This window comes from Amblyomma mixtum, chromosome 3 (assembly GCF_055824585.1).
Source record: "Amblyomma mixtum isolate Tamu chromosome 3, ASM5582458v1, whole genome shotgun sequence".
In the NCBI taxonomy this organism is placed as follows: domain Eukaryota; kingdom Metazoa; phylum Arthropoda; class Arachnida; order Ixodida; family Ixodidae; genus Amblyomma; species Amblyomma mixtum.
Genome location: NC_143014.1, coordinates 89,544,951 through 89,652,602, shown reverse-complemented (window position 1 = coordinate 89,652,602; position 107,652 = coordinate 89,544,951). Strand labels below are relative to the sequence as shown.

At 46.9% G+C, this 107,652-nt stretch overlaps 1 protein-coding gene across 5 annotated transcripts; it reads right to left on the bottom strand.

The window, feature by feature from the left end:
- Nucleotides 1-212: 212 nt before the first annotated feature.
- Hnf4 (Hepatocyte nuclear factor 4) lies at nucleotides 213-107,435 on the bottom strand. 5 transcript variants are annotated; one of them, XM_089580062.1, is made up of 7 exons: nucleotides 107,209-107,435; nucleotides 40,697-40,963; nucleotides 14,832-14,947; nucleotides 10,920-11,069; nucleotides 7,863-8,151; nucleotides 6,418-6,687; nucleotides 213-3,157 (listed from the first exon to the last, which is right to left on the bottom strand). In XM_089580062.1, exons 1-7 carry the CDS (start codon nucleotides 107,321-107,323, stop codon nucleotides 2,886-2,888), a joined length of 1,479 nt encoding a protein of 492 aa, XP_089436188.1. In that variant the 5' UTR covers nucleotides 107,324-107,435; the 3' UTR covers nucleotides 213-2,885. The 5 variants fall into 5 exon arrangements, with proteins under 5 accessions (XP_089436188.1, XP_089436189.1, XP_089436190.1 ...); XM_089580063.1 differs by having other exon boundaries at nucleotides 7,911-8,151; XM_089580064.1 differs by lacking the exon at nucleotides 107,209-107,435 and adding an exon at nucleotides 64,750-65,230.
- Nucleotides 107,436-107,652: the final 217 nt, after the last annotated feature.

The following is a 107,652-nucleotide window of genomic DNA, read 5'->3' as shown; positions in this document are numbered from 1 at the left end:
GTCGTTCTGGCTATACTGAAAGGGCGGAAAAGCTGGTGAGACACTGAATAATTTTGAAGGAGGCTTCTCCATTCGAGATTAGCAGAAAACCAATAAGCGATTTTTTTTTTCCAATTGCAGCCTACCCTGTGCTTTCAAATCCAATGTCATATTAGAGTCGTCGAGCAACGCCACATTTGAGGACCCCGGAAAAAATGTAACAAAACAGTTCGTGCTCTTTAAGGTACTTCGAAGTCTTAGCTCATAGGCTTTATTGCACCCCCATGGAAGCGCTGACCCCAAAATCAGGTACACACCTTGCTCATCCCGCACTTATCACCAGAATGTGAGCCACCTGCAGCAACTTTTTCACGTATACTGTAAGGTTTCACGCACCGCATGTGATTGTACACGCTGTCAGGGCAGCGTGCGGCACGGCCCCCTGGCACAAAAATGCTCATAGTGCTAAATTGACGATCCAAAGCTGCTGTTAACAAGTACAGAAAGAAAGCCTTGTCCAGTTCTCACATTTTCAAAGAAAAAGTTAAGTGTCGCGGGATCTTCCTGGTAGTTTCCGGCAGTTAAGAAAGGAGCGATAAAAAGAAATATACATTCTCATACAGAACATTGCTCCAATGATGACAAGTATTTAGAAGGCTAAAATGTCAAAAATACATTATACTTTATTGTAATCGTACGCACACGAGCGAGAATACTTTGCGAAGCACCGTCAATATAATATAGGTATGCATGAAAGGCACTGGGACAATTCACCTTCTTCGCCATATGACCAGTAATGTAAGATGACCAGTTCGCAGGAAGACACTGAACACTTTGAAGTCTCATCCAACTAACCACTCAAATAGGCTCTCTGATTGTGGACAGAGTGCCTCTTTCACCAAAAGTTTCCCGCCGCCGATTAACAACTGACGAGAAGCATAAGAAAATGCTAAATGAGTACTCAATACTTACACTCAAAAAACTCGCAAACCGAGCAGCAGTATAACAAGCAGCTCGCTCATACAAAATATATCAATTTCTCACATCACACAAAATGATCTGCATGAGAACACGAGCCTTAGCAAAGTTACTTCTTTGTCTCTGGCTACTCCAGATAGAATGTTTCTTTCAAAATGTCAAAGGCACAAGCAGAGGTGGGCAACCTCATGAGGTTGTGACTTCACAAGGTCGACCTCAACCTCACGGAGTGAGGTGAGGTTGAGATGAGGTCAGCGACAGCTCTAAATTTTGTGAGTGAGGTCAGCAAATTGGACCTCAACCTCATGCGTGAGTTTGAGGTTGAGTGAGGTTGTCATTCAGTGAGGTTGAAGTTGTGAAGTCGAGGCTTTTTGCAGTTGCCGCGGCTTCTGCATATTCCCGTTCCGTATATGCAAGCATGGAGATGGAAATATAATTTCACTTTTATATCCTACCAAATTGCCTCTTAGGCCTCCTGTTCCCTGTTCCTGCTCAGAAATTCACATGTGACTCCGAACAACGACAACGCCGAAACACAGCAGCACAGGATGAATGTACCGGCGTTATACACAACCAGTATAGCGGTGAAAATGCAAAAGTATAATGAATGTACGATGATACGGTAGCTGATTTGATGCGGCTGGCATGCAGAGAAAATGATTTTGGCGCAGACTACTTCGCCACAGAGTTGGGCAAGAAGTCTGCTTGGCCAAATGGCCCAGCCAAAAAAAAAAAAAAGGAAAGGAATGAAGCCGCTCACTGATATATAGGCATAAATATAACGCGCCTCTGTCGGTGTACTACAGTCGCAGCGTATTAAGGATTACTAAAGGGAGCATACAGAGGAGCGAAAATGGTTCTTGCTGGATAGCAAAGATTTCATCTATGCTATTCGCTCGCTATGCCGGCTCCAGCTAGAGAATCAAAATATACTGATGACACGCGTGGGCACAGCCATCACATTAGAAAATACATCAATGGCCAATTTCTTTTCATTCAATAGCTATTCGTAACTCTAATAAGAGTATCATGTATATCTCCCTCTCCAGTCTATGAGAGTTTCCAGTCTATGAGAAAAAAGGTCAGCATTTGCCGATTCCCGGTTCGTGCATGAGAGAGTAGCATCGGATACAAGCAGGTATACACGAAGCAGGCAGTGGAATATTAGAACTGATATGCTTAAAAATCGTTATATAAAAGCATATGTAATTACAAAAGTACCTGCAACGCACTGGTGGTCACCGCATAAGGCAAACCCCGGCCCGCAAGCCTTCAGGGCCGTGGGCCAGCTACACGACTGGCCAAAGTATGCACGGAGTCCTCGAAAGCTATACATGGACTCTCCAAGCTCTCGTGCCACATTACTGGCATTTCCTTTTGCGTGCATGTTAACAGTATCTGTACAGCACATATTCGATAAGTGCACACCTCTAAATGCCGCTACCGCTATAACTGGTCACTTCGATGATTACTTTGGTTTGCCTATCTCACAGGGTTGTCGACCAATTGATTTTTAAATACAGTATTAAGTGAATACCTTATTATTCGCTTTTTTTTTAGGTCCAGCACTCTACCTCACCCTCACTATATGGTTGAAGTGAGGCTAAGTAAGGTCGCCAGCGGCCTCCGGAAAAGTGAAGTGAGGTTGCCTGAGGAGACCTCGGCCTCAACTAATGATGAGGTTGAGGTTGAGTGAGGTCGCCAAATTTTTTTGCGGCTCAGGTGAGGTCGAGGATTTTTGAGGCCAAATGCCCACGTCCGGGCGCGAGTCTCTAGAGCTCAACGCTTCCGTTGCTTTCGGTTTTGTACATTGGGAAGCCTCAGCTCCGGGCAGAGTCCAGGCGCCACCGTCGGCAGTGTGTATGAGGTCACTCGCTAGGATAACACGGTTCTGCACTCCGCGAGTTCCCGCAGGAGCCGGCGATCTCTCAGTACGTAGAATCGGTCTCCAGCACCTCCGTCTTAAACGCCTGAACTCCAAGGTCTTGCATAGGCTTGAAGCCGGTCGGGTCGGGAGGCGACGGTATGGGCGTGTCTGGCTGCGGCCGGCTGCTTGCGACCAGATCGTTGCCATCACAGCGGCGGCCGTTCGTGAGGTTTTCAATGCCCGCGCTGCTCTGCAGGATGGACTGGTGAATTACGCTGCTCGACAGCGACAGGGGCGACGTTGACGCTCCCGGCGGGCAGTCAGGCGATGATCCTGCGGCCACGGCAAGTCATCGTGCCGTCAGTTACGCGGAGACGGTACGAGCGCCACCCTCCTTTATAGTATATGCAGTTGGTAAAGCGACCGTCCACCCAGATGTTGTGAAAAGCGAAGCTACGCGCCTGCGCGGGTTCTGATCGAAAATATGCCCTCGAAGTGGGCACCGTATGGTAGCGATTAGGTCGACGTTAACTACGTTATTGCTTTGTTAACGAACGGCTTTCATTTAATAAAAGCAACTTCTCACTATGAGCACTGCAGTTTTAGACTGAGTTTAATGGATGAAACATAAAAGATGGCTTTGAAGGCATTCTCGGGCTGGATACGAGCTTAACTCCAAAGTGTAAGAAGGCGCCAACTTGTTTAGGGAATACAATGAATGCGCGCACACTCACATTTTCAGACACCTCCCACAGCAAGAATGCCCTCGTTAAATTATGAAATAACTTTCTTATGGCCTCAGCAAATACGCCTGAATCAGGTCACGCAATGAACCACACCCAGAAATTCTGGACAAGCGCATTTATCACCGCGAAAGTTTAAAAACACTTTTGTTTCCTTACATCGTAACGTTTCAATGTAGCATCGAATATATCCCCAGAGGTCCCCTCGGCAGGCTTGCATTTTTTCGCTATTCACGTTTTAGTTATCATCAAAAAAATTCCCCATTGGTTTCCTACGGCAGTCTGAACTACTCGCTACGAGCGACGGACAAACCTTAAAAGAAAGATTTTGCTATGAATCTGAAGGCTGGAGCATTACCTTCAATATTTCAAAACAGTGGCTTACAATATTCCAATATTCGAGACTGATGTCCAAGAATCCTGGACTTGTATTGCTCCAGAATAGTATTCGTGGGTTTGTTGTCTATCAACCCTTACGTGAAGTGGGGCGGAACATCAATTGGGGGCGTACGGCAGCTTGTGAAATACTAGCACACAGAGTCAACAAAGGCAGTTCAAGGACTGCACCCGCCAGCCAGTCTTTTCACCCAGCCGCTCATTGCCCACATCGTCAGGGACATATTGGGAGAATAGTGGCACTCGGCTTGATGATATTAAAATATTTGCTCGTTCTCGAAAAGGAAAAAAGAAAAACCTTCACTTCCCATGCCTGCACCTACTCACTCACCTTTAGCCTGAGCTACCTTAAGCGTTTAGTCAAACTCAAGACAGTCAGGCCTAAAAGCAACATGTTTCTATATGCGCTCTTCGTGTTCGCCTGAGACTTCCTGCTAGGGTGACACAAACAAGCTGCGGTTACCCGGTCGTCTTCCGGTGCTGGGGGACCGTGTTTAGTCTCGCTTTTATCCAACCGATGCGAGAAGGCTCGCGTTCGCATGCATCTTTCCTCCTCTCCTCGCATCCTACAGTGTTTTGTTCGGCCACGTGGAGGACCGCCTCTCCTCAGTATAGCATTGGACATCGGGCCTCCCGCGCAAGGGACAGCGGCAACCTATCGACTTTTCCGGGTAGCTAACTTGAACAAGCAATTTAAGGTACTTTAATACGACAGTGCGCGTATAAGTTCGAGTCGTTTTTTATATCAGCCAGCCCGTTTATCAAAGAACTAGTTTAGTCGTTTCGCAATAGTAGAGCGAATGACAGGATCAGCTGTGCCGCGTTTTTGCTGCAGCCACACTTTTGCGTGCGCCGACACTGCCAAGTAACCGACGAAAGCTCAGTCAAATGACCCAGCGTTTTAGGAAGTCTTTTATGAGGTTGGCAGGTACTCATTAAGATTCAACAAAGAAACTGAATCACTGCGTGGAACCTCGCGCCCACAACAGTTAACGCCGGCCCCGAGCAACCACGCTGGAAACGAAAATTCGAAGAAATTCAGCCGAGCAAAAATATAAAAACAAAATTGAGCCGTGCAAGTCGATTTCTCGCACAAAGCGAGCGATAATTGTGCGCAGGATGTAATGTAAAACACGAACGGACTGTTAAGCACTTCAATAAGCAGATAACAGCTTTAGAAGCTTCTCAAGAGGATAACGAATTTTCTTTCTTCTACGGTCGTCCTTAGAGACCAGGAATAATTAAATTTCGCTTAAAGCGCACTTAATCGCCAACCTTTAAAGAAATGCGAATAACTGTACGCTCAGATGAAATTCGCTGGCCCCAGAAAAAAGGTAAGGCAAGCGTTGTCATCATGAGAAGTACCTTGCGCAAGTGTCCGCCAACCTCGCAATCGTTTCATTTTGTACTTCTAAAAATATCAAGAGAATGCTAAGCTTCCAGAACGGAAAGGGAGCTCTCCGCTACGCACATTGTCGGCGACAGTTTACTGCGAAGGAAACACGGCGCTCTTCCGAAGAAAACATGGTTAATATACCTAGGGTTGTGCAAATACAACTTTTTTTTTTAAATCGAATGGATTATGAATAGTGCAGCTCTGCTACCGAATCGAATACGAAGAGTGCAGCAAAAGCCGAATAGAATTCGAGGCCCCGACGCGGTGGCTCAGTGGTAACGGCGCTCGGCTGCTGATCCGAAAGACGCGGGTTCGATCCCGGCCGCGGCGGCTGAATTTCGATGAAGGCGAAATTCTAGAGGCCCGTGTGCTGTGCGATGTAAGTGCACGTTAAAGAACCCCAGGTGGTCGAAATTTCCGGAGCCCTTCACTACGGCGTCCCTCATAGCCTGAGTTGCTTTGGGACGTTAAACCCCAATAAACCAATAGAATTCGAATCGAATATTTTTACGAGTTTTTGGTAGCTGCGCAAACGTTCATACAAAACAAATAATGGAGCGTCGCCACTAAGGGATAGCGGAGGCACTGCCGCACGTCGGTATAATATACAGAGTTATAACTACAGATGCGAAAAGACGCAACATCGATCTCCAGTAAGGCGTACATGTCGCAGAGGAAAAGTATGCCAAGCCTTATTGGAACTTCATGCCAGATTTTCGAAAACGCTTGGAAAACTCATAAACATATTCGATTCATTTCGAATAATTTTAAAAATGCATGATTTGATTCGTTCAACGAATCGAATAGGAGAATATTGGATTCGCCATTCGAAAGTTTCGAATATTTGCACACCCCTTAAAAATACCTCCAAAGCACTTCCGATTGCCAAACATTACCATTTTATCAGGCAGTTATAGGTTAGCGCAATCAGGAAAAGTGACCGCTTTTATGTTTCCTTAGTTGTCATGTCCTGCACGACCTAGCTGGCGTAATCTAGCGCGGAATAGCGTCTTTCAGGAAAGCGCCCATCTGGCTCAAAAAGCCACCGTCTCGCTCACCTTGATTATAGAACGCCTGCGGGCCGACCATGCCGCCGAGCAGCATCTCTTGCAGCAAGTTGTCAACCTTGGCCATGCCAAAAATCTTGGCGAACTGTATTTGCTCAATCATCTGCCACGTGATGCTCTGCAGTGTCGGAAGAAGCAGCATGATCTCACCAAACCGGCCCCTCGACTCGTACTGTCGGTCGTTGATGTAATCCTCCAAATTCGTCTGCACTTGATGTCGCAGAGCCTTGATCTTGTGCGGCTCGCTGAGGCCTTTCGTGTCTGAAAAATAAAAAAAGAAATACCACTATGGGAAAGGCTGCGCTATGCATGACAAGGCTTCAACAAGATGCCAACGGCTCTTAAAGCGGTGTTAGAGGAAATAACGAAACAACTATGACACTACCGAAATGGAGATACTCGCAATTTTAGAACGGATCGTTATTCATGCGGCGCACGCGCGAGTAGTAAACAGGAGTGAAGCATAACACCTTGTTGTAATGCAGGTTTACTTGAAGCGGATGAGAACAGTTTCGTGGGCATCTAATTTTAGCGCTATTTAGTGTTGTTTTAGGTGTTCCCAGGTTCCAATAGTGGGATACAACTCAAGAACGCCGAGCCAAATTCCCCTCAAATGACCCTCCATCCAATGGCGTCGACCGTTTATCATGCCATCGCGGAAATCCGGTTAATTCGCGGTTAATCCCTCTGCCGCTGCCAGCCCCCTGTGATGTCGCACTGGCAGGTGCGAGGGCATTAACCATAATGTTATGACAATTGGTCGACGCCATTGGATGGAGAGCCTCCATTGAGGGCGAAACCATGGCACTTATGAATAAAATATCTCGACAGCTGGTGTCACGGGGAAAAATATAAACAGATAATCCTTGTGGACATGGGATGTACTTCCACTGGTCAACGCCACGTAGAGACAGAAATATGTGTGAACACAGAATCCGGTTTAACGAGTGCTAGGTATCAGGCTCGATCCGATATGCTGCTCCTTTCGCAAAGTCAATACAACTTCCTGCGCGTTTTCTTGTAGCTTGCTGCGCCTTTTTCATATCGTACCTTGCTCTATAGGTTGAGTTTCACGTAGTGCCTCTTCCATTCCTTTGTAACGGAAGCTCAAACTCAACACCCGCCTGCCGTTAAAGCTGTGAATTCCATGTGCTACTCTGGCGAGTTTGGCTTCGTACGGCGGGACCAGACGCGGACATATACATTTCTTCGCTGCAAGAAACTATCAAATTGCTGGGCGAAAAATATTATAGAGGAATTTCTGAAAATCAATTGTCTTACACGGGGAACTATTCTTGGGAGATGTGTCTGGAAGAAACGTAAACAGAGTCTAGATTGACTATCTCGTGCCTTCCGCCACTGCCAGCATCGGGGTATATAGGCCAAAGTGAACAACGGAAGGAAGGGTGAGACCAACGCCAGTCCCCATTGCCTACGCGTCAGTGAGCAAGCATCCAGGTGGAGCGACGGTGGCGTCAGCTCACGTGGGTCGAAGAAGACGATGGCTCGGAGGCAGGCGAATTCGGTGTCGTCGATGTGCACCTCCCTGAGGGTGGTGACCAGCTCGTCCATGATGCGCGCCCCGATGCGGCTGATCTCCACCTCGGTGGAGACGCGCGGGATGATGAAATCGTTGCCCAGCAGCAGAACGTTCTTCGTGTGCATCGAGCGCCGCGCCAAGCCTAGCAGGAGGTGCTCACCTGCGTGCGCGCGCAGCAGTGCCACCTGCAACCGCGAGACGCCGCCTTAGTGAACCTCACAGCTCTGGGACCGGAGAGCATCATTTCGAAGTACCGAGGCGAGAATAAATCTATGACAAACAAGCGCTAGTATCGAGACAAAGAGCGACAGTGCAGACTAGTCGCTGAAAATGGGGAGGAGAGAGGAAAGCAGTCATTATTAGATTTTTTATAAACCTGTATACATAGGCACTTCTGTTCCTATCGTAACAGCCCATGACTCTTTTCTTCTACTCTTCCCTTTCCACAGCGCAAAGCAGCAGGCTACGGAATCATCAATTAACAAATTATCATCCCTCAGGCCGACATCTCCGCATTTACTTACAGATAAAGCTATCTTGCTCTCTCATCATGCACAAGCCAAGGTTGAGATTGAAGCAAACCACCATATACGAGAAAGACGGCACGAAAACAGTTCCTCTCCCCAAAAGTGAGTTATTGCTATGTCGTGCTAAGCCTGTGCGCGTAGTATATACACACAGGGACGCAAGCACACATACTGAGAGCACGTCGCATGCGGTTTCCTGGTACACAAGTTCCTACGTATACACTTGCCTACAGGCACAATATGTAGAGTGCGGTAAAATATGAGAGAGAATACCTCCTTCGTGAGGAATAAATGATTACGCTCTTCGTATAAGAGCAACCGATATATATTGATGTTTTCCGAGCGGCGCGCTCATGGACGAATCAGCCTTCAGCGTCGGCGAGGAAGCCGAATAAGTCATTCGGTGCTTGAACGCCAGCTTGTACTTTCCTTCCAGATTAATCTAGAGTGTATGTACAGCATGTGTGCAAACCTTGAAAGCATCAAGGCAGGTCGTATCTCTATTCACCTGCACAAGCATATGGTGTTTTCATGGATGCGAGAGAGCGGGAACTTAATGGAGACAGGCTTATAGGGCGGCCTCATTGATGCGTAATTACAAATGTTATCCAAAGGCGTTCTCTTATATCTGTTTTACTGCGTCGTATATATTAGCGTTTTCTTGCAACATCAACATGTTGATATCATGGTTTGCCTCAATATCTTTGTCTACCTTTTGCCGCATCGCATGCTTATACCTCTGAATACAACTAAGGATTTGTTTTTTTTTTACATGAGACAAATCCACCTTGACAAAAACCGAGCAAAATCGGAAGTTTTTTATCCGCATCAACGCATTGGAATCTGTTACGTGATATGCTTGAAACTGCTAGTTATATCACCCACTTAATTTTGATGCCTTTTCAAAGAAAAATATGTATGGCCGTGTTTACAAATAAAGCTGAACTTCACATAAATTTTGGGCCTCGATTTCGCTCAGTTCGAAAAAAAAGGCTTAATTTCCCTTCAACCACGGCATATTAATACAAAATAAATACCATCACAGAAAATTTTTCGTACTTTTATATGCTGCTCCTATTCGCGACTAAATAGGTTTTTGAATCGAAGAAATCTCTCGACAACTGTGTGAAAAAAAAAGAATGAAGCTGGCACCGTTACTAACAGGTTATAACTAATCTTCAAAGGTCGCCGTTTTTATTTCTTTAGCATGCACATCTTTTAATAAGCGTGTTGTGGTTAGAGTGCTGAGCGTAAAAAAAAAATCTTATGAACATAGATTATGGCGTGTTACTTAAGGATTCCTTTTTCCCAGTGTTGTCAGGAGGCACCTGCACATAACTACCCCTGCATGGGTTCCGTTCCTGCCCCGTCCAACACAGTGCACCAGCCCTTTCGTCTAGCGATGCACCTCCGATGTTATTTTCTAATTCGTAAACGTTGGCGTCACCCCACAAAAAGAAATTGGCAATTTTCTTCTTGCACGCAGCTTAATAGGGCGCTCACGTTAGACTCGTTCCAAGGTTATCACACTGCATGTCATTGCACAGAGGAACAGCAAATAAGAGCCACAGAATGCAAGGCCCGCATCCTGGCCGAAACGTATGCCAGGATTCCAATATATGCGTTACTATATTAGCTACGTTTTTCTACCAATCAGGTATGTCTGCTTTCACACTTAAGCTTTTTTGTGCTTCAGCTGTTACAGAAAATTACTTTATGGCAATGCATGCAGCGGGGAAGCATTCGAAGTAAGTACCTTATGGCATTGAAATCTGAACATTACCCTTCTAAACATATGCCCAGGGTACCGTAAACGCGACATTCAAAGAATTGACGCCTTTATGGCAACCCAATGCCGACAGTTTGCGTTGCACGTTGAACACATGAAACAAAACAAAAAAAAAGGTAAGAAGACTTAGGGGAGAGACAAGCACCAGCCAGGGGCTGTTAAAACGAAATCCCAGCGTTTCGGTACCATCTCGACCCTTCTTCAGGGACGATTAAATGGAAAGCGCGCAGAAGGCAGCAGACCTTGCTTCCTCGTGGTCACGTCACCGAGACCATTCATGTACGCGGACGGCAGAGGCCCCGGGTACCTGTTCACGTTCCCTTCTTTGTTCTGGATGCGCCAGAATTCGAGATGAAGCCTGACACATGGTCTCTGTCACGTGACCATAAGGCCGCCGGACGGAGACCAAGGGCCTGCTACATGCTGTTACGTACTAACCACTTAGTCGCCCCTGAAGAAGGGACCGAACTGGTTCCGAAACGTTGAGCTTTCGTTTTAACCCCTGAATAATGCCAGTCTCCTCTATGTTACAAGCCCAACCAGACGAACTTCTGTCACAGACGTTCACATTCAGGATAGAAGACTGCACACTCAATAATGCACATGTATTATAATCGGCAAATGTCAGCGTACTTGCCTGATCTTCAATTGAGAGCTCTGTGAAAGAAGGCACCGACTTCGCCCAGTCAACAAGAATGAGAAGTTGCTGTTTCATAGATTCGCACACGTCGCCAATGTTGGCGATTTTTTTGTTCGTGATGTTGTATTCGCTTACGGGGCTTGATATCTGCAAAATTTGAAATCGAACATATCACACTTCCTTTCCACAATGTGGTCATATTTTTTAGCGATGCATAGTGCGAAACAAAGACGGCCGTTCAAAATTTCGCGCTAAATAACTTTTGAAGCGTTGGTGCTTGTTGTCTGTATTCTCGTTTCACCGACATCTCGGAAGTGCGTTTTCCCAGGCGCCTGGTATCGAGTGGACAAAGTCGAGTGAGCGGAGAGGATGCAACGTTGCCGAGAGAGGGCGCAAGTGGGAATAAAGAAGGCGAATGTGGCCGGTATTAAAGTACCAGAAGGAGGAGCGAGAGATTCAGGCTACTCTGGGAGGACAGTCATCTAACAGTGCCGAAAGTGCACCGATACTGAACGGTCTATCTCGGGGTCTGACACATTGAACAAGGTTTGAAAACTGTGGACACGTGGACTGCTTCGTGCGGGGCTGTCTTCGGCGCACGAATTAGGTAAGACGTTGTGCGAGCAGGTACGAATACGGCTGCTCGTTCCGTGAAAGAGGTTATTTCAAGCAGTACTACATGGACCGCAAGTAAACGCTCCCGCGCATGATGCAATGCCGAAGGTTGCGCAGGGGATGCGAAGAAAAGCGTTTGGTCGTTACTGTTGCCATAGCCTCGAAAGACCGATCGAGAGGCGCAGCAAGAGTAGAAGATTCTGCCACGAGGAGCGGGACCGAGTTGTGCAGCGAAGGGGACGAATCATGTGCAAGTAAGGCCCTCGATAACGTGCAGCACAAAAGGAATTCCGTTTGAGGAAATCCAGCGCTTCGAGTGCCAGCTTACGAACGATTCGTATCTGTGCTGCGTGTAACGTTTGTGACGTCTTACAATCTCGTTGCGATGCGTCAGCCGTAAGCACAGCATGACATCCGCCGTTCGAAGAGGAGTTCCGAAAAAATTCGGGGGGGGGGGGGGGGGGGGCACTTTGTTGACCTAAAGTGCGGTGAGGCGAAAGCCTTAAGCGCGGCGTTGCTGCTTGTGTCACTGATGTGTGGTTAAGATGTTAATTAAGTACACAATTGTTTGTGAATCTTATATGCTGGAGACACTGGTGGGCGTTTGGGAGGCATCCGTCTGATTCGACGCCTTTCTGCAAACACTCTCCAGCGTCCTAGACAAGGAGAACTACATATGCGTTGGCAGGAAGGATGTTGGTTCGAACCTCACCCTGCACAAAGATTTTTTTCTGCTCTGACTAGAAAAGCGTGACACCTCTACTGACAACCTTCTGCTGACAACCTTCTGTCGAAGTTCATGCCCTCGCAGAGCTATTAACGCAGCGGGAACCCTTCTAAGCGGTCGCCAAGACTTCCGCATTTTTTTTTCTTGCAGACCCAACAAAACGATTGGGTTCCAGAATAAATCAACGCATGCTGAACGGTACTGAGGACTTTTTTTGTGTGGTAAACGCTCACAATGGTTTCGCTCTGTAATGTTGTGTTTTTGATGAAGTGACACAGCATTGATGTATTGTGGCGGCCACCATACGGCCGCCACACACAGATACAAACTTGTGAAAAAATAAACAAAAGTTTGCATTCTAAATGCGACGCAAACAACACAGTCGAGCGACCACAGGTATTTTCACTCACTGAATTCCTCCTTGCAGTGTAATAGAAAGGACACCGGCTCTTTGGGGGGAAAACTCCAGGTGCTAGCGAGAAACCGACACAACTGCAGATTTTCCTTGCAGCGTCGAAGTTTTCCTGAACATAAACCGTTAAGATGGATTCGCGCTCTTTAGCGAAGTTCACTGCACCGTGGAACTCGTGGCCTTCAAACTCTAATATCGAAGTTCCAGCACATTATTCGAGCCAAGTTTGAGAGGATCAGAAAACCTGCTCTAGTTCAACCCTACCCCCCCTCCACTCCATCTGGAACGATGATTAAGGCCCGGAAAAAAATATATAAAAAGCACGAAGCTAAAAAAAGACCCCACTGCCAAAGCCTTATAGAATGGCTAAAACAGACGCTTGGGCGAGTTGGTAATACAAGAGTGTAGACAACGCAAAAAAGACAGGGAGCGCTGGTCTTTGTGTTCTTCCTACGTCCCTGTCTTTTCTGCGCTGTCTACCCTCACTTACAGAATGATTCAAGACGACAGCCAGGTGCCAGCTAACGGTTTCCCTCAAAAACTGATAGAGCTTGCAAAAGTTTTCTCTATTGCAGTTAGAAGGACGAGAAAAAAAATATCAGCCTACTTCACTAGTTACACTATAGGTATATTTACCAACCTCAAGGGCTCAGTGGCTGTGACGTTCGGCTGCTGTGCACGAGATTCCAAGTTGAATCCCAGCCGCGGCAGTGACATTTTTAAGGAGTCGAAAGGCGAAAATGCCGCTTTGCTAAGATTTCGGCGCATGCGAAAAAAATAAAAACCTATGGAGGCTGAAATTAATGTTGAACCCTCTACTACAGCGCGCCTCGTGGCCAACAATGTTCCTTTGGGGCGTTAAAAGCCACCAACCAACCAACAAACCATTTACTATATTGCGGCTGATAAGTTACGAGGGCCATTCTTTTTACGATAAGTCTCTGCTTCTCGATCCGCCACGCTTATTCACAGATCCATGAATAGCAAGAGTGGTGTAGCTTGAGCTAATCGAGTAGAGAAAAGAGAATAAAAATGCAATGCACCTAGCCCACAATGGCTACAACGTCCTCCCCTATTTTCATTTTTGCCCCAATGCTGCCACCAACGCGCCTGCGATTGCTTCTAACTGGTGAAATGGCTCTGGTACAAGTAAAGTGCGCTTTCATGTGCAGTTGCTAAGTTTCTGATTGCAATAACTTTTAATGGAGCGCGAAGTGTTACCGCCGGTGTACTGCGACGGTTGGATTGCACGAGGGTTGCCCAGTGCGGCACACCATTTGATATGCGGAAGCAGCACAGTGCCAAAAGGGAGCGATACGAGCGGTAATAGGAAGAACGGCGCAGCCCGGCGGTGAAACTTATGCACCCCGCTGATAAGCGAGAACAAGCGGGCGTCCTGGAAGCGTGCCACTCATTGCCGAGCGAGCGTGGCATGTAGCCTTCACGTGCAGTAGCACCTGGGCGATGACGACCGCCGGTACAGTTTATCGCCGCTTTTGTAACTCTGTCTGGCACTCGTTTACTTTCACTCCTTACGCAAGCACCAACCTTCCGCAAACTACAGATGCCCTCAGTAGCCTCGAATATGGTAACCCGTGGCATGCAAAGAGCAAATAATCAAGAGATTCCTGCACATGCAAATAGGGAGGCTGAATTCGAATAGAATGGCTTTGGAAACCTGGTCCAAGAACGGATTATTTCAATCATGACGATAGGGCACCTCCTCAAACCTCTCCGAAATTGTGAAACAAATTGCCATAAATTCAGCAGCTGCTGGAAATCGACATGCATGTCAAGTGTGCACACGGTGCTCTAACTTTTCACTTCGCTTCGTGCGGCTGTCCAAACTGTACGCAAGTTAAATATGGCTGGAAACCACTGATGGTATCGCATTCTGCTGCCAACGGGTACGTCAGCGTGCGCAATAAATGATGGGCAGTTTAGGAATATTTGCCGTACACGGACGGTAAGGTAAAGGGCAGCAATGCTCAGCCACAATCGCGCTCGCTCATGAACGATTGTGGCTATGGACGGTACTGCGGCTGTATCCTACAAACGAATATGCGTCAAATCAGGATGTCACATGACGACTTCTGCTCTTGCTGTTCAGTTTCTTACGAACGGAAAGATGCGTATCGAAAAGGGCGCTACTTACGTTTCTTGAGTACATTTCAGCGTTGAGTAGATTTGTGACTGAGAGTCCGGATGAATTATTAGATTCGTCATAACTGGGCCTCCGGTTGCTGATTCGGTCCCGCTCATTTTGCACGGCTGAAAATAAAACAACGAAAGCGGAAGACAAAGGTCACATTCCTTCCACAACGTGGAGTGGAGAAATGAAAGAGGAAGCAAGCCTACACACACACACACACGCACACACACACACACACACACACACACACACACACACACACACACACACACACACACACGCACGCACACGCGCACACACGCGCACACACGCACACACACACACGCACGCACGCACGCACGCACACACACGCACGCTCGCACACACACACACACACACACACACACGCACGCACGCGCACTCACACACACACACGCACGCGCGCACGCACACGCACACACAGACAATATGATGCATAGAAAGAATTTGTTGTCTATATTGTCGTCGAGAGTAGGTGTAAGCATACAATACACTGCACGAAAGGCGTAGCACATTCTAGGACAGAACCGCCGCGGTGGCTGAGTGGTTACGGCGCTCGGCTACTGGCCCGAAAGACGCGGGTTCGATCCCGGCCGAGGCGTGTACTGTGCGATGTCAGTGCACGTTAAAGAACCCCAGGTGGTCGAGCCCTTCACTACGGCGTCTCTCATAGCCTGAGTCGCTTTGGGACGTTAAACCCCAATGAACCAAACCAAACCATTCTAGGACAGCTCATAGATGGCGGCAGCTGCCCTCAGGTGTTGGCCAGGTCTTTGGCTGCTGGACGTGCCGTGGCATTCGACCGCTTCTGTTCTGCTCGCTCGTGTGGTTACGGGCGTCGAGAAACGAAGGTACTCTCTTTGCGTGTGTTGTGTTGGGTTTTATGGCACATGGGTAGCTAAGGCCATCATGCGCGAAACTCAAGGTATAGAAAAAGTTTTCTACAGAATTTTTTGAAATCTGAAAAATCATTGCTGGAGTAGATGGCCTAAATAGATTTCACTACCCAGTAATAACAGAGGAAAAGAAATTTGAAATCGCTTATGGTAAGAGCCTTAAGGCCGGGATACATGAAGCGTTTTTACCGCTTCGAGACGGCGATTTTCGCCCAACGGCGCTCACTCGACGCCCGGCGTCGAGAAAAACGCCCGCCGCCGCCGATCTCCACCCTCCAGATAATGACGCGCGGCGTCCGGTGAGACCGGAAGCGGCGGCTGAAGCCAGCCAGTAGCAGCGCAGAAAGCCGGCTCTTTCGGTTTGGCCGCCTCTGCCTGCCGTGAGGTGTAGAAGCGGGCCAGGGTGGCGCGCTGAGAGAAAGCGCAAGAAGGCAGCGTGAAGAGAGGCCGTTGAGCGAAAGAGTATAGCAGGCACACGAAGTGCGTGCGGGAGAGTTCACCGTTCGTCCAGAGCCCAGGGCGCGCCGTCCGAGCAGCAGACACACGCGAACAACCCACACAGGTAATCCGTTCGAGGGCGGTAAAAAAGTCTGCTAGGAAGTCCACTGCTGAGCAGGGGGAGAGAGTTGTTGCTGCTGAAAGACCACCGATAAGGAGGCGCAGCCATGGTATCCAAGGAACACTGCTGAGTAATCCTGGGTGGTGGGCCGCTGTTGGGCGCACACTTCGGCGCGCACCAGCGCACTTCTGCGCCGCATGGTTCCACTCCCTTTCCGCCTTTGCTACGTCACGATCCGTGCCCTACTCTATCTCTTTCATTCCCTTTTCCCTTCCCAGTGCAGTGCAGCGAGCTTGACCCTACATAGGAGACAACAGCAAGCACTGCACGAACAATTCTTCACCAAACAAGAACCACTAATAGCCTCTGCCTGCCGCCGCCAACATGGCCGCCATGGCCGATGAGCTACGCAGTGATTTTGGCACGGAAATGTTACTGTCGTGAAAATAAACGCTTCATCAGACATAAAATGTCGCTTTTTTTGGAGAACACGACCGAATCTTGGATCGGAATGCCTGCGTTTCCTTCCTGAAGCGAATGTGTCGAAGAAAACCGCATCCGCTGGTGTCCGCGGCTGAGCGGGCGTCCAAAGGTACGCGACGGCATACATTTGAGCACGCAAATCCTTATAAATACTTATGCACGCATGCATAAGTATCTATAAGTATAAGTATAAGTGTAAGTATCGTCAATGGTGTCGAAGTGAACACTTTCGTGATTTTAACAGAATGGTCAACGTCACTGCTCTCACAGACCTCCTTGCTCAGTAGTGTTTGCCACTTGTTGACCACATTTGCTTCCGCATCGAGGGATAAGCGGCGGCGCGCTGCCGCTTCTACGCTCCGTGTATCTCCAGCCGGGCGTCGCGCCACCGCGACGTTTTCTGCCGCGCGAATATCGTCGAAAAAAACGTCGCATGTATTCCGGGCTTTAGTCTTCTCTTGGGACCCACTACGTTACACTTAAGGACCAGCGGTTATCTTGCCTTCGCATTACATGACCTGCCCAAGCCCATTTCTTCCTCTTGATTTCGACAAGGATGTCATTTAACCAGCGTTTGTTTCCTCATCCACTATGCCCTCTTCCGGTCTCTTAACGTTACGCCTATCATTTTTCTTTCCATAGCTCACTGTGTTGTCCTTAAAAGCTTAAACCTTTTCGTTAGCCTCCACGTTTCTGCCCCATAGGTGGGTACCGGTAAGATACATCTGTTGTATACTTTCTCTTGAAGGATATTAATAACGTGCCATTCATGATCTGAGAGAACCTGCCATATGCGCTCCATCCCATTCTTATTCTTCTAGTTATTTTCCTCTCATGATCCGGATCAGCGGCCATTCCCTGCCCTAAATAGACATATTTGCTTACCACCTCCAGCGCCTCGCTACCGATCGTTAACTGCAGCTGCCTTCTGAGATTGTTCAATATTACTTTAGTTTTCTTCACATTGATTTTTAGACGCACCGCCCTGCTTTGCCCGGCTAATTAAGTCATTGATGATCCTTTGCAGTTCATACACTGAGTGGCTTAGCAAAACAATGTCATTAGCGAATCGCAAATTACTTAAGTATTCTCCATTAACCCTTATCCCCTACTGTTTCCAATCCAGTCTTCGGTATACCTCCTGTAAACAGGCGTGTAAGAGCATAGGCATTCTGACGTAACGTTTAGGAATTGTTTAGAAAGGTTCGGTTTCAGGCTCAGAGTCATGTTCGGCCTCAGAATCGTTGCGGGGCCTGAACGATGTTCGCCTAAATGTGGCAAGGCTGGGGGCTAAAAGTATTGCATGCTTTAAACACCAGAACATAGGATGTCTATCCCTCAAGTATCCAATAAAATTTGCTGTCTCTGAACCCCTGATATCCGTGAAACGTACGGCTCGGCTTCCACGCCATTTGAAAATGCATGACGTTGTGTTATTGCCCATATGCGTCACCACAACACGTGTCCACATCGACATCGCTGTGGTGATCCCTAAAATCCGCCGGCACAGGAACTTCATCCGCGTTTCGTGCATAAATTCATTTCTGAAAGCTTTACGAATGTTTTCAACTGTTTCCGAACATGTGTGGCAAAACCAGGTGCTCAGAATGAAATGCGCAGGCGAAGTTGTTCCGCCAGTCTGAATGGGACACCAGCATTGTGCGCTACCCCAGTGAATGGCGCCTGACTGCCGGTAAAGCTGGCGAAGCCGACAATGATGACAGGCGAGCTCAATGGGTCCCCGACAGTGAATTGAGGCACAAGCCGTGCCACAGTCTTCAGAGGTATTGAAACGGGACCTCATCCCACCGGCCCAATCCATTTTTTTTTTGTTAAATCATTTTCTGCATAATTGTCAAGGAAACTCCTTAGTGCACTGAGTGCGAACTTTGCGTGGCTCTGCACAGTCGGTGGAGTGTCTTGTAATGAAACCCCGAGAATAAGTCTTTCGAAAATGTCACTCTTAATACTTAAAAGCTGATTTTATCTAAGTCCTCCCACGTAAGTTTGGTAACTGACGGCCTTTACAATCCCGCCCTTTGTTTTTGGGGCACCGACTAGTAGCGAAAAGAGCTAAAACGAGCGAGAGTTGACGCATCAGGTCTCTCGCCACTCTTCAATGGATTGCGTAACTTTTGTGCACGAGCCCTGCAGTTCGGCGCCTTCTTTTATCTTCCTCCTTTCACTTCCTCCTTAATTCTTTCTTCCACCATCATATTGACGTGTCCGCCGCAAGTGAGACACTTACTGTGCCTTTCCCTTCCTCAAAGACAATTCGTACGGCTAAAATAGTTGTCGCTGGCGTATAGACCGGCGGTCTGTACGTGTTACTTCGACGCAAGCAGAATTTCACGACGCAGTATGCAGCAGAATGCTTCCACTTTGAAACGCATTCAAAACAAAACTGAACCTTTTTATATGTTATTAAGTTTTCGTCATTAGAAGAAGGCTAGGCTTCCTCTACTCCAAAAACATCTTTATGACGTGAAACAGATTGACTGTGTTGAATAAGTTAAAAACACTTAGTCTTGTCGGCGTTCATCTAAATAACAATGCGCTAATTACATTCCATGGTCTTTCTTTAAAGAGTTTTGAATGCTGCTAGGAGCGGGTTCGAAACCTGGATTTAAATACGAAAGTTTTCTAACTGCTCTAAAAACAAATAAATTCTCAGTTTTCGCGTTGCCCAGAAAAAATGTAGGGCGCCCTTCTTTACTAAAACAAATGTGTTTGCTGCAATTATGTGGATGTTAGTCGCCTTCTTCAGAAATATTCGCTGAATCTACGCGACCGATAGAGTCGACTCACAATTGTGGTGCAATTGTTTAACGTTCCAAAGCTGCACTTGGTCTACGAAAGCCGCCGTAGCGTAGAACTGCGGATTAATTTCAACCACCTGAGACTCTTTAGCGTGCGCTGGCATCGCACAGCGCGCGGGCATTTCCAATGAAATGAGGCTACCATGGCCGGGATTCGATCCCGCGTCCTTGGGTTCAGCCTTCAAACGCCATGGTTATTAAGCCAACGCTGCGGATGATGCCTATCAAATTGCTTGCGTCTAGACATGTGTCCAGGCATACCTAGCATACCAGCTCCTCCAACATCTTTAAATTTTGACACAGGTTACCTGGGCTGTGACTAACTCGATCACCTTTAAGGGCGTCTCCACAGTTGGGCGCGACTCGACATTGATGTGTCCAGACGAAAATCTCTACGATGTGTCCTGTCACGGGCTGAGACATTCATATCTCTCTGCTCCGTTTTTTCCCATTTAATAAAGTCAAAATTATGGAAAGCTGGCTCGATATGTTTCGACATGAATGCTTTGTCTGCACCTTTCAGGCTTCATGTTCCGCTTAATGCACGCCAGAGTAAAGGTCTGTCTCCAAATTTCATTCTGCCCTCATGAAGTAAGGGACTGACCAACACTAAAAAAAACGAATATTTCAGTGGCTAGTAGGTTCACGTTCTTATTTATCTCCACAGTGCAGTTAAATGAGAGTAACTGCGCCTTACACATTAATTTACCATCAGAGAAGCCAAACTGGAAGGAAAACGGCTGCTGCTTGCATTAGCTATTGACGAATATTGGCTGCGTTTATGACCTCGGGAACATAGAAATGGTCATTTTTTTAGCGCTCAAGAAATCAATCAAATGCGCCATCGATTGTACTTAGAAATGTGAACGTCACCTGAAAAGCTTCTAATTGGGAAGGACAACATTAGAGCTGATAAATATAACTACTTACTTAACAAGCTTGATTAAGTTTGCCAAAACTCACATAAGTAGAAGTTTTCATTGACTAGCTCAAAAGACAGGGACGCAAGTGAGAAGGTCAGGACAAGCGGTAGCCTCAGATGTCCCAAACGAAGACGGGCCACTAGCTTTCCCCCGCCCACCACCCCAGGAAAAAAAAACGCTTTAGCAGTAACTAGAAGTTCCCGTCATTATCATTCGCCACTGAGCTGTGTGTATTGACAAAAGTATTTGCCGAACGTAAGCTCCTTTCATTTCTTTCAGACATTGACCAACGTCTTGCAAAAGCCTACCACGAGCTCCTTTTAGAACAAGCCTGCGTCTAGTAGCACAGCAAGACACTGTGCCACTTTAAATGTTCTCGCAAGAAAAAAAAAAGGAAAGCCGCGTGCAATAACTCATCTTAATGTTATTTATAGAGCGACATGGTGTCCCTGTCACGCATGGATATAAATTTAACGGAAATCTCAGTTCCTTACAAAAGCAGCAAAACGTTTGAAGAAAAAAAAATAAAATTTGCCGCGCGGATCCGAGACAGCTTGCCACGCTAAGTTACAACATGGTAAAGTTGCGCGAAAAAAAAATACACATACAAGACAGGCCGCACATCCTGTCCCTATATTGTGTGCGCGTTTTTTCGCGCAACTTTTACCATGAAAGAAGAAATAAACCGACTAGCCCGACAACATGTTCTAACTTAACAACCTTTTCGTTAGGAGAACATGTCAGAGCATCACCATGAGTTTATCAAGACTACGCATTTTAGACGGTAGTTCTTTACGCTTTTTTTCGTTCGCTTAATTCGAAGCTTGCACGCGCCTTATAATAAGACCTTGTTCACATACTGACAGCTTACAACTTCGACAGGAGCCGGATGTGCGACTTATTTAATGCTGTCACATATTCCCGATGAGCAAAATAAACTCTACCATTCCGTTTTTAATATGGGCTCTACTCCGACGACTTTTCATGTAAAGTTTTAACATGTCACATTACGTACACAACAATTCTGGACAAAAGCATTTTTGAGCGGGAAACCTTTTCTGAACGGAATTTTTTCATATAATGCAGGATTTCACTATAAGAATCAATATATCCTCGGACCATCCGACGGCAGTCCTGTATTTTTTTTTTTCTGCTAACGTTCTTGCTATCGTCAAAAGCGTTCTCCATAGGTGTTCTACAGCAGTCTTAACTGTTCGATGCGATCGACGGGAACACTTTAAAAGAAATATTTTGCTGCATATCAGAAGAATGGACAATTACTTTCAATAGTTCCATAAGAGTGTCTTAAAATTTTCTAATTTTCAACATTTTTGTCCGAGAATGTTGGACATGGGTGCCCGAACGTTCGCTTTTGCATTTTTTTTTTCCCTCTTTAGGCTGCTCTTTCGGATGCTTCTTTTTTACTTTTTGGACTTGCTGAAATTTCGTGTTCGGTTCGTTCATATGCTGTTGTTGCATTGATGCTGCTTCGTTTCTTTCACTATAGTGCAGCGTTTCATTCCCCCTCCCCTTATAATGCCATTCGGCGAACAATAGGAAAATAATAAATAAATATACAACACATCAGCAACCAGACAGCAAATGGCATTGCCCTAAATACAGGTCTCGCAGGGTGTGGTTTTTTATGAAAGGATTTGATTTTGATTTGATTTGATTTATGGGGTTTAACGTCCCAAAGCGACTAAGGCTATGAGAGACGCCGTAGTGGAGGGCTCCGGAAATTTCGACCACCTGGGGTTCTTTAACGTGCACTGACATCGCACAGTACACGGGCCTCTAGAATTTCTCCTCCAAAGAAATTCTAGCCGCCGCGGCCGGGATCGAACCCGCGTCTTTTGGGCCAGCAGCCGAGCACCATAACCGCTCAGCCACCGCGGCGGCTTTTATGAAAGGAAATGGCGCACTAACTGCCTCACTTCTTGGTGAACACCTCAACCGCGCCGTGAGGGAAGAGAGGAGGTGGGAGCAAAACGAAGACAGAGAGGTGCCTCAGTGGAGGGCTCGGGACTAATTCCGACTACCTGGGGATCTTTAATGTGCAATAACATCGCACAGCACACTGGCCCTTTTTGCGCTTCGCCGCCATCGAAGCGCGACCGCCGCGGCCGGGTTCGAACCCGGGTACTCCGACTCAGTAGCCGAGCGCCTTAACCACTCAGGTTTCAACCGTGTGCTCCTGCATGCATTAAATTCAACTTTTATCTTCCTCACGGCTGAAGATTTGGACGCTTTCAAGCAGTACGTGTAATACTGATTCTGTCTTTCCGCATCTACATTTAGAAAACGTCCGTGTCACTTTCGGTTCTCTATATACGGTATCCTATTTTTCGCAGTAACGCTGATAGTGTTCCTGCTATGGAAACGTGACGCTGCAAACTAAATATCAACTATGGGATATAGGACCAGATTTTACCCCTTTCATTTTTCATTATCCTCTGTGGTACTAAACCAATCATAGTCTATCTCTAAAGATGATTTTTCATCTAGCCGTCTATATCAGATTTATGAATTACTGTATACAGATACCGTAGCGCTGAGAACGCCTGCTAAGAAAGCACTGTCCGGAGATTAGCCTTTCAGTAAGATAATGAAAAGATCGAGCCGGCTAAGAAGCTCGCGGTAGCTTCGTTTTTTTTAATTATTTCAACATGACAATGCCACTTCAGGAAGTTCCAGACATTAATACATATTTTATTTTGCCACTGAACGTTTCACACAAAACGATGTTATAAAAACATTCGTCACGCCGCAAGTCGTAGTGGTCGCGACCACAAGAATTTAGATTTTCCGGATACCTCCCACAGTGCGATGTAACATCCGCGCAAGGTAAGGCTACTGCGGCTGCATGTGAGAGGCTTAAAAAAATTACCGAAGACACTTTGGAAATTCTAAAGTGTGCTTAGCGAAAGCCTCGTCCGTTCTGCCTCCCTTGCTTTCGCATCTGGTGGCATGTTCAGTCGGCGCATGCGCATTCGCTCCTTGTTCTTCTGGCGTTTGGTGTTGGGGGAATCCGGCGTCCGCTGCCGCTTCCCCGAACCGCTCGGCGCGGAATCACTGGGCCGCTTCGGAGCCATGGGTCTCACTCACTCGACTGCAACGACACGTCTGGCGAAGGAGCGGTGGTGCAGCTGCCACCGCCGAAGCGCGCGCGCTCGTTCTACCGCTACTCTGTGACGTCACAGTTGCTATGCACAGCTGCGCCCCCCACCGGCGCGCCGGTTGCTAAGGAGGAGAGGAGGGTGCGCCGCTGCGCGGAGGAGAGGCCATGGTTGGCACTATTCCAGCGCACGGACGGACACCGCGAGTATATCACAAAAGGCTTTCGCCTTAATATTGGACCTACTCAACAAACCTCTAGTACGCATCATTCTGTGAACGAAGCACGCCGCAGCATTCTCACTCCTAGCACAGGTTCAAGTTTTTCAGTAGTCGCGTTTGTGCTCAAATTGCCATCCTTTTGTTTATGCATGTGGACCCACGAGCTGACACGAACGCCCGCAAGTACCTAATTCTGTTGTGTCATCTAGCTTGGTTGCGCATATCTGTGCAGATAAGCCGGCTAGCTAATAATCTGTCATCAGATTTTGCAACACAGAAAGCACACGTGCGTTATGCAAGCCGAAATAATTTGTAGTCCTCACTTGCCAGCTCAATTTTGCAGACTCTGCGTCATTTTCGGTGTAATTTCCCTGAACCTTCAGATTTCTGGGCTGCCAAGCATACGCGTCCAATAAAGGCTATGAGGCATGAGTACTCAGGCCAAATGCGCGCTGCCTTGTATATATAGTGTTTCTATGCTGTAAATATGTGTAGTGGTCGCTAGCACGCGATTATAATTCGCACAGTATCTGGACACTCGCATGTCTGGTTGGTTTGGTTTATGGGGTTTAACGTCCCAAAGCGACTAAGGCTATGAGAGACGCCGTAGTGAAGGGCTCCGGAAATTTCGACCACCTGGGGTTCTTTAACGTGCACTGACATCGCACAGTACACGGGCCTCTAGAATTTCTCCTCCAAAGAAATTCCAGCCGCCGCGGCCGGGATCGAACCCGCGTCTTTCGGGTCAGCAGCCGAGCACCATAACCGCTGAGCCACTGCGGCGGCACACTCGCATGTCAGCGGCGCAAACTTGTTCACCTTTTTTATATTTTTGTAAATATTGTAAATAGACCTCTCCCCTGTCCCTTCATTTCCGCCGGCAGCAGCTCGGGTGCTTAAGATAATAGATAGCAACCACTGCGGCTGGCAACATCTTTTTCTTCCTCTTTGTATTTTTGTCACAATAAACCACTACTACAACTAATACTCAGCGGTAAGAAGCTTGAAAATATCTAAGCCAGAATGAAAAGCCGTATAGCTGCTTTTTGTAAGAGCTCCATTATCATATGATTTTGGACGATGTCGTTAAATATCTAGTCCTGTTCCAAAATGCTTTCACTATACCTGTTTGGCGAAGCGTCTCGTCCATAATGAAGTTGTTGATTACCATAATGTCTTCCAGACTTGAGGCGGATAGTAAGAGCGACAGACATTGCAACAAGTACCATATACTTTGAGGCTTACGAGCGAGAAAGGGTTTTAAGTTGACAACGTTCGCTCTTCTTTGTGACAGTGAGTTTAAATCCTGATCGTTCACTACGGCTTTGCCTAAGGCTTGATGTCTGAACACATTTTGAACATGTAGAGGACTCCTTCGAGCCGTGTGCAAAAACAGGAGCAATTATGACTGGCCAAACTACAACAGAGCTGTATAATCTGTGCTGCTCTGACTGCTTTTATTTTTTTGCTACCTACCTATACTATCAGGCTCCGAAGTAAATCTGTTTTTGTGCTTTTTTTGTGGTGCCATATATGAGTTAGCTTTCATTAATAGAACATTCTCAGAGCTAGCAGGAATTGCCACGTGAAATGTCTTTAAACTTTTTCTTTTTGTTCCTGTCTTAAACTTTCGGCAATTTTTTTTTTCATGTACATGTACACCAAGATCACAGGGTTCTATCACAGAACGCAAGCCTGGCCCTCCTGCGTTACAGCGGCACTAAAGGCTCCTCTTCAATCACCGCCTAGATATCTTCGAGGAAGACTTTTGAGCGTTTTTCAAATGCAAAAGAAGACTAACGAGCAAGAAATGTGAGGTCATTTTGTGCCTGCCAGCTTCTTTTCACCCTTACCGTTTATTATTGATAAGGTACTGATGGGTTCTTCAAATCGAATCTTCCCAAAAAGGCTGTTTTGCTTCTTTTCATTCTCTTACCGGTATTGAAAGGACCAAGCTCAGGCTGTATGCGCCAGTGACACGTAGCTGCTTCACGGCACACTGAATGTATTCACGGATAGTTGCTTTCGTCGGAGAATTCGCCTGCCTTTATACACACACTGAACCCAGAAACAAAATGAAAGTTTCCCTTGCATGTCGATGGCTGACTTTTCGCTTAGCTCTTAGACATTACTGAGCCCGAAATGCACTGCATGAACTTTTATGCTGAATGTTTTAACATCGTTGGGGCTTAACGAGCATGTAACCGCTTATGGCCGCCAAAACCAGAATTACCATGTTACTTCTGATGTCAGTAGCGAACAGTAGCGGTGGCCGTAGTAATAATGATCACTTAGTGATCAATGTCACATTTTCGTACTGACTACTGCAGTACATGTAAATTTCAACGCGGTTATTGGTAGAGTTTCTGCAGTCGAAAGGAATGGGTGCTTTTCATTCGAGTTTTCCCCTTCCACATCCCAAGCCTTTAAGGCGGATTGCCGAAGCACAACCATTCAAATCAGTGACTTAAGTGGAGCAATCGTCTGAGTCACTCGCCTAAGGCTAATCCGGCTTGTACATTAACACCACCACAACCACCGTCACACCACCTCGTGACTTTCACATTAGCTAAGGAAAATTATTTGCCAAATACAGGCACTGTACAAGTTCTCAAAGTGAGCTTCGCCCATGGAAGTTTATGGCCCAATGGATTCATAAAAAGTGAATGCCCTTTTGGATTAAAAAGAAACACTTCTTAGGCCCGCGCAGAAGAAATGATGTGAATAAAGGGCACTTAACCTATTGAATTCTAACAAAATATAGATTTAGAGGAAGTAAAAAAAGCGTCAGGATTCAAGTTCACCACCACCACTTTTTTGCGCCTTTACTGGCATTAATTAGGTCGGGGCAAAAGTCTCTCGACCGCGTAATACGCAAACAAGCCCATATCTCTAATAATAGTCGCTGGACTGAGACCGCACTAGCGGAGGTAAGGTTCAAAATCCTGTCCTTCCATCCAAAAGTATGGTATCGACCCGGCGGCTAACAACTGAGCTATCGGCTGAGTTTGCGGATGTCGTGGTCCAGAGACTTCTGTCCCCGACTGTAGATCGAAAGGTACGCAGACAAAACAACATGTTCAAAGTCGCGCAGTGGTCACAGCAATGGAAGATTAGCTCATTGCAGAAGTAGCGGCCAGAGAAGCCTAACAGAGATACCGAATATCAAAAGAAGCCTTCTAGACGCAAAATCTTATCGCAGAGCGGATACAGACCTATCACCTAGCTCATTAGGAGAGAAAGCGTAGACAGTAAAGAGCTACCCGTCTTGCACCTTCTGCTGAAAGCCACCTGCTTCGTTAAATATACTGTCGGCAACAGAAATAAGAAATACAGAGTGCAAACTAGGCGTATGAAATGCACGACCTTAAATGTTGGCCCTATCTAAACAGTCTACACGCAGCGTGCAGTAAAAAAACGTAAGCGAACAAAACTTCCACCGGGTAAAGGCCTAGCCCGCTGATGATAGGAAATGGGTGGAAGTATAGCTGCATCAGCTAAAATGCATCGCTTGTTCTCCAGCACACAAGGACAAATGGGAAAAAGAAGCAACGCGGTCAGCATGATAGAGTGCAAACGTGCTTTCGTACTGCGTTGCCGCCCTTCCGGGCCAGGGAGGGAGCCGTCAAGCGACAAGTGTTCTGGCTGCCGACGCTTCAACGTTCTCTGAATAATGTGGATGGAATCGCAAAGAAAATGGAAAGAAACAAGAGGCAATTGTAACCAGAAAAAAACAAGAAAGAAAGCAGTGAAAGAGGCGTGGCTGAACAGACATGGAACGGAGCTTCACGGCCGTATTTCCCTCCCACTGGAGTAGTCGCCGCAGCAATTTTTCAGCTTCCGCGAGCTCGCAGATGACTGTTACTCCGTGGCTGCTTTTCAAATAAAATTTTTGGCATTTAGGGAACGGTACATTAAATTGTGAAAATGTACATTATTCACAGCAGCAAAGTTTTTTTAGATAAGTTCTTGCGCGCAACTGTATGTTTATTAAAACGCTACCAGACAAGAACAAAAAAAAAACACGCCTGTATCCCTGTGTCGGTGTCGCCTTTGAGAGCCATAGTAATATATCACCGCGAAATTCCTCCCCTGCAATGAGCTCCCTGCCGTGTATACTAGGTCAGAAAAAAAAGCTATGAGAATGTGCACAGTAGTTAACTCTGATTATCAAAATGCAAGCGCTCCGCTTACACCTCGTAACGAGGGACAAGCTGCGAAGATCACTTGCGGTTTCCAATCCCACATATAAAATCGCTTCTTTTTTACTCTGCACCCAGCAGTCTGCGAAAAGAGTCCAAGATGAAAGACCGACTAGTTCTAACGTTTTATTGCGCGTCTCTTTCGTGTAATTGTGTTGTTTTGTGTCCACCAGCTTAGCGAAGGAAAGGCTTTGGTGTCCCAGACTGGTTCTCTCTTTAGAAACGTTCGTTTTTCTTTTTCACTCCGGATATTAGTTTTTGCTTTGCTCTTATGGCAGCTCCCTTCACCAGGTGGCGCGTACGTGCTTTGTTTGCACAGAGCTTCCGGTCTCCACTGCCGCATGGCTGGCTGTAAAAATCTACAGTAAAAGACAATTACATAGGCGTAAAGAGCAGCCCCTATAACTTCTGTGCCAGGAAGTTTTCTTAAGGCCTCCTTGTAGAGGGTGGTCAGCAACTACATACCGTTCTCTTCAGACGTCGTTCGTCTAAAATGGCATCCGTAGTTGTAGAACCGAAAAGAGTCGGAGGACAGGACTAAGCACACCTTTACAGCCCATGTGAAACTCGGCAAACGCAGACACCACACAGTGGTCTGTAACGGCCCGCTTTTTGTCTTTGAAGCCATCAAAGTGCAGCAGTTGTATCTGCATCACTGTACTGCTATTTCCTTCCTTCACTTTTCTTACCATTTCCACAAGCGACACCGTACGTAGCTCACGAGAACTCCCAATACTCGCAAAAGTCCGCCCGCGCCCCACTGTCAACGAGCACAAGGGTGCATCGAAGTTTCCCCAGTTTTATTTATTTTTTTAATTGCTTCAGATCTCCTCTACTGTGGACTTACAATAGCTTGAGAATGCATGAGACTCTTGGAAAAGTGTGGATGAAGCGAAGGAGTGGGCGTATGGGTTATTTTAGAAAACTTTTAAATGTGTGTTCGGATGCTTCTACGGGGTAAATTTATCCGTTACAATGGGCAGGGGGCGTGCATATAGCAGCCACTGCATGTATGAATCGCCGCGGGTTCGAATACAAGTCTGTATCGTATCGCGTGCTACTGCCTTTCCGCAACAGTACATTAAGCATTCGATAGGAAGCGCGCCATAGAGTCCCTGCTTCATTCAAGACTAGAAGATAGAAAGTAGTGTTACATTGCTTTGACAAATTGGGAAGGAAAATTTACGCACCGAACGCCACGTTGAGTCGTTGTTCACGAATAGGGAAAGCTGTGCCCAGCGCTGATGACATCGGCCTTCTGTAAGAGCAGCTATTTGTAGTGGCCCTATAACAGTCTCCTCGTGTTTTTCGTAATCAATTTTACCTGTGTGACTGACCTCACGTTGGCAGGGGCTCTGCGTTATTTTACTTAATTTACACATGTCCTTTCTGCTTTACACCATGCTACAGCTGTCTACGAAGAGACGGCCCGCAAGTTCGCCTTAAATAAATTGGAAGCATTTTGTTTCTCTTTACTTACTACTTATTTTCAACGGCATAAAGTACGAAATGAAAGCATAAAACTTGAAAACCTTAACACACGTTTGTCGTGAATCTCATTTTAAGGTGAACTTGTCCAGTGATTCAATTTTTCGCGTGCGCGCGTTGATTCACATGGAATAAGGCCAGTACATAGCCACGTCATTACGGCAAGATTCAACGCCACGAGAAAAGAAAGCCTGACTGGCATAGCAACAAGCACCCGGCGTTCAACGTGAGAGCGACGGACGTTCCCACGCTTTCGTATCCCGCGCTGTATATGTCGTGCCTAGGCACATTTCGCGCGACGCGCACTTCACACGAATAAAACAAAATTTAAGCAGCTGCCACAGAGGACAACGGAACTTCCGGTAAAAGCATGGGGATCGCACTGTAAATAAGGCGCCTCGTTGAGGCTCGAAAACAAAGTAGTCATCAACTAAACGGACTCACACGCAGATTTTCCACACGTCGCCAATATACTCAAGACATCATATGCCAAGCAGTGTGACTGCATGATTACTTCTCACACTATAGCATCGAAAAACTCGGAATCCGACATCTTTATGAACTGTTTATTCAACACATTGCATTTCCGTTTGGTCGTGACAACACGCTACAGGAAATTTGTACTGTTCCTTATACAACTATCGTTTGTCTGAGCAAGTGCCCACAAAAAAATTTAAAATATTCACGAAGGCGACAGCCATCCGTAAGGTCTTCAGTTATCCGACTAGAACGCCACGGTTCTTGATCACGCTATAATCTACTTATGCAAGACAGACCAGGCATGTTTATGATATGGGTAGATAGCTCCGCGTGAAATATAGCAATGGTTCGACGCTAGGATCGAAACAAACAAAAATGATAAGATTATACAGACGGCGGCAAATGAAAACTAAAAGCAATAACTTCGCGGCAGTGCGCGATTCTTATAAGGTAAGCAATAATCAGAGGCTTTTTGCGAGCGTGAACGTGGCCTTTTATGTATGGTGGAGGAATAACGCGCTTCTGAAGGTGTTACTCTTTGTGAGATGAGTTTGTTTGTTACCTTCAGAAATCAAACACCGGAATTAGAAACGAAGGAAGACTTCGAGGGGAGTGAACACTGAAGTCGAATGCCAGTATATCGCCCAGTGTTCCATATGCCGGGTCCCATGTGCAACAAGACCACATACTCTTCAAAGAGTAACTTCCTTATCAAAAAGGGGGGAGTCGGAGGGGGGGGGGTTGCATTGCACCACAGGCTACCACAAACTTACGTGCATATTTACCGCCCGTAAACTCTCTCCCGCTGGTGTTCGTTCATTGTTCTTGGATAACCCAGAGCGCCTCATTTGAAACTGCGCGCTGTCCTGGGCGTAAGCGCAGTTAATTTAAAATTCCTACACTGGCGATTAGGCTTCCTTTGTTCTACGCTTTACGCTGTCCCAACTCTATTTACAGCTGGACTGGCACAACCCGAACGGAACGTGTCATCCCAATATAATAAGCAGTTTTTCATGAAATCATGTTGGAGAGGACGAATAACCGCGAACTTGACAGGACTGAAGAGCGAGAAGAGGACAGGACGAGCGGTAACTAGCAACTGAAGTTTATTGAAAAAAGACATGTTGCAGCAAAGGTTGCATCTGCGCATAGCGTACGAGAACTGAGATAGGGACACGTGGAACACACGAGATAGTTTATGAAATACATCGAAACGAACAAAAAACGAACAAAAAAACAATGAAATGCCCGTCACAGGTTTAACAGAAACCGGGTCTCTTTATCTAAAAGCGCCACGGAAGGCTCACTCACACACATATCAAGCCCAAGTTTGCGCATGTGTGCCGCTTCTAAAATCTCCCTTTCAACTTGGGCTTGATATGTGTGTGAGTGAGCCTTCCGTGGCGCTTTTAGATAAAGAGACCCGGTTTCTGTTAAACCTGTGACGGGCATTTCATTGTTTTTTTTGTTCGTTTTTTGTTCGTTTCGATGTATTTCATTAACTATCTCGTGTGTTCCACGTGTCACTATCTCTGTTCTCGTACGCTATGCGCAGATGCAACCTTTGCTGCAACATGTCTTTTTTCAATAAACTTCAGTTGCTAGTTACTGCTCGTCCTGTCCTCTTCTCGCTCTTCAGTCCGGTCAAGTTCGCGGTTATTCCTCCTCTCCAACATGTCAGACCAACTGGCCCAAAGCTTCCCCTTGTTCATGAAATCACTTTGCGCCGCCAAGCTGTATGATTCTTTACATGCTTAAGTGTACAGGCATAGGCGCCGACTGCGGGGGGGGGGGGGGGGGGGGGGGGCTGGAAGGCTTGATCCCCTCCCCTCCGAAAACTTTCCGGAGGGGGGGCGGGGGGGGGGGGCTTAGTCCTCAGTCCTCCCGGAGACTGAGCGATGGGGTCAAGGGGCATCGCAACTTCTTCATGGGCACAAAGGGCTCGCCCGCAAAATAAATCTAAGTGCAATCGCGAACGAATTTTTTCAGAGGTCTAGTGTGTGAAGAAATCCATTCTGGATTGTGCGATAGTCTTTTTGAAGCGAAAAGCTTCACTAGACTCGTCAACACCGGGTCTGGTGTGCGCCGTGATCAATTTTAGCCACAGCTGCGCATGCGCGAAACCGAGCGACGTCACGCGGAGCACAGATGGCCGCTGCTGCCGCAGCCGTCGTCGCCGCCGTGCGCTGACTCCGTTGTCTGAGCGTCGCCGCTTCTCCTCCTCGCCACCGTTTTACCCTTCACCGCTTCCACGCGATCGCCGCCGCCGTCCCAAGAGGAGAAGGTTCTTTCGCAAGGCGTTGCGAGAACGCGTGAGCGGCGGCGGCGGCCATAGAACAGGCGGCAATCCTCAACACCGTTTGACCTTTCGCCGCAGCGGTGCGCATGCACATTTGAAAGTAGGGGTGTATAAGGCACGCTTGCCCATAGAACAGGCGCAGACACTCGCCATGGAAGGAGAAGAAGAAGCAACAGTCGGACGGCGCAGAAACACTGATCCAGAAGTGGTAGCTTGGGAGTTGGCTGAAAAGCAGCGAGAGTTTTTCGCTTATCCAGGCTTAACCTTAGCTAAGCCACAGCCAATTTTTTATAATGTGAAGGACAGTGAAGTTCATCATAGTAAAATATGCCAGCTTTCTTCAAGCTGCCATTGTCCATGGGTTCAAATCAGTCCCTCCCATAAAATCGGCCCTCAGTTCCCTGTGTTGCCGATTCGCCATTACAGCTTCTGCGCTTTGACTCCTGTTTGTGTCTTCGTTTATATTTTTGAAAGATGCACGCAGAGTTCATGTCCTTCCTTAAATTGTAACTTATTAGCTTGTTGTGAGAGTATTTGTATGGCCCATGGTTTTTTAGACAGGAAGAGTTTCAATATATTTATATTGAAAATGTTATGTTGTCGTCCCTGTGTCCTTGAAAAGTGCTTTTTGTGCATCCAGAATAAACCGGTGTTTTTAGAAGACTGGATTTGTCACTCATCGGGCGAGACCATGGGCCGCGGACCCGTTCTTTTGATGGCGGGACCTTTAGCATATAGCCTCTCCGCCTGCCTAAATCTTGTACTAACATCACCTGAAGATACCATGCCATACATAATACATATTCCCCGCCTGAGTGATCACGATATCTTGCATTTCACGTTCGATTTATCGCATGCTCCATAGTCAAAACGCTGAAAGACCATTAGCGACTGTAACAAAGCTCATTTTGTAACCCTTAATAACTGGGCTCCTTTTTAGCTATTTTCTTGTCAGGTTATCTCGAGCGTTCAGTAAAAACAATCTGGTGCCTGTACCGAAATTAAGTGCCTTAACTGATTCATAGTGTTGTGTACTCCGATGGGCATGCTCCATGATATAACAGATATTTAAAATGATTTTCTAACAAAAAAATGGCTGTGGCTTAGCTAAGGTTAAGCCTCGATAAGCGAAAAACTCTCGCTGCTTTTCAGCCAACTCCCAAGCTACCTCTTCTGCATCGGTGTTTCTGCGCCGTCCGACTGTGCTTCTCCTTCCATGGCGAGTCTGTGCGCCTGTTCTCTGGGCAAGCGCGCCTTATACACCCCTCCTTTCAAATGTGCATGCGCACGGCTGCGGCGAAAGGTCAAACGGTGGCGAGGATGGCCGCCTCTTCTAGGGCCGCCGCCGCCGCTCACGCGTTCTCGCAACGCCTTGCCAAAGAACCTTCTCCTCTTGGGACGGCGGCGGCGACCGCGTGAAAAAGGGTAAAACGGTGGCGAGGAAGAGAAGCGGCGACGCTCAGACGACGGAGTCAGCGCGCGGCGGCGACGATGGCTGCGGCAGCAGCGTCCACCTGTGCTCCGCGTGACGTCGCTCGGTTTCGCGCATGCGCAGCTGTGGCTAAAATTGATCACGGCGCACAACAGACCCGGTGTTGACGAGCCAAAAAGACTTTTGGAGCTACTTAGTATTCATTAAAACCTGCCCATTTGGACAGCATACAAGATAGCTGCTTCAGCATAATAACGAACACTGAAATCTATTAAACACGCCTTCTTTAAAGTAACCCTCCTGAAGATTCTGAAGACTAATCCAAAACGCTTCTGGAACGTAATAAAACCAGGAAACACCAATAAAGTGTCGCTATTGCACCCACCGTCGAACCAGCTCCCGACCACCTCTGTGCTACTGTACTAAATGATATTTTCGTTAAGTGATTTCCTTCTTCATCCAATGTTATCCAATGTCCCCATCTCCAACAGTGCGATCAATACGCGATAGATCCCACCATGTTCGACTTGCAAGGCATCATATCGATTATCGATTTAAAACTAACATCTTCTAGCGGAATTGATGGTATAAATGGCTAATTTATACGGAATGCTAAAGAGTATAGCTCTATCATCATGAAATGCATATTCTCACAATCGTATCATCATGATGTACTACTGAAGACTGGAAGACTGCTATGGTCGTACCAGTACATAAACAGAATCCATCTAACCATTGGTATCCTTGAGATCAATAGCATGCAAAATAATGGTACATTTATTTACACGTCTTGTTAATTTTCGGGAGGATAACACTTTCTTCTCTCTAACAGAGCATAGCTTCACAAAGTTTTCCTCTTGTGATATTTAACTACTTCCCTTGCGACTTGCGCTTCTATTTGGACTCCACTTTTTCATCTGACTGCATATTTCTTGACTTTGCTAAAGCATTCGATAAAGTTAATAACTTACTGCTATTGTATACATAAACTAAGTGTGCTGAACATTGACCCCGCAGTTTTTAACTGAATCCGTTGATTTCCTTCTTCTCGTGCTGAAGAAGGAAATCGGTACTTTCGGTATCCCGCTATCCGATTGCTAAGTCTTACAAGGCATCCGGTGATGTCATGATGCACTGACCAGGAAGTAGATTTTAGCTGCTGCAGGCGTACTTTCGTATAACGCACTGACCTTGCTACAAAAAGTTTTCACATACACACAAAAAAGGGGCACTCATTTTAAGACGTCAGAGTCACTTCTACTCCACAAAACTTGGCTGGCTAATCCTGAATTCATACTAGCGTCTTGGCTTCGTATAACTGACAGGAAGTGAGGCGCGAGCAGAAAACAAAACACAGAGTAGGAGGTACAAACCCCGACTCACTAGCCAGGTTCGCTCCGCACGATCCAGCAACATCTATAGCCATCGATGCGACGTTCCCTCCGACACACCGAAATATGCGCGAATTCCCTTCGAAACGACAGAAACTGAAGAACGACAGAAACAGACGGTTTGTAGGCCATTGTATGGCTGGTGCAAAAGCCGGCGAACTAAATAATAAGTACGGAGCATGGATAGAAAAAAAATATCGATATATCAAGTCTCTATTTCGTGGCGCGAAGACATTTTATGAACCAGCCCAATATAAAAACAGACAAGAGCGAGCCAATGGAATTTAATTTTTTTAGGGGCGCGTGAATGGTTTCGCTGTTAACATATCTTCGTTCAACCTAGGACCAAAAGAAAAAAAGACATTGCCTTTAAAATGTAAACTCCGCGCGCACAATCCAGGTTAGCTTTCCTGCCTCTTGACATCAGGCCGGTCTAGTCAACCTTACCATACTAACCTGATGTGAATACCGACCTCTCTTTGCCTCCTCGGTAACAAAAAATATATACATAAAGCGTCTACAGTAGCTGGTTTTCTAGCAATTCTGGGATTTAACGTACGGAAGCGATACATGGAGAATGAGGGACGCCGTAGACTAGGGCTCCAAATTAATTTAGGGCGCCTGGGGTTGTCTGACGTGCGCTGACATCCACCATGAGTCATTCAGTTTGTCTCAACATCTTCTTTCGTCGTTCTTCCGGCGCACACGAGCGCTAAAACTACCGGTATTAGAACTCAGCGTGATGTGTCTAGTAGTCACTTCTGGACGTCCGCGAGTATTATCTGGATCAGTTAATGCGCAGTGAATAGTACACCTATGGGTCCTTGTTTCCGTGGTACATATTTTCGTTTTGTTTTCTTGGGGAGGGGGAGGGAAGGCGCGGAGAGGGGGACATTTAGCGAGTAGAAATGGGTGGAATTACTAAAAATTAAAACTGCTACGAAATAGGGTTTTTTTCATAAATTGTTCCACAATTCTGTTTATTTTCATTGTCCAACACTAGTCATTAATCCCCTTTACGATTTGTTTTGTTGCGCGACGTAAAGTTAATTATCTTTGTTGATTACTTTCATGAACAATCTATAAATAGGAAGTCGTACAAAGAAGCTATTTAACAAATCAAATATTTATTGATCACTATTGGTTACGATTTTTAATTTAATCTGAAATGTACTTCCAGCAGGGCGCCGTCACCTTGGGTTTCACAATGATGTCACTAATACCAATGAGGCAAGCCCCTGCGTTTTGCCAACCCGCTTCCACGAAATACTTTTTGAAGTGAAGCTTGAGACAAGCTCATTCCTTTGATGCTCGACGTTAAAGGACGTATGCAAACGCCAACAATTAACTGCAAACATCCCTATTGGACAGGCTCGAGATATACACAATAGTTTCAGTGCAGAAGGTTGTGTTCTTTGCACACCTGCTCGGAGCTCGAAATTTAGGCAAAATTAGGTTTATCAGAAAACGAATAGCACTCAGTGAGTCCGGCGCCTGACGCAACTGGGTGGTTTTTTTAAACTTTGCAGACTTTTATTTAAAAAACTGTAAGAGATATGTATGCGGCTTGTGCAGGTACACTATATAGCAAGACGGACATTACGTAGGTGACATAGGTAAGTAATTAGACGATTATTTACCAAAATTAACAAATAAGCTCTTTTTTTAGGGAACAAGATTATATTGGGAAATTGAAGGTCGTCAACAACGAAGGTAAGCTCAGTTTATAAATTTTATTTATCGGCATGTGGTTCGAAATATCGAACGTCGAAAATACTCATTCCAAAGCTCGTTTAGTTGGCTGTTCAGCGTTGCACACCTTAAAATTGCTGCCGCTCGCATTTGTGATGGAGCAAATAGAGACCCCATTTGTGTAGTCTACGAAGTGGAAGCGGTTAAGGTGATTACGTTAAATTACGTTTAGTTAAATTTGTCAATTAATCTTCTAATTATTTAGCTACATCACGGGCATAATGTCCGCCTTGCTATACAGCCTACCTGCACAATCTGCACTGACGTATCCCCCAGTTTTTTTAAACAAATCTTGAAAGGTTAAAAAAATCACCCTATATACAAGCAAATAGGGCAGCCAATACCGCGGCATAACTAAGGAACGACACTAAACGACAAAAAAAGTGTTAGAGTTTTAGCGTAAACGAGTTGACGTGCGAAAGCGTATGTTCAGCCTCGTTGACTCATGGTTTTGCTTTGCTGGGTCGTCGGCATGTCTGGCGACGATATTAGTAGTTCGATAGTAGTATTAGTTGATGAAGACGACGACGTGCAGTGCATGGCGCGAGAGTGCGTTGCAGTTTAACTCGAGACGTGATCGGCTGAGGCGATAGCATATAGTGCTCTCGTGCACTGGCCAGCAAAGCTGACCTCTTCGCGCCACCGCGGGATCGAATTCTATTCGCAAAATTTATTCATTTATTCATTTATTTGTGGTTTGGCCAAGGGCACCTTCAAGGTAAAACCTCGCACAAATTCTGTGAGCCGGATAGACCTCGTGAAGTAGTGCTTTCGCACCAAAACTTCCTTTTCTTGATCGTAGGTAATCAAAAGGCGCGCGCACGCACACCATTTGTCGCTGTGCCCACCATGTGCCTGACTCGTGCAGAGGAGTGTCAGTGCGTTCTTTCTTTTTGACGTTCACATAGTCCCAAGACAAGCCAGCTGACTGAGATTCCATGGCATCGTCTGCACTTTTCTTCTTTTGCAAAAGTAAGCCCACCTCACCATGCCTTCCTACACTCCATGTTGACGTTTAGTAACCAAGACGCGCAATTTAAGACCCCAAATTACTTTCCCTACTGTAATGCTGTCTCCTACTCCATGTGGAGTGGAGAAGTTTCACTTTTAAAATAAAAAAAAGTAAGTGCTGAGAGTTCTTCACGGCTTTTTCGCGTTTGTTGAACCAGGTCCAGTATCACTCATGCGTTTGTGATGTCCTATACACCGGACAGACCAAGTGTACGTAAATATGAATAGTACGTAATACCGGCCTAAACTGACACTTGAATTTGTGTCAGTTTATTTGTGACACACGTGCGTGCGTGCGTGCGTGCGTGCGTGTGTGTGTGTGTGCGTGTGCGTGCGTGCGTGTGTGTGTGTGTGTGTGTGTGTGTGTGTGTGTGTGTGTGTGTGTGTGTGTGTGTGTGTGTGTGTGTGTGTGTGTGTGTGTGTGTGTGTGTGTGTGTGTGTGTGTGTGTGTGTGTGTGTGTGTGTGTGTGTGTGTGTGTGTGTTTTCGAGCCACCATCCTTACACTCGAACATTTGTGATGGAAATGTAAAAGCGCATTCTCAGCTATTTCAACTAGTTCGCGCGAGAACTTATTGCTGATCACTCAAAACTGTGCGAAAACTTGCAACAACACAGCAATGGCTCTGTTGCATTTCTTTATCAGTGTTCAAGTAAAACAGTTCTAAAGGATTTGCAGATCTCCTTGCACGGTGTTTGCACTGGCGCGAATTCCCTCATTCGCTCCGATAAAGGCTCGTTGGTTAAAACTCCACCAATAAGTTCAAGCACGGCGTAAAGACGTCCATCGCGGTGGCTCAAAGACACTAGCGTTCGGCTGCTGATCCTAAGGTAGCGGGTTCGATCCCGGTTGCGGCGGCCGTATTTCTATGCGGGCGAAATACAAAAACGCCCCGTGTGCTTTTCGATGTCAGCGCATGTTATAGAACCCCGGATGGGTGGTCTAAACCCGGAGCCCTCCTCTACGGCGTCCCTCAGCCATTATGTCGCTTCGGGACGTTAACCCCCCCCCCCATTTGTATTTCTATAGTGTGAACCTCCGCACAGCTCATTTTGAACTCGTCGCTTCTAAAGAGAATAAAACGTTACACCACGCTTTTTTAAAGCACATAAGAGTCAAGTCTATTCCAGCATCGACATGTTTTCGATTATTTTGCAGTCCTGTAAAAAAATGAAAAAATATAAAAATATACAGGTGATCATACGATGCGACAATAATTCGTTAGTAGCACTGATTGTACATTTCGCTTTTACATCGATCGCCTTCCCTTCGCGGCTGTGATTTTGCCGTATCATATTAGCTGCGCTCCTGTGTGGGCTGCTGGTGGATGGAGGCTTCTGGAGGGTGGAGATGAGTGGATGGGTTTGGTGGTAGGAGGCTCGCGGGTAGGAGATGGTGGGCGTCCCGGAGGGGACACCTCCCGGGCCGGGAGGTGCCCCGATGCGCTCCAATTTGCAAGGGGCGCTGGGGTGGAGGCCTTTCTCTCTCTTTCTCTCTCTCTCTCACACACACACACAGGCCACGGCTTTTTCGCCGCGAGAACAATGGAAAAATGCTTGTGGTTTAGCATTTGTAAGCACGAAATATTGTGCGAAAGCAGGTTTTCGCAGGTGGACACCAACGGCGCGTACCTGAAAGCGCGATTGAGCTCTCCACGGGAGCCGGTTATGCGCCTTGCCTTGCCTCAAAATCAGCGGAGTCTACAACGTTGTCAACGCCGACACAAATGAATCCAATAAACGCCGGCGTCTATTACACGAGTTCCGCATTTCTACCAATACGTTGCCAACACAAGCGCAAGCAGCGCACATCTCTGTCACGACCGCCACGTAGCTCAAAGCGCAGTTGAGGTGGCCACTGGCCCAGGGAGCCAGTTATGAGCGTTTCCTTTCCTTTCGTGACTTTTGCGCACAGATGGAAGTTGACGAAGACGACATTGTGAAATGCACAACGCCAGAGTGTGTGGCATATTAACACGAGGCGCCATCAGCTGCGGCGATATCACAGTGCTCTCGTGCAGTGGCCGGCCAAACTGATCTGCTGGCGCCGCCGCGATTTCGAAACCCAATCGCGAAAATATTTAATTTCTGCAGGTAGCTCAAGGTCAGGGATGCCACAATATTATTGCTGAAGCCCGGTAATAAAGAAAAAAATTAGTGGTTGCGTTTGACCAAGTTAAGTAGTGGTTTCGCACTAAAAGAGCCGAATCGCTGTCTCGCTCGAATACTACTTTACTGCTACTGTCGACTGACACGAAGTTAACTGCCTTCGTACATGAAGAAAACCGCTTTCTTTGTCAATTTCTACGCTAATTAGTATTGTGTCGTTACCTTCCTTCCGTAGATAAACGCTGAAAAGAGGTACCGCACCCTGCAGACGATAGCGCTCACCAACCGTAAATCCCATATTACTGGCTAGTTTTAGAGTAGGCTACCCCACATTATAAGAACTTCCCTCTTTCAAAAGCGAGGCAAGCGGCAACACCGTGTTTTGAGCCGCACACCTTCAACACAAACTCCACTGTGCGCTGCCGTCTCGTAAGCCAGAACACGCCACCGCACACTGCCGCCGACGCGTGGGAAGATTCCTTCGGGCTTTACAAACAGCCTCTTGCTCGCACGGTGGCTATACGACAACGCTGAAAGCAGATCGCACGCGACTGCGAGCTTCCGATGCGATATCGGGTAAGCAGCAGAGAGCGGACGGCAGCGCTGCTCTCGCTGGGCCTCTTTCACACGCGGTGCATGAGGGGAAGGCCTTTGTTTCACAATACGTACCTTCTTTCTTCATCCCGGCACGAAAACACTTTTTGAGGCGGCAGTAGCGACACTGGTTTCGTTTGTCTTTGTCCACAACGCAGCTCCGGTTGAAACGGCACGAGTACAAATGGTTCTTGCGAACGCTCCGCCGAAAAAATCCTTTGCAGCCATCACAGCTGGCGGCACCGTAGTGTTTTCCGGTCGCCCGGTCACCACAAATGGCACAGAACTGACTCAGCACGGACGGGGCCCCGCCTTGTTGGCTGCTGTACGCCAGCTCAGAGTCTGCGGAAGAGAGAAAAAATAAACCCAAATATGATCACCAGTTTCGTCTGCAGTTTTCACCTCGCCTTCCCTTCGTACACTTAAACGCGCTGGATATCCGAAGGAGCTAAGCGAGAAAGTTTTCTACCAAATTGGCTATCGTGTAGCCGCCTTCTATAATTGTTTTTCGGAATTTTCTTTTCGCGCACAAAATTAAATCTTGGAAAAATGCGAATGCGCCCCAACAATTCAACAACACTTCACAAAAGCACCGCACATTCAAAGTACCAAGAAACGAAGTAGTAAAAATAGGCTAAAGTGCATGTGAACAATTAGCTAAGCATGAAATCAAGACTGGATGCACAAGTAAACTGAAACAAAGAACACCGAGAAAACAGGTAACGTGCATGGGCGTTTGCGAAAGAAATAGAAGTTCTCCGGCCAAGGACCAAGTGTACCGAGCCGAGGCGAGGGAGAAGAGTTAACAGAAACGCGTTAATGACCCTAAAAAAAGGGGGGTTATTAACGCGTCCCAAACTCAAGTCCTACGTGTGCTCACGTGGCCGCTTTAGAGAAGCGAACTCTCAATCACAGCGCACGCCGCCATCCAGAGAGGAGCAGAGAGCTTCCGGCAGACCCCCCCCCCCCCCCCGCCCTCTTCCCTTTCCCTATTTATATCGTTATCAGCACTCCAACGAGTACTACTGGGTAGTGCGGCGTAGGACAACACGCGGATCGTAGAGCAGTGTCCGCTTCACTCCGTTTCTCGCGACGTAGTGCAGTGCTTGTGCACTCGATGAAAGCGTGTTGCGTCAGCCATGAGACACGCAGCGCAGGCACTTGTCATATCGTTATCGGAACTCCGGCCGACAAGGTGGTCAGGGCCTATGTGGAACAGCGCAGTGTATGTAGTGGGCTCGTCGTTCCGGTGTAGTCGTTCAGTTAGGTTTGCTCACACCGCGGCTGCTTAGGCTTTGCAACTTGCATGCAGCTTCTTTCTTTTTTTATCCCCTCGAAGAAGCCTTCAATCGAGGCTGCAGAGCTGTCAAGAACGGAAGAAATCCATACGCAGCGATGTGAGCAACAAGCTGTTAGATTTCGTTGTTCTTTTAACTGACTGTTTTTCTTTGATATTGATTACGTGTCTTGCGTGTCTGAAGTATTTTTTTTTGCTTTCTTTCGGCACTGTTCCCAAAGTCCGCCGAAAACAAGGAAAGGGGCGGATAAGGAGGCAGAACAAAATCTAGAAAGAGCCCCAAATTCCCCCTTTATTGCACCTGATGCCTTTTGATTGTCATGTAGCTCGAATGCCTGCAGAATAATGCGTCGCAAGGTAATAATGTCGTCTTTATTAATGTCGTTTTTATTTATTTATTTATTTATTTATTTATTTATTTATTTATTTATTTATTTATTTATTACATACCGTGGACCCTTGGACCTAGGCAGAGAGGCATAGGATGCATAAAAACAATAATAAACCAATCAGGAGCAAGCAAGCACCAATTTACATAATTTTTAGTCCCCCTATGTGGCGGTCTGTAAACTATCGCTCCGGTCCGATACTCTCCGAGGAAAAATGAAAAAAAAAAATGAAACCTATTTCTCATTAAACCTATCTGTTCGAGCATAATAGAGATTCAGTGATTGAGGATGATGTTTTGTGTGCCGTATTACTGTTGGCGTTATATAAGGTGACTGGTTCATTTTAAGCTCAATGTTCAAAAGTAGGGAAAGTAATTCAAGCTTCAGCTGTTTTCGGCTTGATTCAAGAGTAGGTATAGAGCTTTCTGTCATAATTTTAGAGGCAGACGAGAGACTTGCGAATTTATTAAATACAAACATGACAGCTTTTCTTAGTATTTTTTCGAGGCGCTTGATATTTGACTTAGTGTGAGGATCCCATGCAGTGTGTGCATATCCTAGCTTTGGTCTAACAAATGAAAAGTAACAGGGTAGTTTCACATAGGGAGGGGCGTTTTGAGTTCGTGTCTGAAGAATCAGTGTGGGAAAAGTTTAAGAACAAACAGCGTTCCACGACAATGTAGAAAGCAAGGTAACACGAAGTATTTGTAGTTGTTAACTTCGCGTAGTGGTGAAGAACCTATAGCGCATAACGAAAATGAGTTGGCGTTTATTTACGAGTCATACGAAGAAACACTCATTTCTCGGCGTTAATATGTGTGCACCATTCCCTGCACCACTTCAAATTGCTGTTTAGATCTCTTTCAAGCACAATCTGATCATTCGGACAAGTTACATTTCTGTATAAATTACAACCGTCAGCAAACAGTCTAATTTGCAGGCCGGGAGTTAAGTTATAACTCGAACGTCGTCTGAGTTATGACTAAGTTAGAAATAAGTGTTACGCTAAGTAGAACTAAAAGTCTTCGCTTTAGCTAAGTAGAACTAAAAGTCTTCGCTTTATTTGCTGCAGCAGTGCAATTTGCGGACGCATGCCCAATAAGACCCATGCCCTGCAGAGAGAACGAGGGGAGGGGACGCAAAAGCGGTGGCCGTGGTCCCCTCGGGCGCCCTACGTGGATACGTGTTTGATGCGTGCATTTGATGTACCCAGGCTGCGCCGCAACCTGCACTCGATATGCTGCTAAGTGCTAAACCTGCATTAATAGTTCGCATGTTGAGCTAACAGTCCTAAGATGTAGCATCACAATTATTTATGAATACGACAGTTGTAACTATGGTACCTTTAACAACATTGAAATTCGAGCTTGTTGGTTCATACTTCGGAGCAATAGCGCAAACAGGACGGAGCAATAGCGCTGTCTGTGTCTACTCGTTCTTGGTCCCTTGTCCTGTTTGCGCTATTGCTCCGAAGTATGGTTCCTTTGTTTCGGCCGTGGCAGTGGCATGCGACGTTTAACGAGACTGTCTGAAGCACGTTCTAAAACAGAGAGCTGACGCGTTGGTGAAAGGGATTTAATCAGAGTGAGGCAGGCCGTGCACATTAGGCAGATCCTCACGTTATGATGCCCTTTCATCCTGTACTTTCGTCGTGTATCATAGCACGTTTGCGGTACGATTAAGGCTCTTCTAGGTAGATAACCATTAGGATCCCGATAAAAGCAGCGAAGCAATGAAAAAGAAAAGCTACTCGTTCACTTTATTTACACTTGTTTCCAGGTGGATCGTGTCGAGGCGGCGGCTGAAACATGTAGAGCCTCGGAATAAAAGCATCGCACAGGGATTGAATTCTGCTTCTTGCAACCAATAAAAATGTCAATCGCTCACTCACAAAAACTATAATTCTTCCTGCCAGTTTCACGAGACCTGTTGTGTTACGACTTCCATACCTCCGCATTTTGTCGGCTGAAAATAAGAGAAGTATGGAAAAAAAAATTTCAGAGAACTCGCACTCCCGACGCCTCAAAGACTAAAGAAAAGATGCGATTCATCATTTTTATCTATTCTCTTTTTTTTCATTCAGAACAAGCTGCGCTTGACAATATACGGTGTGATGATAGTCTCTAAACAAGTACTGCGCTGCCAGAAGTTTTCGTGCGGGCTCTGGAACCTGAAAGCATTAAAAAAGCCGAGCACACTTGACTGACAAGTGGAGGCCTATGACGACGTGTTCATTGCCATCAGCAGTAAACAAATCGCTTCCAACATATGTTGACACTCCACCTCACTGACTCTTCCTTTAATACCGGGAACCTGAAGCGACGGCGGCCTCTCCTAAAGAAAAAAAAAAGGCTGCCTTACACAGAGCCTGTGACAGCGGTAATATATTTCGGATCTCGACGGTTGACCTATCATGCGTGGTGCGCGCGTCGACACCCGTGAAGCTGCCGCGCGGTCAAGTCACACACTGCCAAGAGCGAGCATGCACTTCGTACGACGCACCTCGTAAAGCTCCCATTGCCAGGAACGGAGAGGCGATAAGCGCGGCAGAAGAACGCGCCGCGGTGCCGCAGAAGCGTTCTCGCTGCTCAGTTCTAGAATGGTTTCTCATTACGGCCTGGGGAACACACGCTTCTGGGAACGTTGAGAAAACCGTGCGGAGGCAGGAAAGCTGACACAGTGCCCCAGTCTTGCATCCCCGCTGTTTTCCGAACATGATCTGGCATGGGCTAGTCCAACTCCGAACTGACTCGCTTCTGGGTCTGGCTTCTTGCAGCTGGAATGGAGCTCCGACACGGGACAGTTTGTCGTGCGTTGTTATTGTTCGCGTCAGCATAAACAAAGACAGCGATGCGCGCGGCTGTCAGCACCGTAATACTGTATCGCTTGAGAAGCCAGCTCTGATACTTGAGGTCGCTGCCAGCAGGGTGCAACAGTACGCCCAGTAGGCGACTACACAAAGATAAAGTAAGACATCTCAAGCTATATCTCAAGCTTTTTATACCCATTGCACTAGTTTTTTTTTTGGCCCACAATCTGTCGCTGATGTCTACAGAACATTTCTTTATACCTTTTAATGTAGAAAGCATGTGATGTGCCCGTATGTCTTGTGTGTGTCTCTGTCTTTTCTTCGTGGTTCGTCCCGTGGTTGCGCAACCTACACATTCACAACATCATGTACCAGCTAGGCCCAACCGAAGTTTTATTGAAGTGCCCGTACAAGGACAGCTTTCACTTTCGAGTATTATTTTTCTCTGCGTGTGTGTTAATTCAGCAGTAAAGGCTTTCAACTGGCGCAACCTCACATCTAAGCCTGACTAATCATGCAGTTAAAGGAATAAATTAATAGGCATAAAAATACCTTAGACAACTTTGTCGATCTCCAATTCTCCACGTGCTCATATGAGGACGCCATTGTGATGCGGTTTATTTTTTATTCGACAAATGTTCCACAAGGCATGAGTTTATGAAGATGAGCTAAGATTTCCTGGTTGAATGAGGTTAGTGCAGGGTTTTAATTCCGTGACGCTTGACCTTCTTGCGTTGGTGACTCTGGGGTGGACGTTTTTACGCAGTTCTATTGAGACCGAAGACAGAGATTCAAGACGTAATAAATCTAGAAGAAATATTGTCAGATATTTTTTACCAGGCGTAGCAATCATCGTTGAAACATGTGCAAATCTTGCAGGATGTCTTGTAAGTTGTGAACTTGTAACCCAAAACTGACACAGCATTAGACCGGCTATGAGACGGCAACTATACACCTTGCCATGTCTTGACAGGATGTGCGCTAGACGCTTAGCAAAACTGCTTGTAGTTGCATCATAGCTTCCCTTAACGCCTAGCTACCTGTCAAACAGAAGTCTATACCCTGAGCTTGACGCATGATAGCCTTAGCCGCTTATGCACCATTAAACCCAACACAACACAGATGTCTTTCACGGCTCACTGATATTTGTCCTGGATGTGTAACAAAACGCAGCTAAGTTGAGAGTGATATACCAGCATGTGGCTGTCCGTTTCCTGCCATGATACGCACGTAGAGACGCAGTTCGGTACGCTCTGGTATCGAAAAATTTTTTTTCTTCAGTTCGGAACTAGTGCTACAAAATTAGAACAAAATAATCTGTACGCAAAGTTTACAATCCCTCAAGGAGGTTAGACAGCCAGAACACTGATTGTGCTTTTTGTTGTGTTTTCCAGAGCTTGAAAGCACTGACTTCACATGCTACATTCAAACTTTGACCGCATTTAAAACATGTTTTTTTTTTTACCTGGTGATCCATCGTCTACACGAATATTATAAGATTGCAAAAGTTTTGAGATTGCAGTAACAAAATTATTTTTCTAGCTACAAAAGAAGGAAGGTTGCTTAACCGCGGTTATGAATACAAGACTAAGCTAAAACTATTTCTGAGCCACTAAAGTTTTTTTTTTTTTTTGTAGTGACCCTGACACAGTGCCCAAAGTTCTTTTCTTGTATACCTCTAATACGAAACGCTTCACGCAATTAATTTTACATGCTCCCTTCATATAAGACCCTTTGTACAAATACAGCAGCGGCTCGCATCCGAGCGTCAGCATGATCGCGAACTTCTTGCTTCCTTCCCGCAAAGTTGGGATCGATACGCCAATTCCTGCTGTGACGGTGGTGTTATTTCCGCTAATCACAACCCGCACCCTTTCCTTGCCTCCGTTCCGAGTCCATTACACACGATGACTGCACGGAGCTAGATAAACGGGATGCCCGCAGGGCTGCTAGGTCTGGGCTGCTAATGGCTGAACGATGCGCACCTTCTCTTCCTTTTTTTTGGGCCGAAGTGACCTTCATCGGGTTCACCGAAGCCCGAAGAGTTGCAACCGGCGCGCACTTTTGCCTAAGCCACTTCTCCCCGTCCTCCTTGGCGCGCATGCGTTGGTGCTGTCCTCTAATATTTGCAGCGTGTCGACGTAAGTAGGCGCATACCTTCGAGTTCCTGTGGTCATTAAGCACGTCGCATTATTCAGTGCTCCAAAACGCGTTATGTCTTGAAGTGTCCGAACTAGGAGGTAGTAAAAACATCTTTTTAAAAGCAACAGCACGTTCAATAATGATCAATCAGGTTTCTTTAGCGCAGATAATGAATGTAAAAACGGTTAGGCAGCACATGCTCATTCGGTCCAATCTGCAAGCTAGTCGCACTGCTTCGATTCTTTTACCGCCGCGCGGTAACATCGCGCTGTTCCTTTCGGAGTTCGCCTTCCATCCAAAAAAGAGCCTTGGCATAGTTCACGTGTCGCATACGGCTTTCTACGCCAACCGCACCAGAGGAAAAAAAAACGTTCATAGTAAGGCTCCAGTAATACAGATAGTGCCTTGCGAATGAAAAGCTATTTCAAAACGTGCTAAGTTTGCTAAGTGGCAGTGGTGGCAGTACACATTAGCTTGCACGGTTGTGGTTGTGGTCGCACGAAAAGCCCGCCTCGGCTATTGACCCAGTCTCTACGCTCAATTCGGCCATGATTTGTAAACAGAGCGGAAGATGGCGCATCGTGTCAGGGGGCAAGGGCGAGTTCAAATGCGCACCGTAAACGAAAGACGCGATGGTAGTTGTACTGATAACGCGGCGAGGTTTGTGCCATCAAGGAAACAGATGTCTCTTCTTCTGCTACACCGTGCTTACTTGATTACTTCGTGAACACCCAAAAGCCTAAATGTAAATACCTATGCACTAAGCACTCATTGAATGATCATTTCAGAGGACCTCAACCTAACTTTTTCCTAGCAAAATTAATTGCGTTATGCAGGCAGTTTTTGCAGTGAAGACGTGTAAACGGCCGGCAGGTGGATGGCGAGAAACATCATGCCGCTTCAGTAATTACCTTGCGCTGCGCCAGCACGTTGTTATGTTACGCAAGTGTGAAAACGGGTTGTTATGAACTTATCAAAACTGGCGATCGTTTATTCTAATTTTGTCAGAACCTTTGACTCAAAGAGACTATTCGCGCTCAACGGCCTTTGGCGTACCTGCTAAATCTTCTGGCAGCCATGACTGACGGAATGCCTGCTACGGTATGTTGCATACAGAGCTCCGCATACTACAGAATTCACCGTGGGAGGTACTAAGCTTCCTCGTAGCATCCAATGAGGCGCCCCACATTCCCGGCGGAGAAACTGGTGTCGTTTTCTCTTCCCATTTTTTGAAGTACTGAACACTGAAAGTATGCCCCCCCCCCCCCCCCCCCACCTTCCCCCCCACTTTTCAAGAAATCAAACACCGACGAGGGTACTGCGGGGGCTTCTCTAGGCCTATCTCCAATTCTTAATTGTTTTACGGATAAGATGCAAGGTTCGTTTGGTTCATGATCCTACGTTTCTGAGGGATCGTGGCGGCGGACAAAAGAAAAAGAGGCCTAAAAATATGTTCCAGCAGAGAAACTGCACGTCGCTGCTCCTGAAAAACCGACGCGGTCACTCGTGAATACATTCGCAAGATTCACACGGGCAGCATGCGCCGCCGTTCTTTAGAGCCAAGTCGGAGAACTGCTTCTCTCGGCTGCTGGTCGCTAACAGAAAGTTGAGCTGACCACTCTCGGGCTTTTTAGCTTTCGCTCCGGCAAAACTGAAATCAACATACACACCGAAATGTGAGCAGGCTTTGTAGATTAATGTCACTAGTTTCAACGTGCTTTGTTTGTTTGTTTGTTTGTTTGTTTGTTTGTTTGTTTGTTTGTTTGTTTGTTTGTTTGTTTGTTTGTTTGTTTGTTTGTTTGTTTGTTAATAGAGAACCGTCCCTCGTTACATTCACTGCGGCTTGCACATATTGTTGCGTTGACGTAATGATCAACACTTGTCTTGTCTCAGGAAGGTAAAAGAATCCGGGAGACATAGCAAAATGTCATAGCTGCCACATTTGAGAACAAATAGATGACTGTGCGTTCTTTTAAGTGCAAAGAAAAAAAGATGAACAACGTAAAATTTAATACTAAACTCTGTACTGTGAATCTCGCTGACATCATTAAATGACCAGTAAAGTGCTTCGTGGCTGACATGCACTTAAACAAATCAGTAACAAGAATAAAGAGGCGGGGTATGTTTAATTAAGACACCGCAATGCTACTGCTGGAAGATCTGCGACCATGGCAAGAGTCGCAGCAGTTTTGTCATTCATAAAAATGTCTAACACTGAACAAATGCATGTTAAGTGCTTCTGAAAAATGGGTTAAAAGCAGCATGTCCATAATGCACTGTAAGTGAATAGCTAAATATTGATAGCGTACAACAAGGTCAACCAGCGAGAATATAGACTGCGAGTCAGAAAATGTTCATTCAGTAACACGTATGCAGTAGACTAAAATGAAGGAGAAAACACTTTTCCACCAATAGCAACATTCTTTCAAAATAAAGCGTTTTGTCCTTTCTTTTCTTTTTAGCTATAAATACATACCCTTAACGCACGGCCGCGAATGGTTTCATTTGCACGCACCGTAGCAGCTGCCTAACGGCGCAGTTCTGATGCTCCGAGAGCGTTTCAGTTGCAGTTAATTTTGCAGGTAAAACGATTTAAGAAAGAAAAAAATGCCAAGCACGCAGCGATGAAAAGACAACAGAAGAATGAAGCGTACTGAGCAAGACGCACGTTGAAAAATTATTCCGGAGCCCTCCACTGCGGTGTCTCCCCCTCTCTTCCGTCTTTCACTCCCTTTTTCATCACTTCCCTCGCATCGCTGTTCAGGTGTCTACTGAAAGGTGTGACCGTTACTGCCCCTTTCCTTCCCTCAAAACCAACTGTTTTAATTTTTTCATCACGATGTGAGTGAGGTGTCCACCAAGAGAGAATTACTGTGCATTTACTCATGGCCAGTTCTCGTACTCTTCCGTCTTCGGGCCTCTCCCCTTCTCAAGTCCCGCATGTTGTAACGCGAAAACACATGCGTTCGCAGGGTTTACCCGCAAAAAGTCTATCGCCCTACAAGGGACTCACGGGGCACAGCTCTAGACTTCCGACGGAACAAGGCGATTGTACCATCCTAAGGTGAACATCCTGGCACGACACTGGTGATTAAATTTATAACCGTCGTTGAAAGGTCAACCAGAAGGAAATGTGGAAGAACGGAGCAAAATTCACTAGAAAGTAGAATAATTAAAGACAAACGTAGGCTAGTTGATGCTCGACAAATAAACAGCAGATGTGTGCTATTTACTACTACGCACGAACTAGTCCAACTTTCGCCTTCAGTTGTACTGGCGTCCCTGCCTTAGCACCGTACTGCGCGGGTACTACGACCAATTCCCAGACTCCAACACCAACCGAAGCTGGCTTATGCATTTGTCGCCCCTCTCTCTAAATGTCGCGACACGCTGTCCGCTTGTGGCTCTTGTGGCTTCCACATGTTGTGCCCCTTCCCCGACATACCGCGCATGCTCAACGCCACCTAGAACACCGAGAGGCCTCCTCTTCCAGGCGCCTACGTCACAACTGCAAGATGATTGTCACGGTAACCAACTTACGCGAGCCTGCCAACACGTGCTGGTGGAAGCCTGCACGTGACCGCAGTAAGAGGCGAGAAGTACTTGCATGAATACTTCTCGTTCTTTTATTTCATCAGTCTTTCTACAATCATATCTGGAATGTCTATTAAACACGCTTAAAGGTAAACCCCGGTTGAAAGAAAGAGCATTGTCCGTTTTCATGAGCTTCGTCTGTAGTCCACCTTAGTCATTTTTGCCTTGTCTGTCAGGAATCAAATTTTACCAACTGGCCGAGATCTCTACCATGCTAACAGAGGACGAAATCCTTGCCAGAACTAACACTCTAGAAGCAGGAAGGTACTAAATCATATAAAAGAATATTTACTGTGATGAAGGTACACAAAAACTCAGTCATGCGCTTCAGCAACTGGCCACACAAATCATAACAGGCAGCTCGGTATACGGGCGGCGACACGACATAAAAGTTGTCTCTGCTGATCCTCAATAGCCTGATTTCGGGTTACATTGCCCCCGGCCGCCATTGCCTGTACACGTGTTGTTTTGCTCGTGTTGACCAGACTTGTTTCTCTGTTGTATGCGGCCTGGAACGCCACTAGGCGAGCTAGCTGACGTTACATCACAATAACAGATTGTTGGGTGAGTTAGTGCACGATGCAACAAAACGGCGGCACTACAACAACAACACAAAGAACGCATGTATCGTTCTCCTTCTTTTGCTGTCGTAGTTGCGCCGCTTGCTGACGATAGGAGTTCTTGTTTATCAAACTGCGTACCGACAGCAGCTCTACTCACGGAAGTCACTGTCATTTTGTCTTCCTATTTAAAGAGTCTTCTTGCTTAAATTTCAACACCAATAAATCGTCGTGACTAATACCCTCTAAAAGGTCGTCTTGATCCGTTTGAAGCCGATGATCAGTCAAGCGAAAGCACAAACGCGGAAACGAGAACGGCCGCTGGGTATGTTGAAGGACATTTCAAAATACCGGCCAGGCCTCGAGCTTAGCGCAAAGGCATGGATGACTGGATAATGTCAAGGATTCACGTACATCATACATAACAAAGGCAGCGCATTCTTCTGGCAGCTGCTTTTCAGTTGGGCAAATACACATGGGGCTGTTATAACATGATACAACCTCAGTGATCGCGTAAGGGGTGTTGAAAGCGTTATTCGTTGCCAGTCTAAAAAAAAAAAAGTACCGGCTCCAATCGCCCACTTTTACGGCAGCACCTTCAAGCAGTTCAACGAAGTTGAATACATTCGTCGATAAGAGTGAAATGAAAGTCTAAGAGGTTTAGAAATAGAGACGCGGTTGCGTTAAGCCGGCAACTGAAAGAGTTTTGCCGCTTTTTGTTAATAAAACAGAATAAATAAGCAATAAAGCTAGAATAATATATTACGGTTTGCGAATATGTTCAACGTACAGGCGCCTACAAAAGATTTCGGGGCACTGAAACCACGAAAAGCCTATAGTCCCTCGCTGTCTATAGCAACGCGCCCAGGCATTAACAGGTGCATTCTGCATGTTGAGCAGGCAGGCAAAACGCATATTCTTCCTGATTTCATGTCTGCATGTTTAGACTGTCAATATTATAATATAATTAGTGCTTTTAATAATCAAATAAAAATGGAAGCAAAAGATGGTGCTAGCTATGGAATCTGCTATCAAAGCCTGAAGCACCTGACTAGCGGCTAGCGAAAATAAAATGAATAGAGAGAGGACTGTGAAGGAAAAGAACGAGGGGAGCGACAGTAAGAAAAGGCAGGGGATGGAGGGATATATAGGGCGTTTCGCCTAAGACTTGTAAATAATGTTTAAAAATAAGCTTTTTGAGTTAGAAGAGTACGTTTTTTGGCACAACATTGTTAGCGGTATAAAACATCAGAATACAGATAAGATGTGCTAACCAGCAGCCTGATGAACTAATATTGAATAGCCAACTTTTTAACTATTACTGTTAGGCTCCTTAATTATTGAGAAGGGTATAGCCCACCGTAAGTAACATCCATATCAGTTTTTAGAATTTCGAAAATGCGGTTACCCTCCGTGCTGCGGCCAAACAAATTATGGCTACATCACGGCAAAATACATGCGCTTTCGAGGAGCTTTCAGGCAAAGCAACCTTTCCAGTGCACTTATCTCGACGAAATAGTCAAAATGTTTTGGGCGACAGCGCCGAGGACAACCGTGTGTGTGAAATTCTAAGCGCTGATATGAATATTAATTACGAAGGGCTACACGCCTCTCAATAATTAAGAAGTCCAACAGTAATACCTAAAAGTTTACGATTCAAAATTCTTTAACCAGCCTGTTAATTAGCACGTCTTAGTGTATTCTGATATACTACACGGCTGACAATGCTATGCCGAAAAAAAAAGCGCTCTTCTAACTCAAGCCTATTTTTAACAATCATGTAAAGTCTTAGGTGCAACACCCCCTTTAAAAGCTGCGCACAAAAATAGCGCCACGCCCGCCGCTATAGTTTATTCCAGAGAGATAACACAGCCGGCGAGAGCGCACTTTCGCAGTGAGCGCGTTCTTCTGGCCGAAAAAAAAAGGTTTTTTCGGCACAGCTTTGTCGCCGTGCAGTACATCAGAATACAGCTAAGACGTGCTAACTATCAGGCTGGTTAATTAATATTGAATAGTTAACTTTTTACCTATTACTCTAAGGCTCCTTAATAATTGAGAGGCGTCTAGCTGACCGTAAATAGCATCCATATCAGTTTTTAAAATTTCGAAAACGCAGTTATCCTCGGCGCTGCGACCCAACAAACTTTAGCTATTTCGGCGAGTTACGTGCACTGGATGAGTTGCTTTGCCTGCAGGCTTCTCGAAAGCGCATGTATTTTGATTCATGCTTTATTGGGGTTTAACGTACCAGCGCGACTGAGGCTATGAGGGACGCCGTAGTGGAGGGCTCCGGAAATTTCGACCACCTGGGGTTCTTTAACGTGCGCTGACATCGCACAGTACACGGGTCTCTAGATCGAACCCAGGCCTTTAGGGCCTGCAGCCGAGCGCTATAACTACTGAGCCACTGCGGCAGCTGCACGTATTTTCGCGCGATGTAGCCGGAATTTGATGGGCCACAGCGCCGACGGTAACCACCTATTCGAAATTCTAAAAATTGATATGTGCTACACGCATCTTTATAATTAAGAAGCCTGACGGCAATAGTTAAAAGTTAACTATTCAATAGTAATTAACCAGCCTACTAGTCAGCACGTCTTAGCTATATTCTGATGTACTACACCGCTGACAACCCAAGCAGCATAGTTAATCGGCCCAATATTGAAAATGGATGGTTTCCCTCTGGTCCCTTGTAACATCGGCCTTTCTCAGTACATGTCCAATACTGAGCTGATTACTTGTGCTGCTCGGGAAAGCTGTGCCGAAAAAAGCGCTGTTCAACTCGAACAGCCTCTAAGTCTTAGGTGTTTCAACACCCTGTGTGTGTGTGTGTGTGTGTGTGTGTGTGTGTGTGTGTGTGTGTGTGTGTGTGTGTGTGTGTGTGTGTGTGTGTGTGTGTGTGTGTGTGTGTGTGTGTGTGTGTGTGTGTGTGTGTGTGTGTGTGTGTGTGTGTGTGTGTGTGTGTGTGTGTGTGTGTGTGTGTGTGTGTGTGTGTGTGTGTGTGTGTGTGTGTGTGTGTGTGTGTGTGTGTGTGTGTGTGTGTGTGTGTGTGTGTGTGTGTGTGTGTGTGTGTGTGTGTGTGTGTGTGTGTGTGTGTGTGTGTGTGTGTGTGTGTGTGTGTGTGTGTGTGTGTGTGTGTGTGTGTGTGTGTGTGTGTGTGTGTGTGTGTGTGTGTGTGTGTGTGTGTGTGTGTGTGTGTGTGTGTGTGTGTGTGTGTGTGTGTGTGTGTGTGTGTGTGTGTGTGTGTGTGTGTGTGTGTGTGTGTGTGTGTGTGTGTGTGTGTGTGTGTGTGTGTGTGTGTGTGTGTGTGTGTGTGTGTGTGTGTGTGTGTGTGTGTGTGTGTGTGTGTGTGTGTGTGTGTGTGTGTGTGTGTGTGTGTGTGTGTGTGTGTGTGTGTGTGTGTGTGTGTGTGTGTGTGTGTGTGTGTGTGTGTGTGTGTGTGTGTGTGTGTGTGTGTGTGTGTGTGTGTGTGTGTGTGTGTGTGTGTGTGTGTGTGTGTGTGTGTGTGTGTGTGTGTGTGTGTGTGTGTGTGTGTGTGTGTGTGTGTGTGTGTGTGTGTGTGTGTGTGTGTGTGTGTGTGTGTGTGTGTGTGTGTGTGTGTGTGTGTGTGTGTGTGTGTGTGTGTGTGTGTGTGTGTGTGTGTGTGTGTGTGTGTGTGTGTGTGTGTGTGTGTGTGTGTGTGTGTGTGTGTGTGTGTGTGTGTGTGTGTGTGTGTGTGTGTGTGTGTGTGTGTGTGTGTGTGTGTGTGTGTGTGTGTGTGTGTGTGTGTGTGTGTGTGTGTGTGTGTGTGTGTGTGTGTGTGTGTGTGTGTGTGTGTGTGTGTGTGTGTGTGTGTGTGTGTGTGTGTGTGTGTGTGTGTGTGTGTGTGTGTGTGTGTGTGTGTGTGTGTGTGTGTGTGTGTGTGTGTGTGTGTGTGTGTGTGTGCGTGCGTGCGTGCGTGCGTGCGCGTGTGTGCGTGTGTGTGCGTGTGTGTGCGCTTGTGTGCGCGTGCGTGCGCGCGCGTTCGTGCGCGCGCGTGTGTGTATGTGTGTGTGCGTGCGTGTGTGCGCGCGCGCGCAGTAGTAGTGGCCGTTGCTTGGCAGCTGATAGTTTCATATCAAGAACACCACAAGGAGGCACAATGTGGTTTTTCACAACGTTACCGCAAGATAAAAAGAAAAGAAAGTAAATAAATTGATAGGGGCTTAAAGTAGTTAAACCGAGTATACCTGCGAAAGCAGGTGTTCATTCTTCAATTGGAGGGGGCACTTAAACTCCGCCTTAGGGGTGTGGCGTGATATATTTAGTGGATTAATGCCCATGTATGCTGAATTGGTAATTCCTACTTAAGATTCATAGATGGCGGCGAGTCCTCATATACCACTACCAGCGCAGTGGCGCGGCGGTTAAGCGATGCGCCACTGCACTGGCAGGTGGCTGTTTCTATCCCAGCCACCCGTCGGAATTTTTCGACCCATGTTGTTCTTCCCGAGCAACCTCTCGCGCATATGGCACGACGCTCGTCCGAACTTACCCGACTTACTAACCGAGCTTACCCGAGTAACTTGTGTAAGCTCAGGTAGTAACTCGGATTGCCAGGCAACGGCACAAGATCATACGTGCCGTTTTTTTTTTCAATACGCTTGTGGTTAAGCGTTTTGTTTAGCTCGTGCCGGCTCCCTGGCCGGTACGACGCCGTCATGAGCTGGGAAACCCAGCGCCTGTGCGAGTGTGGTGCTCTCTGGGTGTGCAGGCGACAGGCGGGATGGATGGATAGGAACGCCCCCTTTGAAACGGGGTGGTGGGAATTGCCACCATGCTCAGCTTTGTTTTTCTTTATTTTTGTTCGACTGTGTTCTTAATTCTCATTAAGATTCGCCATCTTCTTTCACTACGGTTTCCTACACTTCTAACCTGATGTCACCTCTCTGCTTTTCAGCCACCAATCCACCAATCGCTTTTTGCTAACTTCCACTGCAGATATATTTACATGACCATTGTTATCTTTAAACCCTAGGGCCTCAGGAAGAGTGACTGTGCCTGCATCGACATCCGGATGGATACCATCACATTTGTGCATGAGGTGTTCAATTGTTTCTACAGATCTACCTTACACAGCACATTTCTCATCATCTTCGTTAAATTTTTTTTGTAGCTGCCCGTTCTAAGACACCCTGACCTAGCTTCAAAGAGTATTGCACTGCCTCTTGAGTTATCATAGAAAAATTCTTACCTAATCTGCATTTTTCAGTATCGATATAGTTCTACACTATGCTTCTTTTCCATTGAATTAATCCAATTTTTAACTTCCGCGTTTTTAACCTGTCGTTTAATGCTTTTTCTTTCTCCAGCCTCGTGTCCTGCATACTTACTGGTTAGTTTCCTAGTTCTTTTCCGCCACTGTGAGTCAACGCTCTTTCTGTATAAGTATTTAAATACCTTAGCTGCCCACCTGTTATCGTCGAATTTCCTCAGGCGTTCTTCATATAGTATTTTACTCTTAGCTTCCCGTGCTTCGAAGATGTCCAGCCCATATCCACTTGTACTGCCTCGTTTGTGGTTTTGTCGTGGGCACCTAGGGCTAATCTTCCAACAGCTCTCTGATTTACGTCTAATCTCGACTGAACTTCTGCCCTTAAGCACAGAACCGCCTTCCCGAAAGTAAGACCCGGCACCATTATTCCTTTCCAAATACCTCTCAGTACTTCATATTTGTTGTACCCCCATAATGCCGTATGCTTCATTATCCCGGCGTCTCTTCGACCTTTTGCCCTAAGAGACTGTTCATGCTTTTCCGTGTATATCTGACCTTCGTTTAGCCATATAACGAGGTATTTGTATTCGTCCACTCTGGGTATTTCGTGGCCTTGTATTGTAAGTACCTGATCGGTTGTATCGTTGAAAATCATCACACCTGACTTAGTTGCGCTAAAACTGGAACCTTGAGCGGATTTTATGTTCATCTTATCTCCTTTCCTTTTATAAATCAAAATCATTTTACTCTGTCTTCAAATGTGCGGAATTTGCTTATTTGTTAAGACTGTCTCCAATGCTTTTATCAACGTTTCCTTGCTTCTTGGGCCAAGTTCATTAATCAGCTTAATTAGAATCTCGTCTATCCCTGCGGATGTGGTTTTAGGAATATTTGCTTCCGCCTTTTTCCAGTTAAGACTAGTCAGTTCTAAGCTGTTCTCTATTGTGCTGTCCTGTGTTGCTCCCTCACTTGGGGAGGTTACCCTATTGTCGTTGCTAAATGACGCAGCGCGGGAAGCTGACAGGCGGCAGCGTCGCGGCGCCATCTGTTGCAGCGCAGCTGAAGCGGTTGCTAGGCAACGGCTTGGTAGCCGCACCGCCACGAGCATACGCGACGAGCCGAGCTGGGCTCCAGTAGTGTTGCTTTCGCAGCAAAACGCGCTAGAAGAGAACAGCCAGAGAAAATAGGAAACGACACAGACAATAAACAGTCGACTTCGTTGTAAAAATTGAAAGCAACAAACTTAGCGGTGATTCATTCGTAATTGCCGTGAGGGAGTTCCTTGAACAATTAAAAAAGACTTTGGCACTGGTTGACAGGGGGGGGGGGGGCATATTTCACGTCGATAAAGATGTTCTATCTTCATCGGCAACCACGGAACACTGGAAGTATACTCTTGAGCTGTTCTGCCACTGGCAAGCAATGGCACCGTACTTCCTGCATACCGTGCATCCGTCACCAGCGCTGCGGGTGTACGCCTACGACTCGCTGTATACCGCGTTGGCCTCCAGCCCCTTAATTGCTCATGGGGCGCGTGCTTCATACAACGCGCAGCAATAATTCAGCTTCCCGCACTGAATGTTTTAGGCAACGCGGTCTCGCGATGGAGCTGGTGGAAGCGCTCGTTTTTCCGGCTACCCTGCTCCCGTTCATAATTTGATCAAAACACCTGTCAAAGCTTCAAGCGTGCAGTGAGGAAGAGAATTATATAAAAAGCGCTCAAGTTAGTGTAGTGAAGGACCTCCTGCGTTCACTGCACGCACTAGAGGATGCACACATCAAAACAGGCTCGCAAGCGTCTTGAACGGACAAAATACGTTCAGTAACAACTTTCAAAAGCTTTCTCACGATGTTAAATGCAGATGTTGTTACCTTAAGAGAAGCGAACAGGCGTGAAGTGCCAAGTGCCACAAAGTTACTTTGCGGGTATTCTCACTCAGGTGGCTCCAAGTGGCCGTGTCTGCTGAGCATAAACTTTCGACACTCCTCTTCTCCTGCATCTGCATTTGCAAAGACCTAGCGATACGTAGAAAAAGCGCCAGAGTGACCCACACATTTTTTTAAAGTACCGCCGTACCGCCTTATACACAAGCTAGTCATTGTCTGCTGTAAACTTCCCGGAAATTGATCTGAAGTCTCTCGCTGTCGAATGAGCGACAACACGAGCCTGGTGAAGAGCTGGGTCTAGTTATGCATGTCATCAATGCGCTCACTTTAAGCTATAAAATACAACAAGCCTGCTACGCCCACTTGTCGGAGATCTTACACAAGCTTTTGCGCGCTCTTACTTTTGCGCTTAAAGCCATTTTTTAATACGAAATTTCAGAGCACTCAGTTCGTTATATATTGAAAATGTTTATTCATTGATCATCCATGCATCGTGGGTTTCAAGCTTTATTTGTACTTTCTTTGTGGAGTAACAGTGGTGTTCCGAAGTTAAAAGTAGATACGTAAGCAGGCTTCTACTTAAGAAACCGCTAAAATGCTGTACCAGTATAATGAACGGGGCTCAAGAACGTCAGGCAATCCTTGTCGAAAAATGCTTCTAAGCTCATTTCACGCGCCTGTATTATCCAAATGCGCATGCGCTGCATATTCTGCACTTGGTGGAAAGAGCCAACTGCCCGTCTTGCAAAACTTACTAGTGCTTTCAGTTCTTCTGAATAGATAAATAACGGCGTAAAAAGCTCTCAGATTCCCTCGACGCAAAATGTTGCAGCTCAGTTACCTGACACGACGCAGTTCGGCCGCCTACGCGGAAGCAAACTCTCGTATAGGCGCGTAAAAAAAGCAACTACGAGCCTGCGCGCGTTTTCTTTACTGCTAGTGTTGCGTACTGTCTGTAGGCCAGTGGAGCGGTGAAAGCAAAAACGCTGACCACAATGCAGTGCAGAAGCGAGAAATTATGAGGACGGCAGCCGACGAAACAGCAGCACGCCAGGGGAATGCCCACGCAATGCTGACCCGACTATTTCTCGACCTAAAATGACGGAAGCGCGTTGTAACGTCGCAAGTCCTATCTAACTACTCATAGGACGAATTTAACTCCTACACTGACTTATTGGGGCACATATCTTTTTCGTCATATTCCTTGAATATTTCAGGTACTAAAACTTCTCTCACTCGTAACCTGTCGTCTCATGTATCAAGACTCACTGTTGATACTAAGCCAAGGACTGCCTCCAGCAACAACCTTACCACGCGCACACAAAGGTTCAGAATGTAGGAAAAGCACAAATCAGAAACAGTCACACTCGCGCACTGCGCGTGCACAGGTAAATCTTTCTCAGTTCTATATACTCCGCAAATCAGACTCTCGTTTAGGGGCTAATGGCTCTTACCGGTTGAGCTAAGATACTAGCTTTAATTATGAAGTTGAGATTGTAGAAACAGCTTAGTCTACCTAACCATATGCCCCTGCAGAAATGTTTAATTACAAAACCAATTTATTGCCACGACAGTCTGTGTCAGTTATATTCTTTGACTTTATTTTAGGGTTAAAGGAGCGGTTACTAACTAGGTAATAACTAGCTACCATAGTTAGTAAAAAGTAGCAAGGGCTACTTTTACTAACTATACCTTGAAGAGGGTAGTAAATAGCTGATAAAAAGTAGTAAAACGAAGTCAAATTTAGTAACTGTTGCACTTATTACCTTTTTACTTTTTTTTAGGAGTGTAGATGGCGGCATATCTGAATCTATTTCGTGAGTTTAATCGTGTTCAAAGCGCATGAATAATAACGCTAATGGCATCCCCAAAGCATCATAAACAAATGTCTTTTAAGTTTATTCAGACGCCTGAAACGAAGCCATTAGCATCCGCTGCTTGCGATGGGGTCGTTATCTTGGACACACTGCATGCAACATGATACGCGACGCGGCAGGTGTCGACAGTTTATTAGACAGAAACACGAATCGAGCCCACTCTATGCGCGAAACCGAACCCTCACTTCTCCCCACTGCAACCGTAAAGCTTCATCTTAACTTTCCAGTCGAAGCTACCTTAAAAACAGACGAGCGCACAAGCGGCGCTGGCGCCGGCTCTTCAGCGGCATACATAACGAGTGGTCCGCGGAGCATGCCCTGACCGCGCGGCGCTCTCCAGGTGGCGGCATACGTGCGGCAGGCTTGAAGTTTCACGTGCGGATGCAAACCGAGACGCGCAGCTCCTCTCTCCGATATTTCCCCCGATTCCTGAGCTCCGTACCAAAAAAAAAAAAAAAGACGACAGGCCGTTTCGTGTGACAGCCGCTCTCACTTCCCGCGCCGAGCTAGTACAGAAAGAAATCTGCAACCGGGTAAGCGGGCGAAGAACGCCGAAAGAGCCGGCCTGCTCTGGTGTACCTGTGAGACGAGAGCCGGCGATACGGGCAGAACAATGCAGAGTAAAGGAAGCGGGGAACTCTTGGCCATTCGATGAACGGAAAGAATGGATCGCGCTCGAAGTACGATGCCGATTCCACTGGGCACCAAATCTGACCGTTGATGCGATACACGAGCGGGCGGTATGCGCGACGTCGTAGCGGTCTCATACTCGAATTCACTAACGCGCTCGCTAGACTGCTGCATACTCAAATGCAGGGTGCAGAATGCAGGGTGGAACCCTAAAACGATAATTTGCCTGGAAAGTTTCAGAAATGGCGAAGAATGCGTCCTTCTGCACAGTGTACTGCTTCCCACTACAAGCTCAAAAAGAAAAATCTTTACTTCTAAAAGCACTCGTAATTAAATACTGAATTCTGCAAGATAAAATTATTGATTCCACTGTTACTTGTTTGAGTTTCGGGACTTTTAGTTAAGCTGAGCGCTTACACACACGCACTGTGCTCATTCTCTGCTGCCCAATGCGATCCTATTCTCCACCCGTCAATGCCACATAACCTAGTAAGAAAGTTCTGAGGCGCCGTTTCAAGCGACCGCTGTCTGGCCACCGCCGTGCCGCAGAAATATTGAAGCGCCGCTGTATAGCTAGAAGCAATTCAAGGGGCTAAGAATAGACGCGGACGCGAGAAGACGCACCTGAGTGCTCCTCGAGATAGCCACTTAATCGGTGTGGCTGTGAATCAAAATGATTCGCTATCGCTGACCGACGCATGGGGATGATGTAGTCGAGAGCCGAAACAACACCTAAGATAAGCGACATCGAAAATGCTAAGAAAAGAGCAGAAACCAACCGGCAGCGCGGCGATAAGACTCGAGGCGTCCTTTTGCTGGCCAGAGCTGCATGCGCAACAGCCGGCAGCAAGCAGGGGCCCATCGGGTTGCCTGGCTCCGACGTTACAACGAGCATCCACAACGGGGGCGAACAGGTGCAACAATCATGTCGCGTGGAGCGCATTGTCAGGTAGGCTGGAAGAGATCACGGCGCAAAAAGAAAATTCGTAGGTGGAGGAAGCACTCAGTCTTAGATGTTTAATTGCGTTTGTACCATGCCCTCAACGTGGTAAATGTTAGGCGTCAGTCGAGTAAAATTCACGCAGTGAGTGAATTGTACACCGCATGCCAAACCGGTACTTCAACCTTGTACGCTTAATTTAAGCGCTTGTATGCAACCGCTTGTACGCTTAATAGTTTAACGAGGGCCTCGAATCTGGCAGCCTTGATGTCATAGGTAGCGTAAGAGGGTTCTCGCACAGCTTCCACCCTCACCGTTCGACCACGTTCGTACGTGGCTGTCGCGGTGGTACTACGTCCGTCGCTATGGACAAGGGTGGCGCTGGTGAACGCTCTCAAATTTCGTTTACACTACTCATAAATACCCCCGAAAGCAGAAGATTGGACAGCCGTCGCCGTAGCTCAGTTGATAGAGCACCGGACGCGAAATTCGGAGGTCGTCGTTCGGATTCCACCGGTGGCATGTGGTTGTTTCTTCTTCCGCTTTTATTATTCTCCTATCGCTGAAATACTGCAAAATAAAAAAAAAACATCCCCTTTGCTCCTTGGTTTCAGTGGCTGTTGGCTTCCTGTTGAAGAGCAGACTTTCCCCCTTCGTCAGATGACCGAGCGCCAAAGCTTCGGCAAGTGGACTTGTCAGAAAAGTCCCCTCCTCGAAGCGCTGCCGCCAGGATATGACTCCAGTGTCACTCAAATTCAACTGTGGCAGGTATCCGTCGTCTCCCTAACGCTTGTGTGCCGCGGATTTCCCGAAGAGACCACCTCGCACGTGGTTATTATTGCCAGTTGTGACCTCCTTACTCACGCACCGCTAGTCTGACATAACGAAGTTTGGGTGCTGAATGCTTGTTACTCATGGCAACAGCGATCCTGTATGCGGTTTCATGGATGTTAGCAGACAAGGTTTGTATATCCTGATACTAAAATTAAACTAATTACATCTTGACCTACCAATGCAGGAATTTTTATTAAAATAAAATTAAAAATTAACTGCAGCTCCGGCAAATGAAGTCGTGCCACACTTATCGCACAAGATGGCGCTTGCTACCAACCTCTTATCGGTACACAACATTGGTGTACAATTTAATGCCACCACACCCTTTCCACTTCGCAGCGTTTGTGTAGCGTGTAAGCAAGAAGTTGGATTTCAAAGTATAGCAGGTGTAGCAGAACCAAATATATCAATGAAAGTTTACGCTACAAAAGGAAGTTATGAACAGAATTTCACCGAAGCAGAGTTAAGCTGGTTATTTAAATTACTGTGCACACAAGATTAACGCAATGCATATACCTCAGGGTGTGACCGATATTCAGAGTGCTCGATGGCCTTGCAACGCAATTAAATTACGCGCATGCATGCACATTATGCTGTTTATGTGTTTCGCATACATGAAACAGTACAAACGGGACAGAAGGTTAATCATATCTACACAGGACAATGCAAGAAACGGAACTATGCAAATTTTTCCTGTTCAGTGCATCTCATCAGATATCATAGACGCCAAAAGTAGGATGCGAATGAAACAGCTATAGTGCTGTTATACTTCAAGTTTGGTATGAAGCTAATGGCGGCCTTCTTTGAGGATCAGTTTTAACCCTAAATGGGCACACTCTAAGCAGAAAGGAGTAAAAAGGGAGTAAAGGTGTGGGTGTGCGCTGGAGGACACCTTTACTCCCTTTTTAGTCCCATATAGGCGCATTCGTGTTTAGAGTGCAGACACATTTATGCTGATATGCATTAGTTAAATCGTTGTAGCGTTATATTACATCGCTAATTGCTATCCAGACTTTCGCAAAGCTACCAATGAATGAGATGTGCCGCTTAAAAAGTATGCACAGAGAAATGAAATCTTGCAGGCATCAGCGATCAAACTTAGTGCGAACAAATGAAAGAACAAAAACTTGAACTGCACGAAACATACACGAGATGTTCAGTATTACGACAGAATTAAAGCTTTCCAGCTCACTCTTAAGCAACATCTCGATGCAGAGCATCTGCGTAGCCTCGGGTTTCTTCACAGCCTAAGTAACTTCATTACAGGCTTACGCTCACGCTGTTTGTTACTGGCCTTGGGACATTTGTATGCAAATAATGAAGCGTTTTTCTCTGTGGAAAAAACAGGCAAATGTCCAACATTTGTTTAGCAAAATCCTTTCAGATTTTCAGGTTCTCTCAGAAAGAGCGCATGCAAAACAAAACAAATGTGTTACTTCATGTCCATCAGCCTGCGTTGCGCACACCACCAGATGCACGCGTCCTCGTTGTCGTGTACGAAACTTACGAAGAAACGAAACGTACTGTTCCCTGCTAAGCGAACGACTGGCTTGCTGCCTGTACTAATCTGTCCGCCAATATAGTCATTCCGCAGATTTGCATTCGGCGCGAAAGTCTACATCCTTGGCTGGCTTGTGGCTCAACCCTCATTCTTTACGGCGGTAGGATTTTGCACTGGGTCGCTGAAAGAATAACATGTTCATACGTGACCCATTCGATGCCATCTGTATAGAAACTTGAGGAGCGCCAAAAGTCCTCCTGAATGTGACAAAGGATACGCGTACGCATTATCTTTACGAAGTGATTTTTGCGTCCCTGTGCAAGATGGTTAGCTCGCCGGAAAGCGCAGCAGCCGCTTGTTCTCTACACCGGCCGCGTTGGACTGACGGCGTTCGCAGAAAGCAGTGCGCTGCAGGCGACCGCGGCGGCAGCTCACCGTGTTCCCTTGCCGGCGGACGGCCGCGCACCCAGCGGTCGGGTGAGGAGCCGCAAGAGCAGTCGCTGCTCTGCTGCTCGTCCGCGCCCCGCAGGGAAGCACGGTCGAGCACCAGCGGCTGGGCGACCGAGTGGTGCGGCGCGTAGTCGGGCTGCTGGCCGCCGAAGAACAACGGGGGCCCCTCGTAAGCGAAGTTCTCGTACCGGCCGGCGCTCATGCTTCTTTCCTGCGGGGACCACTGCGTATCGCGAACTGAGCCCTTTGGAGTTTACTCCGGCTGACTCATCAACGGCCACTCTGGGAGGAAAGGACGCGCAAAGACAAGAGTATCTTACTCGGGCCGCCACGGAGCTGAGAGTTCTGCCCGCGGAGGGCTGCACTGGGGGCTTTCTGAGGGGGTGAGGGACGTCCGCAGGAAGGCGTGGTTTCAACGCGCACTCCACGTGACTCTCCGCGGCACGCCCCGCAGCTGACTCAGGAACTGTGCGCCCTCGTCTGGCTACTCTCTGGAACTGCGCTGCTCGCGCCTACTCTGTACTCGGACGCTACTGTAACGGCCAGCCAAGTGAAATATTCCTTCCTGGACAACGCCCTGCCGCAGCCGCCTTCTGTGGCGAAAGCCGATGCCGCCGCCGCCGCCGCTGAAAGAACACCGGCGTGCGAGAGTGTGTGTTTGCAAGTTCCGAAACATCGCGCTCGCTCAAAACGCCGTGTGGTTCGGCCTGCCACAGAAGGTTATATTCACTCACGATGTTTGGGCGCGGAAACGCCGCTCGTTTCTTTCTCCGCTACACTCTGATGGTACTGTGGTGCGACTTGCAGCTCTGACGTGCTGTACGGATGCTCTAGCGACGGCTATGAATTTCTGCGTGAAAATGTGTCCCACGGTTGCAACTATGCTTTTAAAAGAGCTTCAAATGGCTTAACACGCATCCAAGCAGGAAGGAAGCCCAAGGCTCCGAAACCTTCAGACACGTATGGACGTGCGCCATTGAGATATCTGCTGATACTGAAAAGTCAGTTATTTCCTCTTTGTTTCTTTTCTTATATTTTTATTTTTTGTCCTCCTGCGTGAGGCAACCCGAGTCCATCAACGGTTTTTCTTCTGGCCAGACGACGTCTTTCCTTTGTCTTTTTTTCGCTGGTGTGCTTCCTTTATTAGTGTTTTAACATCTAAATGCACATCAGCCTTTTCTTGCGTTCTCGTTCAGGTAGGTCATTTAGGGCTGCTAAAAGACACCGTAATTGGTTGCGTTATGCTTCCTATCACAATGCAAATGTAGCTGTGCCATGGGATCGCGCGCTCCGCACTGGCAGGTCGCGAGTTTGCATCCAAAATGACCATATCTGTCTTCTTCCCTGCGACACTCTTTCAAATAATCCTCGTTGTGAAACATAATTCTCCTATAAAGCTCAAGATTATCCGAGTTTCGTTTGGTTTTACTGATGGTGTCTCACGTTCACTTCACCTGGTGTCATTTTTATACAGTACAAAAGTCGAAATGAGTAGCTCTATCATTTTTGTCGTAATGTGTCTTATATTCGACAAATTTTTTGTCTTAAACGCAGATAAGATGCGTTTATTTTTAAGCACATACATACTGCTCGTCTTCACCGTTTCTTGTAGAGCGGGACAATGTGTTCACGGTCTCTTGAATCACGCATCCGAACAAATGTAAACATAAAGAGCGATGCATACGCTCTGCAATGCATGACGCTGTGACATTGCATTTCAAATGAACATATCCCCTGCCACACCTCGTACGCAATATGCATAGTCTCAATCTAAACGCAACAAATTTCGCAACGTAAAGCGTGCGATGGATTCATATCAAGTTTCATCTTTAGAGTACTCCTGAATGAAATATTCCGAAGAGGAAGCTTGCCATTGCAACAGTCATCATTCCCTCGAATCCCAAGATTTCAACGCAGTTTCACACTCTGTACTCGACACCAAATGCGCCAATAGCTTCATCGTACGGGTTCATAACCGCGAACCTATCCAGAATTTTCTGGATAGGCGGGTGGCTACATCATAATTATGAATCTTGTTCCTTTAATCGCGCAGTTTGGTTTGGTTTATGGGGTTTAACGTCCCAAAGCGACTAAGGCTATGAGAGACGCCGTAGTGGAGGGCTCCGGAAATTTCGACCACCTGGGGTTCTTTAACGTGCACTGACATCGCACAGTACACGGGCCTCTAGAATTTCTCCTCCAAAGAAATTCTAGCCGCCGCGGCCGGGATCGAACCCGCGTCTTTCGGGTCAGCAGCCGAGCACCATAACCACTGAGCCACCACGGCGGCAATCGCGCAGTACAGTAACGATGCATGTAAGCAGTGCCACCTGTGTAAGCTCTAGACATAACGCATGCGCTTTTTATGCAGCAATCCACTTTTTGATATGAACAGTCTTGTGCCCCTGGCCCGGAAATGCTGATGCCGGAGGCGGGTAAACTCAGTTTCCGTTGGGATGAAAGCCTGTGGCGCGAATGTTTCAAGAAGCCGCGCAGCACAAAAGGGCCCTGAGAGCCCACCCCCATGCTTCTTTCAATCGCCCGCCATCCTTTGTGGCTTCTATGACGTCACAGTAGCTTATCTTAGGCCACTTAGAGTGTGACCCGTTACGTTGTCCGAGTGAAGACAAAGGCTCGTTAATACCTAAGCTTTTTAAGAAGACGGTTCCCCACTACTTCCAGTTAAATAGATGCCCCCAGAGGAGAGGGAAACGCTCGGAGGCCGAATAAAGCACACGGCGAAAGAACGCTGTTTAGGATCAGTTTAAATGAGCAATGTAAAATATATCTATGAGAACTAATACCCCTTCCCCTGTAAATGCATGTGAATGCCTGTATTTTAGTGTCCATGATTGACTGCGTGCGGACGTCAGGAATAAAAGGATCTTTTTTTTTTTTACCAAAATTCAGCTCATTCATTTGCATCCGTTAAAAGGGGAAAACGCGGCAAGCAACTGTACCCTACTTCCACAAGCAGCAACAGCAATGGCTGGTGGAGCTTGCGGTGGCGATGGCCGAGATATATGGGGCCCCGGACTAAGGGCACCATCTAAGGGGACTTAATTTTCCTTCAATAAAAATATTTTTACTATTACTACAATCATAATTTTTGAATACTGCAACAAAGAAATAATTACAAAGTAGGGATAACCAGACATGACTACATGAAGTAAACCGACGAGCTGTCACACGAACACTGGGCAAACCGAAAAATTACATTTTAAGAGAACACAAACACGGAATAGACCTCCTGTTTACTGACGGGCTCATAGAAGGACAAATGGCCGCCGCGGTGGCTCAGCGGTTATGGTGCTCGGCTGCTGACCCGAAAGACGCGGGTTCGATCCCGGCCGCGGCGGCTGGAATTTCTTTGGAGGAGAAATTCTAGAGGCCCGTGTACTGTGCGATGTCAGTGCACGTTAAAGAACCCCAGGTGGTCGAAATTTCCGGAGCCCTTCACTACGGCGTCTCTCATAGCCTCAGTCGCTTTGGGACGTTAAACCCCATAAACCAAACCAAACCAGAAGGACAAATGCTGATTAGGCTACAGTTCTGCCATAACTTTCAGCAGCTCTTCGCATCTCAGCTCCGTACATCGATATCGGCCTTTTTTTATCTTGCGTTGACTACGGGGATGCAAAAGCCAACTGCACCGCAAATTGTGAGGTACTGCTTTCGTAGCGAACCACTTAACACCAGCATGTGTAGGAATTCAGCACTTCAGTGGATTCAAGTGAACGAAAATAACCGTTTAACTCGCTGGCATTGTCATGATTGCAGATTATATTCGTTGCCACCCGAGGCTGAAACACTAACCAATAGCGCGAAGCGCATGATGTATCAGTAATTATCTAGTCTGTATTTATGCCAGCGAACACTGTGTAGAGGTAATGCATGCTGAGGTGCACTGTCATGGTGGGGAGATTGAAATTAATACAAGACAAACCAACGCCGAAGTGATTTATACACGGAACAATAAGAGCTGAAGCGACACCTCCGAACGAGTAACGCCGCTATACTTCTCGCTCAGGTGTACCACAACATACCTCCACTAATCCTTCATCTCGCCTGCATTGTGAATCCTCTCTTTAATGTTATCTTCGCAGTATCACACCCTTCATGTATGTGTCATACGCTCTCAGATGCAGCGGTTTACCCGAGTGCTATCTTTTCAGTGCTATCAAGCGGAAGCTATATCCGACGTCAAGAGCAAAGTGGTCACAAGACTGAGAGCGGAGTAAAGACGTTTGGAGGCTCGAAAACTTGAGAGGAAGAGTAGACGGAGGCACGTCTTCGGGGCGATAAACAATCTCCGCGATTGGGACCAGCACAGAAATAACGCAGCCGGAGGTTTGGCGTCCCTCCAAATGAACTGTGAGAAACGGTGTCGTGTAGTGGCCAGAAGATTACTTATTCGCTGTTGCCATGAACAACCCTGGCATTCGTTACAAAACCTAGCGCGTACGGCAAAGACACCGTCGAAAGACAGAAGCAGACAGCACGCGTATGGAGCTGCTTTGAGCGCTATTTAAGATGAATAGCTGCAACTACAGCCGAACTGTTCCCGTTAATGTTGGCATTCGCGCCCCGGTAGAAAAATTTCACACAATTCACGCACGCCTGTCTTTTTCCCTAGCGTAGTCAGCGACACGCACGGAGACACGGATAATTTAATTTTTTTTGCGTGCCCTTCTGGCATTCTTCTTTCTACATTTCCTGAGCACTCAATCCACGATAAGAAAACCGCTGCGTCCCTTTTCGCGGCAGTCGCAAGCCTGTTTACTTTATCCGGTTGTTTTTTGGTTCAATAGTGACGTCATTCGTCACCAAACGAGTGCCAGAGCGCAAAACGCAAGTCTCCGCCGCCGCAGTATGCGCGCCCATGAAAGCAAGCCTCGATATTGAACAGCAGAAAATATATTAGCGCAATAGCGTTAGACTTCTCGCTCGACGCGAAATCCAGCGTCTGTGGGACAATAATTTCCCATTGGTTGAGATGGTTGTGGCGTCACAACCACATGACCTCGCGCGGGTAATTCAAACATCCCACAAAGATCACACTGTACAACAAATTTGGCATCGCTACACCATTGCTTAATTGCCTACAGGATCGTGACGTCATTCCACCGCCATTACGTAGAGCCGCTGAAAAAAGAAAAGCAATTGCTCTGAAAAGAAATTGGTCACCCAGGAATCGAACTGCTGACACATGGGTCGCGAGCCGAGCACGCTACATCTCGACCACTGAAGAACGCTCTGTAACTTGGTTAAAGGGAGACCTTGAGCATCTTGTGGTAAATGAAAAATAAAATAAAATCAAGAACAGTGTTCGTGTCTGCGAAGTGATACGCAAGCAGGACCCCAAGCTGCTGAAGGGCCCCCTTAACGCTGTCGCGCCATACCGTTAAGGCGCGTTCACACTTGCCCAAAAATCCGGTGTGCGAAGCGGATTCGGCCGCTTTTGACGCCGAGCGAGGCGGAAAGCGGCGCGGCGAGGCCGATTGGTCCAGACCGATTTCGGCCGCGCGGCGACAGACGAAGACGGACCCCTCGCTTTGGAATGAATTCTCATTGTTGCTGCCTTTTTCAGCGCGTTCACTGGCCATAAATGGGGCACTGGTCTTTCGCTTCGTCTCACCTGGCCTCTAAGAAAATCTATAGGCGATAAATTTGCTTTATTTTTTTATTCAGAGTGACGATTCTGCCGCTTCTAGGCTTAAGAGGAGAGTTGGTTTGTTGACAGTAATGGTTCCCGTCCTGACAACCACATGGCGCCACTATAGGCTGAGTTTATTTTTGCGTCTGTGCTAGCATACGCTGAACTAAAAGTGGGAATGCACCTGCGTTTAACGTACTTAAGCATGCATACGCTTATGGTACGTAGACAACGTAAATTTATGCTCTTTTCTCACAATATCTGTGTATGCCGCCAACAGCGACGTGGTGTGGAAAAGCGAAAGACAGCAGCGGCGCGGCGGTTCCGCCTCGTGCGGACGTCAACAGATGAGAACAGGTCCTGGTTTTTGCGGCGAGCGAATCCGCTTCGATCGCCGTATTTTTGGGCAAGTGTGAACGCACCTTTAAGGCGGAACTTGTCTGTCTTTCGAATTTAATGACCCCGCGGAAAATTACAAATGATGAAGTTATATTATCCCGGCCTTTATTTCCTTGGCATTTGCACGGTCTGCACAGTCCTATGCACTCCTGCTAAGTTGGTGTTTGAGGAAGGTCCCGTAATTTTGAGCGAGGCAGAGCTGTTACTTCTGGCTAGAGAACACACGAGTGCACAACGCTTCTTAATTTTGTGATACTGAACCAGGGTCACTGTAACAAAAATGTTCTTTCCTCAGACTATATTCTATACTGTCCGTCGCGGAGACTGACACACCCAACGATGGCAAGGACATGGAGTCGCTTTGAGCCAGTGACGAAGGACGAAAAGAATAAAAATGGAATAGAATCTAACACTAACATCAAATCACCCATACTTAGCATCCATCGAGGCTTAGATCTGTTATGACTTGCACTGTTCACTCGTTACGTTAACAAAATAGTGGGATAAATTTCAATGTGCATTAGACGATGTTTCCAGTTTTCGGCACCGAGGGGGTCACTGTAGTATTTAGCAACCTCACTACACCCACTGCAATGAATTTCCTATTGGCAGCTCATTGCAGTGAGTATAATGAATTGCCAGCCTTTGTTCCACCTTCTGTGTCACCGAAGCGGTACAGCACAATACAACCTAAGGACAGAGTTGGATAACCAGCGGCTGAATTAGCAAATGCACTCGTCCTCAGAAACGGTTCAATAATAGTAGCCAACGCCATCCTGGTGATCAATCACGACAGCTAGCGATGCAATGATCACAGCGTTGGCTAATCCTGAAGCATTGCTTTGCGCGAAAGCCTTGAGGACATACCGAATAGCTGGCTTCAAATCTACTTTTCACAAAGTTGTATGCTTTTACAAAGACGACTGCCTCTATTGCTGTGCCCTTGTCAACATACACTCACGATGGGAAAACAAAGTTCCGACTGGGCAAAAAAGAGAGCATTGGTCCAACCGCTGCAATAATGACGTATTTAGCAGCTCGCTTTGACCAGGAACACTGGCTTTTTATTTTAGTACGCTTCTTTAATTTTCTTTTTAGCACTGAACGCGTAGGGATCCCAAGAAGAAATAGTTCATGCAGGCTACAGTGCCCAAAATCAAGTCGTGCTTAACGTTCTAGAAGACGCTATGACCGCAACACTGTCAGGTTCCACTCGAGATTTCACTCTGAGCCAAGGTACAGAAAACTAACCGATACAACGAATAAAAAAAATTCTAGGTCGTGGCTTATGACCGATTAATTTTTTACGCACTATTCATGTAATACTGTGGAAGTGTAGGTGTAACACGCCGTAATGGAGTGCTCCGGATTGATGTTGGCCTCGTAGGGTTGTTCGACGTGCTCCGGGCGTTTTCGAATTTCTCCTCCATGACGGTTTATGCCTCAAAAGAGCGCATTGGTTACATAACGCACCGCGTTGCGTTGGAAAGTTCTGGACTGAAATGTCGAAATGAAGGCGTTGCTGCTGTTACACGCCTCTGTACCTTATTATTTTTACTTCCTTCCACTTGCGTGGCGTTTCCAGCCGTACGCCGATCTGGTGACCTTCCTGTGTTTTTTTTTCCCCTCCCATGATTTGGCTCTCCTTTCTCCCCCACTGCCACAGAAGTAGCGCGAGTGCGTCTGTGAAAATGTGACATGTGACTTTGTAATAACATGGGAAAATGTATGGTATGGTATGGTATGGTATGGTATGGTATGGTATGGTATGGTATGGTATGGTATGGTATGGTATGGTATGGTATGGTATGGTATGGTATGGTATGGTATGGTATGGTATGGTATGGTATGGTATGGCCTGTGGTGGCGGTGGCCAACGTCCCGATGCGGCACATGGGCTGAGTGGAGAGCACTATTTTAATTTCCACAACCTGGGGTTCTTGCACTGACATCACAAGCCACACGGACGTGTTTTGCTTTCACAGTGGCTAAGCCAGATGTCAAGCCCACTGGCGGCGGCAGCGCGACAAAATAGCTCACAGAGAGCAATTCATCGCAACTTTGCCTGAACACTCGCGTGCGAACGACGTTTACCCTCTTACGTTTTCTAGTGCGATTATTACTTTGTAAATAGTGTATATAGCTCTACCCTGCCCTTTCTCGCTACCGTTCCTGTCTGTACCTGCCTTACCTATAATCTCCCCGTCCGTTTTATTTCCGCCGGCCGCAGGTCTCCTTAAGTTAGCAGACAGCAATTGCCACTGCCAGCGCCATCTACTCCTTCTGTTTTTTTTTTTTTAATGACAAACTGCTACTACTGCTATTACTACCGCTACTACTCTAATACTACTGGTGCCGCCGCGGTGGATCAATGATTGTGGCGCTCGACTGGTGGCCCGAAAGACACGGGTTGTATCCCGGCCGCGGCGGTCGAATTTCCATGGAGGTGGAATTCTAAAGGCCCGTGTATTGTGCGATTTCAATGTACATTAAAGAACCCCAGGTGGTTCCGACTCAGATGGTTTCGACCCAGAACCCCAGGTGGTTTCGATCACCTGGGTAGACCTACCACCCAGGTGGTAGACCTACCACCCAGGTGGTCGAAATTTCCGGAGCCTTTCACAACCGCGTCCTGCATAGCCTGAGTCGCTTTGGGACACATAAACCATCTACCGGAGTGGGTGAGGGAACAAACGCGGGTTAATGACATCCTAGTTGAAATCAAGAGGAAGAAATGGGCTTGGGCAGAGCATGTAATGCGAAGGCAGGATAACCGCTGGTCCTTAAGGGTAACGGAGTGGATTCCAAGAGAAAGCAAACGTAGCAGGGGACGGCAGAAAGTTAGGTGGGCGGATGAGATTAAGAAATTTGCGGGGATACAGTGGCGGCAACTGACAAAGGACAGGGTTAATTGGAGAGACATGGAAGAGGCCTTTGCCCTGCAGTGGGTGTAGTCAGGCTGATGATGATGATGATGATGATGAAACCATCTACTGCTACTGCCTGAGTTGAGAGTTCCAGATGCACTGGTCACCAAAGTTATATGCGCAGATTTCTGCAGCTATGGTTCTGTGTGTTGGAGGACCATGGATATGAGAGCGCTGCAAGCGCAGCTCTTCTAGATTGTTTCCCTAAAGGGATTTCGAGCTAGAGACTCGTTGTATTCCTTTGGACTCAATATTACCTTAGGACTCTTATTCACAGTAAAAGCTGTACTAGCTCTGTACAAGCTATTTAGTAGAAGCAATTTAGTGGGCACAACGGCAGCCGTGTAACGTGTTACGCGAAACGCTTTAGGTGGACACCACCGCCACGTACCTCAAAGCGCGATTGAGGTGTCCGCTGGCCTAGGGAGCCAGTGATGCGCCTTTCCTTTCTCAAAACCAAGAGAGCCTAAAGCCTCCGCTAGTTTTGAAAAACGGAAAGGCAAATAACTGCCTCATTTTGTAGCTGGACACCACCGTCACCTCACAGCACGATTGAAGTGTCCACTGTCCCCGTGAACGCATGTATACGTCGTCATGTCCGTCCTATGTGTTCCCTTTGCGCTATTTTTCACCATAGACGTACACCAAGTCGTCAAACTTTCGGTATTGCCAGCGAGCCAGTTATGCGCCTTTCCTTTTCTCAAAACCAACGGAAGGTTTAGACTGCGAATAAGACAGCACAGAGAACTCGACTATTTGCTTCGTGCAAGCGGGTCCTGGAATCCGTGAAGTGGGCCGGGAACGCGATCGAGCCGAAGACCTCCAGCGGAAGAAGGCCGAGTACGCACGTGAGTGTATAGGCGCCAGAACGGGCCTGTAAGGCGCCCAACCGGGCAGTCGCCTGTGAAACATCAAAATAGGCTTGCCGAAAATGCCAGTCAGCTTCCGCTGATTAATGCGCTAAGCCAGTAAGCTTAGATCTAATATTTTTTTTCATGCGGTTCGCTTCCCAATACAGCTATCCTCCAGTATATACTGTGACGTGTGAACTATTATGTCTCATCCTAGAATGCTATAGCTATTCCGTGTCGCTGTCAGCTATCTCTACAGGTACTAAATGCAGAAGGCGCCCCATCCCCTACAAAAATTTCTTTAGACAGTCTATAGACCGTCTATAGACTTGTTTATAAGGTCTATAAGCTTTCTATAGACAAATTCTTTAGAGTAGTCTGTAGGCAATTGGAATTTTATAGACAGTCTACAGACAATCTATAGATTTATGGCCATACATTTTTTGTAGAATTTTTTCTGTAGGCAGTCTATGGACTATGAACAGACAAAAATAAATATCTATAGGAAGGCAATATGTTCTATAAGAAGTCTATGACAGTCTATGGACCATTTTTGTTAGGGGAGCAGGAAACAGTGAAAGAAGAGCGAGGATTGAACAACGTAGGTTACATTGAACGATGAAGTTTCTCGTTAGGACGATCTAGTCTCTGACTTTAGTTGAATCCAACTGACACCAAAGCTATCTCGATTCCTATGAAACCCACTGCGGCCTAGGTAGTAAAGAACAAGAGAAACAAGACACGAAAAAAAAAATACGACAGCAGCCGAAGCAACGTTCTGTTTCATTTCTTTTGTTTTGTTTTGTTTTGTTTTTTCGCTTAACTTCGTGTTCTTGAAATCACGTACCAAGCAAGCCGAAACAGCCACACTTCTCAAGAAAAACAGAGCGTACGGCAGTCGCGTGTAGATGAAGCTGGTGAGTCAGCAGCGCAATCATGACTCCCACACTCCCGCAGTATCGCGCAAGCAAGATTCCTTGGGTTAAAGCACCACAACCAGACTCCACGTCCTCCGAAACATATCGTAATTTTCTTCGTTTAGTCTGCTTGTGTCGTGTCTGGCGTACTTATTTCACCGAAATGTTGAATCCTGTTAGTATGCAATCGCAAAAGGTGCTTCCAGTCGCAACAAAAAATGAGAGCGCCTAAGAAATCGGCTACTATGAAGTATCGCAAAACGCGATCCCAATAATGTTCTATATCAACTGTGTTAACGATAGCGAAAGACAAAAGCAAGATAAAAGATGCCGCCCAGCTCAACATCAGCCTTTTTGCGCCAGACCGGATGCGAACGTCAACACCGCCACACAATGGGTTGCCTAATAACTTTTTGTCAGGCGCAGTCTAGTGTGCTGCCATAGTTTTCACAGCAGTAATTGATTTTAGAAAAAGCTTAACGAGACACATAAGTTCCACCTTAAGGATATGACGTGATAGCGTTAATGGGCCCCATCAGCGGCCTGGGGTCCTCTTTGCGTATCACTTCGCACACATAGTCATTGTTCTTCCTGTCACCCACACAAAACGCTTAAACTACCGTTAAGAGTACATGCGATAGCATTTGAGATCCCTCCTGCGCAAGTATTCCTTCTCTGTCGCCTAGGCTCTGCATACGTGCCCACATATTCAGAAATGGTAATACTCTGCTTTACATTCATAGATCGTGGGGAGTCATGATACTCCTGGAGCAGTGGAGCAGCGGTTACTAAGCGATGCGCCACTGCCCTGCGATGGCAGGTGCTGCCACCTGTGGGGCTTGTGAGACCCAGGTTGCTCTTCCCGAGCAGCCTCTCGCAATCGATCACTAATTTAACTGTCACCTGCCACACTGGGCAATTTCCTCACAATCCGGTGGGCAGGTCGTGGTGACGTCAGAAAGCTACTTGACCTAAGTGGCAGGTGGGGCACCTGCTTCTTCTCGCATCGTCGACGATGATGACATCGACAACGCCTAATTTTCTGCCGAATGGCAGTCTTAACGCTAGCGCTTTAAAAAGTGAGTAGGACTGCCGCAGGAGTGGATTGGAATTGAGCAACGCACCATTGGCGCGGGCTGTCTAATCAGTATAAAATTTTCGTCCACGGTTTTATGCTCATGCCTATTTTGTTAAACTTTCTTACATTGTAGCGACACTTAAAAGTTAATTAAGCTCGACTGAGGCACAAGTCTATGACCTGGCATATTTTAGTCGCCATGCTCACAAACGCCCACAATAGTCAACTGCCGCTGTCAACATGTGGAGTTTAAAAAAGGCGGGATGCTCCCGTCCTATATGACCAGTTTCTACGCGGGTAAGCCATGTCTTGAGGTGAACCATGGGAGAGATAAGCGAGTAGGACACATCTTTTCGTGGTGTGGGAAACATCTCTTCGGCTATTTCAGAAGGCAATGTTCCACATACTCGCACATTTCCCTGCTCTTCTCATACCCTCTCCTTTCACGGAAGTTACCGCTTTCCACAAGTACCAACTTCCAGGAGGCTAACAACCTCATTCAACGGTAACCATCCGCCGGTTACCACTACGTGACAACGACGATCAACACAAGGAATGTCTGCTTACAGCTGCGCTGTAAGAAAATAATTGCAGCCAAATAATAGGTAATCGGCTAAATATTTTTATCAATTTCCCAAGTTCCAACATTCCGCTGTTGGTTTTAATGTCGTATTTGAATAACTTTGTGCTTCTTTTTTAACTGGAACTGCCAGCTAAGTACGACAGCTTCTAGTTTTCCTTGAAGTTGTGTTTAAAAGGTCGCTTTACTTTCACTTTCGGCGGAACAGGCAACGAATATCCGGAGTCCAGAGTAACTGGACATCAGTTAAAAAAATAAATTATAAAAACACTTTCATGCAAATCCTATGGCCGAAAGAGAGAGGAATCACTAGCAGCTTTAGAGGAACACATCACGCCTTCTGTATATGCTGAGTGCTGACCAGCAAGAGTTTAGAAAATGCGTGAGCTAGGGAACAAATTCACTGCTACGATGCCTCCCCGCCCAGTCTTCTGGTATTGATACCAGCGGATGGGACATGCAAGTGCCCTCCTACATGGAGGCATTTTGGACGATTGGCGTCCTTGGCTGCGCCGATATAGTTTTGTTTTTACACCCGCACTCGCGCCCCGTAAACTTTTGCTGCCGACTGCGCATCTCACTGAGGCAGAGCCATGTGGGATAAGGCGTACGCATATTGGGTGGAATAACGCAACTAAATGCTGAGTGGTATAGATTGCCCAACGATCAATTCGAGTGTCTTGATCAGATAGCTGTTCATGCCTGCAAACATCGGCCTCTGCCATACTCCGCCCATTGCCTTATTTGCCATCAGCACTAGTTACCAACTCGACGAGCAAGTGTCAATCGTTTCCGCCTCAAGATTGACAGGGCTGGTGTAAATTGCGAGCATCGGCAGAGGTGACCTCCCAAATTAGTAATAGAATCCAAACCCACGTTTCATCAGTAGCCGCCCAGGGAAGTACACTAGACTATCTGGCAGGCCGGCGTCGCACCCATCGATCTACTTCTCAAAATCCCTACCCATCCACTTCCTTCCAACGTCCGCATCACTCGATCCGCCGCAACATGCAGCCCGGACTCCACGACAACCGCTGCGAAGGCAAGGCTGCTCACCGCAAGCCTTTCTTGTCTACCCCCACAGTAGCATGCACCGATGTCTACTGTCTTAACGACATGGGCACCGGAGCGTATGTCGTCTGCTCTCCCCATCTCCCTGATTCCATCCCCAAGACGTGTGCCCCCTTTCCGCAATCCCTTTAATATCACCTTACTTTACATCACCCCCACTGCGCCCACCATACAGACATTTATATAATTTCCGCGAAAAAAAAAAACTAGTCAAACCTGGACGCAACAAACCTCCATGCCGCGATTTTCTCGATGTTACAAGTTTTCGAAATTCCCCAGCGCCGTCTCCATTGAAGCACGTGTATTGGTGTCACGAACTCACTACAGTGACTATCTGTTAGCTAATGCTGAGCTACTTGAAATTTGGCCGAACCACGCTATATTTTCATGACGCAGCTGACAGGAAAGGAACGGCCACGATCGCAACGGGCGACCGCAGTTAACAAAGCGCGCCGTCCCCTAGCGCCGCCGGCGCCTCTACGTTACAAATGCAGCAGCCTCCACTGCCGTCGCTTTTAGAACGTCGCACCACGTGGCACCACAACAGTCCATGCTCAGAAACCGCAAACAATCGGACATAGCAAAAAGGACACGGGCGAGCAGTGCGTGCCCATCGCCCCGCTCGGCTGCTCTCGTGATTCCGGCGCCGATAGCTGTTGGGAGCGGGGACGGCGGAGAGCGCCGGCGACGCGAGGCGAAGGGTCTGGGGCACGGTGGTTGGCAGATCGAGAGCGGGAACACGAAGGAAGAAGCAGGTTCATCCGCAGGGTGCTCTTTCTAGCCCGGCAATGGTGTCTCTCACTCCTCCGCTGTCCCCACCTCACTCAATCTCCTGACCCCACTCGTAGCGGCGTCGTGCGAGCCGCGGCGGAAGTTGCGGAGCTGTCAGCGCGGTCACGAAGCGTTTCTAAGTGCTTATAACTTCGAGTAACGGGACTTTAGTAAACATTTGCAAGGTGATTTCACCTACATTTATTTATTATTTAGGTTTCCGCTCTGTCATGTCCTTCCGAGTCTTCACACGTGAAAATTTCATGTCACGAAAACCTGGATCTAACGAAAAATTGCGGACTTTTCTCAGTTTCTTTACATCAGATAACTGCATACCATCTATACATACTCTAAGGTAGCCTTCCATTCCATAGAAAATCGTACCATCCCCCTTGACGTCCGAGACGATCTCAACGATGCCCTCTTCTCTCTACGCCCAGCCATGGTGAATCTCAAGTGAATTCTTCGCTAGGGATTGTCAGTAACTATATGGTTCATCAGCTAGCCCGCGATTTTCACACCCAGGCTGCTGCAATGCCCTGGGTCAGCTCACGGACGAGTGACAAGGCATCTGTCTACAAACGCACCGCCTTGAAAAGCTTTGGGATGACCTCGCCCAACTTCCATTCCTTCGCATTCTTCCCTGTCAGTCTCCTAATCCCATATCCTTCGCAAGGTTCATGCCAGTGTCCTCACTACCCCGGCGAGTCTCTCCTCTATCATTTTCGTCTCTATCCCGCTTGCCCCAACTGTCCCTCCCTCTAATTTAGAGCAATGTGTTTTACTTTGTCCTATTACCCCCATCTTCCCCCCTCTGTCTTGGCGCGCCTGGCTGAAGTCTGCCGTACCGGATGATCGGTTGGCCCTGGTCCGTCATGCCGCCGACTTGCTGGACGCTTAATTTGCTGCCTCAATAAAGCATATTTCTACTACTCTCGAGGCATCCCTACGTAATCTCCCGTTAACATCGGCTTCCACCAAGTGCCAAGGTGGCCGCAGCTGATGAAAAGTTGCACCTGGATCTTTAAACTCAAGTCGTTTTGGTAACAAATCGCTTTGACGAAGAAGCGGAACCTTGCCAGACGTTGGCAGGTCTTACTCTCAACTTTGCGGACAGTTCTAGTATTTTCTCTTTATTCTTTACGCCAGAACAAAAAACTTAAGCTGGCGCTTACAGACTCGTGGAAGAAGCTACTTGGATAGTGCGCTCGAACATCCACACCTGCTACAAAGTGACGGTGGGAAAACGATCCGCTCGAGAGCTAAAGATATATTTGCGGGACTCTAACCAATAAGAATGCGTTTCGGCCCAATGCCAACCACCATAAAGTGTTCAAAATGATTTTTTTAAGGTTTTTTTTTTCAATAAAGGGTGAACATCAGACGAAAGTCATTTGTGCACGTAGGGTACGCGGCCGTGTGGACAGAGTGAGAGAACAACTGTCGCTGTCCACCACCTTAACTTCTCCTAAAAAAATAAATATAATCGTTTCATATACTGTTCCATCACTGCATTTTGCGTGCATGGTAATGTTGGAAACCCAAAATCAGTCTTATTCCCAAATTACACTATTTACTTGCGTTCAGGCCGACCTGTCCTTTTTGTTGTTGTAAAATTGCGATCTCCAAACTATGGGGTCCCCCAGGGTGAAGCGCTGAGCCGGCTACACACACAGAAAAGGAAGGGAAAGCTTTGCGCTACTGCGGGAAGTCCTTCGTTCTGACCCCCTGCGAGCGTTCGTTCAGCAGCTGCAACCACTGCCACAGCACGAAGGTTTCACGCGCCCCTATTTATCTGTAGAGACGCGCAACAGTTTCTCAGATAACGCCGATGCGAAGATAAATACGAAGCCAAGTCCTGGCATCACAGTTCAGGCGCCATCTCCTAGTTGCTCAGCCAGGCGGCGAATCATGCACCCCGAACACTGTTCTCAACAGAATTTTAGCGAGCTGTCATTGCTTGAGCGGAAGCAGGCGTGTCCAATATCACCGGAAAAAAAATCACAGATAAACAGTGAGAGCGCCTTTTCGTGCGCAATAACTACACCAAGCTTTCCCTAAACCCGTCCACGAATACTGCCATCGGTGTGCGAGATCGGTGACGCCGCGGACACTGAGGGTGTCTCATGAACTTCATTACATTGAAACTAAGGCATTTACGTTCCACGTTTCCTCTCGCGCGTACTTCGGAACGAAGCGCATTCGCGCTCGGTGCATTGCGGCTGCGGAGAGTTTCTAACGGAGCCGCTGCAGCTCTGATATGGATTAAACTGTGTTGGTCACCTTAATTGTATGTATGGCCGGCCCGGAGATTCCGTTCGTCGACATGTGCGACATTCCAACTATTTTATTTTTTCCGGTCTCCGAAGTCAGGGAGCCCACCTATACGACCTACCAACCATTATGCGCGCAATTGCAGTCACTCGTTAGTTAGAATTCTGCCGTGTTCTGATACATCTGTCTCTAAAATTTTAACTCAGTACGCGTATAATTACGCGAGCAAGGCAGTAACCATAGGGGCGAAACTCCCCCCTTTTATGACGTAGCTACTGCGCGTGGCGCATCTGCGATTTGCTTGCCGAAAGTGAAAGGGGAACAGTTATCTACGCCTTTGCTGAACGCCGTCGACAGACGAAACGCCACACGCAACAGCAGCGTCAGTTTCAGTCGACCGTCGTCGACTTGCATGTGTAATTACGAGGAGTAGGTAAAAATGTAGAGGCGGATGGGCCAGAACCCCAGCGTACGACAAGGTTTCTACGAAACAAAATAATCGAGGGCTACGGCCGCCTTTCCAACACAGCCCCGCCGCGGTGGCTCAGTGGTTACGGCGCTCGGCTGCTGGCCCGAAAGGCGCGGGTTCGATTCCGGCTGCGGCGGCTGAATTTCTATGAAGGCGAAATTCTAGAGGCCCGTGTGCTGTGCGATGTCAGTGCACGTTAAAGAACCCCAGGTGGTCGAAATTTCCAGAGCCCTTCACTGCGATGTCCCTCATAGCCTGAGTCGCTTTGGGACGTAAAACCCCAATAAACCAGACCAAGCCTTTCCAACACAAACGTTGCACTAAGTGCAGTGACTAAAAAGTTTATGAAATGATTTCAGGTAATGTTCAGCGGGCGGAAGAAGACGATGGCAAGGGGTGCGGTATGCAGTCACCATACATCATTGTGGCATATCATTATTCTCAATTTGTGTTTGCCTGGTCGCATAACCTCTATTTAAAAACGGCTGGCATGTACCAGCACCCGTCGTATGCTTTGAAAAAAAAAATTAAAGGCTAATTTTTGTATAGAGTGTATTTTGGACCACCCTCGTTTATTCCTGTATGGACGGTTACATAGAGGGGAATCCGAAGTATTCACGAGAGGGAAGTGTCCTCCAACAATAAGGATCAATTTCAAGGTTGCCATCACAGTGGGCATCACCACGGCGGACGCACAGCAGGCAGTCTAAGAGGGCGTGCGTAAACGCTCATCTACGCCAGAGTTCGGCGTAGAGCTACCATAGGGGCTATCTTTCATTGGTGTTTCGTTGTTCTGTTGCGTATCTCATTTCTCACTTTCTTTTTCAGGCTGTGCAGATAGCGCTATCGGCTCCAAGCGTTGCGCTCCAATGCGAAAGGTGGGCACAAGCGGTGAGCTCCTTATCAAAGCTGCAACGGTGAAATGGTTATCGCGCGCACGCTGCAAGCATAAACCAAAACGTCCCTTGGAAAGAATCGTCGCGCACTCGAGCTGATATTGTCTGCGTCCGGCGGGTACCCGGAAATTTCACGAGCCTTCTGGACAAGTGAATTCTTCGGACCGCAAGCCACCGAGTTTGCCGCGCTGGTCTTTCTGCAGATTTCCAACTCTTTGGGGGCGCCTGTGACTCCCTTAAAAAATAAGTCGACGCAAGTATGACAGGAAAAGTCACACAACAAAGCATGCTTCGCATGGCATTGCTCCTTCCGAATAGGCAGTGGAAGAAATAAGGGCTGTAAAATTTTATTTACCGAGTTATTCCTTCCAAATCTCAGACAGTCACCATGGGATCACAGTAGCAGGGAGGTCTGCTGAATAATCCTCATTATGTTTCTTTGATGACCACTGAAATGTTGTAACACGAACACTTTTACACTTGGCCCCATAAAAAAGCGCTCTTTCAACCAGCGCCCAGCACACAAGACAAGAAAGTAAACAACACAACGCTGAACTAAAAAATTGCCTACGATTACGTTACTTCCTAATGCGAAATTTGAGCGCAGCTCATCATCTGATTCCGCTTTTCAATAGATTGAGGCAAATAATTCGAGCAAGACATGTATGTACAATTACAGACAACTTATTTTTCACACATATTCCTTCTTCAAGAAACACTCCACTAACAGTTCTTGACTGTCATTAAGGAAGCTTTGTGGACGCAGAAATAGATGGATATATGCTCGACTTGCTGCACCAATGCCTGGTTCTCAAAGACGAGGTCTGCGCAAGTATTTCGCGAGGTTGCCACAGCTGTGGGAGGCGTTACGAGCGAGAGGAACGGGATGTTCTCCCGCATAAGTGGTAAGATTCCCGCTCATCTTTATATCTACATTAAAGTCCCCACCCACCCTGCCACATGTTTCTGGCACAACGTTGTCAATGCCAAGGCACGCAGCGCACATCTGTCACTACCGCCAAGTAGCTTAAAGCACGTTTGAGGTGTCCACTGTTCCAAGGGGGCAGTTATGCGCCTTCCCTCTGGTTCAGGTGTCCACCGAGATGTGTTAGAAAGTTAGTGCGCCATTTCTTTTCCTCAAAAACCAATTCGCCCATTTTGCCCTCTGCTTTCCAAGCTCCCACTGCATTGGTTTCGCAGCTTAAAACTCGACTAAGGTGTCCACTGCTGGTTACAACGGACAACGGATAACTGCGACGGCGACGCCGCGAAACGCATAAACCGGCACCAAAGAGCTGCGCTCTAAAACATCACGTATAAGGTATGACATAACTTTATAAGATGCGCCAGATAGCTTGTCAGACAAGCTGAACTGACCAGATTCATGAGCTCATCGATTCATTTGTCAGAGCGAGGTTCGTATAATTGTAATATCATGCCATTAGGAAGCAGAAGGTGCAGATATTCACTGCAAATGCCGCGTTAAAGGGCTAAAATAAAAAAAATTATTTGGATTAGCCCTAGTGAGCTTCTGTCGTTGTGAATGTAATTGGGTGCGGCAGCGCGCCAGCTATGGAGGATGATCTCCGGCTGTCGTCCACAAGACGTCACAGTCATCTATTCTGCTTTTTGTTTTCCCATTATGTTTTACATACAGCTCAAAACGAACTACAAGAACAAATCTGTGTGCACAAAGCCTCTTCACAGCAGGCGTCACTAAAAGAGGTAAAAGACAGACAACACATAACGACCGGTTTAGCATTTACGTCCAATATACGCGCACTGTAAAGGCTGTGCAACCTAGTGAGGAAAATTGTATCAAAAGGTTATGATCATTCTCAGTTGCATCAAATATCGCACGCTGTGTGAGTTTAAACGAAAGTCAACTTCAGTGTCATTTGCCGGATGCCCCAGAATAATGCAGCAACCTTGCAGTTTTCGAAAGTGCCCAGCACGTGAAACATAGGAAAGTTAATAGAAGAGATAAAGATACCTAACCAGTGGACTGTGGAGCCACGTTGTGCCTGTCGGAGCTTCGGGAAATGGCTTAAACAAAGATGTTCTGGTGCAAGGAGAACTTGACACTTTCCACGCTCACGCTAACACATCACGCCCCTCAGGCCCTAAGTAAGAAGCAAGCCGTACAACGTCGGCGGGAACAGCACGAATATCAATTTATTTTACAGCTTCTAGAGCGAGAATGCGTACAAGTACACTTAGAAAAGCGAAATGCCAAAACTGCCAAAAAATGGCCAAAATAATCTTTCATACATTAACAAACAGGGCGGGAGGGGGAGAAAAGCTTGATTTAACCACCAAGTTAGGTAATACGTTTAACAGGTTAAATCAGAAGCGTCAATAAAAGAGAGAAAGATAATATTTCATTTCTAACGTTTACTATGGCGTTGTAGCAATGCTTCTACTACTCCTCTCCGAGTACGTCCCGAACGTGCTTGATTTGGAACGGCAGCAGCTATTGGAAGTGCTTTCGTGTGCACCCGCCAACAATGCTTTGATGGTGGCTTGATCCGCCACAGAAATATTGCCGGTGCAGCGAGCCAGCTCTTCCTAGAGGTAAGGTGTCAGTCTTTGATGGGAGGTGGGATAATATTGAACCAGTGCAGAGGGACTGCCACATCATCATCATGTGTGTATACCCCGTAATGGGAAGAGGAGGCGCATCAGGGCAGCTTTTGCACGAAGTACGAGTGCCGCGAGGTCATTAAGTGTTTGAGTTTTTGCGGGGCGTAGTATACGAGGTCTGTTAGAAAAGTATCCGACCTTTGGCCGAAGAAAAAAAACTGGCATAGCTGGAGCGTTAGAAACCTAATCACTTTCAAAGTAGTCTCCTTGGGACTCCATATACATCTCCCAGCGGTGCTGCCATTGTTGGAAGTATTCCGAAAAGGCCCTTTTCGGAATGGAATTTAGCTCTGCTGTCGTTGCAGCCATAATGTCATTTCTTTTCTGAAATCGCACTCCTTTCAATGGCCTCTTGATTTTAGGAAACAGCCAGAAGTCGTAGGGGGACATACCAGGAGAGTAAGGAGCCTGTTGAACTACAGTAGTCTGGTTTTTCGCCAGAAAAGTCTGAATAAAATGCGAGGAATGTGCAGGAACAGTGCCGCGAGGGATGCGCCAATTTCTTGTTGACCTCAATTCCGGTCTCTTGCGCCGCACAGCACCACGTAGGCGATGGAGGACATCCCTGTAGTAATATTTAGTCATTCTTTGATCCTGTTGGGTGCGTACTCGTGGTGTGCCACACAGAGGGAGTCAAAAAAGCAGTCAGCATCACTTCGACATTGCTGCGCACTTGGCGGGCCTTCTTTGGTCTTGGTGACGTGGAATGCGTCCTCTGTGACGACTGGGATTTGGTTTCCGGGTCGTACCCGTACACCCAAGACTCGTCACTAGTGATTACGGCGTCGGTGAAGTCAGGGTAACTGTTTGTGGAATCCAGCATCTCCTGTGAGACTTCAACATGAAGCTGCTTTTTCTCCACCGTCAGCAGCTTCGGCACGAATTTCGCCGCAACTCTCTCCATGGCCAAATCTTCGGTGATAATGGAATGTGCAGAAATATTGCTGATGTTCACCTCTTCCGCAATTTCTCGGATAGTCACACAGCAGTCCCGCATCACCACAGCGTTCACTTCGGCAATTACCTGGTCATTTCGGCATGTTTATGGCCGACCGGAGCGTGGCTCTCTCTCCACAGATGTGCGGCCGTCTTTAAACCAGTTGCACCACTGCTTAATCTGTGTGCTGCTCACAGCATCATCACCGAAAGCCGTGTGAACATTTCGAATGGTTTCCACTTGGCTATCGCCAAGTTTCTGGCAAAATTTGAGGTAGTAGCGCTGCTCCTCTCGCTCCGCCATTTTCCTTGCAACAAAAAACCGACGAGAGCACTGCGCACTGCCTCACTCAAACGCTGCTTCCCAGCGACTGACGCTATCGGCAGGCGGGAAAAAATTCGTGCATGCGCACGAGGGTTCAAGGTCGGCTGCTGTAAGCGCGCTTGTTTCATATCCAACAGGTGTTCGCAAAAAAAAATAAAGTCGGATACTTTTCTAACAGACCTCGTACCTCCCGCTCCGCGCATTAAGTTTGTATCATCAATCAAAGTTTATTATAATACCGGCGCATCGATCAGAGAAAATAGCAACACCTGAAGTCCACAGGTTACTTGCTTGGAAACTGCCGCTTCACCACACATGCTATTCCTTCATCGTTCTTTCACGGCTTCTGTAGCACGTATAAGGCAAATGTCGACTTTTAATACTCTGCGCTCCTAAACCCTGCAGCACGGTGGTATGCACCAAACGGGCATGCTGGGGGCCCGACACATGTGATCATACAGACACAAAACTGCTGCAGGAAAGTTCCGGACGGTACAGCAAAATGCGCTTGGCGTTCCATTGGCAGGGGCTTGAACGCCCAGTAAGAGTGTGTTCGGGTGGTGCTGTAGACGTGACCTTTCTTTCAATGCGAAAGCGTTATAGGGCTCATCGGCAACTAAACCCGTTGTCGGCGTTAACCAGCAGCAGTAGTCCCAAAAATCCCAGATGACGTCACCATGGTATCAAAGAAAAACAAAATTTTTTCCGAAGGTCTGGGGAATCGCACCAAGAAAGGTTAAAACTGCGCAAAAGACGAGGGCATAGGCAAGGAAGAACGCGCAAAACACCACGGCCGCAGCCACCACAACCACAAAACACCACCACGGGCGCAGTGTGTTCCTCGTTGCCTATGTCCTCGTCTTTTGTGCAGTTTTAGCCTTTCCGGAACTATGGACCAACTAGCCCGCAAGAATGCCCTACAGTTGCACCCAAGCACTTTCAGACTGCGGGCGAGCACGCAACCCATACGCCACAAAACCGGGTATGGTTCTTGGCGGACAAAGGTGAACTTAGCATATTCGTTGCCTTACGACTGTGTGCTAATGAGTGTCATTACAAAGGAAGAGAAAAAATAAAAACAAAATAAATAAATAAATAAACAAGCAATAAAAAAAGCTTTCGCATTCTTCAAAGCACGCCAGTAGCCTTAAGTGCCCTCTGTAATTTTTTTCAGTGTTTGTTGCGCGAGGAAACGTTTTCGGAGGACACAGCGCGGCGTCACAGCATGCTGCAATCGAAAACTTCCGCGTTCGTTTGCTCGCACATGAGAAAGCTGTACATCTGGGCTGAGGCATGGGCTCTGCCGAGACTGTCCTGTACAATGCGATCTCGATGGGCCAGAACTATACGCGAGCTTTGAAGAGAACACTGTTACGATTCAGAAGTGCCCGCAACAACTACCGCAGTCACTTCTACGCCCAGAAGGAGTGCGAAAAGTCTAGGAGCTTTCCTTTCATTTTTATTTTTACTCACAGGGTCCAGGAAAGGATTAGTCGGTAGTGAAGAACCTGAAAGTTCAAAGCGCAACGAAACGACCTACGGTGGGTCTGACTAAGCGCGCGAGTGTCCTTTCGGAGTGTTCCAAAGTCTGCAGAGCGCGGCCGCGCACAAGTTTTTCGTCCTCCGAACATCGGCAAACACGGCACGGTTCAACGCGAGCGACTTGCCACACTGATAAAGACGCCGAGCCGCCATATGAGCAGCACGTACTCGATTCGTCACTCGGAGAAACTGTATACGCAGGCACAGGCTCGCATTCTCTTCGAAGATTCTCTTTTTTCCTCCTGCTCCGGTTGGAACGCCGGAGTAGCAGACTTTTATTGTGCGCGGTCGAATTACACGAAACGCCGTACTATACGCGAGGTTAAAAAGGGCTCTGAAGGGCCTTTCGTTGAAGCGACGGTTGCTTTGTCTCCGAGGGCTCCCTACTTTTCTCAGCCTTGTTGCCATGCAGGAAGCTACAGGGGCAAGCGCTTCGTAGCAGCCGCAACGCAGCTGTGCGGTAAACTATGTGTCCAAGTGCTAGGTTGTTTTTAACTGTTTTCCTTCTTTAATTTTGAACTTGCTCCCGATTCCTCTCCCACCGATATGAAAACAAGCGAATGGCTACGAAAGCCATCCTGCGGCAACAGAAGCCACAGAGGATGAAGGACTGAAGGACACGTACAGTCTTTTGTCAAAAGTATACAGCCCAAGGGTTTGGTTCCAAGTCGTGTAGCGGAGCTCTTTAGCATATTTGACAGTTCTAACCTTGGGAGGGTTGAGTATGCAAGTCCCTCCTGCCTTCGTAAGATTAAGATCCTTGAGTATGCAAGAGGAGCCGCGCTGCAGGGCTCGGAAGCAGACCTCATGGGCTGTATACTATACTATCGAGGGCTCTTTAAAAGCCCGTCAGGATTCTGATCCTGAGAGTTGCTTCCGCGAGCGTGTGTATTGAGCATAAAATCTGAAGCTCCGTTATCGGGCTGCCATAACTACAGTCTTTCCCACTTTAAACTCACGCTTTAGTACTAAAACCTGGCAGCTATTCAGATGTGCATAGAATTTGAAGTGAACAGTGAGGTTGAAAGTGAGTTTTGCGGAATTATTTTTCATTCAAGAACAATACGACTGCACCTGCACGGTTGGTTCAGCGGCCGTAACGTTGCTGTGGTAATGTCTACTATGTCGCAGGTTTATACCTCTGGTGGTGGCGCAGGACTCTGAAAGCGGTGAAAATGGAAAACCTGCGGGAGCAGATATTCAGAAGTAATTTTGATGCTTCTGGTTGCCGAAATCAGCCCGGAATCTTCTGCTCTGGAGCGTTACTGATATCTAAGGTTATGCGTTATCGGATCAATCTAAAAATGCCGAAAAACACACGCCCGTGAATTTTTTTCCATTTCAGATTTATCCGATGAACTCTCAATTTGAAGGAAGTTTTTGCCTGGAAATTGATTTATGCGTGAGCAGCTTGGTGGGCTTCATCCTGTGACACACTGTGCAAATCAGGCAAAAGAGCAAAGGTTGCAATTATGACGTGTGCTTTTTGAGTTTCTCACCGCAGCTGAAGGTCGCCATCTTTTTGCCCATTGACTGCTGCTCTTCAGCCAAAAAGTGTTACCACGTATGTCGTCCTGAAGGAATCCATTATCAAACCAGCCTTCGCGCAGAGTTTCGCGCATGCGCAGGATTTAAAGCACAAAGGAGACCGTGGATCATGCAGGCGCGAAAGAGTTGGCGTCTGGTGTTATTCAGAATTACTGCAGTGCTGCGACTGAGAAGTGATGCCGTAGTTTCGATCGAAATACTGCAAGCGAACTCCAGTCTGCAAGTCGGAACTGCAAGTCGTTCCGGCAGCAGGTACAAATTATAAAAAAGAGGCATTGCTTCCAACAACGAAGACCTGTGAGCCATGGTTCGTTCTATGGAAGAGGAAGGGCAGGTAGATGAGTTTCTTGACAACACAAAGCGTGCAAGGGAGGGGGATACCTCAGAGTGCTCGCCAACGTGTTGACAGGAGAGTTATGCAAGAAAATGACTATGTTTGCCGCCTTGTGCCACAGTTCCGGCAAGCCGATACGATGGGAGGGAAATGTTCTGGAATGGCCCGTCCTTTCACGTTGCGCATTGAATCTGAGTTTAGTGCGAACTTGGAAAGGACAGTCTCGATGGAGCATATCCTCAAGAGATAGGAACGTGCTGCAGTTGTGGGCGCAAACATTGCAAAGCACGCTTGCGCATATTACAAGTTGTCGTTGGCCGAGCTATCCTTTTGCCCCTAGTTGATGAATAAAACTTTTTGTAGCCTATTTAAGGGGAGGGGATCCCTCCAAGGGACTCTTGTAGTTTTCCGCTATTGTCAAAAACGCACCCCATTGGTTTTCTATGGCTACTCGGAAGAGAGCGCGGGACAAACATTAAAGGCAAGGTTTCGCTATTCATCGGAAGGTTAGATCATTGCCATCAGTATGTTCATAACGGTATCTTACAATATATTCCACAGCTGCATTACAATTAAATGAGATGTCCAAGAAAGCTGGAATTCAGTGCAGCAGAGACAACCCTGACAGGCTCAGAAGCTGTGGGCGAAATTGTACAATCGCCCACACACTTGTCTACAGCACTCGAGCGGCGCGCTGTGCTGTGGATTTATGACAACTTCAGCTGCCTGTCGGGCCCGATATAGCTTTCAAAGACATGAAAAATTAAAGACAATCCATAGCAATGTGCATGCCAGATAAGGTCAGATTTCTAGCCCTAGACCACTCGTAAATGACACAAGTGTACTCTCCGGCGCACCATTCGAGCGCTCTAGATAGGTGTGTCGATAACTGTACGTAACAAAGAAACGCGCAAACTAAAGATTCGTAAACTAAAGAGACACTAATTACGCACACGATGTGCTCTAACTCCTTTTCAGAGCTTTCGCCAGGTCCTGATTTATCAAGCCAATATTTAAACTCTTCCCTTTGGCTTAAGAAATATCAGGTCCAGGAGAGCCAGTACTACAGCTCTCTATGGGCACTGCTTTTAGCTCTAATTCTACCAGCTTATAGCTTGGGAATCCACGGACAAACAGCGTGCTGCTCCCGGTGATTCACACGAAAATACACCCCGTTCACATTCTAGCGTTTTCTTGGAGAAAGAACTTTCCCTACGAAGTTAAAAAACATTTTAAAAATGTGCTCTTCTGTATACGAATTTTCGTCTTCGTCAAAACCTGACAGTAAAACTTCCTCAGAGCTCATACCTGCCATAAATACGAATAGGAAGTAATGGTGCGTGCAGAGTGCATGGTGCATATCGAAGCTAATGGTTGCTCAGGAGATGACAGCAATCAGCCAACGACGCATGGGGAGTGTGCTACAAATAGGTGCATCACACCCATAACTGGGGAGGAATACGAGGAGGGCCATCTGGGCCCGCCAGACGTGAAAGACAAAGACGGAGGTCAAGAGCCGATATGCGCGAACGCCGACAGCACCGTCATGAAGCACGAGCACGTCGATACGGTCGGGGAGTACGGAGAAATCGAAGTGGACGACCTTTGAGTGCAAAAAAACACAGTATACCGGATTTAGGGGGAGCCAGGAAGACAATGAAACCGATGACGACAGCCGACCAAATGACGTCGCCGGTGAGCGAACGGCACGGAAGGCAAAGCTCTAAAAATCGCTTCGTAAAAAAATTATTCCAACAGAATTCCTCATTACACTAAAGTGCGCATGGTTTTATGCAATGGCTCGTGTCCTTGCTTGTACCCAGACGTTTCAGGTTCGTCTCAGACGTTTCAGGTTCGTCTCAGCGTTCAACAAACGTACTGCCTGTGCATTCATTCCAGCTTGCTCAGTACGCACTGTACTTTCAAAGCTTTGTTTGAACCCAGTACACTACACTAAAAAGTGAATCGGCTTCCAGAGACAAGAAGCTGTTTGTACGCAGGTTCGACTTTTGACTAGCCCATGGCCGAGCGCTAGACCCTGCTTCCGACGTCGAGGCAGACCATTATGTTATTTTCTTTTTAGAAAAAAAAAACAGCTCACTTCCCCACTCCTTTGTCTTAGCCCTGTTGCCACTCATGGATGCAATTTGGCATTTTGAAGCACGTATTGTTTTATCTGAGCATGCATCCAATTTGATCTGAAAAGAAATCATTCTCCTGGCGTCGTTTACGTCTGCTTGCGATGCAAGGATGTTGCACAGAGATTGTGTGCCCATTGGGTGTGGTCACACACCAATGATGGAAGTGATCTGCAGAGATGGCATTGTAACAGTCATCGACAAGGGCAAGCGATAAGAGTTATTCTCCCCCGAATAATTAGATGGAAGTAATGAAAGCGTCGAATCGCCATACCACCAGGCAAAATTTGCGGACAGCAATTTGGTGTACAATGTTAACCGCTTAATATATCGTGTTAGTGAAGATTAGACAAATTGGCCGCGATTGTATTCCCAGCGCTCAGCCATTTAAAGATTTTGCGTGGTTGATTTCGTTTCCATTTTATATTGTTTACGCTGCACATTAGAACTTCACCGAGTAGGCTAGCATAAGCTGTTTAGGCTAGCATAATTTACTTAAAAGACGTAACATCCAGAGTTCCCGAATAATACTACACTCCCAGCTTGGAACCGACTCAGGAGAGGGCTATAAGCTTCTATACATAATATCATTACGGTACTGACAGCATTAACGTACAATCTAACGCGATTTCAAGGCTGTCGCTGCCGTCTCGGCCGAACATGACAAAAAAAAAATTGTTCATGTGATGGTCGCTTGCTATTCAATAAAAATGTTTCGGGAGTGTCAAAAGAAACGGCTGGCTAAGCTCGCCACCTTCTCGCAATAATAAACTGCGTTAGAGCGCTTTAATCCGAGTAAGTTAACTGCAATGTGATCGACTTCAAATCGCGTCAGTGTGTCTTTCTTCTGGCTCGGCGGTCAATAGACGTGCGGTGAAACGCTATTCCGTACAAGCTGCAGCTAAGGCATCTACAAATAACCGCGTCGAATCGCCCGAAATACGCCCACCCTAGGACAGGTATATGCGCATGCTGCGTCGCTATCTATTACACCCGGAGAGGTGCCGCTACTCCAAGTTTGATGGCATGCATGCCTAGACGGTAAAATTGAGGGAGCGCGTCACTGATAGGAGCGCTGCCGCCAAAGCAGGACAGGCGGCGTACACGAAATAGGATGGCGGGGAAGAGGAGGGGGTACTCCGTCGCTCCGTCAGCACTTGCGAGGCCTGAGCCCGAGATGCGCTGCGCGGGCCCTCCAGAGATGCGCGACGAGTGTGGTACTCTGTGGAGTCGCCTACAGCACGTACGGCACATTAGCACGTCTGCGCAGAACTGATTTATGGCCGGCGGACGGGCCGCGCGCTTTCGTTGCGCGCTTTGCGTTGGCCCGTATACTCGCTTTTCGGCGTTCGTTGGAACGCAAGTAAAGCAAAATGCGCCCCAGCGGCAATTTCTTTTGTGAGCCCCATAAAGATACAACCACGGCAGCTGACGACGTCAGATGTGCAAAGGCGAAAAACTGCGCAGGGAAACAGTAGCGACTCGAGTGCCAATCTACAAGCCATCTCACAAGCTTCCCAGAACGCGTAGAAGAGTATCGGATTTTTCGCAGGTGAAGGAAAAAAAAAACTTATTTGACGGATGGAAGAGAAGACGAGTCAGGTAAGCAAATTTATGCCTGCGCGCGAGTGCATGCGTGAGCCCAGCAGCTACTCACTAGGCGTGCGTACATCCGAAGGCACGTGCCTAAATCCTGCAAAAGTTGGCAGTCCTGCTTGATTCAGCGCTGCGATTCATAAAATCTGCCAAATAAAGCACAATAAAAAAAACGCCGCTGGAAATGGCCATCCTTGCTTCTATTTATGAACGGTCCCGGAAGAACAGGATGGGAACCAGGGTGTCGAACAGGAATTTTTTGAGGTTCGGTTCGGGTTCGGGTTCACGCCTTTTGGGTTCAGTTCTGGGTTTGGCTCCAGAGTGACATTTCGTTCCGGTTCGAACCGACGCGAACTGGTTTGAACCGGTTCAAACGGTGGTGTTATTGGTAAAAACTTCATTGTTGTTGCACAGAGGGGGCTCCCTCTCAGGGAGCCCTTTGTCGTGTTGTCGTCTTCCTCTGGTTTCGGGATCAAGAAAAAAAAAGAAATTCAACGTAGATGGGTTTTTCATTCAAGCTTGCTTTTCTTTGTTTACTTTTCCTTTAACTGAAACGTTAGTATAGAAAACAAAAATGCAAAATTTGTTTTATAAGAGATGTTTTCACTTTACCCTCTTTAATTTACTTTCCGCAAGAAAAACTATAGGAATTTGTGGCAAGAGGCGCAAAATCAAATGAGCCTAGAATTAACGGAATATTGACTACGTGTTCACAAGAATCCATATCATGAGAAACAAAAGTAAAAAATCTGGTGGATTTGCATCAGCAGAACTCTCCAGCTTCAGCATTTCTGACAACCCCGTCCCACGAGTACAAGATTTTCCCTGAGGCTTTAGGGCAGACGAGCATTTCTCCTATGCAGAGTACACAGCGCGGGCGCCGTGAGGGCCACCGCATGCACCCATTACCCCACCGCATCCTACTGAGACTAGAAACTGTCCTGTATCGGCAACTACAGACAATCACCTTTCGCTCGCCCAAAAACCGGCACGCTTCAATGTTTAAAGGAATACCCGTGGCTGGAGTTGATTTGTAATAAGGGAGTAATTACTTATTAGCGTCCACTCAAGCGCAGCCATACGGCTACGAAGGAAAGCTGTACAGCGTCCACGGAAGCTTCGTACCTGAAAAAAAAAATTCTTAGTACAGGGTTGCAACCCGAGACCACTGCCTCAACGGGACTGTCGGAATGTCTTCTCAGTCATTGGTCAGCCAGACAGCAATTTGGTGCGTATCTGTCACGTAGAAAGTGGCACAACTGCAATCTCACTGCCTACGGTAATTCTAGAGCATGTCCGAATTAAGTCCTCGCCTTTAAAACGCGATCACTGTCCACAAAACATCCTTTAATATCTCCACAAGCAAAGAAGAGTAATATATTCTCAAGCGATGAGTTAAGTGTGGACCTTCTTGCGTAAACCCGCTGTCTTGTCCAGATATACTGCTGAAATCAAAGTTGCTAGACTGCTGAAGTTGAAAATACTGACCGATACGGACGAAAGGTACATTTTCCTCTTCAGAGCAACTATCGTAACCTAATTATGGACGACTCTGTCATAGAATTACGCAAAACTTTTACAATGTAGGGCTACAGTGAATTGATTAGCTATTCGAAGTGGGAACTGTGTTGCTCCAGTATTTAGGGGAATCCCCTAAGGTGGGATAAATTTCTAATAAGGGAGCAATTACTCTTTTATCCACCCAAGCATAGCCAAAGGAATAGCCGTACAGAACTATTCCTTTGTAGCCGTACGGCTGCGCTAGGGTAGATAAAATGAGTTCGCCGTGGTTTCCGGGCGATATTCGAATTAATTTACCACGAATTGATGCTAAAGACGTTTGATCCAATAGAACCATGAGCAGACACCATATTCCAGACACCGGTTTTCTCTCAGTTTTGGTGTCGCATGGATTGGGTGCCATTTTCGCACTGTCTATCGTAGACATCTTACGCGGTAGCACAGCTCATTTTGCATAATAAAAAAGGGAAAATATGACGAGTGGCAAGAAAAACTGGGCCTAACAGAGTCCCTAACCGGTTTGTAACGGTTCCTTCGAGTTTTTCCGGTCCGGGTTGAGTTCCAAGATGGCGAAAAAAATATGGGCTCGGTCCTGTTGCGCTTCTGGGCAAACATACGGGTTCGGTTCCGATTCCACACTCTGATGGGAACCGAATTCATATCCTTATAAGAATCCCACAGGATCTTTCAACTGCTCTGCGTTTATTCCTTTATAGATCATTTCTTATCTTTTTTCATTTCAGTCTACAGCCGCGAGTAAAACGGGAAAGTGTATCTCACGACTCCCTCCTCAGACTAAACTCTCACAGCCTCGCGCTTTTTATCTTCGATTTTAATGGCTGGCTTTCCTTTCCTAAAAAAACGTAACTAGACAGCAGTCACTTTAATGGCCACGTAGAATAAGTCATACTACTTGTTGACCTTCAACCATGACAGGTCAGAGATACTCCATGCGCTCTAGCTCTTTCCAGTCTTGGAGCTTCACGGCACAAGCGGGAATTGAAGAACAGCCTGAGTGCACAAAACGAACCCTGTCGCCAAACGATTGCAGGGTGGGCTCCCGGAACTGATTGCCGCAGGTCAATTGTCACAGGTTATCAATGAATAGACGCATGAGGACGGCCGGGCCCGCGACGTTGGTGATAGAATACGAGCTGGCATTTCTGTAGCGTCGTGCAAGTAGTCTGAAACCGCTACTCGGACGATGCGGATATATTCGGCCATGGCAACCGGCTGTAACCGTTAATGTATCTTCGCGCACGCACATGAGGCTCTGCATGTTGCAATGTGCACTTGCGCAACGCGTTTCATCAATGAATCTTCCTGGAAGACGACATAAACTCGAGGACTTTATCCCTCGTGACAGAGAGCTTGAATTCACACCGCCTACTTTGAAGTATTCAAATAGAAGATGATGGTCAAGATAATGGCAAATAACACCAAATTGTTCAAGAAAAGAAAGCTAAGGAGGCATTCATTTTTTTTTTATTTTGTAATAAACAGAACACTTTGAACAGGACAGAAAAGCGAAATGGTATGGTATGGCATGGCATGACACGGTATGGTATGGTACGGTACGGTATGGTATGGTATGGTATGGTATGGTATGGTATGGTATGGTATGGTATGGTATGGCATGGTATGGTATGGTATGGTATGGTATGGTATGGTATGGTATGGTATGGTATGGTATGGTATGGTATGGTATGGTATGGTATGGTATGGTATGGTATGGTATTTTAACTTCCTAAAAGGGAACGCTGTGCTGGAAAACTCCGGATTAATTTCAGCCTCGTACAACACACGGACGTATTTTGCATTTAGCCACCACCGAACTGTGGCTGCCGCCTCGATCGGGATTCGGCCCCACGACCTTGGGATCATCTTCCGAACGCCGCAACCACTGAGCCGCCGCAGCGGGTAGTAAAGCGAAATGGCTGCGAGCATCAACTGTAGGAAGCTTTTTTCTCTGCTACAAGCCTTGAATTGGATAAAGCGCTAAAAATTAACAGGTGAGATTTGTTGAACCAACACTGACTATCTCTACAAACGCATGTCGCATATTATCCCAAGCATCCCACTGAAGTAACCGTGGTTCAATGAACTGGGCGCCGGCACGTACTGCGAACGGAACGAGATACAGAAGCAAGCGAAGGGGTCCCGACAAAACACGTAAGCCTTACAAGCATTCTTTTTTTTTTCTATTTCGGAGCTGCACAATGTATACAGTGCGTCGGGTCGTCGACCGCCTTTCGCTGCACTGTGGGAACCACTCGCAGAGAGAACTGACCTCTCGCGTGAACCAGAGCGCACTCGCGTTCGTCAAGCCCGCACGCGGCCCGAGCCTGGATGCCTCGCCGGCGCTGCGCTCACGTGCTCCGGCACCTGCGGACGGGAAATTCGATAGCGCAAGGAAAGGCGGCCGTGCAGACATGCCTCCCAACAGCCCCTCGGTGCCCGCGCTCAGCATTCGAAGCGCTCTTCCTTTCGCGCGAGTCTGAGCCGGCTCTCAGAGAGAAGGCGCTGCATTCGGAGCGCCGAGGTTACGTGGAGAGGGAGGTCTTCCGGATCACTTCACAAAAGCCTCCGCTGACGTGACGGCGCGAACGCGGCCAGAACGGGAGACTCGACACAGGCTCTCAACGTGGAGCTCCAATAACATCACAGCGTTTCTTCGCACCGACTTTATCCCGTGTGACTGCGCTGTGAGGTTTATTAGATGCCAGGCGTTCATCTTTTCTCTTGACAACAACATGCTCCCCAAAACTATAATACCCTGCGACTCTAGTCTAGAAGCTTCATCGCGAATTTATGGCTAAGCTTTTGCGATTGCGTACAGGCTGCCACAATTGGTTGTCATAAAACATGCTCTGCTGGTATCCAGAACTACGAGGCACTCTGTGACCCAGTCTGGCTGCAAATATGCATGGCATACTCATAATCCGAGATTTGGACCAGCATCAAGTGGATCAAGTCAAGGCGAATACGCAGACGTGGCTCGGACATGAGTTGTAGTATAAAGACATGACATGAGTTGCAGTAAAGTAGTAGTGTAGTCATCGCCAACTACGTGGTCGTCGTTTTTGAGAGCGACGAAGCAATAGAAAGCGCATGCCACGGTACAGTGCCGCAAACTGTTCGGCGCCGCAGGCATCGCGAGACGTCGCAAGCGGGCGTTGCTTTTGAGCCGAAATTTCTACGCACTTCACGCGCTCTTTTTAAGTTCTGGGGGCGTGGTGTGGGGGATGGCGGAGGGGAAAGGAAGCAGATTTCATCACACTTCGGAGCTTTTGAGGACGTCTTTCTACAGCGCTAGCTATTAAAGTGAGGCTCTCTCACATTCGCGTCGACCGTCCTAACCCTCACGCATCCGCAAACACCCCACAGAGGCACAGGTGTTGGGGCAGAGCGCCAGCAGCGCAGGAAGAACAACAAGAAATTGATTTCCGTCGAGGCGGCAGGCGCTCGCAGAGAAGAGGAAAATTAGGGACAGCAGTCGCAGGAGGGGGATGGTGCAAGGAGTGCGTATGTGGCGGGGATAGGCACCGGATAGGATAGGATAGGATAGGATAGGGGGCTCTGTCGCATACAGCGACGAGGCCATCAACGTTGGACGCAGGCTGCGTAGATAGAGGGCATCGCAGCAGAATCGAAAAGCGAAGAATAGCAAAATAGCAGTAAAAACTCCGCAAAGATGAATAAAACTACGCCGTAAGTCAATCAGCGCACCCACTGACAGTATCACAACCAGTCCACAGCGCAGCGACATGTAGCACAAAGAAATAACTGCAAGGAAACAAGTGTGGTCGTGGCTATCGGCGACTTACTATCATCTCAGTGGCTGGATCAAAGCCTCTCGCTAGTCTCACAAAAATAAAGGGACTTCGCGCATTCCAACGCTGCCCCAACCTCACCTACGCCCACATCACTCGCTACGCCCACATAGCTCGCACTGAGAGACGGATTTCGCCTGGCAAGCGTTTGATGAGAGGGGGGAAAAGAGGCCGGAAGAAAATGAGACATCAGGAAACCACCTTTCAACAGTGAGCTTCTTGTTGAAGCTGTTTCCTCAGGATCACTACTACTCTGTCCCGAACCGCCAAAGCCGACCTGTATACAAGTGACCACCCAGATAGCACTGCCGGATATTTTTCGCAGTTTACTGATGAAGATGCCCGAATATTATTTTACCTGATGTTGTGTGTGACACGCCTTCACAAGACGTGGTGATATTCGGGGCCAGCTTTCTCGTCTTTTTCTGTGGCTATAGGTTTGATGTTTGCCACACGATTATCCCAATTATGTTTTGTTATCCTCAGCAACGCAGTTGCACAATCACGGTTGATTCAAATTTCTGAATTATACGATTTTGTCAAGCGCTACCGACCAGAGCGCGATATTTCTCGGAATAATATGAACGCCTTCTCTGGTTCCAAAAGTAGCTCGAAATGACACAGACGAAGACGCACAGTGGACAGGACGGGCGCTTCGTCTACTGTATGTCTGTGTCTCTGTTCTTTCGCGTTCTCTGATCTTTTAGAAGTTGAAATGCACCAAGTATCCCAGAGCAAACTGCTGCAATCTCGAGAAATTGTGGATGAAACGAAGCGACGAGCCACCGAACGAGCGTGCGCCATAGCGGAGGGTGGCCCTGCCGCAGCTGACAGTAGGGCAACCTCCCAGCCGCCGTCGCGTTTATGTGTGGGGCAGCGCAGCGTAGACACGGAAAGCATTTGAAACTACTTTTGTGAGTGAAGGTCTTGAAGCTTCTACTTGCGCAACCTGCAAAGGCGTGCTGACAACTAAAAACCGGAATAAGTTTGGATCCGAAGGACTGGCGCTTAGAGTCACTAGAAACGTTGCTCTATTGGGGACGGAGCTAGTAAACACGACCAGCGGAATGAGAACGTATCATCTAACAGCGGCTGTGTTGCTGCTCTACCATTACCGCGCATGTAAGAAACGGCTTGCCAAGCCGTTTTGCTAAATTGATCTTATGTCGAGCTTTTTTTTTACTTCCTTCACTCCTTCCTTTATCCATGCTGTGTCGTAGACTTCCGGTTTGAATTTTTTTCTTTGATGTTGGCACATTACTTTTTGAAAATTCAGTCTGATCAGTTGACGCAAGTAAATTGAATTGAATTGATTGAATTGATTTATTTTCATGTAATACACATACATGAGGAGATGGGAGAAAAAGCCGCTAGAATGCAGCTTGACTAGGCTCCCATCCCCTATGTCGGATAATGCAAATATATTGGTACCTCAAGGCACAGAAACACATAAAAATGGAAATACTTTAATTATTTCAAACACCCTCCTCTAAAACTTGTTGCCGGGCTTATGCATTTCTAGGTATTAAGCTCGCGCAACCCAGGACGATCGGGATGAAAAAACAGCTTTGTCCATTTCGTATTGCTTCTATTCGCCCTGTGTAGCGCGAACTTGATATTTTTTTCTAATATATGCGCTAAGAAAACAATACACGTGGAACGTTTAGACAACATCCCTCGTACTCTGCACAGTGTTAAAGACAATAACAAACCTTACGCGACTATGACGTGGGTTGGATTTCGACACAGTACTGCATGCTGTACGAGGTACAGCCGGCCAAATCTTTAGCTGGCATGCGTGACGGCCGCTTTTTGCTTCCTCCTGTTTTTTACGACGGATCAAACTTGCGGAAAAGTGAATATAAAGCACCGGCTTGGTGAGCCTATGCTTAGACTCGATATTTTCACAAGTTTGGTCCGTCATAAAGTGCGGGAGAAAGCAAAACGCGGCCGTCACGCACGCCAGCTAAAGATTTGGCTGGCTGTACACACTCCGGAGCCTCGGTAAGCATACATATAGTGTTTGGCAGATTACGTTCAGTGGCCTATTAAGCAGACGGCAGCCCAAACTAACAAACGATTTCATGCAGTCACCTTTTTCTCTGAAGATAATTCTATTGCGCTCATCCTCTGATAAAACGGTAATTCCAAAAGAGACACGCACAATGTTCCCTTTTGCTTCCTTGGATATTTCATTTGACATAGTATCTCATCACACGTCTTCTATATGCTGTCCCCCTGCTTCGCAACAACTGCATCCTAACATTGGAGACGTTCGAAAATTCCACTCAGGGCGCCAGTTCAGCAGAATCCTCCGAATTATAGGGTAACTGCAGCGGATAGCTCGTTCAGAACGAAATAAAAACGGTGTTCACATATGGACGTGCCTTACTTTGAGCAGGGGTTGAACTCTGGTTCAAGGCGATGCGAAGTACTTGGGGTGGTGCTTTTCTCTTGCATTTTAGAGACGGTCGGTTAAAGCATTCACGGAGCGGGAAAGTAATAAGCTCCCAGTAATCTTCATAAGACATGAATTGCAAATGGCGTAACTTTCACAGTGATTTCAATATCAGCTCCTCTGTTCTGCCAAATTCTTATATGCGGAAAAGGGTTGAGCGGTAGCCGAATTCTTCATTTAAATTTGAAATGCCTCTCGTATCTTGGAAATGACAATATCCGCTAACAGAACTGACTCTCCATGACTTTATCGTTCGGAAATTTATCCCTAAAACCAGTCATAGTTCACCTAGCAGGGGTGGACAAACATAAGTTACTTCGACGTAAACGAATGGGAAAATAAATTTGGCAGAAGCACTTAAGACTGCTTGCGTATGGGAATGCAAAAGCATTACTGTCCCTTGGTGCATTGTTTGCGCGTAATGTTTGCACATGCATTAAAGCTCTTTTCTATGAGTTTGTGTTTGCGTATTGGTTTCGCACGCACACACACACGCGCGCACACACACACACACACACACACACACACACACACACATGCATACGCAAGCGCACACAAACACACATGTATGACACCTCCCGGAATGCTGTACGACGAACGATTGCACCACAATTTTTATACAGAAGTCTGGGAGACTGGGAAGGCATACAACTGAAGATGCATGTGACGCCGGTTAGAATCCCTGTTGCAAGCTAGCCTCTAACTTGAATAGCACATGCAAGCTTTACACAAAGAGAAATCGTGTGACATCAGCCAGAACGTTGTGCGACAAACGGTTCCGTCACAATTTTGGTACGAATATCGGGAAAACTGGCGCCACAAGGAGGTCGGCCACTGGCGATTCTATAAAAACGAACGGCATGGATATGATTGTTTGAAGAGGCGGTGGTCGGTTTGCTATGTGCGTCATACGGCGTCACCCTATATTTTTATTTTTTTTGCCATCGCTAATAGGGGGGTTACGAATTTGGCGTCTGCGAATACTTGAAGTTCATGATTAGCGAATAGAATATTTCTCTACTCAGTTCGGTAAACTTCAACAGGATAAAAGAGCGGGCTAGTTGGTGTGGATCAAACGTAACCAGCAACGAACACGGGAACAAAAGAACTGCACAGAACGAAAGGAAGCGCCGAATGTTTTTTCAGCGGTTTTCGAATCGCCTTTGAATAGTTGCTGGATATGGGGCATTGCACAGCTCCAAAGTATTTTAAACAAGCATTCGGGCCGCATGCGTCCTGGACAAACACCCCGTGAAAGTTTAGACCGTGAATGGGGTCGTGTGGAGACCCAGGAGGCCTGGAGGCCTCGAATTCTCTTGCCGAATAAAGTTTCACCACCAGAAAAACAGCCTGCCGCTGCACGACATGGGTGTGCGAGTTACTTTTCCCTTCAAGCAGTTGGATAAGAAGCCCTACTCGCCCGCCTATTTCATCTTCTGAGACGTTGCTTTTTCAGCATCATCATCAGAATCCAAAGTTTACATACTTGCGTGCATGAAGTTCTTTTGTATTGTAATCCTTCTGTCTTCCCACATATAAAATTACCTGTGCGCTGCCGCCTCGTGTTCAGTCTTCCACATTTTCAATTTTCCTTCTGTCATATGCTTTAATTAGCTTTAGTGTGTGAGTGTGATGGTTCTGTCCGTCCACATTTATACCGTTCGGGATGAAGAATGCTGGCTCGTTTGCGCGATAGCTTCTGATTGAATTTGATAACAACTTTGTAATTTGTATGGCAAAAGTAGAAATAAAATGAATGAATGAATGAATGAATGAATGAATGAATGAATGAATGAATGAATGAATGAATGAATGAATGAATGAATGAATGAATGAATGAATGAATTCTAGCTATGGTGAAGTTACAGATTATTTATTCGTCAAATAACAGTTGTAAGTAAGTTTAATCTCACAGTAGTACTTTCACGGGATCTTCCATATGACGCCAACACCATAACACACACTGTTCATTTTTTGATGGACACTCTGACCAGCCATGTTGCAGGTGAACTCTTCTTTCTTTGCCACTGATGACAGCACGCCAGCCAGTCTCCCTTTACCACTAAAGTATTCCAATAGCGTTAAGCTTCTAATATAAACACTTGCTCCTGGGGAAATATGAATAATCCCAGTCGAATCTACGCGATATTTATGCTGCGCTTGATGAGTACGTTGGTACGTGGACATAACGAGGACATAACGAGAAGAACGTTCACATCACGAGTGCCTGGCCTCCCATCTGGCCAAGCTTCACGCGGCCGCAGAGTACTTTAAGCTACTCGACATTGTTAATGAAATAGTTATCGGATACCCTGCCATCCTTCTAAGCAGATGACGCATTGAACACTAGAAAGAAAATCTTCTATTCTTGCTTGATTTCTAATCAATTAGGTTTCTACTCGACAGCAAAACTGTCCTTTCACGTTCTATTTTTGAAAAATGCGATATGCACATGTCTAGTACTTGTAGCTTTTCGAGCGTGGTCTGTCAACTCACAACGCTGGCTCTAGTTTCGACCATGCTGCGCCGTTTCGTAGATAGCATCGAAATGTAACAACAATGTTATTTTTTTGTTTGAGTCAACCGTCCATGAATTGCTGTCAATATCTTTTTTTTTCTAGTGTTTTCTAAATGTCACGAAAAGCGTTGGGGTAATCTTTTCCTAAACTTAATTAAACATTTGTGATTAAACAGCTGTGCCACAACACACAGCTTCAATGAATGCTTTGCAGAAAGCAAAGACCAACAAAAGCAACACTAGAGCACTACACTACAACCAACTAATACATGCAGCTCATACACTCCCCTTCGAACGAATATCATGGGCTTATGTTTGTATAGCCAGCATTGAAGGGTCTCACATAAGTGGTTGTCGTAAATGGGCAATAAGTAACGTTTTCCGACGAAATTTTGGCACTACGTATGCAATCTATATCAGACACAATTCAGTGAGATTTAACTGCAAAATTCTGTTAGTTGAACAGCATCACCACTGTAGGAACGGCGAAGTAAAGCTAATTACTACCCAACGCGTAACAACGACGTCTGGTATGTGCCATCCTTTCGTACTAATTATGGTCGTCAAATGCTGCGACATATAATTCCAGTTCTTCTTAATCGGCGCAATGAGCCCTGAGGACCTAACGGTACGGTTTTTTTCTTACTGCAAGTTTTTTCCTCCTTTATCCCGTTTTCTTTTGTGATTGTTATCCTTAGTTTTCCATTTTTCAGTGTATTTGAGTGTTGCGTGTTAATCTTGCCGACTTCACCTATCTATTAATGCAAGAGGATGTTCACTAATCTTTATTGAATATGATATTTACCTATGCACTGTAGTCTTTTTTATTGTTCTGTCCGTGTTTTGTTGCTGCCGGTTTTTATGTACGGAGGTGCGCCCCTCTGTCAAGCCAGTCATAGGCTTTTTGGGTGTACCCCTAACATCCCAGATGTTGAAATAAAGGTATTTGTATTTAAGATAGCAGTGAAAAACAGCGCTTGAAATATACTTTTAAGGTTGTTTTACATCTATTACTTGAGCATTATAATAACATTTTGAACACAGCACTATCTCTATGTTCCTGAGGACGATAAGCTAATGTTTAAAATACAACAAAGTGCTATTTGCTAACTTATAACATTAACATAACGTACGATTATTGCATATATGCTTCTACAAACATAACTTTATAAGGTTATCTTTGTCCTACCAGGATTAGTAAAAGTACAAACTACATACTCAGTAGGTATGTGGGACTCATCAAAGGCACACGATTTGATTTTTTATTTGTATTCAGCGGAGAAAATGACAGTTCCTACCGATACCAAAACTTCGATACCAAAACTAGACAGGTCTGACAATTGTATGTCATCTATCGACACAAGATACAAACATGACTTCTCATTTAATGCGCACGTTCTCCGCGTCATACTATGTTACATTGTTGTTACCAGTACCGCGCCAATTTTATGAGCTGCCTGTAGAGGTTCTATATTAGTCAGAGTGTTGAAACTAAAACTTCGAGAGGCTCTGAATTCCAGGAAGTGCTAGTACTCTGGGCAATACAGCATTACTGTTGTACACGTGTTTTTAAGTCAACTAGTTCTGTCGCCAACCAGCAGAGAAGGCTAGCCCACCAAATTTTAACTGAAATTGGCCATTCTGCACACGATTATTTTAAATATAGTAATTTTAAATATGTAAATGGTTTGGGTTTATGAGGTTTAAAGTCCCAAAGTTACTCGGGCTATAAGGGACGCCGAAATGAGCGTCAGCGAACCCACAAATGAGAATTGCAGCCCTTAATTATGTTTTCTGCCTTCATTTTCTTGACGACTTCAACCAAACGTGCTAATGACATATACGCAACCAGAAATCACCTCACCCCGCCCACGCCGCCACATGAAGATTAGCATTCTGTAATAGCTACCTCCACATAGGTAAGGCGTCATTGCAGCAAACTCTATCTCTTACAAACCTAAGAGCCTATGTTCCGAATGCTTTTCTATTATTTGTCCACGGCAATATGGTGTGTACACACACACACACACACACACACACACACACACACACACACACACACACACACACACACACACACACACACACACACACACACACACACACACACACACACACACACACACACACACACACACACACACACACACAAATGAATTCATAACACGCGTGAGCCTATACACGGCATGTCTCAATTTCTCAATTTCTGTGAAAATCATATAAAGTGCAGAAACCTTCGGTTGCCGCTCAAAACAAACAGGAGGGAGGAAACGAAAGCTACACACTGCGGTGCCTAAAATCAGAGCGTCGAGCACTGATTTCCGTTTACTCGCTTTCGTTTCCGTTGCGCATGCGCAGCAGCAGAATGCCTCTTGCAGACGAACAATAAAACGCCTCGTTATCACTCATCTCCTATATTGTTTCCATTCACGGAATGTATGAGCTATTGCAACCTTTCCTTTTCTTCGCTTTCGTGTTTTAACTGACTGCGTCTCCTTCTTTCACTCCAGCCGTTCTGTGCACATTCTCATCATGTTTACACCTGCTTATCGCATACCAACGGCGGTAACGGTAGTGAGTATAGCACAACAGTGATTACATCCTACCATTCATTCATTCAGAAATGCGGCCTAGTTCAAAGAGGCGCCGGAAAGGAAGGCGGCGAGCTACTCATCCTTTTGACCATTAGTGTGCCTTCATTGCGATCGCTACGGTCCGGTCGGGCACCGGTTCCCTGCACAGTTGTCAACAGACACGTCCAGAATCACTGCCGCAACACAAGCGCACTGCGCTGCGCTGCAGCGCGTCACGTGTGGCGCGTTACCTCGCATAACCCGCTCTGCACGCACGCATCCGGTTGTGGTGCCACCACGAGAGCAATTCCGCGAAATGATAGGCGATCAGAGCCTGGCGGAAGTCAACCACGGAAGATGCCACGCGTGGTGCCCGGTTCTTCCTGGGCCAACCCAGACACAGCGGGGGTGCAAACCGAGCAGAGGGCCGCACTGCCGCGCCTGGCAGTGCGGGCCGCTCTCCTCCGCCAGCACACGGTCGCAATCGCAGCTGCGAAATGGAGCGCGGAGCAGCGGCGGCTGTCGCCCATTCCATATGCTTTGGCGCGACGGCGCAAACGCCGCGGCCGCGTAGGCCTAACGCGCCTCACCTTGCCCGGAGGCGTCGATGGCCATTGCTGGCGGGCCTCCCTGTACGATGACGCTGCCCAGCGGTGCGGCACAGCCCAGCAGGCCGGCCGACGCTCCACTCGGCTCCGCGTTCATAGCGGTGCCCCTTGGCGCACTAATGGGGAGAAGAGATACTCGGGGGTCAAACTTCACATGGAGCCGCTGGCGGGCAACAAAGGCGATCGCCCGTCACCTTGCCGACTTCGACGCGGACACGTGACCCAGCGCTGCCGTGCACGCTTATCTGGAGACCGCGGCTATCTTCGACGCCGTTAATCTGCTCGCAGGCTGTTGTTTACCCAAGATGGCGCGCAGCGACAAGCGAAACGCAAGGGCGTCGTCTCTGCAATGCGTGCCGCCGTCGCCCGCCGACTCTTTGGGGCGAAACTCACGTGCCGGTGTAAGAATTCGGTGCTGGCATCGCA

Coding starts and splice junctions, on each gene's coding strand:
- Hnf4 (XM_089580064.1), bottom strand. CDS start 64,966: ATGAGCGCCGGCCGGTACGAGAACTTCGCTTACGAGGGGCCCCCGTTG. Junction 14,948..40,696: donor TGCCGGGATGAAGAAAGAAG/GTACGTATTGTG, acceptor TTTTATTTTCAG/CCGTGCAAAATGAGCGGGAC. Junction 11,070..14,831: donor CTGAAATGTACTCAAGAAAC/GTAAGTAGCGCC, acceptor CAAATTTTGCAG/ATATCAAGCCCCGTAAGCGA.